Below are 140097 nucleotides of genomic sequence, written 5' to 3' on the forward strand. Positions count from 1 at the left end.
TACTGTAGATTAATATCAAATGTTTTATGCATTTCTCGCTCAATGACTTTACTTTAGATACCGCTTGATACATAATGATTAATTGCTGAGAAAGTATGATTGCTAAAAATCCCTAGTTTCATCCTGAGTTCGATTTCTGGAATGAATATTTACTTATATCTTATGCAACATAAGTAAAATCAGTTGTTTAAAAAAATTTGCCCAAATATCTCTTTAAAAATTATTATCACTGAAAGCAGACTGAATAACTATTTCGAATTCACCGAAATGTAATGTGAGGGGACCATGTAAGTGACTTATTGAGGATCACCCCAAGATAAGGGACTTGCTTGGCCCAGGGAATCATTTATAATTTCCTTGATTATAAATATCCCTTATACAGTGCTTAAATTGCGCCGGAGCCCACCGAAGCCCGGCTCCGGTACTTCTCAATTTTTAAGATAAATTACAATTTTAGCCGGAGCGCACCGGAGCCCTAAATAAGATGAACTCCGGTACTTCTTTTTATAAAACTGAACCACAATTTAAAGGGAAAAAAATTTACCTCACAAAATTTGGAAAGCTGGAAATTTTTAATTTGTTTACTGCATAACAGAGAATGTTCGAAAATGTCTCTGCAGGATTATTTTATTACACATTGATTCTGTACTTATACATGCAAACACGAAATTGCGTAGAACATATAATATGCTAATTTATATAATTATATAAAATTATTTACACAACCCCTTCCTGTGCAAAACTAATAAACGCACTAATAATTTTTATACGGATCACATCGAGACAAATTCCCAATTAATAAATGATTCATTGTATTTTAATTAATTAAACAAAAACTTCCATATCGTTACGTGGAAACTTTGCGAAGGTTTAGTGGACGAATACTTTTTGGAATCCAATAAGTAACCTTGCATTTAGAATTTCTCTTCTCTCTGTAGAACGGTGTTTGAGATACCAGGGTGCCTGAGCCAAGGCTCTACCCCTTGTAGAACATTTTGATCATTTCGAAAGGTGGTATAGAATAACCAAAAGATAAATCGAATAGATTTTTTTTTTCTTTTAATTTTGTAAAGGTCATATTGTTAACGTAATAATAACAATGGAGTTGCTGTCTAAATTAGTGCGAGCAGAAAAGTCGAGAAACTGTTGACTTTGACAGGAACGAGGTGTGCAAACATTGCAAATTGAATCTATTAAGAATTATTAAATACACAACATCAAATATTAAGACATGAACTTGAAATAATTATATTCATATATCTATAACATACACAAAAGTGGGAATGCAAACAGAAAATTTGAAGTGTAGCAGATAAGAGGAATGAAAATAAATACATAAACAAACACATATGTCAAATTATTAGAGTTGCATATTACATGATCCATACATTCAGTTGGGCCATAGGCCTACCAGTATTTTCCAAACTGTTATAGTCGTAATCGCAGATTTTAATACTGGGATTATCAATATTTTTCTGCCTTTCATAAAATTTTTTGGCTAAGTTATGAGTGAGCAATAACTCAATGCCTAACTCTTCATATATCCTATTATTCCTTACATACCATTCAGCATTTACAAATTGTCGTAGAACAGTATTTTGGCAGACTTGCAATCTTTTCCTATTAGTTTTCTTGGTATATGCTCAAACCGGACTTGCATAACACAAAAGTGGACGTAGAATGAACTTGTAAATGTATTTATTGTAAATGTATTTGTTGCCAATAGATAATATACTGTTTCGAGCAATTAAGGGGTATAGTTTGGCTTTACGAACTCGAAACTTCTGGATGTAATGTGAGGGGACCATGTAAGTGACTTATTGAGGACCACCCCAAGATAAGGGACTTGCTTGGCCCAGGGAATCATTTAGAATTTCCTTGATTATAAATATCCCTTATACAGTGCTTAAATTGCGCCGGAGCCCACCGAAGCCCGGCTCCGGTACTTCTCAATTTTTAAGATAAATTACAATTTTAGCCGGAGCGCACCGGAGCCCTAAATAAGATGAACTCCGGTACTTCTTTTTATAAAACTGAACCACAATTTAAAGGGAAAAAAAATTTAGAATTCCTAACGTTTCAGTTTAACAATAAGCAGACCTTGCAATACTCTATTTCCCTAGAAATACGAACTCATGAGAACATAAGACATTCAAGTGAAGTCCCCTCATTCACATGCGGAAACCTTTCCCTTTAAGAAGGGCAATAAATTTGAGGGAGTTTGTTTAGGAACGCGTAAATTTCTCGCCATGCCATCGTATCTAGTGTATTGTTATCGATGCTTACAGTCAGTTATCCTCGCAGGAAGGAAAATTTGTGTTCTTAAATGTGCGTTAAGTGACAACGAGTACAATTACAGTGGAATACTAAGATAAACTACTCAAGCACGTCCTACACATCGTCTTCCCACAGTATCCACCATGGAGGTAGGAAGTAAGATGGAGTCGCCCTAAACAAGTTTCTCCGTACCCTGCTCTGAAGCACCGGCGATCCCTACCTGGTGACCAAAACATTGGGTCATTTACCATTGAGTTCTATGGGATTTTACGCGTTCGGGTGTAAATATTTTGTAATTACGTCGCAAATATACATATAAATGTATATATTTTCTTTTTCTACAACACTTCAGAGTCCTAAGTATGTGAAAACAACATATTTTTAAACAACATCTCATTCTGAACGGAATTAAATGCTATACTTTTCACAGGACAGTTTTCTCACAATGGTTTAATTTGAATGAAATATTTTCACAAGTTTTCGTTAATTACATTAGAAAAAAAAATTAAGGTAATTCGATTTTATTCGGTTAAGGTACAAAAATTAAGATCAAAGTTTATTGTATTATTAATATTAAAATTATGCATTATTTCTCTTCTATTTATAGAGCTTCTTCCTAAAATACTTTCTTAAATATTACATGATTTTTTGGCTTCTTTTAAATCGAAAAATGGAAGTCAATTTATAATTAATGCTCTATTCGGTTCATTTTAAATTAGAGAATTATTAGAAATTAGCGAAATACTTTAAATAGTTTTTGACTTTCTCTGAACATTTCTGAAAGGGAATAAAATAAGTTTTTTTTTTTTTTTTTTAAAGTATTATTTAAAAATTGTAACTGAGTTATTATAAAATGTAAAGGGAATAATTCTTTTAATTATACTTATAAGATTTTTTTTCTTTTTACCCTTCATTTCAACAATACATATTCCAAAACTCTTTATTACGTTCTTAAGTGCGCATCTCATAGCATTTGCTTTACAATACCTTTTAACAGATTGCTTTCCAATACGAACAATTCTTGCTTAAATAGTTTTATAACATATTTGTGAACAGGATTTCAATTTATGTTTACAATTCAATATTAAGGTTATTATATATTTAGATAATATTTATAATCATTATAAATTAAATACATTTAATCATTAGATTTCTTCACAGTACTTTCACAGTTGTTTATAAGTGAATAAATTCTTCATTTCAAATACATTTATAAATAATTTAATGAATATTTAAGTATTTTGTCAAAGGCAGTTACATGCTTTTTGCAAGCACATGCATAAATACCCATACATATTTCATATTTATCATTTCCGGCATGTGCAAATCTTTAATTTCTGTGCATTCACTATATTTTTCGTGTAAAGTAATTTACACTAATTTAGCATACACTCGAAAGTTTTACATAAAATATATATATATGAATATAATTTGAATGAAAATTATAAGTATTATTTTTAATACCCACTCAAAGGTCAGTTTTTCTTCAAAATTCCTCCACGATGGCATCTCTCTCTTTAGGCAGATAGCCCTTGCATGCGTTACTCTATTTAATAAAAACTTAATCTGACCTATGTGCCTAATTACAAATATTTTAACATACATAATTTTATATTTACATTTAGCCATCTAGTTTCAAACTTTTCAAATCTTCTAGAAAATAAATTTTGGCAGATCTCTTTTAGCAATTTTCTTAAAATCTATATTTTTGTAGTGCAACAGCTTAGAATTTTATAAAACAAATTCATAATCAAAATCGCTGTTGTTAGTTATCGAAAAATAACCAAGATGTGATTTTTGCGTAAATGTCAGTAAACTATACAAATTGCTATTATCCATCACACTATGAATGTTTCTTTCATGCGAGAGTGTCCCTTTTCGATTTCTATGGAACTGTCGTGTGTCGAAATACTATCAGAATCTTGTCAAGCGAGCTTCTGAATGTAAACAAAGAACACCCTAGCCCAAGCTTCAAAGCAGTGTTTCACTTCTAGCGCGGAATGGCCCCGCCTCCCTTTCCTACCTCCATGGTATCCACTAAAGGGGGGAAGCGTAACCAGCAACTTTACATTCATCCTTAGGAGTCAGATTCAGGACTCCTTTTACTCCTGACACACATCTGCTTGATGGCTATAATTAGCCGAGAGCTGCGTTCAAAGAGAACGTACTCTCTCACCAAGATTCCCCTCATTTGTTGTGTCCACCCACTCATACCCTCATTCTGTTTCGCCCTGGAATATTCATCAGCTATACTTTAAGTATATTTAATTTTTGTAATGATAAAAGAACTCCCCCCCCTACGATCAGAGCTTAAATTTGGCCGCTGTTTCTTAGTTTTTGTAATAAATCATAATTCTAGTCGGAACGCACCAGAGCCCTGAACAAGAAGGCTGCGGCACTTCTTTTATGTAACTGAATAACAATTTCAGTAGAAATTTTATCTCGAAAGTTTTATTTTAACAATAAAATTGTATTAAAAAATCGCTTATTAAATTTCAATTTATCTCTTTGCGTTTATTTAATTTTAATTATTTAATTACTTCAATCTTTAATTATTTCAATAAATAATAATTAATTGTCTAATAATTATCATTTAAATTATAATTAATTAATTTTATAATAATTATTGATTAAATAACATTTTATAAATATTAATTAAATGGGTATTAATTACTTTGATAATAATTAACTATTTAATTTTTAAATTATTAATGAGTTTAATAGACATTTTATTTAATTATTTACTCTTGTTCATCTTTGCTGACGGTCTTCCATAGGGCTCCGGCACTTCTAATCTTAGAAATTAAGCCCTGCACTTATAGCTTCAAAAGATTGTAAACGGGAAACATACCCGGCTCAATGAATGAAATGCCGTAGAAAATATGTAGGGTAAATCAGTCTGAAGGATGTACGTGAAAGATCAAAGGGGAAAATGTGCAATATCCTCGCCAGGACTCCAACCCCCTGAGCTCTCGAGTATGCTCCAATCCAAGGAGGTTAGAATAGAAAGAGGGAAGGTTCAACTCAAACGGTGAAGCTTGGCGGCCATCTTCCTGTTATCACCGTGACTTGTGCAAGGAAGTCTGTCATTGCAACATTTTTTTCTTTTCTTTTTGAAGCATGTCAGCTTGTATTGCATATGGATGCACATTTAGATTCTCGAAAAAAATTCCGGGCATTATTTTTCACACGTAAGTATTAATTTTCTTTTTTTATGTAATATGACAACTATGTCAAAAAATATCACAATGTCATGTGGTTTTCTTTCCAGATGTGAAAAAAGGACTTAAAATAGGTTAGTTAATATAACTATAATCAAAATATATTAAATACATTTTAATTTTTCTGTTTATAGCTGGTATCTTCGTTCCTTAAGATACAATGCTATATGGTAGGATTTAAATTTTATAATTTGAACGTTTTAGTTAATTCGTTTTATAACTTTCATGAAAAGTAAGAAATCAATTGTTACTATTTTTATTAATTGTAAAGGTGTTAAATAAAGCAATGCTTTTCTTTATATATTAATTATTATTCATTTTTTTAAGTTAAGATAAACTGTTCTGTTGTTAAAAATTTTTTGCATTAACTTACAAATTTCTGGGCAGTATAGTGATAAAATTAAGTAAAATATTTACACAATTGAACATGGGGAAAGATGTATCCAAAAACTTATATTTCTGTGTATTTCTGTAATTCAACTTAAAGGCAGTTTCTTTGAGATTAATAAATATGAAATGCGCATAAACTGAAATCAATGAATTCACATAAATCTGTTTTATTTTATTAAGATTTATTTTCTAACCTAAGCAAATCCGTGAAATATGTAGAAACATCATTTTTTAAAGGCTTTAATGTTATGCGCATGCATTTAGATTTCGAACTATTTCTTAATAATTTGCTGTACATAGTAAATTATGGATATCATCTTTATTACTTTAAAACAAAAATTCAACAATAGTGAGGGATTTCATTATAAATTTAACATATTTTTACTGGAAAATAAATGCACGGAACAGGTTAGAAACACGTACATGTCACTGCCGTAATGCAATGTTTTGAAGTCACAAACATGGACGACGCCGCTTGTTCGGCGAAGTTTCATTCCCCGATAGTGCAGGAAACCGCGAACCCTCCCTCCTTCTATTCTAACCTCCTTGTTCCAATCACACCACTAAGTAAGAAAGATTAGAAACCACGAAGATTGTAAAGTTTAGAAAGGTTCCATTTAAAAAGACCGGTAATAGGAATGCACTTCCACCTTCTTTTGGGCTAAAAATTGTAAAAGCCAAAGACTTTTGAAACCTTTCCTTTGGGAGGTCGGATTTGTTAATTTTCAGATAAGATACTGGCGAATACAAAGGAACTATTCTCTATTTTCTGCTGACTCATATTCCTAAACTAGTTAAACCTGCGAAGTTGCTATTTCATAGTGGTGGAACATGAATTTTTGCTAAAACTGCCTTATATTAAAAAGAGGCTTTGGTAGGAAATATTTACTAGGTACGTCTAACATCAATACATATTCTAATCAGTTTTAGTTTGATTTTTAAACTGAATATAGCTTAGAATTACATGTATTCATTAACAGTTTTAATTTAAATATGAAAATACGTTTTGGCCATTTTTTTATGCCCAAATGGGCTATTCGCTTTCATTTTTGTATGAAAATCGAGTAACAATTTTAGCAGTATACTACATATATATTAACCAAATACCCTCGCATTTTTGTGATATTAGCATCTTTTTTCTTTAATATTCTTTTCGATATTCTCATTTAGTTTAGAAGGGAAAAAATATTAATTTTTCTCCTTTGTATTGTAGCAAATACTTCGTCATTCAAACCTTATCACTGTTCTTTTTTTATTATTATTATTTCTTGCATTTTTGTGACAGTAGCTTTCTTTCTTCTTTTTGATAATATTTTCATTGTATTGTACTACATTTTGCATTCTTTCAGACGGTAGTATTACTGCAGAATTCTAGAGAGCAAGTGAATTACGCGAAAGACGCTTAACGTTTTTTGCTCCGGCATTGCACTGTTAACGGGAAATGGTTATTTGATTATGGCAAAGCACACTAGGGCTATCTGCCTAAAGGGAGGGATGCCTTCGTGGAGGACTTTCTAATGGAAACTGGCTAGTACACACGTTACACATGGGGAAAACCACGAAAACACTCATGCAGCCAGCCCGTTCGCGGGATTCGAACCTCGGACCGAACTACCAGTGTTCAGCGACTTTACCGCTCGGCCGCTGGTGGGCCTCATTTATGAGGCGAGGAGAAGATTTCAACGCGAGCAATGGCAACACTGCACGGGGAGAAAAATATTTTTTTTTTATCTCCAGCGCGCGAGACTGTGTATCGGAAATTCTAAAGATATGCTGTTTTAAATATTTTGGAGATAAGAAGTAGTTTATGAGGCGAGGTTAGGTTATTTAATTACGGCAAAGCCTCGAGGGCTATCTGCCTAAGAGGAGGGATGCCTTCGTTGAGGACTTTCTAAGGGAAACTGGCTCGTATACACGTTACACATGAGGAAAACCACGAAAACGCCCATACAGCCAGCCCGTTCGCGGGATTCGAACCTTGGACTGAACTACCAGTGTTCAGCGACTTTACCACTCGGCCGCTGGTGGGCCCCGGAAATGAAAGGGAATTTACAAAACTGGTATATATTTTGTGACTAGCGCGAATGTCACCGCGACAAGGAAGGTCATCGGACAATAACTATCCCCAAACTGTAATCTGGGATTAACGGGGCAGAATTTTTATAGCCGATATTTCAGTTGGAGCGTTTTGTTTAACACATTTCAACTCTGACCTGTATTTCGACCACCACATTCAAAGAGCTAATTTCTTCTAATTTAATTTCGCTCTTCTCGTTTTTTAAATTATTCGGCGAAACTTTGGCATAACTCTGATTAGACGTATGCATAAAACATATGTAATACGAATGCGCTCAAAAAGTCTTCTTAAGGAAAATTTAAAAAAAAAAAAAAAAATAGCTAAGAAGTTTTTAGGGAATATTCTTATTTGCCCTATAACATTATGAAAAGCTTCGATTGGGTCTTATTTGGCCTATAACCTTCAGTTTTAGGGAAAACATTCTTTGTTTATGTAAAATAGCTGATTGCTGTTTCACCCCCTTTATATTTTTTCTGATTTAGAGAGTGAATGCCTAAACAGTTAAGATTCTAAGAAAAACGTGCTTGAAATGTTAGCCCAATTCACGCTTGTTATAAAGGCCGTTTCTATTACAATGACCAGTGGGAAAGGCCTACAACTGATAAGAGTCTATATTAAGTCAATATTCGTAACGACTATTATTCGTTATATTGTGCCTTTACTTTTATGCGATGTAAGAAGTTCAACTATATTTACATCAATACCTTATGAATCATATCGAGTAAGATTTCATTACCAGTTTAAAAAATTAAGTAGGCAAAAAAACTTAAATATTGTTTCCTAAAATTGTATGCACAAAAACTATTATTGAAATCAATTTGCGTCAGAAGTCAAGTCTTAAAAGCTGAGAAAAAAAAAAAAAACTGTGGAAGTACGAAACGTAAAAGAATGAAAGGAAGAAGAGAAATTTTAATTCTTTTTAAAAATTGTCTTCCAGTGTGAATCATTATCATGAGATATATGTAAATAAATTAATTTTATAACCACGTAGAAGTAATAATTTTTACATCAGTCAACCCACTCTTCGTACTGTTTGCGAGAAAATTTGACATGTGGTGGCAATATAAAATCATTTCCTGAAACTGGGAATTGCAGTGAACTTCAGGGGTCTTGACTTCATGTACCTTCATTTTTGTCACCTAGTAGGCTCAAGAAATTCAAAACTTGTTTTCACAATAAACCTGTAGTTAAAGTTCGGGTATATACAACACTAAATTCAACTGTTTTGACTGCTTCCAACGACCCCCCTATCTGCGTCATATATATGTATATATATGAGGCATATATATATATATATGTATGAGGCCTTTTAAAACGTAAAAGAAGACGGACTATAGTTTAGCAACACATTCAAAGGCCCCCTAAGCCTTCGAGCCCCTATCCAGTGACATTCCTTGCATACCCTTAGTAGAGACATTAGGATTCTTTGGAAGCCGGAGAGATGAAAAATTAGCAACCGCCTTCTTTGGGAATCGAACCATGGACCTCTGGAATATCGGCCCAGCGTGCAGAACCACTACACCACGAAGGCGGGAGAAATACCTTATATACTCCCCCTTTTAAAGGGCGACTGAGGTTTTTTTTAGGGGACCCAATCGCCAAATCTGAGTGCGGAGAATCATCATCCAGCAACCCTTTTAGTTCGGGCGCCACCGTAGAGACATTAGGTAATTTTTGGAAGCAGAAGAGATGAAAAATTAGCAACGCCTGCGCCGGGAATCGAACCACGGACCTCTGAAATACCGGCTCAGTGTGCTGACCACTACACCACGCAGGCACGCTAGGAAGGCGCGAGAAATACCTTATTTACGCCACTGAGTATAGCAGGCTGCTTAGTGGGAAAGGGCATGAATGAAGCGTCATCAACCGACAGCCGCATGTGCCACGCCTCTGTCAGTGGACATGTTGTTATGTAATGGTCTGGAATACCAGCTTCGCCGCAAACACAGAGGTTAGATGAGACTGTTACGCTATCCATTGCTGGCCGAAAGAGCGCGTTCCCGCTATTAATCACCGGAAAATTCTCGATGTGTTAACATTTAATCACTTTTTATTAGTGATATAAAGTATACAGCTGAATGCGTATTTTCAACGGTAGCAATTGATTTGGAAGGAATTCGCAAAAATTTTGAATCCTTCAATATTTCTACAAAGTTCCTGTTCGTCTTTCGAAATAATACGCTCAGGAGTATTAAAGTCAACTGCTTTATATTGTAAAAAATCTGCACTAAAATTTAATATTTTTTAAACCCAAGTTTCTCAAGAAAATATCTAAAACTCAATAAGAAAAGTAAGTGAAAAGTAAGTAACGTTTCCGGCTATGAATCCGTATCTTTGCTTCAGTGTATTATGAAACTCTCTTTAATTTGTATTAGAAAAGCTTCGCTATCAGTATCCTCGAATGGATAAGGCGACGTTCCCACTTACTTGACTATTTTTAAGATCTTGTTTGGTCTAATATGTTGTGCTATGGGGGAAAAACCTAGCAAACTTGACATCTCAAAACGGATATCCGTTTATATCAACGTAAATTTATCTTCTTTCTATCTAAATCTCTTTTTGCCAATATTTTCTAAGGATTTCTGTAACTATCAGAATAAAGAAGTTTTTCCTCAAACGAAAGAACTTCTTTCTCAAATAGTACCTCACGAATCTCGAAAATTTCAGTATTAGCATACTAACAAGAAGTAATGAAAAGAAAAATTCACCTCACTGTAATTATTTCTGCAATTTACATTTATAGTTCTTTAAGTTTTCTTGTTTCGAGTTTACTTCATATGTAATTTACATATAATATACTATGTTCTTACATATAATTTTATAAAGAAGAAAAGCACGGAAAATATTTATTCATTATTTTTAGCAGATTTTGCTGAATTAACATTTAAGGCATAGTAAAATCGCTCCCTGGTAAATGCTTCATATATTCTTTTGTCAAAACAGTCGTTCTTAGTTTATTCTTATTCATTGCATACGCTCTGTCAATTACTGTAGCGAGCAAAGTAGACACAATATAGCTTTAATTAATAAACCGTATATTCCGGCGTATAAAGCGCATCGGTGTATAACAGACACCTATAATTTCAAACTACATTTTTTCAATTTTTAGGTATATTCGCCCTATAACGTGTACCTTTTTCTTCAAGAAAGGATCCAAGAGATACATGTGTGATGCTCTTGTCTTTTAAAGTCATTCATTCGAAGATCTTTTCCAGACTTTGGAACGATGACATACTGAATTAAAAATGATAAGCTGAACAGTATGTGAATGGGGGTATAGAGATATATAATTCTGCAAAGGGGGTGGGTGGTATTCAATGTAAGTGTGCACAAGAATGTTATTCTAGGATTTCGAGAAAAGAGAAACCAGATTTCTTATAAGAACTGATCCTAGTGAGTTCGAGAAATTAGGAGTCAAACGTTTTATCTGAATGAATAATTATATGCTTTACGTAACGGAAATTATTCGATAATTAAAAATTACCCGATAATAAAAATTTTTAAGTTCGTAAGTTCTGTCATTTCTTTTAAGAATAAGGTTAAGGAACGGGCGACGTGGGTACTATTTACTCTACCATACGGTTAATTAGAATAGCACCACGTCCACCATGATCTAGAGAACCCTTAAGACAACACTAATTCAAATACGTGAGTACATTATTGAAAATGAATGATTGATTACAAACAATTGTGGTATACCTTGGCAGTAAAATTGTTGCATTTGTGTAAATAACAAGTTACGATACATTTAACATAGTACAATGTAAATACGAAGTCATATATGTTATTGCATAAGACTTCTAACAAGTGATATATCATTATACGTAATACATTACACAGCGCGAGGATAAACTCCTGAGGAGAAGTCAAACATATAACTATAGAGAGATTATAATATGATAAAAATACGGTACAGTATGATAAAAATCCAGTAAAGGATGACAAAAATACAGTAGTTTACAGCAGATTACAATAATGATGAATACATAGGTATAGACTAATAAGTTTGCAGTAAATTACATTGAAAATATTATGCCAGTTAAAAATAAATGAACTTATGATATGATAAAGTTTAGAATAACTTAAATACATAGATGTTTAAATTCATAGACTAAAATAGATGTACATATGACATGATACAGTTTAAAATAGTTTAAAATGCACATTATAAATCCATTAATTAATGAATAAATGATGGATAGAAGCAATGCAAGGCGGTATATAAATACTATGTTGAATATAATTGCATATGTATTGATGATATTTTATTACAAAACATTTTAGACATTTGTATGAAATGTCTAATAAGTAATATTAATACAAAAGATGTAGTAAGACTGTATGATACAATAAGTAAATACATATAAGTATACTATAGAATATTATAACAGATTGTATATAGTAGGCAATGAAGTATAGTTGTGCAGAAGTCATATATGCCGATTCGTATGGAGCTTATATGCAGAATAAAGTTCTATGATGGTTGACATAAATCCAAGTATAAAAAAGAGAGCTTATCAATGAAACGCTTTAATGTGCGAATTAAGTGACGTAGCTTTATCAAGAATTTGGAAAAGGCTTGCCAAGAAAAAAACTAGTAAATAACAGTAACCATATCTGCATTCTCAGGTTTCCAGGTCTTTCCTTTATGCAGATTTTAAAACTCTTTTCATGTTATCATATCAAAGTACATCCATAAACATTTCTTTCTTTGTGATATCAGATCCTTTCGGTATCGTATCCAAGACATATCAGATCTTTTCGGTATCGTATCCAAGACATACTATATCACCCACAACAGCACTAAAGTGAGGGAACACGGGACTATGAGCTTCACAGGCAAATAACCATATTTATCATAAACTTGGTCTCCCACAAGAGATCCGGTAGAAGTCGCCATAATAAAATCTGATATTTGTATGCTCTTCTTTTCTTTATTTTTAAATGTATCATTTTTATATTCGGCCTATGACGCGAACCCGTGTATTCGTATCTTATTTTTTTGTATATTAAAAGTGCATGTTATACGCCGGAATATACGGTAATTAAATTCGGGAATATTTGTTCGCCTAAAGTACAAAACCCTTACTCCATAAAACCCTGAAAGCTCTCTTTTTTTTTCTACACTCTTCAATAAATGAAGTTCTCTGTTAAGGTCTCCATAACTATTTTCTTCATTAAAACATGGAGGAAAATTCCAAGCAAAAGCAAATGGGATTATAAGGTATAAACAATTTAATTTGTACATTTTACAATTTATCATTGCTGACATTTCAATGCATAACATAAATTTATTCATTTGAATTTGTCTGGTTATGTATTAAACGCAGGACAAGTATTTCACTAACTTCTATTCCTAGAATTTTACTCTCTCCTACAAGGAAGAATGAGGCTATCGGGAATTCGAGGCCGATGGCCATATGAGCCGTCTCGTCACCTGATATGGATAGTTTAAAAACGGATGAAATATTAATAACAATCGTAGGATTCATGAAGCGAAAAACAATACGGATATTAATAATTTGTCAATTTAAAAAAGCATTAGTCATACTGTTTAAAAATAAGAAAAAATTATGCAGTAACACTGTGATTCCAAAACGTTTTCAGTTGGCGACGCACTTATAGGTTTAGTATTTTGTCATGGCGCCCTAGTCGTGTTCAATGAAGTGTTGTACAAGGTTTGTGCTTTACAACCTGCTTACTACATAGTGTCATAGTTAATCACAACACTTCATTAAATATGACTGCTAGTGATACCAGTGACCAGGCACAGAAATGAAAACAACCACAATCTGAGGATCATATAGGTATATATTGAACCGATATACAAGAATATTATATTATTATCATTAAAGAAAAATAGGAAAAAAATCAATGGGATGGGAGAGCTTGCTGATCTCCACAAAGTTTTTCAAAGCGATGGATAAGACGACATTGCCACTTTCATTTCTTGCTCTACGTTGATCTTTGAACGGTATTTGCTCATTGTTAGAGCTACAGCTGAAAATCCGGTTTCGCATAAATATGATGCTGCAAAAGGATTGAAAATCCTTAAAACTTTTGAACTTAGAGTTGGAAATTCATTTTTGATGATTCTCCAAAACTCTACCAAATCGGAACAATCGCGGAACTTTACATGTTCAGAAAAAATATATATATGTAATTATTTACAATCTTCAGTGTAGAAAATACATTTCTAATAAATAACGAATAACTTTAAGAAATACAAATACTATTATGCTTACAAATTTATTGTTTTATTTTTTAAAAGTAGAAATTCTTCAAATATTAATGCATTGAAAGATATCTTTTGGAAATTTGATAATGTATCGTTCTTTTCTCTTCACATTTTCGTGCATTTATTCATTTAATAAAATTAACATAAAAACTATTGCATTATTTTGCATATTGGAGAGCTTAAGAAAGCGCGTGCTAAGGGGGAGCTTATTCTTCTATCCAAAGAGAAAGTAATATGAGCTATAAGTCGCAGAGGAAGAGATTTGGTCAGTTTGGCAATGTCTTTTCGACAGCATTCAAATAAGATGAAGATAAGTTGCGCACTTCTTATAATATTGCTTTGCTTATTGGAAGGCCAAAGAAACCGCGTGCTAGTGGCAGAGATTTATTCTTCTACCCTAAAAGGAGGTATTGCGGAATATGCTATATAAATCATAGAGAGAGAGAGATTTGCGCACATTGGCAAATCTCTTTTCGATAGAATGCAATAAGATGACGATAGGTTGTTATTATAAGATACAGATTGTTATTATATAACAGGTTAATTAATATTATAATTACAGGTTAATTAATTTTATAATATACAGATTGTTATATATATACAGATCTATATATTAATATAGATTGTTATTATAATTATGTTAGGTTACTTCTTATAATATTGCTTTCCTTATTGGAAGGCCAAGGAAACCACGTGCTTTTGATTGGGGGGGGGCTTATTCTTCTACCCAGAAAGAAGATATTGCGGGTTTTGTCTGATAATTCATCAACCGAGATCCTGAAAAATTATCGTACAGAACATGGGGTTTTCCCACATGGGAAAAATCACTGAAATCAACCATGCAGCAAGCCTGGAATCGAGCCCATTCGATCTACCAGTAGTCAGTGGTCTTAACCACTCGGCAATTGGTCGAACCTCAGGCCAAGATAACATTAATGAATTTTACTATAATCCAATAACTCTCAGTTAATCCTTCTTCTCTGCCACTCCCATAAGTGTGCCACCAAGACGGACTGGCCTCTAAAAAGCCGACAGACCGCAGGATGCCTTTTAACGAAATGCTCACTCTATGTTTGAGTTAAAACTCACTGCTATTTTATGAATGAGAAACGCTACACGAAAACGCTTTTCATATTCTTCTAAGCTCACTTTCTGTATAAGCCCAATTATTTACCAGTAAAATATAGTTTAAGTTCTGAACAGTAGTTAGTAAGAAAAAGGTAACAGCGGTGCAAGACATTTTTTTATTTTGATAGTTGGCAGCAATGAAAACGGAAGTACCGTCTGCTTCCGCATGCAGGAGAATTTCTTCGGTTGCTCTGTGTTTTTGCGATTAGTGTTTGTGTGCGGTACGGAGCGATGGGTTTGTTATCCGAAGGTTCTCCGCTCACATGGGAAGAAACAAAAAAGTATGCTAACTATGTGAGAGAACATGGTGTTATACAATTTATAAAAATATATCATCGCTTAAAGGATAGACAGAACGACTGTTTAAAATGGGGTGATGAGGTAAATTATATATATATATATATATATATATATATATATTTTCTTTTTTTTCCGCAAATGACCGGCTAATATTTCATATGAAATGTTAATGTAATCAAAACGTTTTAGTTGCGTATCTTGAAAACTGTGTTTAAATATCATTTTTAAAATCAGCAATATGCACTTCGTTAGTCTACGCAACAATAAAACATATCGTAGTATTTATAGAGGGCTTAGTTGCTTTAGTGTAGAAATTTATTATGCTTTATTTTTTAAAAGTAAGTTCTTCAAATATTAATGCATTGAAAGATATCTTTTAAAAGTTTGATTGAAATTGTATTGTTCTTTTCCCTTCACTTTTTCACGCATTTATTTATTTGTATTTTATTTAAAACTCATTATTTAAAATTATTTTTCTTCCATTATTGTGGAAAGCGATAACATCGAAAGTTTAGTGGGAAAATTTTCCATGTGAAAGTAAAAGTCGTAATTATATCTACTAGTTATCCTAAAATCCGTCCAAGTGAATAAGACTGTGGTAGCTGTATTCTTACTTATGTCTTGAGTCTATTTTGAAATTAAATTATGATTGCATGTATTTATCATTTCCAATAACAAATATAACATAAATAGAGGTAAAAATTAAATGAAATTCTGTAGTAAATAAATACTGGTGTTGCATAACTTCTGTTGTTTGATATAAAATTCAGTACAGCATAACAAAAATCAAACATTATCAAATCAGATTTTTTTCACCAGATCTTCATACTAAGAAAATAACTAATTATAACTTCAGATAAGTGCTGAATGTACCTCTATGGGAAAATTCCTGAACATTAAAAATGTGATGTGTGTATAGACATAAATATACTCTTTAATTAAGCAGTTTAATCACTTTATCAGGTCCATGTTTTCGAAAAACTAGAAATCCCTCCTCTTTTTTTTTTTAAATGGATTGTTATTCTTCTTTGTGGCAGATTTACAAAAAAATATGTGCAAAGGTTGTTTCAAAATGGTAATATAAAATGCCATTTTAAACTGAACATTAAAATTTACTCCTTTTATCTAATTTTTATCATCCAAACATTTAAAAAAATTTTATTCATTAGAAAAAAAGTTACATCATTAGAAAAATTTTATCTTCTGTTTTTTTAAGATAAATCAAAATTACTGATTAAAATAAATTATATTAATTTTAGATTTTTTCTCAGTAATATATTGAAATTTTAATACTGAACTTATTTCTTAATTGTTATTATGATTTTTATATTTGTGAATGCATTAATTATTTTTTTTACTTAAAAAATTCAGTCTTATTCAATTTTATATTATAATTGGATAATATTAAAATTGCTATGAAAATGTCCTGTTGGGAAATTTTGTTGTTGAAAGCACAAAATATGTTTTGTTTGTTTATATATGTGTGTTTAGTATAATGTGCCTGTACTTCTCAACTTTAATAAATATTTAACGATGTTTAATTTTCAGAAGCTTTATTTATTATTGAATGGATTAAGATGAGCTTTAATGTAACTTTTGTCATTTTGTAAATTTTAAATTTGAACTTATAAATGTAATTTTCTGAAGAAGTGTTTAAATACATTCTTTTACTGTAAATTTCATAAAACTGTTTTATATCATTTGGCTTGATGAATTTTTCCTCTTTTTATGATTTATTGAATTAAATCTTAAATAATTTCTGATAATTTTTAATGTTATGAATTTTTTTTTTTTTTTATTTTTTCAAAAAATATCACATACTTGGATATTGCAAGTAAGTCCGTAATCATAAAATGGCTACAGAAAAGCAAAGTTGTAGTTAATTTCAAACGTGATTCTTGGTGGCAGAATAGACTGGCTGAGAAATTTTCAAAGTTTTTTGGATGGCTAATGTAAATAAGAACCTTGTTTCTTATAGAAAGTTTTCCATGAAAGTGTCCTTCTATGCAGATAAACTTCAAGTAACATGTCAAGTATCAAACTCATAAATATGGTAAAGTTGATTACTCTTTCCAAAGAGATTTATTTTGTCATAGAAATACGCTTGAATTCATAATCTTCTATTATATCATAATGCGTACATACATACATTTCTAAATTTGGTTCTGATAACAAAAAAGTACCCAAAACAAGTTACAGTGGAATGTTTTAGTAATATCTGTATAGCCAAGCCAAACATGACCTCTTAGGTTTTGTACCAGGAAAATCCATTGTTATTACTACCACTCTACTGACAGGTAGGAGAAGGAATGGAATATAAAATGTGCACTGCTTCGCACATTTCTCAAAATCACCAACCATGAAAATAACAAGAATTGCACAAACTCGGTATCCATGTACACATCGACCTATTTTCACTTAAAAAAACATCTGATAATTGCAAACTTGGCATTGCACACTCCCTAGACATTAGCCATGTACACATCAATATGTGCCATAACCAAAACCGTTCGTGCTAAGGCTGTCGGCTCTGCTAGGTTTCAACCTGTTATTTTATTTTTTTAAACAAAAGTAAATCAAATAAACACTGTAGTCATAATGCTAATAAATTTCAAAATGCAAAACTTTTAAAATTGTTTTTCGTACAAAAATGACAAATAAATCTGTAACATTCAGTCGGCATTACTCTTTTTAAGCTTTTTTTAAAATAAATATCTATAATACTTTTTTTTTGTTTCTGTCATTACTATATCTAATGGAAAATGCAGACTGTACAGTGCATATTATTTGAAATGTGGTTTCATTTAATATGCTTTAAATAATAGTTGCCAATGTGTGTAATAGCTTAAATATTTTTTTTTCCGAATGAAGCTGTGGAACCTTTCAGATTCCAAGAATATCTATCAAAAATCCATCTAGACAAAAAGGACAGAGATTTGCCTTGTTTTCAAACACTCAAGAGATTTGTAATATATCCCACATTAGTAAATCTCCTTTTGAAAGTTTCCAAACAGGATGATGATGGGTAGTGTCCTTCTTATAATACTGATTTATCTTTTTCTTCTTATATTTCTTTAGGGAAATCCCATACTATTGGGGAAAAATGGTTTTATGAGCTGTAAAGAAAGTATTTTGATTTATGCTACATAAATCATCCATTGATGATATGAAAAAATTTCATTTGAGTGATGGCAAAGTCTATCATCCTCCCCCCAACTCCAAAACACTTAATAAGTGATTCGAACCTTTGAAAACTCTTTATGTAACTTTTTAAAAATTTTCATTTTTCTATAGGACTTGATGAATCAACTTTGCCAGAAAATGAAGCCTTCACTTATGTGCATTTCATAAGGTATCAAGAAATCTGCCTAGCATTATTATTTGCCTGAGCTTTATAAATCAGTAATGAAGGGGAATCATTATTTTTCGTGTTATGAAAGCCTTTGTTTCAACAAGTAAAAATTTCTCTGAATAAAGAAAAAAGAAAAAAAGAAAAAACACTTGTTACAGACAGAGTATTATAGCAGTAATTGGGCACATATAAAAGCAGGAGTTCCAAATATATTGGCTATACACTGTGTTATTTATCATCAGCATATAATAGCAAAACATCTGAGTTTATGCTTATGTACCTGGTTTCATCTCATCATCAGAACAACAAATAAATTCATTGTACTGCTAATTTGTTTAGGCAACTCTGTCATGAAACGTATGATTTCAGTGACTTGCTTCATACTATCAGAGTACTTGATACTACTATGTTCATTGACTATCAAAGGGAACCAAGTCATTTTTCCAAACTTTTTAATTCGCTGTTAGAGATTTCAAAAGATGCTGTTTTACAAGCAGAATTCATAAACATATAGCTTATCTGACAGATATTATTTTTTAAATTCAATGAATGGTGGTGATAATATGCGTCCAATAAAAGCAAAAGTGTAATTTCTACATTTTCAGCAAAACTTCATTTCTATAGAAGAAACCTGGAACAAGTAGAATTTGGTTATATTGGTTGGTTGGTAACGGAGGACGGGGACGCCTGATGTCTAACAGAGGTAAACAGGCATGTGTCCCGCGCCCTCCACTAACCAGGAACAACTCCCTGGGGCCTCAAGAGGCCGCCTCGGGAGCTTTTTAGGATGTTAACAAGATCATTTACATGGCCATACAAGGGCAGATTGCATTCGTTTTACCGTTTTGACATTTGTTGTTGCAATTTGCTATGGTAATTTTGCACATTCACAATAAAATTCTAATAAAATACAAATTAAATATACAGATACAAAAATACAGTTACAAAATAATAGGATCAAAATACACGCTCATAGGGAAAAAAAATAAATAAATAAATAAATAAATAAAAATAAAAATAAAAAAAAATAGTATTATGCATATACAGAAGAGGAAATGTTAAATACATTTGATTGTGCATTATTTGAAAGGTGTCTGTAATAGGGACTTATGTAAATTTTAGGAGTAGTCTTATGTGTCTGAGAATGTGGAACTGCATGCTGACTTAGTTAGTGTATCATGTCTTGAGAGTTTTGGTTAATGAGGAGAGCACAAATCTTGGCCCATTCTCTTGAGCTTGTTAACAACTTTGCAAATTGTATTTACTGCCGGTTTGTGCTTTATAAGGAAGCGGTGATAAGCTTCACTATTGTTGATAGGAAGAGGGAGGTGATTTCCTGCTGTCAGATGGCATTCAAAAACATAGTGGGTCAGTGTCACTTGAGCTAGAGGGAAAAAATGCCAGACACACTTTAATATAAGCAACATATGGAAATTTTGGAACTGGCCTTCAGATGTTTTAAAAATGGTTGTACTTGATTGGATTTTGGACCCATTCTCCAAAAATCACGTATTAAATTCAATTCATCTCTTTACATTTTATCAAATTTAATTATTTAATTACTTTAAGCATTAATTACTTATATTAATGATTTTATTAGTCATTTTATTTATTCTTTTTTCTCTCTCCTGACGGTCTTCCATAGGGCTTCGGCACTTCTAATATTAGAAATTAAGCCATGAGGACATCTGTCCCTAGATGCAGCATCCAGGCAACACCTAATTGATATTTCAAAATTTTAGAATGAAATCTTTTGCACCCTTGGAAAACATAAAGGGGCACGAAAGCATCATTGTGGAAAAAAAATTAGGCAAATTGAACTAGTCTGAGCAAGTATTTAAAAGATGGTACCAAAGATCATAACAGGTGTAACAGAATGTGTCTTCTAATCTGTCTGTAAGCAGATCAAAACAGAATGGAAAATGTAAAACTTTTGAACTTTTATATGCTTTTTATCATATGAACTTGCAGTACATGCACTTATGATGCAAACATTTATAATACCGGGAGCCATTATGTTTTGCATCAAAATAAACTAAAAGGTAATTGAGAAATTCTGTTTATGCTATAATGAGGAAACTAAAGTAAAAGAGAGCAAAAAGGTTAAAAAATTAACAAAGTAGTCAAATTGAAAAGTAAGAGTTTGGTTTTAAAGCTTCGAGGGCTATTTGCCTAAGGGAAAGAATGCCTTCATGGAGGACTTTATAAGGGAAACTGGTTCACATACATGTTACACATGGAGGAAACCAAAAAAATGGCAATGCAGCATCTCCGTTCATGGGATTCGAACCTCAGGCCAAACTACCAGTGTTCAGCGACTATACCACACTGGACATCTGATGCCCTGAAGGTACTAGGATTATGTGTGCAGGTATAATAACAAGGCAGACGACAATTATTGGCAAGTAATTGCAAACCCAGGAAAAAGTACTTTAAAACCTAAGTATTAAATTTGCATTTTGGTGATAAAAAGTAGTTTTTAGATTTTGAAATATATATTTTTACTGCTTTTATATATGTATGTATCAACATATTTTTTCCTGCATTACCATTAGTATTTGTCATTTATGATTATATTTTGCTTGTTTTTAGGTTGAGTATATGGTAATCAAGTTTGATCATTCCAAGAAAACAGCTAAAGTATGTCTAAAAGCAGAAAGGTTATTGGCTGTTTTGCTGGAGAAAGAAAAAGAAAATCATGGGTGAGATTTATAGAAAGAAAAAAGAACTAGGGAAAAAAAATCAGGTATTTGCATATTAACTTTTACTGGGAACTTCAAATAGCACTAAGATAACTTTGCCAGCATTATGGGTGCCATAGACTTCATTTGATTATAGGTTACCTAGTGCTTCAATTCTTCCTCTTATTTCAGTAACTACCACTTATCAAATGTAAATACTCAGTAATATTTTATTAACCATATTTAACTCTTCACTAAATTACTCAATAATACTTTATCAACCATATTTAACTCTTCACTAAATTTTACAGTTGATAATTTCTTACAACTGTAAATAAACTATAGAGTTGTTTCAAGTCTATCTATCTTTAAATCAATCCATATTTTGATTTTTACTGCATATATGCATTTCTATATTTTGTGCTGCCATGCCATTTTCTTTTTTTCTAAAATGTAATTTTTAATTATGGGAAATAGAGCATTCTTGAAGTATTTAGTAAGATTGCACAATTCTGGAAAAAATTATAATTTCCATTTATATTATTTTGCAAATCCAGAGACTTAAAAAAAATAACAATGTGCAATACATTGAAGCTAAGAGAACAAGACTGATCTGATTTATAACAGACTAGAATTTATTGGCAAATTATTGTCATATATTGACACCAAATGAAGTTCCCAGTAGGAGCTAATACACAAGTACTAAAAACTGGGCCTGTGTCTTAAACAGTGCAGTATTTTGAATATATTTTAAATTAATGTAAAGATTTTTAAAATCTAGATTTTCTTAAAATGAAAGTTTTAACCCAGAAACTAGTATATCCCCCCCACTAGAAACGTGTACATTAATTATAGACAAATTTTATCTTACAATATAGTAAATACCTGAAAGAGAAAATTTCTGAAATAAATTTAGTATGTTTTTGAACTTAAAAAAAAAGGATGGGATTACTATACCATGAAAATTGTCATAAGCATTTATTTTAACAGTATTCTGTGTTCTTTTTACCTTCAACTGTATTTTTAAAATATTCAAGGGAAAAAAAAAAAAAGGCCTTTTGGAATTTCAATAAAATAAGGTACTAAGTATAATGAAACAGAAGAGTATTTTATTTAATTTTAGTGAGTTCGTCATATAAGCAAGCAGCATATTTTTAATTATTGAATAGTATGATGGCATTCCAAAATAAATCACTGTGAGAGAAATTATATTGAATATCAACTGTCTGTGTGTTAATTGGTGGATATAAAAAGTAATTTTTTTTAATTTTACTTTTATAAATTTAACACTCATATTTCAAATCATGTATCTTCTACATTTTATGTTTTGCTGAATGGCAACACACTGGTGCTTGGAAAATAAAAGTTTTTATTTCTAGGATGGCAATACATTAATTTTAACTTCCTGAGGTTATCACTTAAAAGTTCATTAATTTTGCACAAGTTATGAAATTTCAAAAAATAAAAAAAATTCAAAATCTGCATGTTAGGTGGAGGGTGATAGATACTCAAAATTTGGTGGCTCTAGATGCTGTCTCGTTTCTACACTCTAAGCAACAAAGATTATTGTAGATTCTTCATTGGTTAATTATAGAGATAATTATGTATTACTACTAGTTGTTAATCCATCAAATTTTGTTTTCTAGTTTCTATTACAATGTTGGCCTTACTTTATGTAATACTACACTGTTTTGATGCCAGTATTCACACTATTTTGATGCCAATAGCCATGTTGGAAGCATGTTACTTTTTTTATAATGGCCTGCGCTAGCCATATTTTTTAAGGTTTTGTCACTACTAAGGCCAGAAGTGGTGGTCAGTTTATTATGGAGGCACATAATAGGCAGCCACCATTGTCTCCTATAAGGGGACAGCTTATTTATATCCATGCCTTCTCTGGGATTCGAACCCTTACTCTTTAATGTCGCGATCAGCACCTGTAACCATTGTATGGTCTGGGCGGTACAACAATTTCATTATTACTGTTTTTCACATGTGATGAATTACATTAATTTTCAGTTTATAAGATTTTCTAGCATTTCTGACTTGCAATAAGTCAAGAAATCCTGGAGCCTTTTGTAAATTCACCATTGTAGACTGCAAGATTGTTTTGTATAACTGCAATTCAAAATTGCTATTTGCTTTGCCTGCAGTTGAGAGTAATTGACATTTTCCTTATAATGAAAATTTTAGTTCATTTCCATTTTCAAATGTTGCATTCGTAAAAACTTAATTAAAAAATCCACTTTCTGCTACATTCCTTTATTTCCTTTCCAGGCAATTAAATCCCATAGAGTATATATATATATATATATATATTAATCATTGAGTCAAATCATTGAGATGTTGGAAGAAGGTCAAAGTGTGATCAGAGAGTAACCCAATAATAACTCAAGATTTGTTTTTCAGAATGAAAGAGTCTCCTATCCCTCATACAGTACCACTATCCTCACAAGAGTATTTTTAGCTCGCTATTATTTAAGTGTCTCCATGCCACCAAGATATTATATTTTAACATGTAAAAATATCCATAGCACATGTATTTATGTTTGAAAACTAATATACTAAACCATATGTTTAAAGTGTGCTTCTCTGTGTATGTTGTAATCACATGTGAGAAACATTATTTCAAGCCAAATACTTGAAGTGAAATTTGTTGATTATAGTTTACTAGAGGGTAAAAATAAAGTACAGTCAAAAGTCTTTAATCCGGACGTCCATAATCTGGAATGATCTATAATGCGAACCTCAAAGCTACAAACTTTCTGTGCATGCGTATATGCATTTACACATGCGCATAATACCTTTACGCATGTGCATTTAATGTATAATGGATGGTATAAGCTAAGCTAAAATTATCTAATTATCTATTTCAGTTAATGGTGCATATTGCGTTGTTTCTTAAACTTCAAATTGGATCCGGCTTATTATTTTTTGCAGACTGTTAGAGCAATTTTATAAAAAGTAAGCTTGAACTTTCGATTATGTTAAAAAGAGTTTCCGATTCTGGAGCTGCCAAAGAATCTACAAAGCGAAAGCATGTTTCGATGTCCATTAAACAAAAAGTGGAATTGCTGCAAAAAATGGATAAAGGCATGAAGAAAGTGACAGAGAGGTGATTTGTTTCTCTCAGCATTCCGAAATCTGTTTATCGATTTCACGCTGCTCTGCAGGGGGGGGGGGACATCACAACGTGCAGTGAACTTAAAGTTGATCTGTCAGCACTATCCTCATCATCTTTATTTGGCTTATAATTCCTCACTAAATGTAGTGTTTCATCTCAATGTACTCTGATATAATTTAAATCAAATTCCTCATCATTATAAATATCACGAATACACATCAAATAGTTTTCTGGTTGCAATTTTCTAATTTCAACTATGCGTAATGTATGCTTTACGCATGAGCGTTGAAAGAAATGTTTAATAAAGTAAACAAACAAATATTCAGTTTTTTTTTTTTTTTTTTTTTTTTTTTTTTTTTTTTTTTTTTTAAATTTTGATACTTTAGATCATAATTCCTCTTTATTTTATAAATTACGGTTTCATATTTTTAATTTTATAATTTCTGCATGCCTTCTTATCAGATTTAAACTGATGATCTATAATCCGTAAAAACCGATAATCCAGAATCACCAAAGTCCCGATTGCCGAAGTCCGGATTGAAGACTTTTGACTGTAATTTGTTAACTAAAATTAAGAAGTTTTTATGATAATCATTAGTGTAATTTTGTTGAACAGTACACAGTTTTCTTCCATCTTGTGCCACATATTTTTTAAAAAAGTTATTTTTTTATTTACATTGATGAATATTTTTATGTCAGGAACAGTCTCTTCAAAAAATTAAAATACATTGAAAGGTGAATTATTCAAATTTTATCGATAGCTAACAAAAATATATTTGAAAAAGCAAAAATCAGGATAAAGAATAAATGTTATGGGAAAAAATAATAAACCTCAAAGCTTGTGAAATACATGTTCTTTTGTGCAATACTTATTCTTCATTGCAAATACAGAATGTATGAAAAATTTTGTTAAAAACATTTCATTATCATTGAAAGAAATGAACTAAATCTTTAGCAGATCAATCTAAACGTAAATATCATAAATGAATAATAATTGTAAAAATAATAAATGAATATAACTCATAAATGAATTTTTAAAAATCATAGTTAAAGTACCTTTTATATTTTTGCCTCAAGAAATTATTGCAACACTTTTGTTAATGCACTAAATTTATATAATATACTTAGTTTATATGTAGGTGATGTTTTGTTAGGGGCTTTTATTAATATGTGAAATTTTATTGTATGAATTCTGATTTAAATTAGATTGAAATTACTCAGTAGTACCGTACTGTAGACATGCACTAATTATGATCTAGCTGTGATAATTTTAAAAAATATTTTCATATTGTTTTAAAATAGTGATGTGAAAGCATTATGGCGCCCTGAATTTGGTGCATATATGATTGAAGGTACTCCTGGAAAGCCATATGGAGCTCTTTCATCGTGTTTCAATGTAGTTGAAGCAAATATGAGGGCTAGGTATGTATGCATAATGTTTTTTCGTTGTTCTGTTGTGTGTTAATTATAGAGAGGTGAATAAAGGATATAATATGGAATTCATGCCTACTGTATTTATTTCATGTTAAACATGCACAAAAATATGATTATATATATATATTAACAGATTATTATGTTTAATTACATACATTTTATGCCCATGCTTTATAGGTTATTCCTATGCTTTATAGTTTATAGGTCCAAGATTGATTGAATTCCTTTTCTCATTATAATAACTCAAAGATGTGTCAAGTAATTATTTCAACAGAAGCAGTAACATCAAAAAATAAACATCAGTTATTGTATTTCATATTTTATATGTAATTCTTTGAATTCATTTTTACATATTTATAACTAATTTTAGGTCTATTAAAAATATTGCTTCTTTCTGATATCTGCACTTCCCCCCCCCCCCACACACACACAAAGTATTCATAAAGAAATGCACCATGGGATTAAAATAGGTGAAACAGTCTGCTGTGTACATGGGGTGTGCCAGATTACACATGTACATGGGGTGCATGTGCTGTGAAAATGGGGTGCAAGTTCAGTGCCAGATTTGTGCAATTCTCTGATAATTTTTTTTAAGAGAAAACATTCTGCTGTGCACATAAATTAGAATATCAGCACTTGGAAAAAAAAAAGTAAGGATATTTCTTGAAAATGATAAATGGATTTTATGGATTATGTTTGAAAAGGTAAATAATAATAGTTAAAATGTTTTTATTATGGTTGTTTGTTGTTTTTTAATTTTATTGTTTTATTGTTCATTAATTGCTCTTTCTTAGTGTGCCATCATTTTCAAAGTGTCTGCTGCCTTTCACGTATTAGCTTGACAAAAAATTAGTCACCATTGTGTTGGTGGAGGAGGTTGCAGATAATCAGAAAGAAACAAAATGTCTAATAACGTTAAAATAAGAATGTGTATATTTTAATGTATTGATATTTGAAATGAGGTTTATTTAAAAAAGTGCATGACAGAAGAATCTTTAGTAGAAACACATTTGCAGTGTATTATCAGCATAATTATAATGATGTAAGTGCTTTCATTATAATATTTTAAAGGCGATAATTGGCAAAAGATTTGTTTAGTTAATGTAATCTATTAATTCTTATTTAAAAACTGCAAATTTAAAAATGTGTCTATTGGTTTTCATTACTGTAGCATTTCTTATTGGGTTCATGTTTTTGACAGTCACTTTATTGATGCAAGACATAGTATATCTTCATAGTAAGTGCAAGACGTAATATATCTCCGTAGTAAGTGCAAGATGTATTTTTGATTTAATTTGTTGAGATTGACAATTAGAAAGAAACAATCAGAACGAAAACAGAAATGAAGTAATCAAAGATAACAATTAATAGAATTTCTGCAAATGTTGTACATCTTGTATTAATCATTATATATGTATAAATTTATATAATAATCTAAACATTTCTGAATTTTATGTTGTGATAATTGTAAGTATTTGCTTTGCAGAAGGCTTGAAGTTACAGACTTGCTTGAGAGTGATGAAAGTTTGTTGTGTCTGACCAGCTTTCCTCGGTAAAGTAATTTCATTACTAAATATATTTTTCTCTTTCTAATTTTTTAGATTAAAATTCAGAATTATAAGTAGAAGAAATATATATATATTATGGAAGTTTTTACCAGTTATAGAAATTTAAAGGAAACTTTCATTTTGTAATTTTGATCTTTTCATATCTAATTAAGATTTTGTAAAAGTTTTGATTGCATATACAAATCTTGTCTTTAAAATCTTGATTGCTGCATTTGAGCATCCTTGGCAAAGAACGATAATAATATGATATTAGTTGTATGAGGCTTAGAAAACGGTAAGAAATAATTATAGAAATTTATTATATTTACATATCTTATCATGAATAGGTGTCTGAGAATGTAATAATTAATTTTTTTTAACATGTACATGTAACAGAATCCTATAACTGATAAAATAAAAATTTATATTATTTTCCTGACTTAATTAAACAGAATATAATTGAAATGTTAGAAAAGCATGATGGAGGGTAATTTTACCTTCAAGACATTGAAAAATGATTGATACTTGAAAGCTACTAATTAAACCTTTTATTTTTGAGTATATGAATCATGTTTATTATTTTACTTAATATGTATATATTTTATAAATGAGAAGTCAATGTATCTTGAAATTAAAATGCAAGGCAAAAGGGACATTTTAAAATTTTTTATTTATTGTTGAACTTTTTTTTAATATCCAATATTTTTATTTTTTAAATTTCAAGGAGTATTTTCATAGTTATTTGTCTTCCTTAGACTTTTGTCGTCCTTCATGTTTTTGATGAATGCTGTCATATTTATTTGACTAAACTTCTACTTATATGACTTTCTGAGAAGCTTATGGTAAAGCATTGATTATCATAATAAGTTTTTACCATTAACCTTCTTCATTACGTATTCCATTTACTTGATGAGGCAAAAAGCAAAATCAAATTCCTGAGCATTTTCTTCAGGCTTTTTTATAGCAAGATCATTTAAATTCTTTTTTCTGGTTATATTTCAGTAACAGACTGTATTATAAAATAAAAGCAAAATCTTCTACCAAAGTGCCAATGATATTTATATAATACAAAACATATTAATTCATAAGTAAATATTAATAGGTAAGGGTTATGAATGTTGAAAAATAATGTTATAGTAGCTATTACATAATTTTATTTGTATTTGATACAACTGATTGTTACTATATCTTTCATTCATTTCTTAGGTTTAATATAGTGTATGTCAGTGCATCACTCAAATTAATACAGATAATGCAAGATATGATTTACAAGTTTGAAGTTGCATTATGAAACAGATTAAATTTTTTTAAGAAAAGCTATACAAATTTTAACTAAATTGACTAATGGTGAGTAAAAATTGTCATAGTTGATTAAATAAAATACATACATTATAATAATTAAGAGGAAGCAAACATCTGAAAGCAGAGGGAAATACTTCCATAAATACAATGACATCACCATTTTTTTGTATTTAAAAAATAAATTTAATATAAAAATATAGAATTTATTACAAGGCAATCATTATTCCTGTTGGCCTGTTCAGAGTATGCTGTGGTTGTAAATGAATTGACACTAAAATTTAGGCATACTCTATTCAAAGGATATGGAAAAGGCTTCTTTAGGGAAGAAGTTAGAATAGTTAATAAATATCTCCAAGGAGCCTATTAAATAAATGAAGCAAATCTTGGAAAATATTTTAAGTATTTTATCATGACATTTGTAAGCATTATAAATGAAATAAGACAAAGAGATATGAAACAACGCAATGGGAGGAAAAAGATAATTCACATCATCAAATGTCCATGAATGATATAAAGAATCTGGTACTATTCCGTTTTGAGGGCCGTACATTGCAGCGAAAATATATGCGCAAAAGCGCCAAATCTAGCAAACGCGGCCATTTAACAACGTGCCAAATCTAGCATGCGCGCCGATTTCAGATTGCATAAGTTTATATAGTTCTATATTTCTTAAGACGCCATTGAAATACTAGTTTCATTTTTAAATCCTTTTTTGATATCCTATGGATTTAACAATTTGGGAATTGCCCATGATGAAAAGCCTGCGATAGAATTTTGGGTAAAGTGCAGAATCACTCACTGCTTGACGCATTTTTAAGAATTGCGCATACTCGGTATCCATGTACGCATCGACTTATTTTCACTTAAAAAAAATCCCAGAATTGCACAAAAATGGCACTGCACTCACCCTTGACTATACATCGACCTATTGTCACTTAAAAAGTAAAAGAAAATTAACAAAAATCTAATTGTTTTTACCCTTGTAAAAAGCGGCAAACAAATAAGTGGGTGATTCTGCACTTTACCAAGAATGTTTTCAAAGAAAAGGCATTATTCATTATAGAAAAGTATGTTTGAACAACCAACAAGATGAAATTATGCTTTAGCGATAACTCGGTAGCGAAATAACGATGCAGCCATCCATTCAGTTATGTTTAGCAATTTTTATATACTAAATTATAATAATGATCTGAATAGTTATTTACTCTTATGCTTCCGTTCAGTCATGTTTAGCCTTTTATATATAAATTATAATAATAAAAAGTATTATACGAAATTAACCTTTCATCTAAATTAAAACATCAATCTTTGTTATTTACTATTATACTTTTCTTGTGTTAGGGTTGCCGCAATTATTTTTGGTAACACTGGCGTCAACAATAGTTTGGCGATTTTTTACGGCCCTCAAAACCGAATAGTACCAAGAATCTTCTCAGTGAGTTCATCTTGAATCTGCACTAGCTGATAAACAGTATATTCAGCAACAGATTCCAAATGATCCTGTGTGAGCTTTACATCATCATAAGGGCCATATAATCTTTCAGTTCTCCCAAACCCTGCCGAGGTAAATAGAATTCTTTTTAAGTGACCTTACTGTGAGTAATCGCAGGGTTGAGATATGATGAACACGGTCATCAGGCAGTAAAAAATTAATGGCTAATGAGATGTTTATCTGAAAACCGGCATGCTAAAACTGTTCTTGAAGTGTCACTTCTGATTCTATTCATAATCTTGTAAATAATATAATAATAAGTGATTATTTTAATTTCTGGTTGCTTCATTTCTTTACTTTATTATTATAAAGTAAAATAAAGTAAGTATATATAAATTTTGTAGTCTGTTTGCTTGCTCATTACAACTATACAGTAACAACTGTAATTGTGATCCACTGTAAATAATTTAGTACTTGCATATTATGCCGTCATCAACCATGAAAGCTGCAGAACCCTAGTGCAACTATCAAAGTCAGGCAGAGATTCTGCCAAAGATGCACCAGTTGTTCCTGAGGAATTCTGAAGGAAATGACTCATCTTTATTTAATAAACAATCAGTATTCAACCAGCTTCTTTTTTTAGCTTAGTAAATTTCTGTTATTTTTTTAATGCTCTCCGACTTTATTGGAAGCTCTGTTTAGAACACTATGAGTACAAACTTCTGGCAGGTAATTGTTCCAATCCATTTCTGTTTTGTTGGCCATATTGAGTTGACCATATTGTGGCCATTAATACACATTTTTGTTAAATGGTATTGTTTCATAACTTTGAAAATAATTCACTGCTTGCTGTTCTGTAGAAAGAAGGCTCCAAATTTTAATAATTTTTAGTGCACGGAAAATATACAGCAATAACACTTAATTTAACTCCTCGTTCATGAAAACAAAATGTGTCTTATTGAGAATTATTCGGGTTTACATCTACTGAAGCCACACATGTTATAATTGTAATATGTCACACTTATCTGTAACTGCTAAATCGCACTGCTTGGCAATAATTTTACAGTTCAAAAGGAGAATACCTTAAGAACCAATAATTTAAATATTATACTTTTTAATATTTTTAAATTTGAAAAAAAAAAATAGCTTCAAACCTTTTCAGTTTGCATTATTGGTACATCATCAGATGTTGCTCAAATGCAGCTTTGGCAGATGGTGAGTTAATATTACCAAAATTAGTATTTTGTTTAATTGCAAAACTTTGTTTTAAGCCTAGGTTGTGCAGAATTTACTTTTCCACCTGCTACCACTGATCCTAAAGGAAGTGCCTTATGTTCTTTATTTTTCCCTGATGCCGCTGTATATGGAGGTCATCCAAGATTTAAGTAAGAGTTTCTGGAGTATTGCTTCAACTTTTTCAATCTAATAAAATCTTATAAATCCTTCTCAATTGACTACAAGGACTGGTGTAGTCATCTGTCTCTTAAATGCTAATTATTTTATATTTTATAAATTACTGTTAGGATTTTTAATATTTCAGTTTAACGTAATAAATTCCTAACCCTCTTCCACTAATTTTTTATTATGACAAATTATTCATAAATTTTCTGTGATTATTAGGTATACATAAAAAGAATTATATTTTTTTAAAGGTGGCATTTGTACCCTTATTGGAAATGCTATTTGTTGAAAAGAAATTCTGAACAAAATTGCTTAGTACTAAATTTGGAAGAACAATTGTTAATAATTGGCAAAAGCCATTTTTATATGATGCTGATTTCAAATTTAAAAGCTCTGTGTTTTGAGAGACAACTGACACTTCTATTCTATTTCAGGAGCATGTTATAAATGTATAACAACATGTTATAATGGATAAAACATTAGTTTTTAAATATTTCTGCTATTTTGTGTGTATTTGTCACTTTTAAAATTTTCTTAATTGTGTTGTCTTAAATGTTTTTATAACTTTTAAAAAAATGGAATGATGTTCAATAAATGAATTGTTTCTCTTGATGATGAAACACTTTGTTACTATGTGATTATCCATCCAACTTTTTCATAAAGTACCCAATCACTGGTAACTAATTTTTCGCCAACCTAACATGTTAAAAATAGCAACCATTTTTAAAAAGATGTTGCATTACAAATTACATAAAGCAGCAACAAATTAACTAAATTAAAATTGTGACAAATGTACATAAACATTTTCTTTTTTCCTGGTCTTTTGCCCATGTGAAGAGTGCTTAAAAAAATTCAGAGAATTTCAGAATTGTCAGCATTACATAACAACTTGGCACTGCTCTGCGTGTTTAAATCCACTTTTTTTTAACTTAGTAAAGCAGCAAAGAATTTCATATATTTTGAAAATGTTATCACTAAAAAAACATGGGAACAGAAATCACAAACATGATCCTCGAATTTCAAAACAGGTTGCATTTTGCCAGTACATTATGCATTCAGAACATGCATTCATATGTTGCCAGATAAATGCATTTTCATAAAATTCTGGTTTGCTTACTTTGACAGCATAGCTATTTGCCCAGTGACTTTTGTCAGTGTTGGGTAGATAATCAGAGGTTACCAATACTTTCTTTCCTTATGAAGTTGTTTTAATCTGAAATCATTTTTATTTTATTTATGATTTGCTATGATAGGATTCTTAACTATTAAAATGAATATGTTTTTAAATTAATACTTAAAATACCATCTTTCAAACATTAAGTGCATAAATATGATGAAAAAGTTACCTTTGGGGGTGACATGGATTTCTTTTCACAAACCTATGGAGCTTTATATTAAAAATAATTTTTAAAAATGTGAGAGGTTAATAAAATTTCTTTTCCACGAAGTTCTGTGTAAATGTTTGTTTTTTAACCAGCTTTTAACTTAAAATCAACAGATTCATGTATATTTGTGTAATAAAATATGTTGTATTAGAAATTGTAGGTGCTTAATACCTAATAATAAATAATATTAGTTAACCTGAAGTAAATAAACTCAGTTCTGCATTACTTATTGAAAATTCATGGAAAGCGTCACAGTAAATCGTCTGTTTAATGGTGCAAATTTATTACTTCCAGACATATAGGATTATTAGAAAAAAGTATCCTGTTTCATTCAAGTTTCAATAATTTATTTAAAAGAGGAAGAGTTTAGTGAAATATCATGAGCTTTCAGTAAAACTAAAAAAAGGTACTTTTATGAAGATGCAAATTTTTTGTTCAACACCTTTTGCAGTGATGTGAGCAAAAACCATGTATTATGTGACATAGTTGACAAAGTGGTCCAAAACAGAGAAGGCGTGTTCTGTTTTTGTTTAGCTCATTTACTTACTCAAACAACTACATTTTGTATGAATTAAATTTTTCTAAACTATAAGGAATCTGAATATCAAGATTTATTGTCATTGTTGATTTCCGTAGAATTTGTTGAAAGGTGCTTTGAATGTGTTCAACTTGTTCTTCAGATGCATAAAATTAACCAGGACATTTACATTTGCAGAAACAGCTTATACTTTTAAATTTACTTTACCAGTTGTAAATAGACTTCCTGCTTAGAAGTGATTTTTATACTAGGTTGAAAACTGCATTGAAGCATAACAATAGATTCCATATTTTTCATTTGTAAAACACAAAATGCCTTCTGCATTTCAGATAACCTTTTTGTCTTCTGTGCGCTGTAGCACATAATAATCGACTGTGACACCTTATAAAGTGCTTGGGGAAAACTTCATGTCTGCATGCATGTGCAGCTTTTGTAAAATATTGAAATTGTATACTTTTTTCTAATACCTTTTCTAATGCCATAATTATATGAATTAATCATTACTTAGATGATTATTTATTTGAAGTCAAAAGCACTTTTGCCTTTCCTATGTTCATTTTTAATTTTAATTATTAACTTGTACAAATTTATGTACCCCTATAGTATGTACGAATAAATATATGAATCCCAATTGCAATTTAATATGTTAATTTTAGGGCTTTTTCAGCAATAAAAGTTTGAGAATCTATTTAATCTCTTACTTAAAGCCATTCAGCAGTGAGATAATTCCTTTTTTTAAATGCAAAAGGAAACGGCTTTATTGTTGATACAAAAAAGAGTACTCTTCTATTATCGGAACCAGATTCAGAAATGTATATATGCATTTAAATATGGATATATGTGTACATGCATGAATATATACAGTTAGTCTGCGTGTCTAAAGTCTGCGTGCATCAAGAAAAGTAATATCAAATCCAAATTTTAAGGTGCGAAAAGGGTAGTTTCTTAAAGTTTTATTTTTTAAATATTTAGTTTCTATAAGGGACTTTGAAATTATTTAACTGTAATATTTTCCTATCTAATAATTTATGCACACTAATTTTTAAAAGATAAGTGGCCAGAAATCAAAGCCAATAAAGTTTGTGTACAACGCGAATGAGGCAGGGGATTTCTTATCTAACTTTTAAACTTCAAACTTGAGAATACAAAGAAGGTTACACTTGTCTTCTGAAGCAAATTTCACGATGATTGGAAGTTGTTATTTCTATTTTCTTTGACGAAAATGACAACCAATAAAGAAATTCCTTTAGTTACGAAACAACTAATTATCAAATTGAGAGAAGAAGGTAAAACTCTTCGTTATATTGGTAAAACCATTGGAAAGCCATTTTCTAGTGTGCAAAGAGTTATTCAAAACTATCTTGACACTGGTAGTCTTGCTGTAAAACCAAGATATGGGAGACCGAAGAAGCTAACGCAGAGAGAAGAAAGAAAAATTCTTTTACGAATTAAACAAAATCCTAAATTTTCCACTGCAAGCATTGCAAAAGACATTTTTTTAACTAGCAACAAGGAAATTCCTCCTGAGACTGTACGAAAAGTGCTGCGAAAGGCCGATTATCATGGACGCAAACCTAGGTCTAAGCCATACATTTCCGAGACAAATAGAAAGAAAAGAATTGCTTTTGCCAAAACATATTTAAACTCTTCGCAGGACTTCTGTAACAATGTGATTTGGTCAGATGAAAGTAAATTTACAATATTTAAAGTTAATGGCCACCCTATTGTATGGAGAAAACCAGGAACAGAACTGAATCTGAGAAATTTAAATCCAACTGTCAGACATGGAGCTGGCGGTGTGATGGTATGGGGGTGTATGTCGTCGAAACGAGTTGGAAATTTTCACATTATTGATAAAGTCATGGATAAGTATGTTTATCTGGATATTCTGAAGAAAAATCTACGAGACAGTGCCCGAAATTTAAACCTTTCTAATACCTTTATTTTCCAACAAGACAACGACCTGAAACATACAGCTAAAATTGTGAAGGAATATCTCCTCTATCACACTCCAAGACAGTTGCGTACTCCTCCACAGTCACCAGACCTCAATCCAATCGATCATTTGTGGGCAAAATTGGAGAAACGATATCGAAAACACAATATTACATTGCGAAATGAGCTAATTAGTAAATTGCAGGAAGAATGGACGAAATTTACGTCGGATGACACTGAAAAACTAGTTCAGTCAATGCTCAGACGTCTGCAAGCTGTTTTGAAGAATAAAGGATATCCTACAAAGTATTTAAGTGATGCAAAAAATTTATATTTTGCTCTTTTTTTTTTTTTTTTTTTTTTTTTTTTTTTTTTTTTTTTTAAAGTGTACGCAGACTTATTGGGGGGAATTTGTGAGTTTTTTTGACAAAATGTATTTTTGAAAAAATGTAAAAAGTATTACACTGATATTATTTACTTTTTATTTAAGCTTACAATTTTAGCTAATAGAAGAAAAAAAATGCAATGATTAAAATACATTTTTCTATGCTTTAAGTGTTTTTTTTTTTTAATTTAAAATTTAGTCTGTACGCAGACTTTTGTAGCTAACTGTATATATATATATGTATGGCTCCTACTTTTATATGTGTCCTAATATCATCAAATGGGGCGATATGTGTTCTGCGCTGGTTTTTGGCATGATTGCGTGTTGTGTATGGCAATCCTGTTGATGTTGAAAAATCTTTTGCTGGAGTAGTTTAATTGCTCGTTGTTTCGTGTGGTGCATGTTTTGAAATGGCCTGTGTTGCAATGAGAGACGTGGTGGGAAGATTTCAGTTGCGTATTTTAGATTGTGTGCAAAGAAAATTTAGTATTAAAAGGTACAATGTTGGAGTTGTTAACGAGTCTGCTCTGTATAATGCTCTGTGTCTAAAAAGATGGGGGGAAAGATAAAGTGGTGGAAGTTGATAAATCGAAGTTCGGCAAAAGGAAATATCATCGTGGCCATCCTGTTGAGGGGCAGTGGGTATTTGGAGGTGTGGAAAGAGGGTCTGGGAGATACTTTTAGTGGCTGTGCATGACAGAAGTAGAGAAATGCTGATGCAGTGTATTAAAGAGTGGATAGAGCCTGGTACAACTATTTGTTCGGATGGATGGAAATCTTACAAGGATTTAGGGAAAGAAGGTTTTGAACATTTATTTGTGAACCGTAGTATGAATTTTCTGGATAATGTGTCTGGCTGTAATGTAAATAAGATAGTGATTACATGGCGGCATGTTAAAGGCGGTATGAAATTGGTATTACTGCTGTTCGAAAAAGCATTCATTCATGGTGAGTGCATTTTATTTTATTCTTATTTTGTAGAATGTTATGTTCATTGTTTTTTAATATGAATTTCTGTCGTTATTATTGTTTTTTTAATTTATTTTAGTTTATTTTGTTGATTAGTGCATAGAACCTAGATTGTGCAATTCGTAGATGTTTTTTAAAGTTGAAACAGAACGCTGTGTACATGGTATTCTTTGAAATTTATTGTTATGTTAATTTATTAAAGCGAGGTGTGCATAGTTTGTAGATTTGTTCGTTGCCTAGATTGTGCAATTCGTAGATGATTTTTTTTAAAGTTAAAACATATCGCTGTGTACATGGATTCTTGTCAAATATTTTTGGTTAGAAACTTTACATTTTTACTGTGTAAATTTTTTGTTTTTGTTTCGGATTTTTAGCTTAAATTGTGTGTTCAAAACGTGGTTTTAGAAAAAAAAAAAACTTAGATAGTAATATGGCAGCATGGAGTTTCTTGCCAAAAATGTTTGGCAAGAAATTTGGCGACTTGAGGGCACATATAAGAGTAGTTCCATATGTACATACATACATTTCTGAATCCGGTCCTGATAACAGAAGAGTACCCAAAAAAGAAAAGATATTTAATACTTATTAATACATTTTAATATGCATATAAAGTTGTGTGTTTGTACGTGCATTTTTTATTTCTCATATACATTTTCAAAAACGCCTTCTGCATTCAAAATGTATGTACATCGTGCCTGTTAAATAAAGAATTATTTTAATTCCTTTTCTTTAATTAAAAAAATTTATCCAGGCTTATATTAAAAAATATCTATATGGAAATGTGATAACTTTCAATTAGATCAGTATATTAACTGCTCTGGTGGACAAATATTAAATATAAATTTGACAATATTATATGAATAGGGAATTTTGAAGCTTTAAAAAAAGACTGAGCTTTTGCTCACAGTAAATATATATTAACATCTTTCTGAAGATGCTGTAAGTGATGTTAATATCTTATTTCACTTTGTTTATGCTTTTTGTTAATATAGCTAATAGCAAGTTCAGAATGCATATGAGAGGACAATTGTAGGAAAATCTAAAGTTTTTTTATAAATAGAAATTTTAGGAAACTGTGATTGCATAATTATTTAAAGAGCTTTTAATTTTTGAACATTTTATAACTGTGAACAATTCTTTTAATTGTGAATTTAATAGAGCTGTTTTAAGCTATGGAATACATTTTAGATGCAGGTTGTTAATTGTGCATTGAAAAATAATTAAATATATTTCTGCAGATCTTATATTTATCTTACATGCACAATTTATATTATAATACTATTTTAATGTAATCTTATTGCAGAACTTTGGCAAGAAACATACGACAACGACGAGGCAGAAAGGTTGTTATAAACGTACCAAGTAAGCTTTTAAATTCTAGATAATGAATTTATCTTTCTAAAATATTTTACTAATAAAAAAGCAAAATTTCATGTTACTGTCATTTTCATGTTATATTGAGTTCAGTGTAAAGTTCAATTTAACTTATAGTTACTATAAGTGTTTATCCTTTTTTTTTTCTTCCCTCCCTTTATGACGTTGTATCAACATATGTCTGTGCCATATTTAAGAAACATTAATATCTGTGGTATTCACTTTGCTAAATTATTAAGAAATTCTTAATATAAATCAGCTTCCACAAAATCATCAATTAATTTAATCACAGTTACTGAAAAATATTCTGCTAGTCTCATATTTAAGTTTGTTGCTAGCTTATGCAGAATTCATTTCAAAATGTTTCATCAGTCTTTTAGGTATTTAGTGAGAACATTAAATTTGTTTGTTATGATGTGCTTTGATGTAGCTTGGAATATTAAATGTATTTTTTTTTAAATTATTGTAATGCAAATGACTAGTTGTATATCTATTTTCAGAACTCCTAATCAATGTATAGTTTAGCCTTGTACAAAGGCAATAGTAATTGCTATAACTATCCAATAATTCGATTTTCCCCCCTCCTGTAATTGATAAATCTGTTTAACCACTTTAAACTCCTACACTGTCTGGCCGAACAATAAACACCATCTATCCTGCGGTTATTTAAGGGGAAACTTCTATAACTATGCTATTTTGAGTTTGTACCTCTATTCTTTTACCATTTTCTATTTTAACATTTAATTTTCAAAATGTGATCATCTGACAGGATACCTGAATCTGAATTCTTTTGTTCTCATCTTCTCGAGAGAATATTGTGGAGCTATGGGCAGGTATAGGTAGAAATGGGTAGAATATCAGAATTTCATCAAACAGGTATAGTCTCGCTGAACTAACTATGCAGTTCTGCCCCAATTTTGAGGGAGAACATTGGAGGGGGGTCTGAAGGTCTCCTACCCCTCTTCCCATCTCACCAATCCCTAATGAAGACTTTTGGCTTGCCCAATATTTTGAGTACCTCCTTGCCGCACAGATACTACACACTTTCAAACATTCATGGTTTTTCTGGGATTTGAACCTGGGCCCATCAATATGGCAGTCAATGTCACTGATGACTATACCAGCCGGGACTAGTACTTTAAAAAATTTCAAATCTAGTTCTCTTTCTCAAAGCGCTGTTTCCATGAAATTCCATATTGCTAGACATCCATACATCTCTTCTTTTTTTTTACATGGTATTAATTAGATAATTTTGAAATGTAGTATTATTGTATATATTTACAAAATAAATTATTGTAATAAAAGATATTAATTAGATCATCTTATAAATGTGAAATAGATATTCCATTTATATAAAATTAGGCTTGGCCTTGCAAACATACAAAGAAATATTTTTTCTTCTCTATATTGTGAATCTGAAAAGGAAAAATTGACTCAGATTTTGTAACTATGCTAGTATTAAATAGGAGTTACTATAAAATACAATGAAACATTTGTCAGGTGAGCAGCTACTTTTTGAGACAATTTTGGTCTTATGTAAAGGTAGAGAAAATGTCTTATGGTAATGTCAGTACAATCAAAAGTCTTTAATCCGGACGTCCATAATCCGGAATGATCTATAATCTGGACCTCAAAGCTACAAACTTTCTGCGCATGCGTAAATGCATTTTGCATTTACGCATGCACATAATACATTTACGCATGTGCGTTTAATGTATAACGGACGGTATAAGCTAAGCTAAAATTATCTAATTATCTATTTCAGTTAATGTTGCAGATTGTGTTGTTCCTTAATCCTCTAATTGGATCCGGCTTATTATTTTTTGCAGAGTGTTAGAGCAATTTTATAAAAGTAAGCTTGAACTTTCGATTATGTCAAAAAGAATTTCCGATTATGGAGCTGCCAAAGGATCTACAAAGTGAAAGCATGTTTCGATATCCATCAAACAAAAAGTGGAATTGCAAAAAATGGATAAAGGCATATCCTTTGTTTCTAACCATTCCGAAATCTGTTTATAAACTCCGTGCTGCTCTTTGGGGGGGGAGAGGATAGTCATGGCACGCATTGAACTGGAAGTTGATCTGTCAGCACTATCCTTATTTTCAGGCAGATGTTTTTATTTTATTCGGCTTATAATTTTTTACTAAATATAGTATTTCATCTTGATGTACTCAGTCTTTGATATGATTTAAATCAAATTCTTCGTCATTATAAATATCACGAATACACATCAAATAATTTTCTGGTTACAATTTTCTAATTTCGACTATGCATAATGTATGCTTTACACATGCGCGCGTTGAAAGAAATGTTTAATTAAAGTAAACAAATAAATACTAAGCCTTTTTTTTTGTAAATTTTGATACCCTTTAGATCATAATTGCTCTTTATTTCATAAATTATGGTTTCATATTTTTAATTTTGTAATTTCTGCATGCCATCTTACCAGATTTAAACTGATGATCTCCGTAAAATCTGATAATCTGGAAAGTCCCAACGAGTCCGGATTAAAGACTTTTGACTGTATTAAATGTTTGACTGCTTCGCAGCGCAAAAGCACTGCTTTCATTTGTCTCAAAAACCACTGCGCAGCGAGTTTCAGTGTGTCTTTGTTGCTCCGTGGATGTGAACGTAGTCAGTCTGACCTCACACGTACTTTGTAACACGAGTGCCTTCTAAAATAACTAACTGCGTCATGGTTTTTGAGACAAATGAATGCTGCGCTTTTGTGCCGCATAGCAGTCAAACGATTAATATTCATTTATATTCTCAAAAATATTTGCGAGCTTCAGATGTGGTCATCATGAGTGATTTCATTGGATAGTAAAAAAGTGAAAATTGTTTTTTAGTGATTAACTTTATCATTTGATGAAAAACATGCTTTTATATTGTTGAAGGTAAATGAAATATCTTACATATTATGTATGTAATCCATTTTTCATTCAGATGTTATTTTTTACCTTTCATGTAATGACAGTAATGTACCAGGTTTAAAAAAATAAAAATTCTGGGAAGTACTCCTCTGTTATGTAGATTGCTAGATTGCAAAGAAATTTGATTTCAGCTGACTTTAGGTGTCAGAAAAGAACTAGAGTCTTGCTATAAAAAAAATAAAATCTTCAGAGCATCTGAAATAAATATCTCATATGTAGACCAAGTGATCACTTTTCATCCCAGTACAAAATCGTATCATAAAATCTCTTGTGCCTAGCATCTAAAAGTTTCTTTATGTGTAGATGGTCTAATATTAGCTTGGCATTGTATTGAAATATTCAGATTCATGGAGAAAAAAATCTGTGTAATTCTGATTATTAATTCACACATTCTTTATTCTTAATTATCAGTCTTATTGTATTTGAAATAGAAAAGCTAAGAAAATATAAATTTTTAGATTTTATTTTATTTATTTATTTGTCATTTTGTGTTACCATCAGGAAATTTTTATTTTGTTATAATCGATATTAAATAAATTAGAATTTATATTTTCTTCTCTCATATATTTATTTGAGAAGTAATTCCATTAGTTTACAGAGACCGAAATACACCAGATCCTTTTGTTGAGGACTTCACCAACCTTGGAGATGACGGCGAAGCAGCAGCTGCTGCTTTACCAAATCATGTCTATATGGATGCTATGGGATTTGGCATGGGCTGTTCATGTCTTCAGGTTACCTTTCAAGCTTGCAATATAAATGAAGCTAGAACGTTGTATGATCAACTTGCACCAGTTTGTCCTATAGCAGTATGTTAATGCATTTCTTATTTTATCATTCTGTATATCAGATGAAAAACTAACATATGTTTATTTTGTTGTATAAGTTGAATTATAAATGCAAAAGATATTTTACTATCATGTTTAACAGTAGATTCTGTATTATTGCAGCCATAATTTTATGCTAGTGATTTTTCTAAACTTTTAAAGTAATGCTTCATATTTAATAAAGACTTTTAAAATATTTTTAAAAATTACCTGTTTATTTGTTTGATTTTATGAATTCATTAACTGGAATTGAAAACTCTTTCTTAAAAATGGAAGTTTAGCAATTATAACTGGTTTTTAATTTTATAGCATCAAAATTGTTATCTCTAAAGTTTAATAAATAATGGCCTAATCCTATCGTAATTACTGACATAATAATGCGAAAAAATAAACTAACATAATACAATAAATTAAAAATATTTTGCCATAACTCCATTGACTTAATCTTTTATTATTTTTAAATAAATACTGTTGTTTGTATTCATGAACAAAAAGAGCAAATCTGCTACTATAAATGTAATGTATTGATGAATAAAAAGTGTTATTTTAAAATTTAAAGAGCTAAATTATATAATGAATTATCTTTCAATAATAACTAAGGACTTTTTATGTGAATTGAGTGTTCAGAAGGCCACGAAGAAAGAAGAAAAAATGTATGAGTAAAATAACTAATAATTAAAGTATTTAAAAATTCTAATTGAGGTTAAAATTCAACAAAATTTAAATACAAATTTTTAGTCAAAATTTAAATACAAATTTAGCAAATTGTTATAATAATGATAAACAGTTAAATAATAAAATAAAATATTGGATCTTAGTTGGGAATTACAACTTCATTCAAAAAACAGATAAATAGCTCATATAACCTCTGGTGGTATTTCAGCCTGAAATTTCCTGTATAATGCACTATCAAAGGATGATAGTAACAGACAATGTGACATATATGATAGAAACAAGGGATGGTAGAAAAGACTCTTCTTTTTCAAAGGAAGAAAAGGTAAAACCATTGGAGCATCATTAATGAAAATAGAATACTGGAAACACTATGAGAGTATGAGCGAAAATTTTAATGGAGATGTGTAACTTCGGAAGCAAAGAAGAGTTCAACACTGTCTGACCACAATTCCCTGCCGATATAAATCTAGCTGTCAAGCAGAATGTGGAGAGAAAAAAAACTTGCCTTGAATCAAATGCTATAACAATGTAAGAAATGTAAGGCTCTATACAAGTGACAGTTTTCTTGCCTGATATTTGTTTACATCATCACAAAAAACCCTTCCTTAGGGAGTTACTAGCATTGTACGTGCATAACAAGGGTGACCACATTTAGTACTTTTGAGGGTGGAAATTTTACCCATTCTCATAAATTCATTGTTCTTCCTGCAGCCTTAGGCATGTAGGTAGAGAGCGTTTCTTTCCTTAAAAGTCTTAACCTCTGTCAGAGGCTTTGTTTCTCAGGGAAAGACTGCATGCATTTAACAGTTAGAATTTTAAGTCTTATTTGTTGTTAAAATTTTTCTGCTGAAATTATGGTTCATTTACATAAAAGATGCACTGGAGCCCTTTTATTTAAGTGTCTGGTGCACTCTGGCTGGAATTACAATTTACTTCAAAAACTGAGAAGTACAGGAGCCTGGCTCCTGCGCAGTTTAAGGTCTGATGATGTGAAAGTGCCTCATATGCCTGTATGGGATATATTCAGTCTGATAGAGAATCATACAAATGTTGAATGCTGTTATGCTGAACATTTGCCAGATTTTTATAACTGCTGACCAGTTTCTTGCAAGATAGCTGTACCAGCATTCTTACATGTTTCATATATTTTGGTGAGTTGGATGGTTAAAAAAAAGAATTGTAACATTATATGTATATTCTCTGGAAATGTTCACCATATGCAGATGAAGACTATCTTGCTGAAAGATGGCACTTGGCAGATGCAATAGCAGTTACAATAAAACAGGCCGCAAAATCATATCAACATCATCTCAGCTGTGTCATTAAAGTGGTGTGAAGAACATAAAAATGATTAGGTATCATTTCCCAGTAGCTTTCCAAATGAATGTTAAATGTGATGGATGTGTGCTAATTTATAATGATTTGGGCTGACAGAGGAATTCTTCAGTAATCAAGCAAACCAAAACTGATTTTATTATTTTTAATTTTTATTAATTTGATTTTGTTAAATATAATACAATATCAATTCAGTATATTTCAAACACTGCATCTGCAATATTTCAATAATCTGTTGCTGCCCAGAGTTTGTGGTAGATGTTATAAAGATATTAACAGTGTCAAACTTCTGCCAGCCTTCTTGTAATGGTCTTGTATGATATTATATAAGAAACCCTTACCAAATGAAAGGATTATGTTGTTAACACATTGTGTGTGTGGTAAAATAGTATCCCACAAAACTAACTTTCTATGGAAAAACAAGTATAGTTCAGATTAAGAATGTATACATAATTTATGCAAAAATAAATATTATTGTAATTAAAAGGGGAAAATGAAGCAGATGTTAATTTTTTTTAAGCTAGAAATCTTTTTTCATTAGTTTTTCTTATCTCAAAGACGTTTAAATATATATTATTTAGAGAAACTGTTTTTCAATCTTAAGCCATCTCCTCAATGAATGTCATATGCATTTAACTCTCATAGTAGGCAAAGCTAAAATGCTTATGCAGACAGACCAGGTATCTGAATACTTCAGTTCCTATCAGATTAGCACAAGGCTGACATAAACATAAAAAATTAATAAAACCGTGTAGTGTTTTTTTTTTTAAAGCTAGAAATCTTTTTTCATTAGTTTTCATTATTTTTGAATCTCAAAGAAGTTTGAATATATATTATTTAGAGAAATTTTTTTTAATCTTAATCCATCTCCTCAATGAATGTCATATGCATTAACTCTCATGATGAGCAAAGCTTAAATGCTTATGCAGACAGACCAGGTATCTGAATACTTCAGTTCCTATCAGATCAGCACAAGACTGACTGGCTTCAGAAATCATCAAATAAGATGTAAATTTTTGCAGTAATGCTTAGAGTAACTTAAAGAGTAACTTAGAATAACTTAATTAACTTAGAGTAACTTAAATTATTTTTACCACATGGTGCTGTATGCTCATGTTATATTGAACTGAAATTATGATTCAAGGGGTTATTCAAGGGTATTCAATATTGTTTATGTGCAAGCGATACTGGGAGATGTTGAATGTTCAAAATTATGATCATGTACACTTTAAAAAAGATAGTTTGAGATGGTATTCACTAAAAATTCTCCAGTGTAGTATGTACTAAGAAATAAATCTCATGATCATATAAAAGTAGTTGTGCCACTCATTTTTTGCTAATTTTAAATCTTCTTTATTTTTAACTTGCTATTTTTCATTATAAATGTATTGATGCTATTTCAAGTTAGTGTATAAATCACTGAGGTTATAAAACTTCCTAGACCTTTCAAGCAGAGAGGATGGTTTCAGGCTAAAAATAATGTGTAATGGTTTGCTTTTTCAAAGCAATAGAAATTGACAATAGGTTATGTGAAAGTAATCACTTTGTTGTACTACTGATATTCTTTCATCACCATGATTGAAATCATTTACTAAGCGAGCGGTTACGGGGTTTACGTGAATGACTTGGGTGATAAAATTTTGCAATACGTATTTTCATTCATTTGATTGTACACTGTGCCTAATTTATTTTAAAATGTTGCATTGAAGATGCATAAAGGAATTTATTCTCCAGTATCTTCATTCATTTAAATTGTAAACTGGGCATAATGTATTTTAAAGTGTTGCTTTAGAGATGCATAAATGAATTTAAAAATTCAAATAGTTATTTCAGTTAACGAAGTTTCTATATTATGTAGTTAGCTCTGAGTGCTGCATCTCCAGTTCATCGTGGTTACTTAACAGATAGAGATTGCAGATGGGACATCATTGCTGCCTCTGTAGATGACAGAACTTATGAAGAATTGGGTGTTAAGGTATTTATTGTTTTTTAAAATATTTATTTAATATTTGTTAGTAAACTGCATAACTCTTTAAAACTGGTACTGCAGTTTAAACTGTAGAGCAAATTTTAAGCTATAGAGCGATATGCCAATCAGTGTAGAGCAATTATATTAATTTTACATAGCATGAATGTAAGTAGTGAAAATGTAACAATATGTGTTTTTCTTATTGTCATTACATTGACTGAAAGAAATAACATTTAAGTATAATCTCTCTTTTTCCCCAATTTCAGCCTCTGCAAAATAACAAATTTAGAATAAATAAATCTCGATATGACTCCATAGATTCTTACCTTTCACCTGCTGGAGAGAAATTTAATGATATTGATTTAATATATGATGAAGATATATATAAATTATTGCGTGAATCAGGTGAGGTTTTATTGCTTCAAACTTGCATTTTATGTTTGCCTGTGTATTTATTTACAATTTGCTTTAAATTGCTTTTAGAAATATTAAACTGGATTATTGTAGCTCTCAAAAGATCTAAACATGTATATTCAAATTTCTGAACATGATTGCATAAATAATAATTTTTGTAAACTTTTATTTAGTTCACTCATGATGCTTGACACTGTGGTCAGAAGTTTGTCATCAATTTTAAAACTACTTCCTATTAAGCTGTTGAGTTCAAATTTTGTATATATACTGCTTGTGGATGACAATATAATTTGATGAAGCATTTTTTTTCTAATATTTAATTTATGTTTTCTAAAATTTATTGCCGAAATGAGTTTTTACACATCATATCATTTAGTGAACAAACTAAAAACATTTTTTTTTAACATTTGATGTCCGTGATTTTAAAATTTTAACATCTTGAAATATATTGGTTAAAAAGTTTTGAAATTTTTACAGATATTTAAAAAAAAAAGTCATCATCCTATTTTAAAGCAAGAATGCTAAAATGATAATTAACTGAGCAGTTTTTTTTTTTTTTTTTTTTTTTTTTTTTTTTTTTACATTAAAAAAATGCTACAATATGAATAAAAATAAAAGTATTGCAATTTCTTCAGTCTTCAAGGGCATTTACATGGCACTATTTTTCATGTTGTCATATACATTTCTCAGAATGCTGCAAATAAGACTAATGATTTATTAATGTTAAGAATTATTTACAGTGAAATCTATTGTGTCATTTTTAACTTTTCCATTCAAATGTTTAGATAAATTTTTCTCAATATTTCATTTTAAAACTTAATTTTTAAACTTCATTGTGGTATATAACATATTTTTATGAGATTTTAAAATTCTATTTTTAAGAAATGTACCTATTTTAAAAATTTGAAATTTGTTAAGGTTGTAAAGCAAATTCTTCACCTTCATTCAAAACAATAATAATAAAAGAAAAAAAGTAATATTAATTAGATGACTCTAGAATTTGTATAAAAAAAATAAAAGTATTGCAATTTCTTCAGTCTTCAAGGGTATGATGTTCATTACATGGCACTATTTTTCATGTTGTCATATACATTTCTCAGAATGCTGCAAATAAGACTAATGATTTATTAGTTTTAAAAATTATTTACAATGCAATCTATTGCATCATTTTTAACTTTTTCCATTCAAATGTTTAGATAAATTTTTCTCAATATTTCATTTTAAAACTTGATTTTTAAACTTCATTGTGGTATATAACATATTTTTATGAGATTTTAAAATTCTATTTTTAAGAAATGTACCTATTTTAAAGATTTGAAATTTGTTAAGGTTGTAAAACAAATTCTTCACCTTCATTCAAAATAATAATGATAAAAGAAAAAAAGTAATATTAATTAGATGACTTTCTAGAATTTGTATTTAAACTTTCTACTTTTTTTATATATTTTTTACCTAATTCACTCATAGTTTTTGTCATTATAATCAAAATTTTGTCATCCATATTTAAACTATTCCCTTCTTCAATGGAGGAAAGAGCATTATTCCTTTCTTCAATGGAGGAAAGATAAGTGAGTTGCAAGACAAAAGAGAAGCAAGAGAGAGAATATCATATATCTAAGATGAAAATTTAGTTTAGAATAATGTAATTTTGATTTAGCTTTATTTTAACTGGTTAATGTAAATTTTCGGTTACCAATTGAAATTATTATTGTTTAAAGCAGCGATTCTCAACCGGCGGTATGCGTACCACTGGTGGTACTCAAAAGAAAAATAGGTGGTACACAAAGAAAAACAAAGTATTCATTAATTCATTGATGAATCTATTAAATTCAAAAAATTCAAAAATTTATTAAATTAAAAAATTAAATAACCCAACATCCTGTTTAAGTTTTTTCCCTAACACTCATAAATTTATGCGATCTGATCTTTGCTCAAGGTCAATAGCCACTCACAAACTTTAGCAAAATAAACCATTTTTGTTTTCACATATATTCTTTTAGCCGTAGACATAACAAAATTTGTCATAAATACTGTTTTAAAAGGAGTAATAGAAATGGATGTTGTAATAAATAGTGAATAAAAATAAGTTCCTAAAAAAAGATAACAGTTATCTCATTAATTCTTTTAGAATTGATCGATTTTTTAGCATGTCTACACTTTATGTTGCCACCATTTCCGGGCTCATATTGCTTTATTTTTGAATAGAAACATTTTTTTATGTTGATTTGCTATCTCTGACAGTAAGTATTTTGTCTTGTTGCTTTGTATCCTTTACTTTTCTACCCGATTTTAAAAAAGCATCGGTTGTTTGTGAAAGACTTGTAGTATATTGTGCATTTAAGTATCTATGAAAAAATAATAAAACAAACCTAGATTTTTCAAAATGGAAAAATGGCTAGGATTGGCTAAGCCGAAAAGCGATGATTCACAGATGATGGATACAGGACAATGTACTAGCACTAAGAATATTGAAGAGAAAAGAAAAATTGTTTATAAAAAATCTATTGAAAGTTATTTTTCATTTGGATGTACCTGGAATGAAGGTGAAATAGGCCCTCAAACTTAGTGTATTGTTTGCGATGAACTATAATCAAAGTATGAAAACCATCATTTCTTAAAAAACATCTTGAATCTAAGCATGCCAGTTTAAAGGATAAATCTGAAGAATATTTTAAGAGAAAAATATCACAGTTCAAAAATAGTAAGTACCTGGTAAGCATAAGAATTGCCAATACCGGGCAGGCTCATACAGTTGAAGAAAACCTTATTTTACCAGCAGCTAAAGATATCGTTTTAACATTATTCAAAGAAAAAATGGTTAATAAACTCCGTTATCAAATGATACAATAAAAGGATGAATTCATGAGATGGCAAATTCCAAAAATAAAACACATTGAGTATTTCGAATGATGTAACAAACTTTGTTCATTTATTAGTTTAGGTATGTTTCAAAGAAGATATATGAATTGCCGAAGAATACTTATTTTGTGAATCTCTTCATGATAAAGCAACTGCAAATAAAATTTGTAAAGTAATTGACGATTTTATGTCTGAGAATGATATCTCTTGGAATAAGCGCATTACCGTATACAGTGATTGAGCTCGGAATTTAACAGGAAAACATTCCGATGTTATTTCTCAAATAAAGAAAGATGCACTTGAAACTAAATTTACTTACTGATCCATTCATCGTAAAGCTTTAGTAGCCAAAACAATCCCCAAAAACATGAAAATCATTTTGAATCAAGCTGCAAAAATTGTTAATTTTAGTAAAAGCCAGTGGCGTAGCTAGGGTGGGGCAAGAGGACACATCTGTCCCCAGGCGCAGCATCCAAGGGGCGCCAAATTGATGCTACGAAATTTTTTATGAATTGTTTTCCATCCTTGGCACCCAGAAAGGGGGGCAAATTTTCAGTTGTCCCCGGGCGCTGGAAACTCTAGCTACGCCCCTGGTAAAAGCATAGCTTTAAATTCAAGAATATTTACGATTTTATGCCAAGAAATGGGCAGTGAACATGAAACACTTTTGTTACATTCTGAAATAAGGTGGTTATCCAGGCAAAATTTTAAATCGTCTTTTTGAACTTCGATCTTTATGTTCGATCAGAAATTCAAATTTTCCTCTGTGGTTCAAAATTTGAATTGCAAAATTGTTTATTTAGTGGATTATGTTTTGTGCATTTAACATATTTAGCTGATATTTTTGGAAAGTTAAATGAATTAAATTCAGGATTACAAGAACAAAGTGTCAATTTTTTTTTTTTTTTTTTTACCATTAGAGATAAAATAAATGCAATGATAAAAAAAAGAGCTAATAATCAAAGAATTGGATAATAATATTTTAAGCTTTTTACCACTTCTAGAAAATTTTCTAACCGAAAATAATTTGAAAATAAAAGAATTAGCATCTGACATTAAAAATCTTTGTTTTTCATTGATAAATAATTTCAGCGTGTATTTTTCCGACGATTACGAAAAAGAAATTTCGATTAGAAATGCATTCAATGAACAAAGGTATTCTTCCATTTTATATTTGAAAAATATATACAGAACAAAATTAAAAAGTTAATCTTAATTTAAGGTTAAAACTAAGTGAAATAACATATATACATAAAGAAACTGATCTCTCTTAAATAGACCCAAATTTCACACTAAATTTTGGAATTAAAGGATTATAACTTAAATTTTGATAATTAAAATGCTAACCAATTTTTAATCTAATATTTTTATGTGCCCATATTTAATACGGATGTTCAACATGTTGTGCATACGGGAGAATATTTTTTTTTTCTTTGAGAAAGTGAAAAATAATCATTATAAAATGTAGTGGTGGTACTAAAGTTTTCCAGTTTTTGTTTAGATGGTACGCAGTAATTAAAAGGTTGAGAACGACTGGTCTAAAGCCTTCTATAAATGCCTGCATCATTAGCATCATGCAGTAATCATATGACATGGATTAATTTTGAAATGACACTGTTTGGGCAATTTGTCATAAGCACTTACTAATTTTAAAATGGAAATGTAAATAACCAAATTAAGATGGAGAGTTAAGGGACTGTTGGAAATTAAAGAAGAGTTTTGGGTTTTTGTATTTTTATCTTGCATATGTAATGTTAGTCCTTAGTTGTGCAAATTACTTGTTAAGTTTGTCCTGAGACCTTACACATGCCTTAACTGTGAATTTTCATATCACTTTTAACCCATAATTACATAAATATGGTGTTTATTTAGCCATAGTTACAAATTATATGAGATATAATAAGTTATCAGATTTAAGCATTTAAGGTAGGGGGTCTTCAACCTTTCGTGTCCGAGGGCCACATCAATAAATTCACAAAGATCTGCGAGCCAAATTCTGTCAAGGATATAGTGTAGTCAGAAAATTTATATAAAAAAGGCAGGTTTGTTTTGCAAGACCACAACTGATTCTAAGCGAAGAAGAAATAGTGTATATATATATATATATATATATATATATATATATATACATTGGTTCGAAAAAATCAAATTGTACATAGAGATTGCATTAAAATGTTTTGCAACTTTTTTAACTATGAAAAAAGTATAAAGATGACTGTACAGAACGATGTTACAAAATACATTTACAATAAGAAAAACAAAAAAAATACATTACTGGCTGGAGATGGTAATTACTTTAGTTTGAATGTGAAATTTGACATTGTTTTTGCTTGATTAATGCTTCAATATCTGGTTTAATCTGTGTTGTTGATATTCGTAAAGTTTCTTCTAAATGTCTTGTCTTTCAGCCATGCTCTTGTTTTTGGTTTTAGGATTCTCATTTTACTAAAAAGCTGTTCACTTATGTAGGTACTGCCCAAAGTAGAAGACATGAAGAGTGAATGTTTACGAATTCCTGGATACTTGTCTTCGGTCACGTACTTCGAATAAAAATCAATTAATGTAGGATTTTCAAGAAACTTGCATTTTACTTCAGACTCGCATGAAATCTATAAATTCTAATTGAAGTTCAGGTGGAACACTTCCAACGTCTGGCGAAGAGAACATTCTCATAAAAATCTCATTTTAACGAAAATCGTAAAATCTGCTTTTGAATTCCTCTTGCAAATTTGAAATGCATTGTACATAATTATTTGAATTCCATGAGTTCATCACACACTCCATCAATTTTGGAAAGAGAGTGCAATTCTTATTTAGCAACTGACTTCCCCACAGGATTAATTTTGTCTCAAAAGCTTTCATAAAGTAATAAAGATTATGAACAAGCACCTCTTTCCTCAGTAAATGGTAGTTCAAATCATTGAGGTGACCTGTAATATCGACTAGAAATGCAAAGTCTCTCAACCATTTCTCATCACTAAACTCGTGAATAGATTTCCCTTTAGACTGCATGAATTGCTGAACTTCGCTCTTCAAAGAAAACAGGTGCTGAAGCATCTTTCTTTGGCTTAACCAACATACTTTCACATAATACACAATATCACACCATATTCAGCTTTCAAATCAATCAAGAACTGTTGAAATTGCCTTTGAGTAAGTCCTTCAGACCGAATGAAATTAACCACTTTTACAACAACATTCATCATATGTTAAAGTTTGAGAAGGACTTCTTGCACAAATTTTCTTGGTAACTAACATAAACCCTATTTTCAGATTATTTATTCGCTGTGGTGAAGAAAGACTGCTGAAAATTTAGTTTTGATTTTAATTCACTCACCTTATTGCTTCGAAAATGATCTTCCAATGCAGAATATTTCTCACTGTGCTTAGTATCATAATGTCTCTTAATGTTGTATCCCCTTCATCACAGCTGCACTGTCGTTGCAAATAAGGCAAACTACCTTACCCTTATGTACAACAAAAAACAATAAAGATATGAAAAAAAATCGCACTTTTTCTCCAACTTTTCTCTTTTTTGTTATCACGGCTTGCCATTGTATACTCATTTAAAGACCATAAAAGCTTCTGAATTTTAGAATGTGGAGTGAGCGTGAGTAACCTAACTTAAAATTAACTGTAGAAAGTCTGCTTATCACCAAATCACACAGGATGATTACGATCACCGTTACCTTTGACAACTAATTGCAACATTAGGAGAAATATAATTCTGTTAATTTATTCCCTCTACCCACTATATAGTAGCGGCACGCTCAAGATCACCTTTGGCAAAGTATTGATGAAAGATTGATATCTGTTGCAAACTTGTTGGAGATATGAATCTACCCTTTTTATGGAATTGAGATTTATGCATAGTCAAATTTTTTATTTTTTAAAATTACATAAGATAAAGCGAAATTTTTGAAAAATTCGTAATTTTTGGAAAATTTTATCACAAATAATATCAGGCATGCCAATAAAATGCTTTAAATATCAAGAATAAGAGGAAGAAAAGTTTTTTTCACACAACAAAAGCTGACAAGGCAATTTTTCTTGAAATCAAAATTTCTTAAAATTCGATTTTTCTTTAAATTCAAAATGTGGTGCCACTAAGATGCCTTAAAGCATTTAATAGGCCACGGGTTGAACACCCCTAATTTAAGGGATAGCATTTAAGGGATAGAAGTACTTTCATAATTGAAGCCTATAAAAAAATTCTGTCATGTAAATCATCTGCATAGGAAGAATGTTTCAGAGAGTGTATTACATTATTTAGAGAACTTTTCTGATGGGCTGATTCTAGAAATAAGTGTTCTTTCCTAATCTAGTCTACGTTTCAAATGTTTCTGGATAGAATAGATTTCCTTTGTTAATATTACTGCTTTTGGGATCTGTAAAAATAATATAAAAGATAAAATGCTGAAAGCACGTTATTGCTACATTTACATACCTAATTTTATAATAGTAACATACATATTTGAGTAATTTTCTACAGAAATTTTACCATTCTAGTGTTCATTACTGTATTAAAATTTGTGTAATTAATTTTCTCAGACTTTAATCTGAAATCTTTAAATACTTATACTACTTTTAAAATAGTATTAAGAATTATTGACACATACATTAAAAACATACTTTTATTCCCAATTGTCCATTTAACTATTTAAGATGCAATTTAACAAGAATAAAGTGCTGGTATTAAATGCTTTAATGCATTGTAATGTAAAACTCTTAATCAGTGAAAGAAAATGCGTGTACTGATTACATAGAAAATGTTTAAATGTCAGATTTTAAATGTATTTTCTGAGAACTAAGTAAAAAGGTATTTTTTAACAACTTAACCAATAGAATATGTTATATTCATTTTGCATAATAAGTCACATAAATCATTCAGAAATGTTTTCCTTTGGGACTCATTCCATATGAAGACTGTTAATCTTTCAAATTCTGAATAGTAGCTCTGAGCAAATTATTTTAATTATAATTTAATAATTCCAACAAAGTTAATTCAGCAATAACTGTATCTGTTGTAGCCTATTCTCTAATGATACAATATGAGTATTGATCTAATAGATTTATATCTATAATCTTATTATTAAACATGTTGAACAGGAATTTTGGTATGCTCCTTAAATTTTTAGCCACCACTAGATAAGCCACAGCATTATGTGATTTTAATTTCAAAATTGTATGGAAATGGAATAAATTCCATTTTGGACTGTATTTTTGAATAAAAATTTTTTAAGCATACCATATCTCAGAATTTTTCCTCATAGTCACCACATTATGTCTAGACTGTTTTTATGCTCATTTTAGATTATGAAATCATTATTTAACCTATGAAATTTGGTATGCTTTTCAATCCCAGCTAAGCATTTGCAAAGCTATCATTTCCTTTTATTATATAAGTTCATCTACAGGATAGTTTTTTACTCAATGGCAAAAATAAAAATGATACTGAAATAGCTGAATAAAGATTTTCTAACCATGCTTCTTACTGAAAGCTGCAGAGAGAAGTAAGAATGATGCACAATTCTCATATTTTTCAATGAAATAAAGTTGTCCTACTTTAGTACGAGTGTTTATATTTTGTGTTTCAGATCTAAAATTAACAATTTTTTACCTTAGAATTAAGCATTTTGTTAGAAATACTGATTATTAAGTATCATTGAATATTATTTTTAAGGCATTGATCACTTGTTAGCTCAGCATGTGGCACATCTCTTCATCAGGGATCCCATATCATTGTTTTCTGAGAAAATTCATCAGAATGATGATGAAGATACAGATCACTTTGAGGTATAAGATTAATAAATGTTCTAAAAACTTAGTTATTTTTTCTTCCCTTCCTCCCCTCCCCCTTTTTTTATTTTGCATTTTGTAAGAAAATATTAGCTTTAAATTTGGAGTATTTATATATATATTATTTTTTAAAAAGTTATCCTTTTTTTTATGAGCAAAATTTTAATAGCCATGTTCAAAAATAATCTGTGCTTATGCTTTGCTCAGTACTAGATATCTGCAGTCTTGCAGCTGTGGCAACAATCACTGAGAGAACTGGTGCTATTTCTCAGTTATCTGCCGGTAATGCTGCATAGTGATCATCAAATTACTTTGTAACTATAGAACATCCTGAAATAGGGCATTGAATAACTAAGTAAACTCATCATCTTCATAATGATCTGTCTATGTATGTTCTAATGTGTGCCCATCTAATGCTATAATTCCTTAAAACAAAATCTTCAAGCCTTGATGAAGCAAATCTAATGCAAATTTCTAAAAAATAATTTGGGAGCATTCAAATTTTTGATGTAGAAGGTTATTTTATTTGTCTTGAGTTACTGAGTAATTTGATATTTGAATATTCATTTTGAAGACATTTGTAAGTCTTGTTCAGTGTATTCTGTAAGTGAGTTTGTTTATTTGAGAATTTGCAATTCTTTCTCAACTTTTGAAGGGAGGAATAATTTTATTCCACGTAGAATTTATGATTTTTTTGTTTTATTAGCCTCTTTTGCAACAAGTGTCTTTTGGCTACATTGAATCTGAATGCTAGAAAGTTAAATTTTATCCAATGAATTTGTTTGAACATTTTCTGTGTTTAAACGTATGGAAAATGCAGAGTGCTGAAGTTTATATAACACTTTATTTCATTGGGATATTTATTTGTTGCAAAACAGCTATTTTTATTTTTGCTATTGTGTTCAGTGTTGCAAAATGTAGGATTTCCAGAATAAATGGATAATTTGCTTCTGAATAGTGAGAAAATTAACTTTTTTTTTTTTTTTTTTTTTTTTTTTTCAAATGCAGAATTTTATATTTTCATAACAATCCATTTTTTTCTTTTTTTCTGGAATTATCAGTGCATTTATTTACGCTTTTACCTATTTACATAAATAAGGAACCGTTTTAGAACTAAAAGTTTGAAAACATTGTCTTGAATGCAGATATTCATTTTCAAGTGCAAGGTTCAAGAGGGAAGAAAATCATGTTTTATTTCAGGCAAAGATTTAGTTTACGAATCAGAAAAGTGCTCAGAAATAAATTTCTGCATATTTACAGTAAAAGATCCAAAGCTAGAATAATCACTTTTATCTCCATTTAATTAAAAATTGTCATGATTATCATAGATTTCTTCATCAAAATTTGGTAAGTAATCAATGTCCCAATCTCACATAATCTCAATAACAGATTAGAAATCTGACATATGAAATAAAAATGCCAAACGAGAAAGATCTTTTCAAAGTGACAATGAAATTCATGAATAATGCAGTATAAATTTACAAATACTATGTTTTAATACCATTTTCTAATGAGTAAAAGAGAAAATCTATGACCCATAGTTCATCATATTAGTATATTAGAGTCACAACTACTATATACAAAAATTAGATTTTGAACACATGATCTTGAAGATCTTTGAACACATGTTTCTAGTTCCAGGTGCGGAAAGGGTTAATAATGTAAGATTTTAAATTCAGTGATTTTTCATGTTTTTGTGTAGTTTTTATAAGACTGAAACTTTGCTTTCATTGCCTGTTAATAATTAATGTTTAATTGAAATTTGTATTGAGAATTTTTGATGTAATAATGATTAATTATCATCATTACAGAATATTCAGTCTACAAACTGGCAGACAATGAGGTTTAAACCTCCTCCACCAAACAGTAGCATTGGTTGGAGAGTTGAATTTCGTTCAATGGAGGTAAAAGTATTTTTAAACATAGTTTTCTTATAAAAGTAAGGTAAACTTTTTACAGAGATTTAATCTTATAATGCTCAAATTCTACTTTGTTTATAATGGCAATGAATTTATATTATCCTATGTATACTGAATCATTTGGTTTCTAGAATATCATAAATTTTCAAACTAAAATTAAATAATAAAGAAGTGTGACTGCACTAGAACACAAATTTCCACATTTGTTAAATATATATATATACTTCTAAGTTGAGAGCAACATATCTTATTATTATTATGTTCCAGTGTTAGAACTTTTTAAAAATTTTAGTTTTAACTTTGTGATATAATTATTTACCAATATTTCTTTAACTTTCAGGTTCAGATGACAGAATTTGAAAATGCTGCATATGTGGTTTTCATAGTTTTACTTACAAGAGTTATTCTTACTTTCCAGTTAAATTTTCTAATACCAGTATCTAAGGTAATGTGTAATTAAATTTATTACTGAATAAATATAATCTGTTTAATATTATTACAAATTATCTCACTTTAAAGCGTTTTATAGAGAATAGATGTACAACAGTACTCGTATATTATAAGGAATCAAAAAGAAGCAAATTAAGTGATAAACTATGTTTTTAAATAAGTAAATTATCCATACAACATTGTCAAAAAGTCTCTTGAACAGTTTTCTTCCAAAGAAATTGCACAAACTGTATAAAATTATAGATTAGAAAAACAGCAATTAAAAAGGTGTAAACAAAACAACAAAAACACACAATAGCCAACTGATGCAATGCAATGTGTCTTTTTAAAAAGAAGCAGAAAAAGCAGAATGCATGTAACATGATAACTAAAATTAAGCATGCTTCTCAAAGGATATCTAACTCTCATCCTAGATGCCATCATGTAAAAAAAAGAAAGGAGAGACATATCCCAAGCATTTAAAAGGGAAAAAGAAATAAAACTGACAAAGCAGAATGGGAAAGGGAAGAAAGGAAAAGTAATACTGTATTGGGGGGGGGGGGGAAATGAAACACTACTGAATCAGCATATAGTTCTAAAATTTAAGTAGCAATTAAGACATGTAATATAAATTTATAAATTATATAGAAATACTTGAAAAATTCTAAATCATATGATTATTGTAAAGTGGTAGAGAAAAACAAGAACTGTTGTTATTTTTTCCCCCTCGTTTTAACTAGGGCTTTACTTGTAAGTTGTTACAAAAGAGATTTTGTATACTTATTGTCATGTGGAAATTTTATATTTTAGAAAAAGCTAAATTATATATATGTGTGTGTACGATAAAAATATGTAAATCAGTTTTCAGTTTAGCAATTGGCTTTTTCTTCTTCACTTTTAATTTTGAGCATTTCCTCTCTACTCTAAAATGTTAATACCATTTCTGGATTGTGCCGTTTATAGATAAATCTACATTGCACGGCTTGTGTAACACTGATGACGTAGCTAACTTGTAACCTTAACTCAAAATGTTGAGAACTGAAACCTTTCTAATCTAAACCAAAACTTTCTCTTGGTGAGCCTCCATATTGGATAATTGCACACTTTTAGCTTTAGCTATCCTGCAGTCAAGATGCTACTTTGCTCTGTTTGCTTTGTCATTCTGCTAACTATGCCATTATCTAAAATGTGACACTGTATATAAAATTGTGTGGTGCATATTGCACCCATGATCATATGTGATGAAAGCTATGATTTTGATAATTTGTTCCACCAATAAAAGTTATATGCAATTTGGACACATTTGTCTACAAAGTCCTCTCTTTGAGTAAAGTCTCCCCAGGATATAATGCAGAGAATCATCGTCAATCTGTTGCAAGTTACTCCAAGTCATCTTATTATATATATATATACACACACACTACTTTAAATTAATTCATCAGCGTATACAATGTTTATCATCATCGTCAGTTGATGTGAAACCTGTTTTCAGCATCATTTCTGAGAACTTGAATGAATGTGACCATTTTGCTGCATGTTATATAGACACTAATAAATTACTATGATTTTTCTCAAATTGTCAATAATATTGGCTACTAGCATGCTATTTCTAAATGTCAGTGTGCGTTGCAGCTGTTCATAGAAATTCACAGTGTAGTGTAGACTAGCGATTCTCATTTCAAATAAAGCTATTAAATTTTTATTTCTTTTTTGCACCACCTATTTTTGTGAACAAGGATTTTCCATGCTATATTTGAAAAATAGATACAGAACCAAATTAAAAGTGGATCTTAACTTACGGTTAAAACTAAGTGAAATAAGACCAGACATAAAGAAATTGATCTCTCTTAAATATGCCTAAATTTTAGACTTAAAAATATTATAACTTAAATTTTGATAAATAAAATGGTAAGCAATTTTTAATCTAATACTTTTTTATATGTGTGTATATTTAATTAAAATAGCCTGTAGATTGTGCAAATGGCAAAATAAAAAATAATCATTGTAAACTGTAGTGGTGGCAGTAAAGTATTTCGGTTTTTGTTTAGATGGTACTTGTTAGTAAAAAGGTTAACTGCTGGTGTAGACTAGTGTATGCCTACAGGAATGCACAGATGCCAACCTTGCATCAACCTGGACTCGTTGATCTCCAGTTCTTTTATTTGTTTATAAATATGTACATGATTTGAATAATTGGTTTAAGAGTTGTTGCAGGAAATTATTTGGACTAATGTAATTATAACAAAAAAAATTAAACTCTGCAGATACTTATTCAGAGAATTGTGATTAAAAAAAACTTTACATATATTTAAGTATTGGTACCATTATTAGAAAAGAAGAAAAAAATTAAGATATCTACTCTCTTATCTTTTGAAAAGGGTGCAAGTACATATTTTTCAAAAAGGATTATTTAAAAAAAAGTTAATTTTGAAACATTACTGATGGGGTTAGTTTCAAACAAGGGATTTCCTTGAAATGGAAATAAGGATTACAGGGAAATAAAAAGGAAATGCATATCATGTAAAAAATTCAATCAATATTTAGTTTATAGAAATGTATTTTGCAGTTTGAGGCTGACTGTCATATGTCTACCTTTTTCAAGGAGTTAAAAATATTCTTTAAAATTATCTATGCTTTCAGCTTGAATTTTAACTAATTTTAAATCTGTGGAGGGATCATCTTATTGAAGTAGTTTCTAGTATATCACTGATAACCCCTGAGGTATAAGTAATTAGCAATATATTATTCTACCATCATCCTTTTAGCATTCAACAGTTACGTATGTTACAACTTAATGTTTCACATTATACCAGATACTGAAAGCTGAAATTTTTGCTTAGTACTGGAATTTCTGGTCTTCTGTTTGTTCCTACTGCAGTTTGTATATTTATATCAATACTGCAAATTAAATATTTAATATAACATTCATAATTAATTGAAGTTATTTAAGTAATTGAGCTTTCTCTTACAATAATGACAGAATTTGTCAGGACCATTTCATAAAAAAATTGAAAAAAAAAATTGCTTGCAGATTTTATATTTCGGCAATATCACAATATGAATATGCCACACTGGACTCTACATAAATTTAAACATGATTTACATTTTTAATATCTTTCACTGAATTTATTTTGCAAGAAAGTAGACAGGGAAAATGTAATCTGAAATGAAGGAAATCTTGCAAGAACATATTACATAATGTTTATAATTACATAAATTAATTCCAGATCATATTATTTTTTCAGATATTCTTTATGTTTATAACTTATATCAAGTGCTTTGCACAACTTAATTTTTTTTTTTTTTTTTTTTTTTTTTTTGTTTGTTTGTTTGTTTGTTTGTTATTAAATTTTTATAACAGGTAGATGATAATTTATCTAAAGCACAGAAACGAGATGCTGTCTTACATGAAAAGTTCTGGTTTCGTAAAGATTTGACCACTTGTAAGTATGGGTTTAAAATTGCTCTAATTTTATTTCTTTAAATGTAAAATATTTTACATAAATCTTTAGCAAAACTGGCAGCATAAAACTTATTATTTTAATCAGTACTACCAACTTACTGACGTTCATATGAAAAAAAAATACCAAATGCTTCAGGTTCTTTCATAAATGTATTGCCAGTAAAACTATCCAATTGTAATGTTCCTCCCTCCCTTTTAGTTGTCTATATACTTACTGTAATTATGAATATCTGTATAAAATGTCTTCCCCCCCCCCCAAAAAAAAATCATTCTGCACATCTATATCAAAATGGGCATTTAAAGATCATAAACAAAGACTGAACTTATGAAGTGTATCTCATTTAAAAACATCCATCCTTCAAAAGAAGGAGATATATTACATGCCATAAGTATTTCCTGCAAAATGACGTGATAAAAAATTTGTGAAATATTTTTAAATACATTATTTTTTAATCTTTGAATTTAGAATAACTTGCATTTTGTAGTTTAATGCAGTTCCTTTCATTTTACTTGACATTAATTTTGTTTACTAGTTATTTTAAATGAATGTTGAGTGAACTGGTTCTTTATTATTAAAATCCATTTCTTTATTAACTGTCCTTTTCACCAGTAATAAATAAGATCTAATTCTGCCCACCCCTTTTATCGTCTCTTTTTTGAATTTGTTACTGAAAATGAGAAAATTAACAAATAATCTGAAAAAAAATGAAGGGAAAAATCCAATTTTTGATTTCTAAATGAAGGGACCACATATAAGATTTCAAAAGTTAACACAGATTTTCAATTCATTAATATTATGCTTAATACAAATGTTTTTAACAATTATTTCATTCATATTCTATGAAGGATAAAGGAGAAGTTCTTAAATTTTGAAGTATGGTTTACAATTGTTACAACCCTTTTGCTGCGTATCTCGCGATTTCCACGGGCAACTTAGAAGTAGCAAAATTTGCACAACCTGCAATTTCCACAGAGAGGCATTTTTTCTGTTTATTTAACTGTGAAACCCGCTCTTTTCCTGTTAATGGTTTCATTTTGGATTTTCTGTGATGTTTAATTATTTATTCAGATCTGGGTTAACAGATGGCATTAGTTGGCCATATTCCTGCAAAATATACAAACACATTTTGTGCGCTCTTTTCAAAACTCAAAGATGTCTGTAATTCAGCTCTCAATCACATGAGACTAACTGCTCGATATTTTGGTAGATATATATCCCCCAATTCCATCAAGAAAGAAACTCCTAGATGTTGTGCTGTTTGTTTCTAAAAAAAACTGAAACTGGCAAAAAAATTCGCGAAGAAATGCGGATTTGGTGCAAAGATGTCGAGGCTTTGTTTCGAAGTCATCTACAGCCTCACAACTGTCTTGTGACCTTGCTACTGCCACAGGAATTTAAGTTTTAAGGAAGATAGTCACAAAAAGGCTCCATGAGACAGGATTGTATGCCCGCTATTTGCGTCCCAATCACTTCCTTCCACAAAAGATGCATACAACACCAACACTGGACACAGCTTCAGTGGGCAAATGATTTCTTCGTGAATGAGTCCACATTCAGTCTACAACCTGATTTTGAGTGATTATTGATATGGAGGGAACCTGGGACTCAATACCAACTCAGCAGCATCATGGAAAGGGACCATTATGATGGTGGAGGAAGAATGATCTGGATAGGGATCAGGCAACACACCCGCACACCGCTCATATGTTTGATACTGGTTTTATGAATGCTCAGAAGTACAGGCAGGAGATCCTAGAGACCTGTGTGTGACTTTTCAGGGAAGTTGTTGGCCCTGAGTTCATTTTTATGGACAATAACCAATAATAATAATATGGACGACCACATAGAGCCCACCTGGTTGATGACGATCTGGAAAGTGAGGATATTCACTAAATGGACTGGCCAGACAAATCTCCTGACTTTATACCTATTGAACATGCTTGGATACTCCTAGAAGACTACAACAATATGCAAACTCCCACCCAGAATCATTCAGGTGTTAAAAGCTGCTGTGGTGGAGGAGTGGGTGTGACTTCCACAGGCACTCCTGAACTCTCTTGTTAACTTTGTGTATGCTGTCGGCCTGCCAGAGATGATCACACACCATCTAGCCACATTTTCTCTGCCATCTTTCAACCTCAAGTTTCAACAACATTGGACTCTTGGCCGTAACTCATGCTAATAAATGGCATTTTCATCATTATTTGATATTTGGGAAAAATGTGTTTCATTCTTAATTTTGTCCACCAGTGTATATTGGCTTTCAAGAGGAAGCAATTCAAAATATTTCTCTTCCTTATTGTTAGAAATTAAAACCTTTCTCCTTGAGAAGAGTTTCAACTATCCTGAATTAATGGGCAATTAGTGGATCCAAAAATTTTCTTACGTGGTAGACATTACATCTTATCTAAATAATCTTGATTGTAAACAACAAAAAAAAAAAAAATGTTGGAAGAAGTCACTTCATTCAAAAACAGATTATCCCTTTTTGCTCAAGATTTTGAAAGAGAAGCATTAATTCATTTTCCATGGCTACTGAAACATCGCCAAGGAAATATTTCAGTAACTGAACATATACTGTTTCAAAACAACAGTAATTTTTATTGAAACAGAAGTTCAGCAAGTCTGAGGCAGAATTGAATGGTACTAAGAGACAAGGAAAAGATGCCCCATGAAGACAGTTACCTCTTGTTTGTATGTTTTCCTGATTCAAACAACATTCTTCCTTTTCTGTTTATACTATGCACTGTCCTTTACAAAAGAATGCTAGAATTAATTAAAATTTTCATGTGTTTAATATTGTGTACATTTGTTTCATTTTGTGTTATGAACTTGTATAGAAAGTATTATTGTGAATTTTAAATAAATAACTATCTGTCTTCTAAAAATTAATTCTGATGGAAAAATTAGGTTTATTAAATTTAGATGATGAATAGCCTTGAGTGAATTAAATTTGTGAACTATGGTTTCACTTTATACATTTAGCTTTAAATAAGTTGTACATTACATAAATACTGATTTATTTATTTAAAAATTTATTTACCTCTCTGGTAAGGATTTCTTACCAAATGTGATAAATTGTATTTATTCTGATATGAAATTCTTAGTATTGTTTAAAAATAATTCTTATTTGTCTTAGGTGAAAGCCCTCCAGAAGCTGCAGCTTACATGGCTGAATGTTGTAGCTCTGATGAGTGTCAGTACACTCTTATGACCATCAATGAAATAATAAATGGTAAAGAAAATGAATTTCCAGGACTTGTACCATTGATACAAAAGTTTTTGACTAGTATGGATATTGATGTAGATACCCAATGCTCAATTCAACAGTATTTGAAATTAATTCAACTAAGAGCAAAAGGTAAATTTTGTTTATAAATAAAATTTATATTCTTTAATCACTTTTTAAGGCAAAAGAAAAAATGAACTTATTGTGCAATGTTTTTACAGCATTTGAAAACAAATTTTTGAATGAATTTTTTTGATTCATTCATTCATTTCAAGATATCCAACACAGAGTTTTAAAATAGTGGCATCAGAGCAATTACAGAGTTTTAAAATGAGGCAAAATTTAACTGTAGATTGGCCTTAGAGCAATGTTGAATGCAATGATGGACGATATGATTCAGGTATCTCTTCTTCAGTGAAAAAGTATGTTCTGTTGCTCATGTATAAAATGAAAAAGAAAAATAAATTCTATATATGGCACCATCTATTAAATAAAATAGACAAAAAAAAGAAGAGAAAAACCTTGAAAAGTTCTTATATAAGGTTTATAAATATAATTTTTTTGATATGAGAAAATTAACATGAAAATCGTGTTAAATTAGAACAGCTTTAAGGAAACCTATTTTACAAGCTGCAAGGTCTGAATGTAGGTCTGAATGTCTGAATGAAGTAATAAACAATCATTAGCAGTGGAAGATTTATTTATTCCTTTTCTGATGTAGCTTTTTTGTTTGTTTGTTTTAAAATGTGGAAATTTAAACTTCATTTCTACTCATGTATGTTAAATCATAGAGGCAAGGATTGATTATAAATATCAACTTATAATATGTAAATTATGCAGATAAAAATTTCAAATCTGACAATGGAATATTTTTAAAAACTAAATTATGGATTTTATGGATTAAAGGAAAAATAACTTGAAAGATGTGTAAACGAGATGCATCAGTAATGTTATGACAAACAAAAGGACAAAAAACAGAATGACATAGTGATTATAAAGATTGTTTTAAATGCTAGAATATTTCTTACAGTGGTAAAAAGAATACTTATTTCTTTATCAATAAATAACATACTAAATTACTTTACCTAGAATAAAAGGAAAGAAACTCTTAGTTTAATAGTTATAGAATAAATAGTTGAGCTCCTGAGTGGATTGTACAAACAAAATTCATCCCTCCTTCCTTACTAAAATGCTAAGATCATCTTTAGCACAGTTTTCCCAACATTTTAGACTTAAATTACACTACCATGTATTCATCATCCATGTAAACTTGACAAATGTTTCCATTGCATAAAACACAAAAAAAAAAAAAAAAAAAAAAATCTTGGAATTGCAAATACTTTGGTTTATGAGTGTTTTAAGAAAAATTTAAGAGCAAAAACTTTAATGAATTTTAACAGCAAAGTATGAAAGTAGCCAACATCGCAAAATTTTACAAGAAGTCTGCATCATTTATGTGCATAGTATTAAAGAAGAAAGAAGCAATAAGGTGGCTAGATGTAGCAAAAGGAATCATGAGAGTATCAAAGCAATAACCATGTACTCTGGAAGATATTAAAAAATTGCTTTCTTTCTGGTAAACTTAGAAAGAACTAACAGATAATACTATGACTGAGAATTTTATCTGTAAGTGGTCTTGTATGCCAACATAGTAAGTAAATTGCTAGGTATATGTTGACAGAAAATGAAAAAAGCTTCAAGATGAGCAGGGAACGGCTTAATGAATTTAAATGCAGAAGTGACATCTACACTGCTGTGAAGCACAAAGAGCCTGCAAGTTTGGAAGGTAAGGACTCTGTGGCTGTCTCTTCTGAGTTCTAGAAACTCATGATTTCGAAGTATTACCTACCTCAAAAAGATTTTAACTGTTGATGAGACGAAGCTATTTTGGAAAAAAAGATGCGAAAAAATGAATTTACAACAGAAGAAAATGTAATTTCTAGTCACAAGCCTAGAAACTGCCTCACCCTTTTGCTGTGTGCTAATGCAGATAGGAATTTCAAAATCAAGCCTTGCTTGTATGTCATTCTGAAAATCCAAAGCTTTCAAAAAATGTTAAGTATAGAAGAGCTAATGAAAACATTATGTGAAGATCAAAGATTTGTGATAAAGCCTGAGTCGTTCTTATCTTGTTCGTTGAGTGGATCAGCAAGGTATGTAGCCTTGCGATAAGAAATGCCTTTTTTAGAATAATCTGCTCCTCAAAGCCTTTCTATATACAGATTCCAGTAGTTAGTAGAGGAATTTGAGTTCATTAAGATCAAATTTCTTCTTCGCATTAGTACACCACTGCTTCGGCCTGTGGCTTGGTAGGTCATTTCAAACTTGAAAAGGCTGTACACCAAAGCGCTATTCCAGTGATGTTCTGAGATTACCAAGAAATCCTTAATTCTGCTGATTATATTCTTGGACATGAATTTTATGGATTTGCTTATGAACTTGACATGCCATTAGTACTTGGGATGACTATGGGGTTGGAGGTGAATGATGATGACATTCAAGAATTAGTGGAGGAATATAGGCAGGAGCTGATCACCAACAGACTGATGGATCTACATCACAAACAAGAACAAAAGGTTATGATGGACAACTTGTCTAAGGAGGAGAAGGAAAAATCACCTCAAATGAGATTAGGGAAATATGTAAAATGTAGGTGAGAGAGCAAAATTTTATAGAAAAACACCAATTGAATAAGACTGTAGCTGTGCAAGTAATGAATCCATTTAACGACAGTCCAATGTGATATTTCTGCAAAATTCTCAAATGCTAAAACATCTGTTATTTGATAGGGTTATTGTTAGTCATATAAAAGAAAAAAAAAAAAAAAGACTTCAGTGAGACAAATGATAGGAGAGATTCTGATAGTTAGCCACAATTTGTTTCAAAGGTAAAATGCAGATTAATTTGCTTTCTGTATTTTATTTTAATCTTATTTTATATTTTGTGCTAATTATTTTACATGAATAACGTTGGGTTGTGAAACAAATCATATGAGTTTCCATCACTTCTTGGAAAATTTGCTTTGATATGTGTGTGCTTTGAATTGGAAGTACGTTTCTGGAACAATTTATGCATAGACACCAATATAGCACTGTACACAACTTTTGATTTATTTTTCAGTCAGACTTGTGAATAGGCAATTTTGATAGCATTGCCATTCTGCAAAACATGAGACCTTTTAACCCTTTGGTGACCATGAATGAACCTAGGTAACATTTGGGGTTGAAACTTTAGAATGCATAAACAAGCTCAGCTTATTAAAAGAATTTCTGCCAAGCAGGACAAATGAATACTGGAATATTTACTCTACACAAGTAAATATTTTATAGCCATTTATTAATTAATGAATCAGATTTGGGAAAAAGAATAAATTTCAGTTAACAATTATGAAAGCTTCAAGTTTTAAAAAAGTCAAAAATTTTGATATGTCCATAATTTTAGAAGAGAAAGTGAGAAAAAATAATTTCAGCAGCAGTTTACAGCATTATAAAACTACTTAAATGTTTTTCAGCTGTAAGAAGATGGACAAGTGTTCTATAAAATTGTGCATAACTCTCCCTAAAAAAAAGTAGCTTCTAATTTTCTGTAATGATGCAGAAAAGTGATGAGCAGATGAGTGCAATTTATTAAAAATAAATGGCATCTGTGGGAAGAAATAGATTTCTAAACAGTTTGATCATTAGATAGTATACATAAAATATAACAGATTAAGATTGAGGAGAGTTTTCCTTTTTTTTTTTTAATGCTAACAGTTATGAAAAATAGCATGTGATAGAAAAAATTTAGTAAGGAATTTAATTTTTATAACTTAAATATATGAAAATGGTATTCTACAAATCCTGTTTCATAACATTTTAGTGTTTATTTTGTGGAGTATCATTTTATAATGATTTGATGTTAAGAGAATAAAATATACATGAGTTTTCTGAAAATTTCAAAAAAATATTTTTACAGTATTAAATACTTTTGAAGTTCAGTGGAAATAAATCTAGTGATCAAGTAATTTCATTATTGGGCATGAAGGAGTTACTAAAAATTAGTAAAATCCCACTTCCATGAATATTGAAATCTGAAAAAAATCTAGCACAGTTTGCAAGAGATCAAATGAGTATTTTCATAATGAAGTAGATACGAGATAATTTAACAATGAGTTTTAGCTGCAGAGAACAGAAATTACTAAGATTTTTCGAGATATACAAATATGGCTTCCAATTCTGGATTCTATGATTCAATATGTTTATATGTTTTTATCTTGAGTAATAATTTGATCATCTTTTTCAGCTTTGAAGATAATATTTGGATGAGAATGAATTTCACATTAAATTGTTCTGCCTTCCAGAATAACATTAAAACATATGAAGCCTTATTATTAAACTTAATTTTGTAAATAATTAGATGGCAGTTAGGTTAATGATTTTCGTTCTTTTTTTCTTATCTTTAAAAAAAAATACATAAAGCACTGTAGCACTTTTACCGTATATTTCTGAATACAGTACAAAGTCCATAATCCGGACTCGTCGGGACTTCGCCGATTCCGAATTATCGATTTTTCCGGATTATAGATAATTAATTTAAATCTGGTAAGATGGCATGCAGAAATTATACAATTAAAAATATGAAACCATAATTTATGAAATAAAGAGCAATTATGATCTAAAGGGTATCAAAATTTACAAAAAAAAGCTTAATATTTATTTGTTTACTTTAGTAAACATTTCTATCAACGTAAGTTGTTTAAGTTGCTTCATTTTTTGTGCTAATACTTTCTCTTTAATTCTATAAACAGACATAATTTCTTGTTCAGTTACTAAGTTCCACTGTTCAAGTCCTGTAATTGCTGTGTCGAAAATACCGATTAACTTGTCAATCGAAATTTTTTCGTTTTCAGTAACGTTCTCTGTTACTTTCTTCACTATCGGAAGCGCGCATGGGTAAACGCTTTACTGGCTTTATGCACATGCGTGTTTGTGCCTTTGAGGTCCGGATAATGGACATCTGGATTACAGACTTTGTACTGTATAAGCCTAGTGTGCATTTTTTCTTCAAAAATTTATCAAAAATTCAAAATCTGTGTATAAACCGAAATGAAAAACATTCTTGTAAGATTCAAATATGTCGCAGTGAGCACGAAAATGTTGCCAAGCAGGTAAAATGCTGGAATATTATTGCTTTAAAGCAGAACACCAATGACAATATTTTAATTCTGGTAACCCTACTGAAGCTAGCATGTTTTCCCCATTCATTTTTTGTTGTCCCGTATGCAATGTGTGGTATCTGTGCTGGTCATGTTTTTTTTTCTTGTTCCATTTTATTTTTGTCAGAACGTTAAGCGGGAAGAGAAATTCTTACGCAGCAAATTTCAAACAACAGATAATCATGTTTGCTGAAAATTCTAACAACAGTATGGCAACATGGCATTTCTCCTAACTAAAAAACATTTGCGAGTGGGGAAAAAAACATCTTAAATTAACAGAGATGCCAAAATACAAAGTTAATTTTCAAATAGACAGGGTGCAAATTTTGCCAACATCAGACTTTCCATTTTGACAACGATGCAACAAATCAGCAATGTAAACAGTTTCGAAAATAAAACAACTCATTTTCACAAAATGAATAATTCATTCCATTTAAAATTAATTTTTTCATGAACTTAAGAAATATAAACTAAGGAAATAAAAAAGTGCTATATTGTCAATTTATCACTTGCCCCCTGCTAGTAGAAAAGTACTTATGTTTTTTTACAAGCTTTAGAAAAAGTTCCAAAAAATTTTTGGATTCTGCACAAAAATATGTGGTAGCTGGCTCCAGATATTCAAAATAATTTTTATTTCTGAAATATAAATTGTTTTCTTACTATTTTTCAGGTGAACTTATGACCACAGCCCGTTGGATACGAAATTTTGTTGCCAAGCACCCTAGTTATAAATTTGATTCAGTTGTAAATGAAAGAATTAATTATGATTTACTCACAACTGTTGATCGGATTACTCAAGGCAAAGAAGAATGTCCAGAAATATTAGGACATCCAACTTCACGAACCCGTGAACACATTCCGAATGCTGTTCGCAAAGCAGAAAACAGTTATTCAAACTTGATTACGGAAAAAGTAACATGAACTAAAATAACACACTTTACTTAGAAAATGTTACATGAATTGAATTGTGAATCTTACTCAATGGTTTCTTATGGGTTTTGAATTATGGCAAGAATATGGATTAATTATGAAAACAATTTTTAAAGCAGTTATTAGTTAAAATCTTTTGGCGTCATGAAAATAAAATATGGCTTTGATGTTTTAATCGTAAATAATGTGTTCAATAGAGATTATTTACTGTAAAACCTGATTCAGTTTCGTCTTACATTTTTTATATTAGAACATTATGTACGAAAAAGTTATCTTAATTTCTGTGTAAGTTGCAAAGTAATACATACATATCTGAATATTTAATCAAAAGGAGATGATGTATGTACATCTCTTGCACAATATGCACACAGCTACATATTTCCAGAAATTAACTATACCCAGTATATTTACACCAAATTTTAAAATATGTAGCATATTTTACTTAATGTACATGTTCAACAATGTATATATAAATTAAAGCTTTCTGATGATTCTGTGAGGTTAATATGTATACAGTTAGTAATAATCTTTAATTTAGCCATTTTATGTGCAGCATACTTTAGTAATCATTTATGATTGCTTAGATTTTGAAACATTTCTTTAAAAGTATTAGAAATGTATGCATGTGTAGAAATACTAATTTTTAGTTCTTTTGGAAACTTTCCAGATTATAATTTTTACAAATTAAAATGATTTAATAATTTTTTTTTTTTTTTTTTTTTTTTTTTTTTGCAAAATTTTTTTCAATGCAATTATTATAGTTTAAGGTATATTGAAATTACCCAATTTATGTACAATATTTGCTATATATGTGTGTGTGTGTGTGTATTTGTCCATGTCTGCTAAGTTAATGCATTTTGTAATTCATGAATCTGGTCAGTATTAAAGGTATTTGTAGCAGAAAGCATGTGATTTGTAAAAAGTCATTGCTTATATTTTTTAAAAGCATTAATAAAATATGTTAGTAATTTATTACATCTTAAAAGTCTCTTGCTGATTTTCTTTATATAATATGTTGTTTAATTCAGTGATTTCAGTGCTTACTACATGAAAAAAAAAGTTTAAATTCTGTAACAATACGTTTATTTTTTTTACTCTAAGAATAAAAAAAATGTTAAGCAAATTTTTTTCATCCCTATGTCATAACAGTATATACTATAATTATTATATATGTTGCATTTTGATACTGCATGTCCTGCTTTTTACTAATTTGGTGAGACTTTTAATTTAGAGTAAGCAGAATATTGCACTGCAGAATAATGAAATAACCTTGTATAATTTATAAAAAGACAAGTTAGCTAATGAATTCTCTTCAAATTTTTTCCTTTAAAATGGGTATTTTAAATACTAAAATTTCAAAAGGCTCATTCTGAGATACCATACAAGTGACTGTGATTCATTGTTAAATTACAAATTCATTATCTAGAAATGTCTGTGGAAAAAACTGTGTAATGAAGTAATTCTAAAAAAATGTTAGCTAATGAATTAAATTTTATCTCTTGAAATGGATATTTTGAACACTAAAAAAGTGAAAAGTTCCATTTTGAAATACCCGACTGTGATTTATTATTATATTGTAAATTCTTATTATATAAAACTGTGTAATGAAATAATTCTGTAAATTTTAATAAACAAGTTAGCTAATGAATTCCATTAAATTTTATCCATTAAAATGGATATTTTGAATACTCAAAAAGTCCTAATTTATTATTTAAAAATTTGTAATCATATAACTCTAAGAAATGAAATTTAATGGAATTCATTAACTAATGTATCTCTTAAAATGGGTAATTTAAAATCTGAAAAGTTAGAAGGCCCATTATGGGATACCATATGGGTAGCTGTGATTCATTGTTAAAATACAAATTCTTATTATATAGAACCACTTGCTGAAGTACTTTTTTTTTTTTATTATTATTTTTAAGAAATAAGTTAGCTGATGAATTCCATTATATTTCCCCTCTAAAATGGATATTTTGAACACTGAAATGTCAAAAGGTGCATTTTAAGATACCACACCTGTGATTATGGTTCATTGTTAAGTTAAAAATTCATCATCTAAAATGTTTATGTAAAAAATTGTTTAATGAAATAATTCTAAGAAATAAGTTAACCAATGAATTCCAGTAACATGGATATTTTGATTCTTCCTTAAAATGGATATTCTGAGTACTGAAAAGCCAAAAGTTCCATTTGGGGATATCATATCTGTGACTATGATTCATTATTAAATTGCATATTCTTATTATATAAAAATGGTTAATGAAATAATTATCTAAATTTTAAGAAACAAGTTTAGCTAATAAATTCCATTATTTTATCTCTTAAAATGGATACTTTTGAATACCGAAAAGTCAAAAAGTCCATTTTGGAATACTAGATGGATGACTATGATTCATTATTCAAATTACAAATTCTTTTTATGATATAAAATTCGCTGAATAATGTAGGCAGAGAGGTAAAAACTTACACACATGCATGAAATAAATATCATGGGATTTTATTGAAAGTAAGAAAAAAAAAAGTGCTTAAAACAGCCAACAGATGGCACTTCATATGATAACAAAAGCAATAATTAGCATAAGAATTGATTTTTAGCAAAGACTATGTTCTTTATAACAAATGTTCAACATGTTGGCTGTCATTCATCAATAATAGGTCGAGGGACAATTTTATGAAAAGCTTTGTACAGCATATCTGTAGGTATGGTGCGAAATTGCCGTCGGATGTAGTCTTTTAGTATCCCTAAAGAGGTCGGACGATCACAACAGACATACAATTTTAGGTAACCTCACAACCAATAATCACAGGAATTGAGATCTGGGGACATGAGAAGCCAAGCATGATGGAAGTGGTGGCTCAGTAAGCAATCTCACCAAATGATGTGTGCAAGAGATCTTTCACACGTGTAGCAATATGGGGTAGAGCACCATCTTGCATAAAAGTCATACCTTCCAACAGATGCTTATCAGCCAGACTGGGGATGATGCGATTCTGTAACATATCAGCTTACCTCGCACTGGTCACACTGGCAGTTTGAATAGCAGAACCACACATTTCCTTGAAGGAAAAGGGTTCAATCACGATTGATGTGATAAATCTACATCACACCGTGACCAACATTCACAGGCAAGGATAGAAAAGTGATAAAGTCATGAAGGGACTGATTCCCTTTCTCACTGCTGCTCATTTCATGCGGTGTCACTGACATTTTGCTGTCCAGCACCATATGTTATCTTTTTTTCTTTCAAAAAAACTCCATGTCATTTCAAGCATGTATGTCAATTTTTAACTCTCTACCTACATTACTTTGTGAATTATTGAATTTTCAAATGTTAATGGCCTTTTGGTTCACCCGGTACTTTGTATATTACATTTTGATTCTACACTTTTTATTCTGTTGCAATGTTCAATGTGAAAATACTTTTTAAATGTGATATTACCAGAACCTTGAATTCCTTTATTTTTTGCTTCCCCAGAGTGTCCTATGAAATTTTAATATATTGTGTTTTAAAGAATGGTGTTAATTTTCTCTGTATAGGCTGTTGGATAGCTCAAGTATAGTTGTATAGGCTCAAGTATAGGCTGTTGGAACTTTTTTAAGTATTGAAAATCCAGACTATTCTATTTTTCAGTATTTCAACTGAAATGTTATAAATCAGATCTAGATAAAGTTCTAACACTGCAAATCTGAAAAGTTTAAGGAGGATTTCTTTTTGTTTTAGATTGTGAATTTGGTAAGAAACAGCTGATTTAGTTATCTGTTACAAGTACTTAATATTTGATCTAATGTATATACACATTTCAATCACAAAAATAATTTTTAGCTCTGCTTAATAAAAACCAATCTTTTAATCATCCCTACAGTGAAATGCTATCAAGGGTTGATTGTATAAATAAAAATTATTTATACGTTAATATTTATAATTTGCTGGCTAGACCATGTACACATTTTTTGTATATGTTTCCTCTTAAAACAGTGATTTTTTGAAAAGGCATATATTTTCATAAGATGTAAATTAAATTATCAAGCATGAAAATTAGTTATAGTTAACAAATGTAGTAAATAATAGCATATAAAAAGAAAAATACATTTTGTGAAATTATTGAAACATTATGGGAAAATTATATGGGTCCAATTTAACCATTTTTAACACTTTTTCATTTATTTATTTTGAAACACCAGTTAACATAGAAAATTCCATAAGCGTATATTATTGATGTAAATGTATACTAGAATATTTATACGTTGAATTTCATCATTTTGTATATAAAGAAATAAATAAGTTTTTTCCCTTCCATACTGTCTTAAATTACTGTCACACTATGCATTAGCATTAATTCAATTTTATAAGTTTTGTAATTCTTTTATTTTGTCTAAAAAACTTATACACTTTTTATATTTCTGTGGCATTTGCATAAATTATTAAAGAAAGTAGCATTATATTTATTACATAATGATACTCTGTACAGGAAAATATAACAATTAAACTGCAGCTTTGATGGCTCTTTTGTTTGAAGATGCGTAATCCTTCATGCGTTCTTCAATAAGTGGCCTAAAGTGGCGAATCAAACCCTGTTAAAAAAAAATAAACTTAACATAAAGAACATGAACTTGGTATAAAGAAAGTCTGAAATGAGGATTTAAACACATTCTATGTAATTATGATTGGACTTGTTACTGACTCACTATTGCTTGCGATGCTATCTGTTAAGAAGGTTGGGAAGTGCTGCATCAATGTCTTTGAGGCTAATAAATGATCTTGGGTTTCAAACTGAGGTCTGTAATGTATATATAAGTCAAATATAGCAATGCCAATACAAAGTTATATTTCTGCACTTAACTATCCTCAAGGACACTCAGCAACACTTTCCAACCTCACTAATGAAATAGGCAGCAGCAAAAGCAAGCAGATTTGCCACTTAATAAATAGACTGATTTCATGAATATAAAAATCAGGTGAATATTTAATTAAATATAAAATAATGCTTATACAGGTATGATAATTTAATAATAATTAGCACAGAAAATATAAAAATTTTGTGTGGTTGGGGAGTATGTGTGTGAAAAGATTTTGTGTAAATGTTTTAGTTATTACTGCATTTTGGAATTATGCATACATGATTCTGCTTTGGAATTTTGTCTTACATTGGCATTATGCTAACATACTCTAAAACATTTAAAAGAGAAGCTGTATGCTACATACAGTACAGAAAATATGTGTAACATGTTGCTTATAAGTCTTGCTGTCAGTCTTTGGAGAAAAGTGGTTAAGACATTGCTGTCAGCATGAATGATCATCTAGATCTTTACACCTGACACTTTGGTTTATATGATTACAGCCTCGAGGGCTATCTGCCTAAGGGGAAAGATGCCTTCATGGAGAACTTTCTCAGGGAAACTGGCTCATATCATTACTTATGGGGGAAAACCATGAAAACGCTGATGCAGCCGTTTGCAGGATTCAAACCTCGAACCAAACTACCAGTGTTCAGTGACTTTACCGCTTGGTCATTGGTAGGCATTTCTTTAGAACTGAAATTTTGGCTTTGTTATTATCATAAACTACCAATATTTATATTTATTTATTATTAAATATTTATTTATTATTAGTATTTATGAGATAATCACTATTTATTTATAGTAAGATAATCACTATTTATTTCATAAATTTATTATAAGTTATTTTGTATTCTTCTATGGAAAATTTCTTATAATATATAAATTCTATTTCTAATAAAAAAATTTACATACAGAATTTCATGAAAAACATGATTTAAAAAAAAATTTTTTTTTTTTTTTGTTGCTGATTTTGCAATTTACAAATAAATACAATTCTTTTTTTTAATACTGACTCTTGAATCACTCCTTAAATTAGAATCCAAATCAAAATAGCACAATGCCTGAACAAATTTTAGGATGCAAATTAGGCTCCAACACGTCAATGAAATTCACAAGATGTAATACAAATTGCTAAAAAATAACAGAAAAGCCATCTTGGGAGGAAGCTTACCATCTAAGAATACTTGCAATAAAAAATTATCTAATATATTTTAAACATGAATTGTTCCCCAACTTGAAACTGTTAATTACAAATGCTTTAAACACCAACCCTCTTTATCACTTTAAAGACGTTATACAAATAATTAAACTGTTATCTAAAAGAAAGGAAAATTTCATAAGTATTTTTCATCACTTTGCAATTTTTATTTTCAAGGTGTATATCTTCTTCCATGAATCTTCACTTCAAAGGAAAGTTTCTGTAAATATTTTGAAAAAAATCTGACTTAATTTTAAAAAAAGTACAATATTTGTTTGACTGATATACTTTTGACCACCTTGCTTTTCTGCATCACTTTTACCATAGTCATGATAATTAAACAGGAATTAATCTTTTATGTATGTCTTCACTGCTATTTGGTTTTTCCATAATTTAAGATTATTCACAAGTATTTTCAAAACTTATCCATTTTAATGTAAGATAGAAAGAATAATACAAAAATTTAATTTAGTGCACAAAAAAGATTAAACAATTGATAAGTAAGAAAATCCACAAAAATGTTGAAATCTTGAGCATTTGTTTTCAATAAAATTCAAAAACTTTAAATTTGCAATATGATAAAATAACAAGTTTATATTTTTCCAACTAATGAAATTAAAGGAACTGAAACAGTCAAAATTACTTCAAATGATAAAAATTCCAGTAAATATTAATTAACTAAATTTGACTAAGAAATAAAAATACAATTTAATAATATATCTTGTAATGAATATAACATGAAAAAAAATCAAATAGAATCTTTTTTTTTTAATCAAATTACAAAATTTATTATGAAGATGATCTGATAAAATAATTAGCAGTTATCAATATATCAGAAATTATCATTAAAAAAATAATAATTACTTGAACAGGCCATGCTGCACCATCACCAAGAGCACAAATAGTATGTCCTTCGATTTGTTTACTTATTTCATAAAGCATGTTTATTTCATCCGCTTCAGCACTACCTTCAACTAAAAAATATGAGTGTGTTTTCATTATGTTTCATATATAATTAAATCAAGCCTTTATCAGATTATGAGGGCAGTCCCAAAAATAAGGTCTCCTATTTTTCGGGGACAAAGTGAAACTGTTAGTGTGGTTGTTGGCCACACTGTTCTGAGTGATGCTTCCTACACTCCCAGATAAGTGTGTATGCCCTTTGCTGAGATGCTCAGTCTTAGCTTGGCTGCCATTCAAAAAGGAGCTCCCGTTAAACATCATCACCACGTGCAAAGTTCGCACAGTTATTTGCTTTTTTAATGCAAAAGACATTACACTGGCTGAAATTCATCACCAGTTGATAAAGTGTATTGACAGTCGTGCATGGATATCAAAAATGTTTGCAAAGTGGTGTAGAGAATTTACAGCCAGCTATACCAAACTTCATGATCACGAAAGGAGTAAGTAGACCCTCAATTTCTAACAGACAGTCATAAAGGTTGAGCAAAACATGTGTAAAAATTGGAGGATCAGTCCGGATGCTCTCTGCATGTTTGTTCCTGGTGTTTCCCAAAATACCACCCATAGGATTCAAACAAAAAAAGTTGCAGTATTGGAATATGCTGACAGAAAAGAGATGGCAATGAGTTGCTTCTTTGCCACTGTGCAGATGCAAAGGACTTGATTGTCATAGGTGACGAAACTTGTGTATTCCAATTTACACCTAAGAGACCAGACAATGGCCAATGTGGCATTCTTCTTTGCTTAAACAGCAAAATTTCAAGTAAACACAGTCTGCCAGTAAAGTCATGACAACTGTGTTTATGGAACAGAAGGGGGTATTGTTTGTTAATTTTTAACCTGTTGGAACCACAATAAATGCTGACAGGTACTGTGAAACACTGAAGAAACTCAGAAGGGTAATTTAGAACCAGAAAAGAGGAATACTGAGCAAAGGCTAAGCAATCTCCGCGACAACACTCATCAATTTGTCGCTTTTCTGCAAAAATTTGGTTGGAATGTTGTCATCCACCCATCATATAGTCCGGACTGGGCACCTAATGACTACCACCTGTTGCCTAGGTTAAAAGAACATATTTGTCTGGACAGCGGTTCTGCTCCAACAACGAGTTTAAAGATGATGTTCAATGCTTCCTGAAGAACATGGAGAGCTGATATGACATGGGCATTGTGAAACTGCCACAGCATCACAAAAAAGCATCGACTGAAATGGTGATTATGTAGAAAAATAAAGTAGTCTTCAACCTTTAAACTGATGTAAGTATTAAAGAAAAAAAAAAAAGGTTATTTCATATATCTAAAAATGCAGAAGACCTTATTTATGGGATTGCTCTCGTACTTTTAAATTTGAGTACAACATGCAGTTTATATTTTTCTATTTCCAAGTTACCCCCCCCCAAAAAAAAAAGTGTTAGAAATTTTATATTTTGCTGCATTTCTGCAATAGTTGTTGTTTGTTGCTGAATGTTTCAATACTTTTCATTTTTTAAATATAACAAACACTGTCAATACTATTTTCAGATAAAGCAATTTTGCCATCTATTTATTACATTTATTATGATATCAGAAAATAAATTCTCTTGCACAAAAATATATATTAAGGTTTAAACAATATATACAAATATAAATACTTGAAGAACTGGCATCACATTCATCAGCAGTACAATAAATGAAATAAAGTAAATTCTTCGTGGAAATATGCAAATACAATTGAAATAGTGTATCTTATTTGATTTATTGAGCAGGTTGGGAGAATCTGCAGTTTAGGTTTACTTCATTAATACAGTTAACCATTTTAATCTTTAAATGGAAGCTGATCATCTGAAATGCTCTATTTCTGTCTTACACATTTCTTCATAAACTGTTTAAAAATTTTACTTCCAGGCTGGCTGTTATAATTTTTTTTTTTTTTTTCAGAAAATCTTGAACTGAGGTATACTAATGCTAAACAAATCATATAAGTAATTAACCAACACTACATAAAATAATCAAACAAAATCATAAAAATAAATAATCAATTGTTACCATTAGATAAAAGTGGTTATGCTACTCAAACTAGCCCAAGTATCTGAGAATATTATACATTTTGAATAATAAAGAAACTCTCATTCCAAACTCTTGCAAATTTGTTTAACTTTTATTTCGAACTTACAATAACTTTTCATATAATTTTTGCATTATATATTTTATATATATATATATATATACATATATATATGCAAAGAAAAGAGGACTCTTACAAATTTCACAATGTTTATACTATGTATTATATGAAATATAAATAAATTAAACCCTTACCAAAACGATTCATTATTTTGTACATCCAACCAACACCTTCACGACAAGGTGTACACTGAAATTTAAATAAAAAAGTTTTAACATTTTTTTAAACAAATGTAAGATCTGAAAAAATGGACAATGTAAGATCTGAAAATATTTATATATTTTGGCTACTAAAATACTCATTTAATATTTGTATAAACAAATGATAAATTTTCAACTTCGAAAATAAAATTTATATTGCAAGAAAAAAAATTTAAAGTACCTGTCCACAACTTTCATGCTTGTAAAATTCTATAAGTCGAGCTATGGCTTTAATTATATCTGTCTGTTTATTCATTACTATTACAGCTGCTGTCCCCAAAGCAGTTTGTGCAGCAACCAATCCATCAAAATCCATAAGCACATCTTCACATACTCTAAAATTAAAAATTTCTGCTTTAAAAAATTTATATATCGCACATGTAGAACAAAATTTATGTTTATGAATATCAGATATAATAACATACTTTTGATGTAATAAGTATATTTCAAATATAAACCAAGATGCAAGATTCTGGTGCACAAATTCAGCCAAAATTGAAAGCTTGTATATAAGCTGAATTTACGTGAACCCTATAAAAATCCAGCTATATGTATCACCAAAAGTGCAAATAGAAACTGCTCATCTACATTAGACAAACCTCTGAGACAAATTGAGTGCCAGATCATCGATTTTTAGTTTCCAATGCAAAAATTAAGGATGAGAAGTTTTGCTTCTGCAATTAACTCAACTTCATGTGCATCATTTGGCATTTTTTTAATGTGATAGTGAATTTGACTTTTGTTCCCAGTTATGGTTAAGGTTTTTAAAGTAATTGTAAGATTTTTTCTCCTCAATCACCCTCACTTTTGTAAGAAAAACAGAATTCCTTATTTCTACTGCAGTAAAACCCAGGATATAGAATCATCAGAACTTTGATGATTTTGGATTTTAGATCATCAATTTAAATCTAGTAAATTGATATGAATACGTTATAACAATAAAGTTTCTCAGAAAATGGGGGAGGGGGGGAAGAACCTGTTGATCCATTAACTGAAAAACAGAAACTATAAATTTGATAAACATTTGCACATCCCAATAAATATTAAATCTAAATAATAGACTTGTAAATATAAAATTCATAATATAAAAATATAGTTTCAATAAATAAAAAGATGAATTTTGCAATCACTTGTAATTTGTTTCATGATTCACATTTGGTAAAAATGGACAACATTTAACATTTAATGTTTCTCAGCTATTTATTATCATTCATCACTTTTAAAACACACACACACACACACCAAAAAAAAAAAAAAAAAAAAGAAAGTGAAAGAATGAATTCTTTTATCAATTTTATTAATGCTCCAAAATTTTCATTAATATTGCTTTGAATGAATGAATTACAAATTTAAAAGTGTGACTTGTATTATTAAACCTGCTTTTGCAGTGGTTACTATCATATAAAACATTAATTTTTCTCACCAATAATTCAGCCCATAAGAAATCAAAAATACATCATAATGAATTAATAAATTACATTTATGTTAAAGTAACAAACAAATGAATTTTCACTGATCAGTGCTCCAAAATAGCATAATAGTAATTCAGCTATTTATTTTTTTCATTCTGTTCCCCCAAACAAAGCTATCATCTAATGCATATTGTTCTCAAGTCAAATACTTTATTACTATTCTACTCAAAAATATTATAGATGCAGATCCATTATGATCTTTACTTAACTCGTACAAAATTATTCAGAAAATTTAACACTGCTCTTGTGAGTGTTAGGAATATAAGATAAAAGAAACACATAAGCTGAAATTCTAACTTTAATTTGAAACTCTTCATTTTAATTTGGTCATTTCCCTTTGTCTTAAAAATAGTAACTACTTATAATAAATTACTCTGAACTGCTTCATTTCAAAATAAAGCCTACATGCATTTCTTACATAACACTTATGGCACAGAAACTTACACAACACTTCAGCTAATAATAATTTCAAATTTGAGACAGCAACCAGTATGGATAGAATTAAACCAAAACTGATTCATTCTGAAGAAAGTCTTCACCTTGGACATGTCCCATTACCTCTCTCACTTATATACTATTTATGCTTCTATGCTCTTTCCACCATTAAATGCATTGTTGTAAGATAGAATAGAATAGAAAGATACATAGAAAATGCAACACCATGAAAGATTAGGTAGAAAGTGATGTCAATTGATACACAGACAGAGCATGCATGGAAATAAGTGATGTTATTTATAGGAAGATAAATTTATACAATACTGAAATATACAGAGAATCAGTAGGATATATGACCACTTCTTGTGGAGATGGAAACTAAAACCTTAAGAGCTGAAAAATGACGACCAAATATGTTCCAGATATGCTTGATCAGCAAAAAGATCGAGGGACATCGCAGGCCAAGGAAGCAATAGGATATGCTGTAAGGCTTGTCAGCTAACAAATTCCAAATGCACTGTCACAAGGTCCTGCTGAACACTGACGAAGTTCTGGTGCTCCGTCCACTTTTCCCTGTCCCTGTCCCTGTTGCTAAAGGTAAGGTAGCACAACTGGATGCGGCATCTCATCGACATATTGCCGTGCTCTCAATGTGCCTTTGATGCATAAAAGGGGTGGCCTGCCATCATGACAGATGGTACCCAAAACCACAATGCCAAACTGACGAGCAGTGTGACGTTCAGCAATGGTACTCAAATTGGCTCTATCTTCCCTAATGATTCCAAACTCTTGACCAGTAACTATCATCAGACTGTTCCCTTCACATGTCCAAGTGCCTTATTAATGACAGCATTGCAGTCTTTCACATTGAAAGCTTGGAGTTAATGGAATGAATTTTGAATAAATTGAAAGGATAGCTTGTGTGCAGCCCCCGCTTACAGCTATCATTGGGAAACTGCTCTCCCAGATATTGAAGCATCCGAAGCTCCCTGCAGATTCAGCGAAATGTCCATAGTAGTTGATTGTGACTCTAAGTTATAAGCAGTTACCACCACCAATTTTCTTCATATTGTTGCGTTTTTCTTTTCTGACACCAGTTGTTACGTTATTTTCTTCCTTCATGTTTGCATGGGGTTCGTGAGGATTTGGAGTGGATAATGACAATACTACTTGATGAAGTATCGAAACACACTTTATTGGCCAGTATTGTCAGGACAGCTCCAAAACACGTTTTTACAGTTGTCGATCAACTACTATAAACACGCTGACACTATCAGCGACACACCCTCCAGGTTATAAGGTATCACAGTGGAGACAGCTTCATGGCAAAGCACTAGAGTACAGCTCCCGACTCTGCTTTGTTGTTCCCGGAACTCCACATACTCTCGAGACTCTCCACTAACCACGATACACTACGAGACTCTTTTGGTGCATTCGACGACCCACTCGGCTGTCACTCGGCACTCGGTGCCTGGCTGTCAACTTGGTCGACTCCGCAGGAATTGACTTGATAGACGAGACACCAACTCAATACTAACTATCTTGCACTCTCGAAGACGAGGCACTCCAGCTCGCCCTCTCAATGAGAAACACACTAACTGAATGCAGACCAGAAGGGTTTATATAGCTTTCAGCTTGTGTTCGAGAACATTCTGGGCTAAACTAGTAAGAATTCGTTCGAGAAGGTTCTCCATCCGTCCATGGCATATCGCTAATTTTGTCGCCAAATAGGCGATTTCTTGCCAAATGTGGCAACCCTGCCTTCCATTGCCATTTTATGGCAATCCTAAAACTGCTTTGCGTGGAAGCCATCTCACTGTGCCTGTACATTTCGTAGCAATATGCATCGATTTGTGCATTCTGAAATATGTCTAGTTGGACCTGGTCTCTTGCAACTATTTACATTTCCTTCGTCAATCCATTTAAACAAATTCTATGCACAGCGATACATCTGCTGCATTTTAGCAATGATACGACAGTAAGACCAACCAGCTATATGCAAGATTACAATTTGATCACTTATGAAATCACTTGTTTGCTGGAACTGCCTACAGTGTCATCGTTGAGGCATCTCTTCATTAAGTCTCTTCTGTATTGTTGAACTTCTTGAAATTCCCAATTCCCTGAGCAGCAGGCAATAGTGACTGTTGGTTTGTCCCCTTTTTCCTTCCCTTTTATCTCGAGCTATAATTACATGACCAACTTCCATCTTACATCATCTGACTTCTTCCACTCCAAAATTTAAATATTTATATAGCCGAATCTTCACGGTGTTGCATTTTCTAGGTTGAGCAGAATATATATGTATATAAAAATTAAAGTCAAATTATAATATATAACTGACTTTAAAATGTACATAAAGCTGCAGCATATAAAGTAATTGGTAAAGATTTAAATTTCTCAATCAAGCTGAAAGCAATACTCCCTCACTTCCCTAATCCAAACCTAGTTTTGCCAAACTATCCTAAATAAATCTACATTTGATACTAATTTTAAATAATAGAATAAAAATACTTAAAAATAATGTTTGAATGCTAAAATAAACATAATACATTTTTAAAAGACAAGACAGCATTACTTTTTTGGAATAACGGGAGTAGAAGAACCTCCAGGAATAACTCCCAATAAGTTATCCCAACCTCCAATAACACCACCAGCATGTCTTTCAATGAGTTCTTTGAGAGGAATTGACATTTCTTCTTCCACTGTACATGGATAGTTTACATGCCCTGAGATATTGAAGAGCTGAAACCATATTTAAAAAAAAAATTACTATCATACTATCCACCTCATAATATTTTCCTCCTCTTCTTTTCCCATAATTCATTCATAACATCAATATTTACATTTTAATCAAATCACTACAGCACATTTTATTAGTTCTACTTCAATAAACTTTATCTTAGGAGCAAGCAGATAGATAATTATTGATATTTATTTTGTTTCCTGTCAGTTTTACTGATAATCATCAAAATGGCAAAATATGCAGAAATCAAAGTACAAAAAGGAAAAAATATTGCTGAATTTAGGCACCATACCCCTCATTCCAACTCAAAGCAGTGCTTTTAAATAATGGAATATTTAATGGAAATGTTAAAAAAGGGAGGCAGCATACTTTAATTTCCAAAAAAATACAGATTCCTATTTATAACACTCCAAATGTTATGGGTTTAGCCCTGAAAATTCAAATTTCCTCAAAATGTCATGAATAAATGGTATTTTCTTGATTATAATTACAAAACAACTCTCTCACTTTGTACCTTGATTCCTTTCCTTCCAATATTCATCTAACCCAAATTAGCCTTCTATATGGAATTTTACATCCACTGTGAGGATACTGTGTCATAAGCTGTGAGATTGTAATTTATTTTTCAGATGGCAATAAATCAACAACAGTAGCTTACTACTATCAAGAATGTCATTTCTGAACCAGTAAACCAGCTGCTGATGCAAAGGCCTTTTTTTTTAGGAGATTTTTCCCACAGAGTCTCAATTTGGTTTCTGTGGAGGTATATCATGCTCATTTTCAAAAATTCATATGAAGAGTAAAATACTTTTTGGGGGAAAAATGCAATAGCTTCACTTTCATTTGATGATAAATTGAAATTTGTCATCATTTTAAATCTGGACTAAAAAAAAAAAAAAAAAAAAAAAAAAAAGTTTTTATTACTTGTTTTTGGGTTTGTAATTAATGCTGCCACACTTACTTTTCCTAATAATATATTATTTCTAAGAATACAATAAACACTAAATAAGAATATAAAATGATATTCTTAAAAAAATTTAAAAACTACAAGGCTCAGTTATTGATTTGTATCTGATGTGCAAGAAAAACAAATTATTTCCAATTACACCAATTAGAAATGAAATTGAAATGTACTAACCACAGACAACAGAAAATGCAACATGCAGATGCAATACTGAAAAAGTTTACAAGAGTTATAAAACTCAAAAAATATGTTTGGACAGATTCAGACAATAACTGTATTAAGATAAATAATACAGCATTAGCAAAATATGTTAAAGATCATTCATATTATAACAGATTTTTTCAAAGTTTGAATTGACAAGACTACGCATAAAAGTAACATTAAAATCTGGGGAGGCATTGGAATCCCTATTTATTTCGTAATAAAGGGTTTCTTTTTGATTTCCTATATATGCAAATGGTCATTATCAAAATTACAAAAGACCCAGCAAAGATAAGAGGTTATTCAAATTCCAGCCAGTCAAGCGAACATGCTATTGTAAATGCTTCTAGTTTTTTTAGAACTGAATATAGGTGTGATGCATTATTCAGATTGTTTATTAAGATTAGAGTTTATATTAAGAAACACTATTTAACTTATTCTCCAGTAACATATTAAAGATACTGAAGCACAACCATTCAAAATTGTTTAAAAAATTAACTGTTCAGAATTTTTTTTAACACCTACGATCAAATAATTATTCTTCCCATCATGCACTTTATAAAAGTTTAATAAATTTAGTGATTCATACTTTTCTCACCTTACAAAAAATGAAGACGTAAAAATTTCACTAACTGTTATGCCAAACTTTATTTTTTATTTTTTTTTCATATTTGAAGTTTCATAGATTTGACAAAAAACAAAAAGGTATATCTTAAAAAACAAAAAGGTTTATCCTAAAAGATATTCAAAATCAATACCATAAAAAACTTGTAGAATGTAACTGCAAATTGAAAAATACATAAAGTAAAAGTAATATGCTTTGAGAGGAGAGAAATTTATATAACTGCACTTTTAATTCACATTATATACTTGACGCAATGACATGCAATATTTGTTTCTTATAATGAGATAAGCACTTCAACAGAAACCAAAAACTTGCAAATAAATATCTGCTTTGCTGTTGAAGCCACATCTTTAACATTCAGCATGTTCTTGAAGCATGTGATTGTGTATAGAAGCTTTCTATATTTTTGTAATTATTTTGATACTTATGTCTTAACACAACCACCTTAATAGAAGTCGCCAATTTTTTTTAATTCACCAGACTGTGGCAACCATGTTGATAACAATTTTTATAGTTTTAACAAGCAATGTCACCATTTTGACATATATTCAACAGCTTTAAGCTATTCTTAAAGTGATAATCATGAAATTTCCATTACAACAAAAGAAACAAAAATCTACTTGTAAGTAGCAAATAGGTTTATTGATTGATTTTTAAAATAAACAGCAATTAAAATGCAAAATATGAATTCAATAAATCATTTTTCCCAATAATACATCATCATTTTTTTGTACAAAAAATCACCAAACTGTGTCAAGGTGATGGCATTCATACCATAAGTACCTTTATTTACTAAACAGTTATTAAACAGTGAAATGGAAACTACATACTTAGAATTATTATTCTACTACTATGAATTTATATTAATAATTACATAGTATCAATTAGAAATAAAAAAAACATATCAAACTATGATGTGGTGGAAATAGCTACTGCCATTGTTATTTGTTCTGGGTTTAAAGCAGCAAGTACTCAGATTGCTGCCAAAATTATCTCGACACCTACTGAAGCTTTTCTTCTCAGAATAAAACACAAATATGTAATATTGTATTATATATTACTATCAAAAATTACTAAAGAAATAAACTGCATTACCTTTGTCCCAGAATTTCTAGGTCGACCAAAAGAAGCAAACCATGCTCCACCTCTTCGACAAATTGTAGGAGCAACAGCTACTGTTTCAACATTTGCAACTGTCGTTGGACAACCAAAAACACCTACATCAGCAGGAAATGGAGGCTTCAAGCGTGGTTTACCTTGTTTCCCTTCTAAAGATTCAATTAATGCCTGGAAAGAAATTTAAAATTATAAACCCTTTATTAATGCCAAACCATTTAAATAGTTAGCATGATACTTACAATTATTACTCACAGAATACTATGCCTGCCATACATGAAAAGAAAAAAATCACATAGCTGATAGAATCTTTATCCATTAAAGGAATTTATATATTAAAAACTACAAAACTTGAAAAGTGCACCAAGTTTTTTAAACAAAACTAAAACATATATGCATGTACAAATAATATACAGAGTTTGGTATAATGCAAGATAAGGTTCTATTAAGAAAAATCAATTTTCACAAAAAAATTCAATTAATTCCTTTCAGACAAAAGTAATATTTACATACGAATGTTACACAAATCTTATCTACATGTTTAGATTAAGTATGTGCACAAATAATTTTTTGTCTTTATTTCTTATAAATAATAGTGTTAGTAGCAGCAATAAAAATTTCTACATAATTCAAATAAAAAATCTGATGTGTACACCACATGACTTTCTTGTGTGGAATATTAAATTATATGCACTTTTTCCAGCATTTCATGTAAACTTATTGAATTGAATTAAATTTACTTCATCGATAGTGCATAAACCACAATACAATAAACGCACTTTTTAAAATTCACTATATTTATTTGCCATAGCGATACTCTGGTGCTAGGTTCACTTAACATTAGATCTCAATCATTTTATAACTCAGAATGAAAAAAAAATCACATCACCAGAAGAATTATCTAATTGTTGCCACATGTTCCATTGAAATACTATCATAAATCTAAAACAATGTACAAAAGAACTTAAACAAATAAAAAAACAGTTTTTCACAGATGATTCAGCACTGCTTACTTAATGCACATGTGCTACTCGTAAACATTCTCTTCTGTCTGAAACAGACTGGCGACAATATTTTCTGCTAATATGAAACACTTATTTCCTCCAATTTCACGAGAGATGTATTTCTCATTTAATTAATTCAGTTCTCACTTCGCGGCAAGGCAAAAATAATAAAAACACAAAACATCTTCATTAAAAATATAAAGATATAGAAAAACATAAAACACCAAATACAGTTAAAAAAATTAAAAACACAATTTTTACAATTAAAATTAGAGTTTCTATGCAAAAAAAAGCAATTCGGCCAGCAAGCAAGAAGATAGATTTTTCGGTGCACAAAACTGAAAGTTTACTTTTGGTCTCACTTGGCAAAAAGACAGTGAAGGCGTAGAAACTGATTTAATTTATTTTGGAGGCTATGCTTACTCAATATATGGGATAATTTAATAACTTAAATGATAATTCCAAAATGGATTAAACAGAATTAAATTCGCAATAATAAAAGAAGACATTACTTTGTTGTTGCGAAGCTTAGTTTCTTTAGATTGGTAACAAATCCACTATTCTGCTAAGTTTCAAATGTAAACAAATATGGCTGCTACAGTAAAAAAATTTGGCTTAGCCATGCTTAAACAACTTTTAAATTGTTGATAATTCTACAACTTTAACATGCACGTTAACTAACTAAAAACCTTAACCCGAAGATAAGAAAAACATAATTCAATCATTTCTAAAGCAAAAGATTCACAATTTACAAAAATATAAGAATAAAGAAACTGAGCTCACTGAGCCGAATAACAGAATGGATATATATATACATACAGTGCAGCCAATTGCAACCAAAAAGGGAGGTGCACATCTGCACGTTATAGCCGTCCCACATACGAAATTTCAACGTTCTGAGGCTATTCGTTTTTTAGTTATGCAAGATACATACATACGTACGTATGTACAGACTGCATGAAAAAAATCTCTTCTGAATAAATTTTAAACCAGTTTTATAATTCGTTTGGGGAAAAAGAGTCCTTAATTCTGTCCTTACGTACAGATATCATGCAAAAACATTGTTAAATTGCATTCAGTAGTGATCAAAATAGATATTTTCATCAAAATATGGTTCCCGGAATTTTCCTTGATTACAATATTTCCTTTACTTCATATAAGGAAGTAAAATTTGTAACAAAATATAATTCAAGTAACACACTGAAAATGGTTTAACTTGCTCGATTTTTAACCCTTTGCCAGTGTCGCTGGAGTCCAGTTCGGGCATCTGCTACATGCAGTATTTGTGATGCCTGAACTGACTTCGAGCAGAAGATAAATTTGTGTTTCTATTTTGTAAAACCCGAACTAAGTTTGTTTTCACTTCAGGATATTCATTTATGATTTAATTCTCTACTTTCACAATAGACAGCATTATTGGTCCTACTTTGTCATAGATTTCAGTCGGGAGATAGTGTGGGCATGTTCAACTGCTCAGCTAAACAAAAACACGTGTTGGGAATGAGAGTTTTGCTTTCACACATTTAGTTTCACTTGTTTTTCTGTAAATATGATACCAAAATTTTTCTTTTTTCACAATGTCTGATTCAGACACTGATGAGGAATATAGTTTAGGTTCTTCAGTATTGGATGTCGATTCTTCTACTGATGAATATAAGGAAAGTGTTGATGAGTCTTCGACTGGAAGCCATTACGTTTGGATAACCTTTCTCCTGCCCCTCCAAGGTATATTTTATTTAGCTTCAAAATGTTGTTTAATTTTCTGTAATTGAATAATAATGTGTCTGTCATCCATTACTTTTCTATGTGCACGTCAAAATAGTAAATACAGTAGTTATTGCATTTAAAATTATATTTTTTTACTAAATAACCATTTTCTAACTTTTTATATTGATATAAAAAACAAAATTAAACTGTCAAACAAAATTTTCATTTTTGGTGCATTTTTCTGAAATATATGCAACAGTTAAGAGGTTAAAATTTCTCTTCCAGATCCTAAACAGAATAGATACATTAAACTTGATTATTTTTAGAGGAGGAGCATGTATAAGATGCCAGATTCCTAATACATTGATTTTAATAAAATCAAAATCAAACATAATTAAAGTTATAATTTATGCAGCAAACTTTAAATTTAGCATTTGATTTTGGTACATTAAATAAAAAAATCAATCTGAAAACTTTTGTATTTCTTGAATACATTAACAAGTAAATAAAAAACTGTTAATAGTTATACATTCTACTACCATTAATAGCAGTATCAATGTATTCTTCAAAAAGTACCAGAAAACAATCATAAAAATATTTCTCTCAAAAAAGAATGAAAAGCATTTTGTATTTTTCCTGTAAAACACTACCACACATTTCTGGTATTAGTTCGTCATTGTGTACATGCAATTTTCAATAATTCCCAAAACATATTAGGCAATCCCAAGAAGCATTATAATGTAGTTAATAAATTATACTTGGAAAAGAAATTTTGTATTCTGTACAGAAATACAATTCTAATCTTATAAGCTAAGCTATTTAAATAGTACTGCAAAAGCTTTTTCTTAACAATTTCACTAACACTCTCATAACCCCAAATCTATATCAGAGAATATTTCTTGACAACAAACATAATTTGTATGGTTATTATTAATCATTTATCTGCTAAACACTGCAATCAGCACTGTTTAATCTGCTAAACACTGCAAAAGAATAAAAAAAAATTCATGCAGATTTGTGAATTTGCAATGACAGAATTCCATACTTGTATCTCTAAAATTTCAAATATAAAAACAGCTAAGCAAATGGACCAAAAGTAATTTATACAATTACAGTTTCACATTGCTGTTTTTTAAAGTTATAAAAGACATTTAAAAAAAAAAAAAGAATTTTAGGCTAGCATTATACATACGACTAAAATTTACTCAGAAGTATTCTACTTCTGATTATTAATTATGAAAATATATAAGAAAGATGGAAATTCATCTTAATTTTAAAAAATTTATATGGTTTTTACTGGAAATTTTGAAATGAGAATTTATTTTTATATAATCTCAGTAAAATTTCAACTCACTGTTTCTTCACCGCAAATATAAGCCCCAGCTCCACGATGGACAAAAACATCAAAATCATAGCCTGATCCACATGCATTTTTTCCAATAAGACCAGCTTCATAGGCTTCTTTAATGGCAACTTGCATGTTAGATGCTTCATTATAAAACTCACCACGAATATAAATATAGGCTAAAAAAATAACAACTGTAAGCATCCCACAAATTTTAAAATACAGAATAAGATGACAAAAAAATGAAATGTCATATACTAAATGCTTTCACAAAATTAAACTCAATAAAATGTATCATTTCTAGTTTAATTATATTCCTTTTAAAGTATGTAAGATTTTACATTTTTAATTATTAGATGATGTTAAGAAACTATTTTCATGGGGAAAGGGAGGCATGAAGTATATGAAAATAGTGCCTAAAGAGCATATGTTAAAAAATATAAGGCGATTTTAAAAAATGTTAGACAAAATTTTAAAAAACGTTCAGGAATTTCAAAATAATAATAATACATAGAAAGATGTAGCTGTAAATGCCACCCACATGTAATAGATACTGCTAGAAATTGCACTAGGTAGCATGAGTCACCATCGTTCTACACGTTAATGTTACATGAGTAATATGCATCATTACAGTAGCACTGAAATTATTGATTCGTTGACACCTAACTGAAATACATGAGCTCCAGTATGATTATACCATGAACATACAGATGTGCACCTATCATCAACATTTTGTAAGGGATGAACTTAGAGTTTAAAAAACTATAAATATTTCTAAACTGGATATCTTAACATATTGCCAAAAACAGTATGAACTTTCGGCATTCCCAGTTAAATTATAAATGTATGCAGGTCTAATAAACATGTTGTGTTTTTGTACTTAAATCCATTATTTTTTTATCCTTTTTGTATCTTTTATCATACCTGGGTGGCATTTGTGGTTATATGTTCCAATGTAAAATTGATTTGTTTTTGTAATTCTGATCTACCTTTGTTTAAAACACTTAGAATTAATCTCTCTATATATATTTTCTGAAAACAAAAATTTATCTGCATTCCTTAAATGCTTATTTCACGACATTTTAATATTATATCCAGCAAATATTAACAAAGTGGGCCCAACATGGCAAAAAAAGTGTTAAAAAGAATATGTTACATTTTGTTAGTAATTTATAAATTCTTCACAAAGAACCAGAAATTAAGAAACTGAATGCCAAAAAAAACTTGATACTAATTAGATTTATCATTCCTTACTATTATAAACCCTTATTTTAATGGCACCAATATAATTATAAAGTTTTAATTAAGAAAAATTTAAGAACTCACATAGTGCACGTTTACTTCTCACATATAATCTGCGGTTATCACGTTTCCATGACTGCTTTTAATATAGCAGCAAAAACATTTTCTCATTCCAAGTTGTCAGACCTTGCATTTTTCTTTCACTTGCAACTTTTTAAGTTGCCCTTCCAAATCCTTTCTGATCATAAAAAAAAAGTTAAATAATAAAGTTTAATTTCCTCATCATTTATGCAAATTCAAATGCAAGGTAAAATGCTACTTTTTAGGAAGAATGATATATCATATATTCTTCTCCACTCTTTAGTCATTAACAATTGTTAATTTTTTTTGAAAGATATAAAATATGACACAAATACAAAGATGGTTTGCTCCAGAGCTCTTTTCATAATGGGTAGACTACAAATAACCATAATTAGCACTGTTGGCTATTTGACAAAGGCTTATGTCGTGTGGTGAATTAATCAATACTTTTTTAGGTCATTTAATTAAAAAAGACCAAAACCATAAGGAAGTACCATCACTTCTAATCAAGAACAAACATTATTTCATTACCTAATCCGATTGAATAAAATTAAACAAATCTTGATTTGTTACCAGCGAAAAAAGAAATGTTTAGTTCTGTTGAAATTTATCATACAGTATTTGTAAAAGATATTATTCAGTACTATGGCACAAATGATAGCTTATGCACATCAATTTTGGCAATAAATAAAAATACTGCTTACTCAGCATTTATAGTGGAAAAGAAACAAAACTAAAAATGAAGAGAAACATGCCAATGTGACAATCAAAATCCCAATAACAACCTTGTATTTAGCGTAAGTATATTACAACACTCAATCGATTTCAAGGGCAGCTAAAGGTCCCTCCTCATCAGTAGAACGAAATTCCTAAAAAGGGGAAAAAAGAAGAAAGATAAAGCATAAGCAACAGAGTCTCAGAAACACATGGTCCTTATTAGCACATTTCATCTATGTTTGATCAGATAGCCTTGCTCAGTAAAAGTAGGCGGCCAGTGTAACTCTGATTCAAATTCCGGTTATGACCCCGTGCGTGCTAATATGGACCACGTGTTTCTGAGACTCTGCTTATGCTTTATTTTTCTTCTTTTTTTCCCTTTTAGGAATTTTGTTCTCCTGATGAGGAGGGACCTTTAGCAGCCCTCGAAATCGATTGAGTGTTGTAATATGCTAAATACAAGGTTGTTATTGCGATTTTGAAACAAAACTAAGTCAACACATCACAATAAACTGTAAATAAGCTTTTTCCTCGTATAAAATCTATATTCATATAAAACAGAAATATCTAACTACATAGTGGTTTTCCCCATTCAGTGTAACGTGTATACGAGCCAGTTTCCCTTAGAAAGTCCTCCACGAAGGCATTCCTCCCCTTATGCAGATAGCCCTCGAGGCTTTACTGTAATTACATAAACCAACTAGCAAAACCAAATGATGTAAAAATTCTACAAGCCATTTTCAAGATATTCACGTTTAAGACTTGGACCTGGAACCATTTCTCAAATTGCAGCTAAAAAGAATTTCACTAGCCAAACATAATTTACATTTACACCGATTTTTTTAAATCTCTTCAGTAAATGGCAATATGCTAAAAATCTTTCAAAATTTTGAAACTTAAGTTATTAAATTTCTATTTCAAATATAAAATTCTTATAAAATATTATAAATTGTTTTAAATTCCATATTTTAAAATAATCAAAATGTTAGAAAAACATTTATTCAAAATTTCACTTGCATGGTAAACAATCCATTTCTCATTATCCATAACATGGTAAAACAATCCATCTCAATCCATAACTGGAAAGTTATGATTTCCTTAAAAAATGGATCATTTTCTTGACATTGAGAGGAGCAAGTCACAGATATCAATGCAACAAAGCAAGTCCCCCTTCTTCCCCCCCCAAGAACAAATGTAACCCATATATTAAGCTTTGAATAAAAATCAAGTCAAATTCATGAGATCATAAACAGTTGAATTCAACAATTTAATCTCATAGCATTTTCTGACATTGTTATTCAGCTTTTTACTTCAATCAATACTTTTCTTTGGTCTTCATCAGCTTCAAATGGCCCTTCAGAATGTGGTGTATCCTTAATATCAAAATTCCCGGAAAAAAATTTTGTGAACAATTTTGAAACTGGCATTCTATTACACATCACAGATTTTTTTTTTCTTACTTGACAAACTTTGTATTTTTTCAATAATAAAAAAGCAAAATATGCCAAAAATAATCTTTTGATTGTTCATATTTGATGGCGTGCGAACACACAAAAACTTCTACAGAATCAAACAATTTTCTTTTACTTTTAAGCTCTGAAATGTCAGTTGTCAAAATATATAATGGCAATATGATTTAGAATGAAGTGTTGGATGGTTAATAATATCTTCCTGTGGTGGAGAAAAAAATTACTGTGCAGTGCAATAAATCTATTGCACATCCTGAGCTGTGCTTTCATGACTTGAAAAATGGAAGTTTCAGGATCAGTTGAATAAAACAGAAAATAAAGATTTTTTTTTTTTTTCTTTTTTTTTTTTTCTTTTTCTCCACTTGATTGACATATCTGTGACTAGTTACTTTAAGAATTTAAGTCTGCAGTCACTTTTTTTCAAATGTCCTATGTAATTCACATTGTGAAAGAGTTAACAAAATTTGGGCAAATTGAAAAAAAAAAGGGAGGGCTACTTTTCTGTTTTGCCGGCGCAAATCTCGCCAAGCAGATTTTATTGGCGACAACATACAACATACATGACATGTATACATAAAAAATGTTAACAAATGTTAGTTCTAAGCATTTTTTTATTTTAAAGGCATAAATATTTTAATATCATTTAAAATTTTGTAAAAAAGCCAATAAATAAAGACAATAAATTTGTAAAAATATATTAATTTAAGAATTTACTATGCTTTCATGGTTCAACATCCTGATTCGCCTTTTCATATCACGTGACCACAAGTGATCTGATCTCGCATAAACTACGCTACAAAAATCTAATTCTCTCAGTAATTATCTACATTAATTTCAAGTTAAATCGTAATTTGGAATACAAGTTTAAATGCAAGAATTATTTCAAATCGCAAGAATAGCTTACTTGGAAATTATGTAAAACCGCAATGCTTTACTTCGCTAGTGCATTCTCATTAGAATTGATGAATTTAACCCTTGATTTTGCCTTATGTATATTTTCGCCTTCGGGTGGAGTGTTGGTATTGCATCCTAATTGACTTAATTACCGTGAATGGCCTTACGGCATAAAATTGAACTATCTGGTAAAAATTCTATGTAATTGTATGCCAGTATTGAAAGAAATAATCAATCTGATAAGAAATGGCTGTGAATTATTTTGAAAATGAGGCATAAAAGGTTACCAGTGAGGATATTATGTTTGGCATCAACTGTACCATTATTGGCGACTTTAACGCCTGCGCTGGCAAAACGGAAATGTAGCAAAAAAAGTTATACCAAAACATTAATTTTTCATGTGATGTATAAATTGGGAAAATGTGCATAATTTACCTAAATCTTTATTATATTAATGCTTTCAGAAGAATACTCAAATTATGAAAATAGGGAATGAAAATAGATGAAAATCAGGGAGAATAAAATTTTAAATACAATATTGAGTGATATAACATACAATAGCTAAAAGCATCAAGACAGATTAATTACCTGCCCTTGCTCCCATAGCTCTTCCTGCAACCAAACAGCCTTCAACTAGTTTATGAGGATCATGCCTCATGATTTCTCTATCTTTACATGTACCTGGTTCACCTTCATCAGCATTAACAACAAGGTATTTTGGCCTTAAAAAAGTACATTTTATATAATAATGAATTGATAAAATTATAAATCTAACATGAGATACAGATATAATTAAACTAATACCTCCCATCACTTGGTTTATTCATGAAGCCCCATTTCATACCAGTGGGAAAGCCAGCACCACCCCTTCCACGCAATCCAGAGTCTTTTACTTCTTTTAGTATCCAGTCAACACCTTTTAGTAATATCTCCTTTGTTTTATACCAATCACCCTATATTTAAAAAAGAGAGAGAGAGAGATGCTTCTGTATTATTAAGTAAGTTATTGAAACAAATATTTACAATATAGTAAAATTTCAACCCAATATAAGTAGCAAATTTAAACAGAGATATTCCAGCCAAAAACACTTATTTTTTTTTAATTAAAGCATGAACAGGTAATATAAAAACATGCAATATTTTTACATACATATTTTGATTTCATAAGTCATAAAAAATTAATTGGTATATTTTTCATATTAGGCAAACCAAAAATTTTCAGTACCTATATATATGCCCCTCAAGTTTTACCCAACTAAAAACGCTTAAGTATTTAAGCTGATAAAGTTAATATTATCTAATACTATCTAATCATTTACATATCACCATATTATAATCAGATTTGAATGTAACTTTCAACTGGTTTTCATTTTTATTCAAATCAAATGTGTCAAAAACATTTATGCATTTAGATCAATAAAATTTACTTCCTACACTATATTTCAAAACAATAATTTTTTAATATTCATAAATAGATTTGGCTTTGATACATATTACAGTCAAAAGTCGTTAATTCGGACACCCATAATCCGGAATGATCTATAATCCGGACCTCAAAGCTAAAAACTTTCTGCGCATGCACCGCGTTGGCACATGCGCACAGGCATTTTATGCGTACGCGTAAGACCTTGACTACTGCGCATATGCGTGTGCGCAAGTGCAGAATACGTTTTTGCCTGCGCGTTTAATGTATAACGGACGGTGTAAGCTAAAATTATCTAATTATCTATTTCAGTTAATGTTAATGATTGCGTTGTTCCTTAATCTTCGAATTGGATCCCGCTTATTATTTTTTGCAGACTGTAAGAGCCATTTTATAAATGTAAACTTGAACTTTCGATTATGTCAAATAGAATTTCCGATGCTGGAACTTCCAAAGGATCTACAAAACGAGAGTATGTTTCGATGTCCAACAAACAAAAAGTGGAATTGCTGCAAAAAATGGATAAAGACATGAAGAATGTGACAGAGAGGTTAGTGAAAACGAAAAAATTTCGATTGACAAGTCAGTCGGTATTCTCGGCACAGCAATTAACGGGACTTGAACAGCGGAACTTTGTAACTGAACAAGAAATTATGTCTTTTTATAAAATTAAAGAGAAATGATCACATAAAATGAAGCAACTTAAACAACTTACATTGAGAGAAATGTTTAATAAAGTAAACAAATTAATATTAATCTTTTTTTTTTTTTTTTTTTGTAAATTTTGATACCTTTTAGATCATAATTGTTCTTTATTTCATAAATTACGGTTTCATATTTTTAATTTTAGAATTTCTGCATGCCATCTTATGAGATTTAAACTGATAATCTATAATCCGGAATCGCCGAAGTCCCGACGAGTCCGGATTAACGACTTTTGACTGTATTCAGTACTAAACCCATACACCATGGAAGTTGGCAAGATCCCACCAAAATTGCACAATTCATTCCTACAGAAACCTAAAGGAACTGATGTCTCGTTAACAAGTACACACTTTATTTATTATGTAATCGAGAGATACAAATTACAAATTCAGCACAAGAAAAAACATGCATAAATATAAATTCAAGATTAAATATTTTTAGATTAATTGACAAAGAAAATTTATTAAAACCTGTGCCAGATTTCATCAAAAGCTATGTTTAGAACATCATGATTACAAACTTCTCGCAGATAACTGCTCCAACCTATTACTATTTTATTGGCTATATCCAGCTGTTCTTTTTCTCATTCAACAGCTTTAAACAGTTGCAAATGAACCACAGTGCAAATCACAAATATGATTTTACAACCTTCGAACCAAATTCATTTTCAAATGGATATTCTCATTACAATTTTTCCCATGCATTGTCATTGCTTATCCATTTTCAAATAAAGTACTATATCAAGCCCATTAATAGACACTTTTTTTATGGTACTGTAGAGTTCCTCACTCTTTTTGTACAAAATGGAAATGTCGAGGAACCTAGTGAAATGTTAAGTGACTTCAAATAACTAATGACGTAGACTCAAGAAGGTTAATTACCCTTGATTTCATTCAAAATAAGATGAACAGTTTGACCCTTTCTCGGGCTTACAGCAAAGCCTCCACTGGGACTTGAACTCAAAATAAGAAATAAGAACTAAACTCTAATTAACTAAGAGAGACTTAGCCAAAGCTAAACACAAGGTCTAACATAGTTGACCCTTAATTTAAACTAGCTGGTGAATATCAAAAGGGACGGAATATACGGCCGAGCGCAACAGCTTCAAGAGAAATTTAGCTCGAAGGCAACTTCAGGATTCCTAGCTCTCTCTCTCTCTCTCAAAGTATGTTGAACCTTCCTTAAATACTACTTCTAACTCATATGCATTCAAAGCAATTCTAAAAACTCATTCTGGTAGGGAGTTGTAAGTGGAAAAAAGAATCGATAGGAAAGCACATTGAAATAAAAATAACTGTTATAAAATACCTTATAGTACAATCCCCATAACTTTGAAAATAATTCACTGTTTACTGTTTTGTAAAAGATCTTAAATTTTATTCTTCCCCCCCCACAAAAAAAGTGCAAGGGGAAAATACAACAATAACAATTAATTTATATCCTTGTTCATAAAAACAAAGGTGGCTTATCAAGAATCAGCCATGGTTACATCAAATTAAAGGGCAAACATTATGAACAAATGTGCTGTGATATCTTTCTTATCGATTACTAGAACTAAATTGCACTGCTTGGTGACAGTGTGACAACCAACAAAATAATACATAAGTACCAATTATTCTAGTTCAACATTAGATCTTAGTAAAAGACATAGTGATGCATTACCATCATCCACGAATCATGACAAGTAACCTATGTTATTAAGACATACTTTCATAACACTAATCAATAACTTTATTATCTTTCCTTGGTATATCATATTTGATGAGCTTAACCCTTTAACTGTTAAGTTATTTTGATGATTTGGGTACACAAATTGTCAAATTTTTTTATTGGAAAAACCAAATGTAGCCGAAATAAACATCTCCCGATATATATTCGGATATGACAATACGATGCACTCAAAAAAAAAATTACCCCGAGAAATACTCGGGCATGACATTTTCGAACACCAGTGCTGTGCACGAGATAATCTCGGGCATGACAGTTAAAAGGTTAAGAAGAAATTCTGCATCTTCCTTTCTATAGACTACACCAAATTCACTTGCTACACTTTCAGAAAAATTACAGAAAATATGCAATCTGCATTATACAAGATATGAATTTTTTTAAGAATAAATTAATAACAGATAACAATAGGTTATAATTTTAAAAAAATACTCTTAGAAGCATTAAAATTTGTTAACCCTCATAATTCATCCCAGTTCATTACCATTACTTTGCCTGGCTTATAGAACTTGCTTTGCTACCAATCTTCACTTTCAATAGATGGATGAATGAAATCTCTCCGTACATGAACATTTTAACATCTTCTGGGCCACTACTTTTTTATTCCCACATCCATTACCTAGTTATAATATTTTACTTTCTTATTTCCTATAACAATTTAAAAATAATTCTCATATTCTAAACCTTATGAAAACAAATAGCAATATAAATCACAGTGCAAATCAAAATAATAAATGCTGTATATTTTATGAATGAATAAAAAAAAGTTAGGGCATTTGGAGAGTTAAACTCCAATATTCAGTATTAAATATATAAGTAAATTTACAGGCATTTACACCAGTACTGTCAAATTATACTTATGTTGTTACTTTAAAAAGTGTCTTTTAATAACAAAATAATTTAATTTTTTTTTTGGAAAAATGCAATAAATACAAAATGGCAAGACATCTCAGCAACTAAGTTTTGCCATCTCATTTAACTCAAACTATCAATTAAGCACAGATAATTTAATAGTCATTAAATGAAAAAATATTAAATTATAGGTATTACTAAAAAAAATTCAAGTCCACTGTAGAATATTTAAGAAAGTCAGCAATCAAATTTCATTTAACACGGCGAGCTAAAAAACAAACGGGGATTGCTCTAAAAGTCTTCAAATTTGCTTCTTAGGTTATTGTTGCAATGAAAATTTGCAAGAACTTTACAGGCAAACTAGTCACATTTCTGCAATAGCTCGTTTTTAGTTAATTTAGCTTCTCTTATTCCAATTGAATTTTCATTCACTTTGATATATGCAACTTATAATTGCTTTTAAAATTATCAACAAAAAAACTACATGAATATAATTTGCAAGGAAAATTTTTAATTTTCTGTATAGAGCTGAAATGTAATTTTTTCAACAAGTACCATAAACCAAATAAATCCTTTAATTAAAATTTACCAAAATGATTTGATTTTCATGAATACTGAAAGATTAAAAATAGTTAATGCTTCACAGTCTTGACAGTTCATATTTGTACATTTCATTTCAGTTCCCTCAAGCCACCTTTTTCCCATGTACATACTAAAGATAAAAATTAAAATCCCTAGACCTTTTTCCAATTAAAAAAAAAAAAAAGAGTACATCACCCAGATATTAATATAATTACAGGAGGAAATTTGCTTTACCCAAATACTTAAAAGCAAGTAAAAATGAAAAAACTTCAAAAGTTAATTGCTGCAGACAGCTGTTACTTAGATGAGGATAAAATTTACAATGTGTCTTAAAATATAAGGTATGTAAGAAATTGACCTTTGCTGCACTCAAAAGTTAATTGCTACAGATTTCTGTTACTGAGATGATGATAAAATTTACAAAGCATGTCTTAAAATATCAGATATGTAAGAAATTGTCTTTTGTTGTGTTCAAAAGCTAACAGAAAATATTAAACTTCACATCTAGAAAGAATAAAAAAAGGGGAGATTGGAATAAATTTTATTTCCTTGCATGAAGTAAAAGAAGTATAGTAATTGTGAAACATTTTGGTATCCACATTTCAGTGGAAATACAATTACCAGATACATTAACCAGTAATTAGCTATTTCAATGGAAATATTAATTTTACCATCCCTGAATCCACTTTAACTATTTCTTTGCGGCACGTCTGCATGCAGAGACAGAATAAATGATTCTTTATTCCAAAATGGATTCAAAATGGATGTTTTTCGTGACATCTATGCATATATCTTGCATAATACTACATATATTAACAAATAATCAAATTTAAGGAAGGACTATTAAGAATCCTGCACCTAGGCTGCAATTATTTAATTAAACATAGTTATAATTAAAGGGAAATACACTCCTATTAAAATTCTTATATTTCAAATTAAATTAACAAAGCTAATAAAGTAAAAGAATTATAATGAAAGTCTAAATTAATTCCAATTTACAAATTTGTCATTTTTCAGAAATATTAATTTTTTAAAAAAATTTTTTATAAGTATTAAATAGTAAAAGTTAAATCGGCATGGAAAAATTGCTTTACTAGCAACTGACAATAGTCACCGAGTATTTAAATATTTACAGTAGATGGGCATTGAAAATGATGAAGCTTAGCAATCTAGTCACATCAGAGTCCGGGTGTGGTCGTAGGGAGTGGAAGGCAGCCGAATTGAAGACGCAGGAGAATTCCATTTTTCTAAAAACTCCATATCTTTATTCACTTAAAATAGCAGGCCACCAATTCTTTTAGATTCTCCAAGATTACATGTGATAGTAAATTAAACTAAATAGTATTAACTTTAAATTTACTGCATCAAACTATTCAATTGTTTGAATAGTTTAATTAATAGAAAGTTAATTAGAGGTTGCCTGTTTGCTTAGAGCAAAGCCATTGTGTTTTTTGTATTTTACACATACACTCTTGGTATTGCCAGCTGCAATATATATATACATACACACAAACACACACACAATACCTTACCCACTTAAAAGTCCTTACCCAGCTTTTAATTATCATTTTTATTGTTGGTCGTAAACATATATTTCCAATTAAAGAAGAGTTTAAAATGATACAAATATTCATACTTTGGCAATTTCAAATTTTAAAAAAGAAAATTAATTTTGGACAAATAATGAAAGTGAATTTTGAATGGGGTCTCCTGATTTCTGACTTATATTTGGGGAAAGGTTTATAATCATTATGAAAAATTAAAATCCAAGAGGTTTGACTTCTGACAGTAACAATTGGCGAGGATATTTAATTTCAAAACTGCAATTTTTTATGCCATTTTCAACTTGCCTTGAGGGTTCAGTTAATTAAGTTAGAATAATTTGATGAAATAAGTTTAAATATAATGCCACAAAAATTGTGTTTAATTTAATAGACATACAAGAAACAAGTGTCCACATTAGATTTTTTATATATATATATATATACAGAAAGATGATGCAATTACTAGATATATTAACCAGTAATTAGCTATTTCAGTTTTTTGTGCCTCAAGTGCTAGATTTTTTCTCATTTTCTCAAAGACAATGAAGAATGGGTATCTTTATTTCTCTTGACATTTAAGCCTGCAGCCAGTTAAACATAATACATGTTAAATTCATTTTTTTATTATTATTATTTCCATTAAATCATCCCCAACAAAAAGTTTAGTAACTTCAATTACACCTTGGGGATTACTTAAAAATACGATAAATAGATACCAATAGGCCATTCTAAGTTCATTTTGCATCATATTTCATCCTTTTCTTATAGGTGAACAGTTTCTTAAAATTATAAAGTTCCAAAAGAAATACAAAAAGAATACAACATTATATTAGTATTGCATATTAAATAACTATAGCTTATTCAACAATTTGCATATTCAAATATATTTTATAGACAGGATATCTCCTCCCCAAAAGATAAAGCTTTTTTATTTGGATTTAAAAAATTTGTTTTTTCTGATGCTTAAGTTTTATTTAAAAAAGATTTTAAATTTCCATGAAAGATAAGCTATTAAATCACAGCAATATAACATATAAAATGCATTATAAACATTCTAATTCATAATTCTTACCCTAGCAAGGGCACCTTTAAGTTTCCAATCATGCCTTCCATATAAATTAGTGAAGATTCTGTCCTGATCTTTTAATGGCCCAAACTTTGTCTGAAATATTAAAATATTTTACAAATAATCAATTACATGTAACCCAAAAAATAAATAAAAATAAAAATAATTATATTTCCTGTTAGATAATAAAAATTCATAATTATTACTCAGTATTTCTATTATTAATAATCGGAAGATGCAAATATTTTAATTTAAAAATATTACTTGATACACGAAAAAATACTATTTTAATGATGAATTCATTAAAAATCAATTCATATGTATTAGAAACGTAATTCAATCAGAATTTATAGACACTGTTGACTAGATTTCAGATAATCACGTAATTTAAACTACATCTTTTCTGATTCAGCTGTAATCTCTAAACTATACGATATTACGTGTTCTGATGAGTTCAATGTTTGTTATTTCATAGCATTTCCCCCAGATCTTTTTCTTTCACTTTTTTTTTTAATTGTAAAGTCTATTAGATTTTCCAAATAATAAAATCACTAGTCAAGTTTTAACCAGGGTCAGTAGGGAAAATGATTGACTCCGACTCCTTTAATTTTAATGACTCCTCCCTCATATATATATTATATATATATATGTAAAATGTTGTATGATCTTAAATTCACTAGTGTGAAATCGAGTTATTCTACTACTTGCGCAATTGCTGCAAAGTTAGTTAATAATAATTTATTTACTAAAGAATATTGATTATATTATCTCCTAAGATTAATTTTAGTAGAATTATCTTAAAAGAGTGAATCCATACTTAGTAAGTTCAATTTCGAAAAAAGTTTTAAAGTAACTTGAATGTAAATTGTTAAAAATGTTTAACGAGGACTTGAATTAAATCATGAATAACTTACATCAGATATTAACTCAATCAGCAACTTACATAAGATATTAAAAAATTTTAAAAACTTTTTTATTACTAAAATAGATAAAGCAAATAATAACTTTAGCATTATATGAAAACAATTTTACACAGAAATTATTCACAAAGAACTTTTCAATGCAACTACTTATCAATTAGCCAACCTTACAGAAATATCTATAATAAAGAGTATTAAAACTTTTCATAAAAAACTAAATATTACTTTAAATCCAAGCTACAAAAGATTTACTAACCTATATGCACTTCCCAAATTCTATAAAACACCATTAAAATTCAGATTTATACCAAATGGAACTAATAATTACAACAAAAATGTAGACTATTATTTTTCAATTCAACTTAAAAAAATCTGTAAATTTATTTTCAATGATTGTAACACTAATCATAACTATTGCTGGATCATCCACAATAACACTCCTGTCAAAAAAAAAGGAGGGACAATTACTCCAGCGATATCAATTTTACTGCAGAAATTGCTTTTCATTCAAAATTGAATTAGTTAATGTTCAATCGAAATGCGTTCTTTGGTTCTCTGCATTGGTTCTTAATCCATTCTATTCACGGAAATGTTTGGCCTAACTTGAATTGCCGGTTTGGCATCACCTTATTGCTCGAGTAAAAGACGAAACACCTTCGTATTTATTTATTTCTTAATTAATGTTCATTGAACGGGAGTTAGTTTGTTCCCCTTGAAAAGTCAACTAATTTCTGATTAATGGCAATGATTACTTACTTGCATTTAATTTATTTATTTTTACAACTGAAATTTTGTTATTCATGATTTAATTCAAGTCCCCGTTAAACATTTTTAACAATTTACATTCAAGTTACTTTAAAACATTTTTTTGAAATTGAACTTACTAAGTATGGATTCACTCTTTTAAGATAATTCTACTAAAATTAATCTTAGGAGATAATATAATAAATATTCTTTAGTAAATAAATTATATATATGTAAACATATATGCATGGGTTACAGCTTATTTTTTAATATAAATAAAGTAATAGATGCTACAGAAAAAAAAATTGATGGCTTAGCAAATTATTTATAGTAATTAGCATTTATTATGCAAGAGAAAAACTGGCATTAGTTATTTCTAAGAAACAGTATAGCTTCGGCAAGATCTTATTTGATGGAGGCCTATAGATCCGATTTGATAAACTTCAGAGCTGAGAAGAGTCGAGTCTTTCTAGAGCTGAGAAGAGTCTACTAACTTGAGTAGCAGGAAAATCTGTTACTGTTAGGGTTACTTCTTTTAACTTTTCAGGATAGATTTTTATAAGTTCTAAAAGATGTGTCTTGCAAGCGCAATCATATTTCTCTATTTCTTCAAAGGCTCTGTAGAAATCTTGTTTGTATTTTTTTTTTTTTTTTTCATTTTTATACCTAAAGGCTCTTGATTCTTTATTTTCATTCACTTTGCCTTAGCCTTTTCAATATTATCCAAAAATATTTCTTAAAATCTAATTCATCACTAGAAGAGGATGATAGAGACTCAACTGCAATGTCTGCAGTTTGACTGTCCTGATTCGAATTCTCCAATTGCTCTGAGAATAATTTCATTCTTAATGAAAGTTCATAGATGACTTTCTTTGCCTTTTTAATTTGTTGATCATCCAAGAAAATTCGGTGTTTCAAATCTACATATATTGAATCCATCAATATATATGTAGATCTCATAGTCTAGCAAACTAGTTTCTCTTTTCTTTATTGAAGAAATGATTCCTTCTGCAATAAACCCTCCATTTCAGAAAGAACAAACATACCATTCTTCCATTCTCGCCTCCTGTCAATTCTTCAGATTGCAGCTTTTTAGTGGCTATACAGTCAAAAGTCGTTAATCCAGACTTGTCGGGACTTCGGCGATTCCGGATTATAGATCAGTTTAAATCTCGTAACATGGCATGCAGAAATTCTAAAAGTAAAAATATGAAACCGTAATTTATGAAATAAAGAACAATTATGATCTAAAGGGTATCAAAATTTACAAAAAAAAAAAAAAAAAAAAAGCTTAATATTTATTTGTTTACTTTATTAAACATTTCTTTCAATGTAAGTTGTTTAAGTTGCTTCATTTTATGTGATAATACTTTCTCTTTAATTCTATAAACAGACATAATTTCTTGTTCAGTTACAAAGTTCCGCTGTTCAAGGTCCCGTAATTGCTGTGCCCAGAATACCGACTGACTTGTCAATCGAAATTTTTTCGTTTTCACTAACCTCTCTGTCACATTCTTCATGTCTTTATCCATTTTTTGCAGCAATTCCACTTTTTGTTTGTTGGACATCGAAACATACTCTCGTTTTGTAGATCCTTTGGAAGTTCCAGCATCGGAAATTCTATTTGACATAATCGAAAGTTCAAGTTTACATTTATAAAATGGCTCTTACAGTCTGCAAAAAATAATAAGCGGGATCCAATTCGAAGATTAAGGAACAACACAATCATTAACATTAACTGAAATAGATAATTAGATAATTTTAGCTTACACCGTCCGTTATACATTAAACAGGCAGGCGAAAACGTATTCTGCAGGTGCGCACACGCATATGCGCAGTAGTCAAGGTCTTACGCGCATGCGTAAAATGCCTGTGCGCATGTGCCAACGCGGTGCATGCGCAGAAAGTTTTCAGCTTTGAGGTCCAGATTATAGATCATTCCGGATTATGGGTGTCCGAATTAACGACTTTTGACTGTATAAGGTGTAGAAAGAAGAGTTTCCAATTCTGTAAGATCATTCCACAGTCTTTCTGTTAGTGAAACATTAGGATTATTTACTTCTTCTAAAAAAGTTCTTAATTCTAAAAACTCTTCATCCTCAAATATGTACAATCAAATGTCTTTAATCCGGACTCGTCGGGACTTCGGCGATTCTGGATTAGGGCTTTTTCCGGATTATAGATCATCAATTTAAATCTGGTAAGATGGCATGCAAAAATTATAAAATTAAAAATATGAAACCGTAATTTATGAAATAAAGGGCAATTATGATCTAAAGGGTATCAAAATTTACCAAAAAAAAAAAAGCTTAATATTTATTTATTTACTTTATTAAACATTTTGGCTAATCTTTGGAATAAGGTAACAGATAGTTTGGCAACATTTTGGTAAGACATTTTGGTTACTAGGTAACACTTTAGCGATAATCTGAGAAGTACACAGTTCGAATCACAGATTATTTTGTCTGAGAGAAATGAGAGATCATGAGACATTTCATGTGACATTTTCCAGAAAATTCCGATCGTGATTTTAGCTAATAAGCACTTAGAAACAATTTTGCCGCTAAAGTGCAGAATCGCCCACTTATTTGTTTGGCACTTTTTACAAGAGTAAGAAGAATTGGATTTTTGTCAGTTTTCTTTGACTTTTTAAGTGAAAATAGGTCGATGTGTATATGGATAAAGTCAAGAGTGTGCACAATGCCATTTTTGTGCAATTCTGAGATGTTTTTTTAAGTGAAAATAGGTCGACGTGTACATGGATACTGCATATGTGCAATTCTTAAAAACGCACGAAGCAATGGGCGATTCTGCACTTTCTCCCAATTTCGCACCTAATCTTCATCATGATTAAACACTTTTGTTCCATAAAAGTTCCATAAGTGTAATTCGGCTCGCAGATGGTTGGAAAAAATGTTGAGTAAAAAAAAAAACATGTATTTACTTTGTTAAAAACAAAACGGCATCCAAAAAAAAAAAAAAAAAAACTAGCAGGTTGCTGTAGCAGGGTTGGTCGCCAAAAAATCGCCAAGTTACCATAATCTGAAGATTCACCACTATTTCTTTCAATGTAAGTTGTTTAAATTGCTTCGTTTTTTGTGCTAAACGCACATGCATAAACATTAAATGCGCATGTGTAAAGCATACAAAAAAAACGTTTGTGGCTTTGAGTCCAAATTACAATTCATTCTGGATAATGGACGTCCAGATTACAGTCTTTGTACTGTAACTGCTATTTATTATATAGGTGATGAATTAGGATTTTGAGATTTGATGAAAGAAAATGTCTTTCTTCTTTACCTTTTTTACCTTTATTCTGTTTTCATTGTTAATGCTACAAAAATCTCTTAAAGCTTTACCTTTCTTTTTTCTTTTTTTTTAAGAATTTGTACTTGTTTGGGGAGGGGGGCCATCAATGTAAACTAACTTCTCCTACTCCCAAAAATACATATATATCTTGCGAGTGTTTTTGTGCATACATGTCTGCATAGTTTTGTTTTATATCCTAAAAATTTTTGCCCAGTCTAAAAATTTCAGCTTCCACAACTACAATATTTAATTTTTCAAGATCCAATAATTTTCTTCAAATATAGATGTGAAATACTAATCAAAGTTTTGCTAAATACTTTTATTTCAAATACCATACGATCATTTTCAACAAAACAGTTAATTCATATAATGAAGCTAATATAAAATTTTGCTATGGTTGGAAAGTGAAAAATCCAATCATGTATGAACTTATCAGTAAACACATAGTTTAAAAAAAAAAAAAAAAAAATTATTACAAAGTAGTTACTTATTCAAATTCTCAAAATACCTTACTTTGTATCCTCACAATTAACAAGGTTGCTGAATATATTTAACACATAATAATACAAGTTTTTTGAAGTTCTGAGTTAAAGAATGATAGATTATCTGAATTTATATACTATAACAGGGGTTCCCAAAGTGTGCGCCCCGGGGTGCCATGAAGTAAGGACAGGGGCATCTCACGGTGCCCACGTTTCATGTACATTAATACATTTCATTATTTTTATTCCGTTTCTTGAAACAATAGTTCCTTAAGTTTTTCTCAATACTTATATTTCAATTGTTCATCTAATACCATTTATTTAGTATATTTTTAACATCTTTATTTCTCCTTCCAATCTAAAGAATTTTTGCTCTTAATTTCTTAAAGCACCCTTTTATTCTATCACATAGCTCCTTCAATTAGCAAATAATTCTGTGTTTTGCATCAGATTTATATTCAATTCTTTTTACTTCCTTTCATAGGATTGCTATACAGTCAAAAGTCGTTAATCCGGACTCGTCGGGACTTCGGCGATTCCGGATTATCGATTTTTCCGAATTATAGATCATCAGTTTAAATCTCGTAAGATGGCATGCAGAAATTCGAAAATTAAAAATATGAAACCGTAATTTATGAAATAAAGAACAATTATAATCTAAAGGGTATCAAAATTTACAAAAAAAAAAGCTTAATATTTATTTGTTTACTTTATTAAACATTTCTCTCAATGTAAGTTGTTTAAGTTGCTTCATTTTATGTGATAATACTTTCTCTTTAATTCTATAAAAAGACATAATTTCTTGTTCAGTTACAAAGTTCCGCTGTTCAAATCCCGTTAATTGCTGTGCCGAGAATACCGACTAACTTGTCAATTGAAATTTTTTCGTTTTCACTAACCTCTCTGTCACATTCTTCATGTCTTTATCCATTTTTTGCAGCAATTCCAATTTTTGTTTGTTGGACATCGAAACATACTTTCGTTTTGTAGATCCTTTGGAAGTTCCAGCATCGGAAATTCTATTTGACATAATCGAAAGTTCAAGTTTACTTTTATAAAATTGCTCTTACAGTCTGCTAAAAATAATAAGCGGGATCCAATTCGAAGATTAAGGAACAATGCAATCATTAACATTAACTGAAATAGATAATTAGATAATTTTATCTTACACCGTCTGTTATACATTAAACAGGCAGGCGAAAACGTATTCTGCAGTTGCGCACACGCATATGCGCAGTAGTCAAGGTCTTACGCGCTCGCGTAAAACGCCTGTGCGCATGTGCCACCGCGGCGCATGCGCAGAAAGTTTTTAGCTTTGAGGTCCGGATTATAGATCATTCCGGATTATGGGTGTCCGAATTAATGACTTTTGACTGTATTTGTCTTCCGAGCATTGGCATCTGTTGACATTTCTTTTTTTAGCTCTCGACTGTCAATATTGAACTCATACGTGAGTAAAAGTCATACAGTCTTACACAGCTGTGAAAAAAAAAGTTGTGATCTCGATGAAATATTGCAATAAATCATCGAGTCCTTACTAATATTTTGCAAAATAAAAAGAATTTTATTAAATGAACAAAACATAGTAATGATAGTTTGAGTGATAAGGAATCGACAACAGGCAAAGAAGAAAAGAAGCAAAAATTTCATGACTATTAGGAGAGTTACTTTGATTTTTTTTTTTTTTTTTTTTTTTTTTTTTTTTACTTCAGTAGAAATAAACAAAGATGATACATGTGATGTCTGTTAAAAAAATCTTTGCACTCAAAACTATGCTCCCAAGTAAGCTAAAGCTAGATTTGACACCATTCCTCGTAACTTGGTTGACAAATCTTGAGTTTTTTTAATAAGATGTTGCAAGATTTACAAAATCAAAGTAGCCTATTCACTAACAAATGTTAGTTCCAAATAACGCACAGCTAGAGTCTGCAAAACGTAAACTGGAAAAAAAATCGCACAACATCGCAGAAGAGCTTATTCTACCGGCTGCTCTCAAGATGGTTAATATTATGTGGGAAAACTTGCAAGAAAATTCATTTCTAATATACCTCTATCTAACAACAATATAGTCGAAGAATTTAATGTATAACTCATCTCGGTGTTTACTTGATAGAGAAAATGAAATGTTGCAGTAAGGTTGCAGTCGGTTTGCAGTTAGATGAGGCTACTAACAGTAACAAAATACAAATCTTATATATTATGTATGTTTCCTGGATGGTAATATTTTTGTTGAAGATCTTCTGTTCTATAAGAATATAAGCACAAAGGCTTGATTTATTTGAAATGCTCGACAAGTTTATAATGGAAAATGAGTTAGTTTGGAAATAGTGTGTCAGTGTATGTACTGATGGCACTCGATTAGTGTTTGGTCGCTAAGAAGGACTGCAAAACACTTAATTGCAGCAAAAAGCACTTGCATTGAAACTGTGCACTTGCGCTGGATATGTCATAGACATGATAAACTACATAAAAATTAGCCCGCTGAAAGCAAAAGTTTTAAAAACGCTGTACTAGGACATGAAAATTGAACACACGGCCTCTTTATTCTATTGCAGTTCACAATGGCATTCACATGGCAATGTCCTGTCTCATGTGTTTGAGCTGCATCAAGAACTTCACACTTTTCTGCAAGAGGAAGGTCAGGAGATTGCTAAGTATTTTCCCGAACCAGACATTTTGCTAAAACTAACATATTAGTGTGACATATTTGAGAAACAAATTTAGTTAACATATTTGAGTCTTGAATCTGTCACTGCAGGGCAATGTATGCACATCTTGAAACTTGTAGAAAAGATTTCAGAATTTAGAAAAAGTTGCATTTGTACATAAGAAAACTGAATGACTGGGTGCTCAAGGCTGTTTTTCTACCTTGTACCAATACACAGATTCTAATAAAGTCATTGTTCAACAGAAATTTCTGTCCCCTTTCATGGAATACCTCTCAAAGCTCAGTATTTGGTTCACAAAATACTGTGCGGGAGATAATGTAAAGAAATGTATGTTCATATAAGATTTTTTTCATCAGATGAAGAGAGTTTAATTAAACCCTTTTGCGATAACATTCTAAAAATGAAATTTACTTGCTCAGATTTAATGGAGTTTTAAATCTCAATCAAAACTGAGTATCCTATTTAAGTTCTAAAACTCTAAGGAGCCTCATTTCCCTTGCGACATCCTATCTACGCGAAGCTGGATTTTAATCTGATGCTGTATTAAGGAGCAAACACCATTTGAGAATCATTGTGGAGTAAGAAATGAAAATAGCTGTATCAAGCCTTCTTCTGCAATTTGAAAAACTGTGTGGGGATCAACAAGCTCACTTGACACATTGACTTCCTAATCTGACAATGAAGGTTTCTTTTATTTGTATTTAATTTGTATGTTTCCTTATCAATTAAAATGATACTTTTTCACTAAAATGTCGCTTTCATTTATGTGTTTGATTAACACTGTGGTAAAAATATTACAACTGGAGCGCCGTGGAAAAATAACAAAACTATAAGTGTGCTGCATATTGAAAAAGTTTGGGAACTCCTGTACTATAACATGAATTTATAATCTCCAATTAAAACTGAAAATGAATTATGGATAAAAATAATACTTCAAGCTTACCTTCTGAGGTGCTTCTCCAGAGTTCCATCTCACCAGTGCATAAACAGGGCTTGGATTAAAATGTCCTGAAAAACAAAATATATTTCAGATTCATAAAGTGTATTAAATAAATACACAAAATAGCTCAGAATTTCAGGGAAGGAAAGGAAATATAATTTATCATGTATATCATATATTTAAATTGGTTTAATCCTAATATATGGTACATGCAGGATTTCGCAACTTTTCGTGACATTATTACGAGTGGTGAATGCAACACTTATGATGAGCAGTAATGAGTCATTTCAGTGTTGGCGAAAATTTTCAAAATCACGCCAAGGCCATTACCATATGCTAGGACTTTACATTTAAATGTAACTAAATATCCAAGACTCGTTACTGAATAAGTATACATAATTTTATAAAATGCAATAAATATTTAATTACTAAAACCTACCAATGTAAAATAATCATTTTACTTTGATACATAATAAAGTTTTGTATATGGATACATGTTACCACATAACATCTCATAAACAAGTATTTTAAAATTGGATAATTAAGACACATCTTTCAATTTACATTAAATGTATCGTGGACATTTAAAGGATTTTGTTTATAATTTCTTCCGTTTATATATGTATATATATGTCTAAATACAACTGGAAGGAATAATAAAAAAATGCATTCAAATTTATTAATCAAACATAATTCTCAAAATAATTGGAGAAACTTGAATATCAAATTGTCAATGAAGAAGAGAATTTCACTTTGTTCTGCATGTGCCTAACCAAGTTCCAATGAGCCATACAATATTGTACAGTTAAAGAATATACAATGCTCTTTCACAGGTATAAAGTCACAACTGTAAAACTAATTGTGGCTATTTTCCATTCTGTAGCTACAAAAAGCTCACATTAGTAATATTTTGCAGCAAATTTCATGAATAAATTAAAAATAAGCTTTTCTGTAATTACATTAACTCTTTAAAAACCAAAGCCTTAAATTAACTTGTATCTTAAAAAAACGAACTGCCCAAAATAGATTTCGAGAGTCACAACTATTTCCTCCCCTTCCCATCCATTAACCCACAAAGAAAAGTGAAGATTTCAAATGACATCCTTTATATTTCTAACAAATAAAGATAAGAAACCATAAATAAATCCTTTTAGAACAAGCTGTCTGCAATTAACTGATGCAATGCATTTGGGGACACTGCACCTGCTACTGCATGCCTTATGGGAGGGAAGAAAACATCAGAATTTCCGGCGTTTAGGGCGGTTGTGATCATTTGAATGAAAAGCCATCTGGGCCAATGTGGTCTTCCATGAGTTAAGATGGCCTTGATTATTCCTTCTTGGAAAAGTTTGACTTCAAGAAATAATACTTCCATAGATCTTCATGTCTTCTTTCACCAGCCCCATATAATTTCATTCCAGCTTTCACAACTGCAATGAATGATACAATTGGGATATGTTTTTTAAACTTAAAAACTTCAAAGGAACTTTTCTACATGACTTTTAAACATTTATTTGAAATCACACCACATATTCTAATTTACATACAGATGTGTACGATTCTAGTATATCTCCTATTCTCAACCCATATTTTTCATATTTTAAATTTATTACAATAGAGCACATTATAGTTACCAGCCTAAGGGCAAGAATGCCTTAGTGGAAGTCTTTCTAGAAGAAATTTAATCACTTTACACATGACAAAAATCACAAATGCAGTCAACCTGCCAGCATTTGAATCAGGGTTGAACTGCCAGTGTTTAAAGGTCTGAACCACTTAGTTGCTGGTGGGTGTGTAAAATATAATTAAGACTGCCTTATAAAATGTTATATTTTAGATTCAATTAATCAGACATTCCCTTAATTATTTTATACACTATTGTTATTACTGTTGTTTTCCTTTACTTGCATAAGAGATTAAGTGGATGTCTTTGTGGCAAGCACTGATCTTTCATGTCGAATACTTAACCAAATGGCTTCACTATCCCAAAATAGGATTTTTCTGTTTCTTGCTCTGTATGTGTTTTCTAACTTCAGTTTCTAGCATTTTGCATAATATTAAAATATTTTCATTAATCAAAGCGATCCATTAATTGTCTTAATACAAGATCTATAAATAATACACTCACCTTTTATAATGAAAAAACGTGGGGAATATTTTATAAATAATAATAAAAAAACATGGAAGACATAAATTGGGATTAAAAAGAGACAAAATGGAGAATTTTATCTTACTCATATTCCAGTCCGTATTTACCATACCATAGATATCACAGATTAACTATGCAAATGAAATAGTTGATGACAATCTTCTTAAAAGAAGGACAATCGGCTTGTTTTCTTGTTAACAATCTGCTTGATTTTATTAAGAATTTAAGCTGATATTTATATTATAAATCTGAAAATGTATAAAACTTATGTGGAATTTCTTCCACAAGCAGGAATAAAGAAAATAAAACTTCTACTGTTTTGTCATTTTAACCACTGTAGGGCTGATAGAGTAGTAACGAGTATAATAAAATTTATTTCTTCATAGTACTATTAAACCTGATTTCAGTGTCACAAGATTTATTACTTTAAATCTGTTGAATGATTTTTCTCTCAAAAAAATTTGAAGGGTGTCATTTTTTTAATCCACAAAATTAACCAAAAAGAAAGAGATCAGAAAAGAAAAATTATCAATATATTATATACCGAACTAATTCTAGAATTTAAAACTATGTTTCTTAGAATATAAATATCAGGAATTTTCTTCTCTTCCTGACTAGAGAATCATGCAGTTTTGCGTGAAGCAATAATTCAATCTAAAAGTAAATCACTTGAAAATTTCAGAGATGACTTATTACATAACAATGTCGAATGCCAAATTCAAGGACTTTAGCTATGAATATTTCATCTTAACAAGCTTCTGTATTAACATTTGTTGTAATTTTTCTGCATAATAAATATGATGTTAAATTTATAGCATTTTATTCACCTTTGCAAAGGACAGAATTCACCAAAACTCTGCCACTAGATGCCATCGTACTATTCGTCTGTTGATGCCAAAATATTAATAAATCGGATATAGGAAGTAGACAGCTGTTGCCATCAGAAAGGAAGATATCCTAAGTCGTGCTTTCACACACTCAGATCGTATTTTATTCTGAAGTGTCTAGATGTAGGAACATCTTTTTACAAGCAATCTGGAAGTAAGCATAGTGTAGAAGGAGGTGTGGGAGGGGGGAAAGAGAATCAGGTACGCGCTAGTGCAAGTAGAGTCGGTGTTGGCTAGTGGCGGCTAAGACTACTATAAAGTGCTAGTAGCTCTAGCGACGGCGAATTGGGGGGGGGGAGCTCAGTGTCGTTACAAGATGTAGCAGTGGGATTACGTTGAACTGCGGTGCTTAACCACCAGGGTGCCTGGGCGCCATAGCCCTACCCCTCATCGAATAACATGATAAAAGTTTTGAATTATGAGAAATATAACTGAATGTGCTAAATAATTAAATGAGCAAGAGTTTAAATTCATAATTGCTAATAGTTAAATACATTTTTTTTTCCTTAAGTACCTAATTACTAATCCATACATAATTAACTATTTTTTTAACAACTATTTCACAGAAGAATACATGTACACACAAGAGAAACAAAATACGAAGTGCGACAAAGTGGGAGAAAAACCGTAGAGTCACTTTAGTGTGAATGACTCAATAAAAGTTGTAATTCTGAAATGGGTAGCATGTCACATGGGTATCAGTGTTTTTCACCGGGATGCGGAGAATGTATGAGAGTGCTAATAAGGCTATTACTGGGGGTTTGAACTGAATGAAAGAAGCTGACCACTAATCGCTTAATATACTCTTGAAGAGACGTGGAAAAAACAAGTTGAATTTCGTCAATCGGCTTAGTAGAACGGGAGATATATAACAAATAAAAGGAGGGGTCCTTTTATTTGTGCGTGCATGCGTCTGATCGCCTCGAATCTGATAGTTATTCAAAATCTACGTCACACTAAAGTTGCTTTTTTGTCTAATTTTAAATGTCTGACTAATTTTAAATAATTGACGAAAACATGTTTGTAGTTTTTTTACATAATTCCTTACTTGGTGATGTTTCTCGGTTATTTGGCAATTTTTTTAATCTATTTGGCGATTCTATCTTTTACTTAGAGACTTTATTTCAATTTAAAAATTTCATTCTATGATAATTTGATCATATTAACTGAACTGTTAATAGCCGATGTATTTTCCTTCTTTTCGTATTGTACTACCGCAGTTTGATAACAATATCCGAATGATAACGTTAACCGCGATCACATATAGTGTTGCAACTCTCAGGGCTACAACGTGCAGGTTACAAATTTAATACGAGTAATCACAGCAGGGATTATTAATATAAAGATTTTAATATGGATATCTCACACAAACGGAAAACGTTACATTACTCTATCAAGTGCACACATATAACTGAGTGAAAAGGGAATTTCCCCGCTTAGTTCGCAGTAAAATAAAAATAAAAAATAAATAAAAAAGAATAATAAAAATAGTCCAATCAAATGCGGCGCTCCTTCTATCGACTTCGCCCAGCCGTTACGTAATCGTCTGTCTGCAGCAGCTGTCTCCAACATTCTCCTCCTCTTTGAGTCGATTTCAGGTTGGTTCAAAGACATACAGTACCATTTTCGAAGAGATCTAATCTCTGAGACACCTTGATCACACGTCCAAATCTTGAAACTTTAGCACCTTGCAGGATGTTACTAAAGTCATTTGAAGAGTCATTAGAATCTGAATGCTCATCACTAGAAATAGAAGAAATAGGATTAGTAAAAGAGTTATCGTGTATGGGATCAGTGGGCTTGTTCGTTAACTGCACTTCCAATGGAAAAACTCGCTGAATGGGACGAAGCAGCGTACCAGCTCGAGTCTTCAGTTCTACAGTTCTCACCTGGCAATCTTTTCCAGGAATTAGTCGAATGACCTTAGCTAAAGGCCAGTGCATCCGTGTTTTGATTTTAGGGTATTGGGATCAACTACTTTTGGAACACATCCACATATTTTGTTTTGAGAAAGTACTTCAAAGTTCTGGTCATACATGCCCTCAAAATTTCTCAGATTTACATCAAACACTAAATGGGAATGAGGACTTGTCTCCCTCTCCCCAAACAAACCGTGTATAATGGTTTGTTTCGATTTAGGACGCAGTTGTAAAAACGCGATGACCCTTTCTGAGAGATAAGATTTCTGAGAACCACTGTCCAACATCGTACGAACTGTAAGTTGTCTACCTTCGAATACTATTTTTAAAACAAGAGTTTGCAAATACACATTTTCATTACCAGTTGACTGATTAGACAATACATTACTTGAAATAACAGTACTGTCAGTCTCATTTGGCTTTACAGGTTCGCCAGTTGAGCACATAATGGTATAGTGAAATTTATCACAAGTTAAACATATATTTTCTGAAAGCTTATATCACAAGTAGAAAAACTGTGAAGTCGTAGGGGCAGAGGGACAAGCGTTTAGGAGCTATAGAATTCACAAAGTATCATTAAGTGTGAGGCTAACGCTTTTGCAAAATGTGCCCACTTTAATTGTCTTTCTGCTCGTCTCAATGTTTATTTGATGAGTTGCACATTGATTGTCTCTTGTAATAGATTTTGTTCGAAGTCGAGAACAAGTCAGATTTTCAACATCCCAACGCATATTGTTTCGTTCCAAAGACTTGTTTTTCCCTTTATATTGGGATCTTCACCCTCTTATCATATTATTAGTTAATATAAATACGTGAAACGAGCATTTTAGCGACGTTTGGTTTCATGTTTCCAACATTTTACTGGTACTTTGTGGGTCTTATAGCTCCTAAATGGTTGTCCCTCACAGTTTTTCTACTTGTGACATAAGCTTTCAGAAAATATATGGGTTTCCGGAAAACCGGTATCAAAGCAGAGAAGGTTCACGTGTCAGTTTTGGTTGTTAGTTCAGCGTGAGTTCGGAGTACTGAGATATCTCGGTGTTAGCTTTCTAATTTGATGCACTTGGCATTGCGTTTTGTTTAACGTTCTTAGTAGTTTGAACTATATAGCTACTGATTGTACAATGTGATTCTGTGAACACCTGTACGAGTATTTCTGTGGAAAATCCCAGTAGTCTGAAATGTTTATCTTGATAAAATAAATTTTATCAGATAATTGTTTTTATTTATTTTATTAAATCAATTGCGAACCCGTACGTGCCTAACTGTTTTTGGTACATAGATAGATGGTTTTAGTGCTTTTATACGTGAAATTATTGTATTTTTCTTAATGTAACATAAAGAAATTTAGAGACAAAAAAATGGGGGGGAAAGGCGGAAACGTAAGAATTCAGGAGTATGTCTATTTAACATTTAGTAAATGGGTATGTCGGTAAATTGGCGAGATATCGCCAAACTGGCAACAATTTTGGAAACTAATTTTTGTCGCCAAATTTGGCGAGAAATCACCACTGGTCGCCAAACTAGCCGACATTTTGTCCGGTGCATATATAGGTATTGTAACTGAATAATTCTAATTTATTTCATGTGTAACTGTAACTGTATTTGGTCCTCATATATCATCCAGTAATTTCGAGAAGCATTAAGTACTGCAACTATTTCGGTTATCGAGTGAAACTATATAAGGCCAGAGAGAGCTACTGCTCTCAGTTACTGGGAAAACACCTGTATCACACCTGTATGTCTGTCTTCATTGAACGTGAGATACGACCGGACTCAAGACTGTGCATCTTCCGAGGATGGATACTTCATGTTTCCTGCCAAAATTACCGCTCTCCAGTTTACTTATTTATGGACGTGAATTACTTCTACCTCTTAGTCGTGTCTTTTGTGTACGCAATCCTATGGACTATGACGCTGCATTACAAATTATTCCTATCATCAAGGAAGCTCGTGATTATCTCGTTGCTCTGCGAATGGCATGATTAAGAAACTGAAACCTTATTATCTCAAACTCTTGGCCAACGGACTTGTTAATGTAACATTAACAAGTTCGCTTCGTGAAAAAGGTGAAACCTACATCGCCAGCATCGACCACCCAGAAGCCTGCCTAATTCGCAAACGTATCGAACCCTACCCAATTATTCCAATTCCTGCGGATTGGGATAAACGAAGTGCCGTCATTGAAAACACTGAAGCTGCTCCCGAAAATGAGTTCATCACACCGAAGAAATTCGCAAAAATTAATAGTTCTGAATTAGCCCGCAGCTAGAAATGAACAACCAATTTAGTGCCTTAGTTATTGATTAAAGCATGGATACTACCGCTAGTAGTAACGTGGAAAACGTGCTTCCTGCGCCCAGCCTCAGTAAAGTTCTCCACGTGAGGATTAACACGAAAGATAAGCATCACCAGATACTTTCTCATAAGGTGAAAAGACCGAAGCCAAGTTTATTGGAAAAATTTTCCCTCACTGTTTAGGTGTAGAACCTGAGACGCTTAATGAGTACAATTTAATTGTGAAATTCCTTAAACCAACGTTCTATCGGATATTTTCTTATCAAGATTAAATTTGTCTTGATTAAAATTGTGATAAAAGGATTACCTGGTAATACTGATGTGGATAAAATTCATCATGCTCTGTCGTTACTCCACTTTAAAGTGCACATCTTCGGAATTTTAAGACTAAAGCTCCACTATCGATTTACCAAGTGCAACTCCTAACCAACGCCAAATGCGGAAGATATTTATAACATTGATCGGCTTCCGCACTTTGCTGTTAAAATCGATAAGTTTAAACTCAGGAATTTTGTTTACTACAACTCCCAAAAAATCGGACATTCGTCAGATAGCTGTGAACACCCCTTCGATGTATGAAGTGTGCCAAAAATCATCTCTCCTCGGAGTGTGGCCTGAAACGCACTGATAAACCAACCTTCTGTAACTGCTCTCAAAAACACGTCAGTTCATTTCGTGGAGGTGAGTATTTTAAGAAGTTTGCTAAAAATCCGCACTCTGCGCATATTCGCACAGGAATTAACTACGCAAATGCCGCTAAACCCAAAGTTATTCTTATTCCTACTCAGCCTGTTGCCCTCAGCACTGATGATAACCAGTCTAGTAAGGTGCCTGAAACTAGAAATTTGTACACGATAATTTAAAACAATAGACTGTTACGAGAAAATAGTGATGGATTTCGATTCGTAACGGAGTTGGATACTTTTTAAAAATATTTACACTGTTAGTGTATCGCTACTGAAAGTAGCGATACACTAACAGTGACACTTGAATCCACAATCTTTGTCTCAGGAAGCCAACGTTTTACATAATTAGACAAAAGGAGCAAACTTAAATTGATATAAATTTGAAGTAAAAATTCAAAATCTGGAATCGAAATTCCATCACTATTTTCTCGTAACAATCTATTGTTTTAAATTATCGTGTACAAATTACCAACCATATATATATTGTGGTTGATAATTAAAAATTATTCCTCCTAATAAACTTGAGAATTTATGTAATTTATTAAGATAGTCAATCAACTTATTCATTTTTAATTATCATCTGAAATTGTTATTAAGATTAGTTCATTTGACTTTATATTTTCCTAAAGCATAATTTTCGAAAGTATATTTAAAAACTGCTATAATGTGGTCATTAGAAACGAGATATCTGAAACTGACGCGGCAAGCGGCGAAAAGTTGAAGTTGAGTCAACCCGCGCGGTCTTTCGGAAAGTACCACCTTCGAGTTCGCTTCTGATTGGTCACCGCTTTCCGCCCGAACGCGCTGCTGTTAATTGCACCTTCTGCCAAGCGCCATGAGATAGTGGTATGTGTGTGTGTGATTATGGCAAAGCCCACGGAGCTCCCTTAGGCTATCTGCCTAAGGGGAGAGCCTAAGGGGAGGGATGCCTTCGTGGAGGACTTTCTAAGGGAAACTGGCTCGTATACACGTTACTCATAGGGAAAACCACGAAAACGCCCAAGCAGCCAGCCCGTTCGAGGGATTCGAACCTCGGACCGAACTACCAGTGTTCAACGACTTTACCGCTCGGCCGCTGGTGGGCGAGATAGCGATATGGAACAGCACCTTAATAGAGAAAGATGTTGTGGCAGTTCGGGCCTGTCGCACAATCATTTGATGTTGCCTCGCATACGTGGGCCTTCGCCTTTCGAATCTTTGATTCCATCGATGAGTACCTTGCGCCAAACATTGTTGCCATAACTTTGGCACAACTGTGCCTGTACTGTGCAAGTGGCAGCCTACTGCTCGGTATGACCAGCCTGCTTAACGCATCCCTACTAGTATGTGACCACGTTCGAAGTTATCCAATTGTCTACAAAGTCTTTGACAACGTCGTAACAGCATTATTGGTTGTCTCCAAAGAACTGCAACGCGAAACGATAAACCGTCCTCAATTGTTATCTATTTTATACGATTCTAATTGTATAGTAGGACGTGCACTATGATCGAAGTTAACTCTCATTGACCATGAAAAATTTAACCTTTTGCATTTATGGTAAGAAAGAATTCGCATTCAAAACTTTGACGTAATCGAATTAATTTTTAAAGGTGCTTTTTTGGGAAGAAAGAGTTTACATGCAAGCAAATTTTTGCTACGGTCTTTACAATTTCGCAATAAACAGGAGAACTATACGGACATAGATTTGTCCAATCATCCATAGGCTTCTCCCAGAGGGAAGTATTTGTTGAGCGATTGAATTGTGCAAAAAAATTTCTTTTGAAAAGTGTTTATTGGATTGTTCTCTCTTTTTTTCCAACAAACTTCCCCGCTGCTAATTCCATGTCTTGGTCTTGGGGCAAGTGGTCTAAACTCAGCTGCTAAAGGTTGTTCCAGCCAGTGTGAACTCCAGGGTGCTGGCTGGACAATGGTTCTACAAATATGTCAAGAAACTCAGACAGAACTTGTTAACTCTACTGCTTGATAAGCAGATGGACAAACAATTTTAAGTGCTTTAGAAATTGTATTGGAAGTCTCAAGTACAGTCTCGAATATTCTAAAAGGAAAAATTCTTTCTATGGCACATCAAATTTATGATTCATTGCTTATACAAACTTTTGATAATGCGATCCTAAAAGGAAGCAAACAAAAAAGAGAAACAAAGAGAGCAAACAAAAAATGTTGTAGAATCTTCAACCACTTTTATTTGCAACAGTGGCAGATCCAAAACTTTTTCCTCAAAATAATACATAAATAACGAGTTAGATCTACTAGTAGAAGTCTGTCCGAAGATTTTACAGTTCTACTCCATCCAAAAACGAACTATCTTCGAGGAGGTCAAAAACAAAATTGCAAACTCAGTTAATCCCATTGAACTATACATTGGTGTTAAAAGATTACGGGAAATTAATAAAGGAGGTGTTTTAATAGAGTGTTCTAAATCCTCTATGTTGAAGCCTTGGAAACTGAGGTTAAAACAGTTGATTTACTTAAAAATTATATGGTATTTCAACGTCCTACTAAGCAAGATCCAAAAATTATTATTTATGATGTGGATTCGGATCTTTCTTGAGATGATCTTAAGATTATGATTAAAGACCAAAATATGATCTTTGAAAATGGTGGTTTTGACTTAAAATTCTCGATAAAAGGTAGAATTAATAAAGTACACTGGGTGGCCAGTGTAGATGCTAAGAAATATAAAGACTTTATGAAAGTAGGAAAACTTAACATGAGATCGTCTCGTCTTAGAATTAAATAATTTCTGAAAGTAAATTAATGTTTTAAGTGTTCAACGTAAACGCAAATATGTGCTAAGTGTGGTGAAATTAGACATAAGCTTTGGAAGTGTTAAGCTACTCAAAAATGTATTAATTATATTAACGTATTTCTCCCGCTTTTTTAGCGTGCCTTTGTGGTGTAGTGGTTCTGCACGCTGGGCCGATATTCCAGAGGTCCGTAATTCGATTCCCGGCGAAGGCGATTGCCAATTTTTCATCTCTCCGGCTTTTCCAAAAAATTCTAATGTCTCTACAATTGCAAAGAAGCAAATGAAAATTATAAACTGAAGTTTAGCATTGATCATTCTAGTTTAGATAAAAACTGTTATTGTAACAAACGACAAATGGATCTTTTAATCAGTGGCACTTAAAAGTGCTAGTAGAAGTTAGTAAGTTAAATTAAAGTGATTAAAAGTTACTACTTTTAATCAGTGTCTAGTAGAAGTGACAAACGCTTGAAAATGGCTCAAATAAATTTACATCACGCTAAAGCTGCTGCAAATCAATTATATATTAAAACTATTGAAAGAGGCTATAAAATAGCCTTGATTCAAGAACCTTATGTAGTGGATACTAAAAGTTCGGGGAATCTAGATAAAATTTCAGACTTTTTATGACAAAATTTATCCACGAGCGGCAATTGCTCTGTTAAAGTTTTCCAGCAATACTTTTGTATGCTTCCTCAAAGACAGAGACAAATTAAAATGATTATTAATAACAGAAACATAGTTTTTGTTTAGGTGCATTGCCCCCTAATGACTATTTATATGGTATTAACAGTATTATTGATTCTTGTATGAAGACTCATAAATAATTATTTGTGAAGATTTCAATATTAAGAGTCCCCTATGGGGTCCTTATGATCACTCAATAGATCCAAAAGGTGAAGCTATCATTGAATTCTGCTCGACGAACAATTTGACGTTCTTAATAGTCCTGATAGCCCATCTACGTTTTTCCGGTGGCAAAGGCGAAAGCTGAATAGATCTCACCATTGTAAGATCCTCTTTTGTTCTGAATTGGTCTGTCGCTATGGATATCTCATGTAGCGATCATCGCTACATTGAAATTGGACTTTTAAACAACTCTCTGAGAGAGAAGACATTTGAAAGTTTCTATATTTGGAATATGAATTGGCTAAATCTTCGTACAGAACTGTATAACTTTATAAATCAAATTTCCGGAGAAAATTTAGAAAATAATTCAATGGTAGATATCTGTAAAAAAAAATAGGAAGATGAACAAATTCAAACAAAACAACGTTCTTGGTAAACAGGTGTATTGATGCTAAGAAACATTAGCTGTTTTAAGGAGTCGAGTTCGATTATACGGAAGAAAATTTCGGAGATGTTACAATCACACAGAGAAAAATATATAAAAAGAAATTAGCTGAATATAAACGAGAAATCAATATTAGTAAAAATCGTGCTTGGGGAAAACTACAAGACATTTTGAATATTCATCAACTTTTTGGCATACCTTACTATATTGCTGCTAATAAATATAAACCAGCTTTAAAAATTACCTCTTTGAAATATCAGGATAGATCTTATACTAAGAATACAGACGAGACAGTAAATTATCCCTTACAATACCACTTTTCTCGCGATTGTAGTTACGATGATCAAAGAATTCATTATCAAGTTAGATCAGATTGTAAGATACCTTCAGAGACAATAAGTGACTATGACTTTACTGTACATGAAATGGAATTTACTCTTTAAAAGTTAAATAAAGGTAAAGCTTCTGGTAAAGATGGCTTGACAATGAAAATTATTTTAGAAATCTATGAATGTAATAAAAAGTTCTATGTAGCTATCCTGAATGAATGTCTTCGGAGGGGAATATTTCCTGAATGTTGGAAAGAGGCTGATTTAGTTTTATTCAACAAAGGAAAAAAAGATAAAGTAGATCTTTCCTCTTTTCGCCACATTTGTTTATTGCCTTCCTGGGGCAAGGTGCTGGATAAACTCATGACACAACGGTTGCAATATTATTTATTATCAAAGAATCTTCTAAATCAAAATTTGGTTTATGCGGGTAAAAGTACTACCCAGGCTATAGATAACTAAATTTCTGACACTCTTCGAAACAGAAGGAATGGCAAACATACTGCAATTTTATCCTTAGATGTAAAAAGCGCTTTCAATAACATCTGGTGGCCAATTTTATTAAAAGACCATGAAATGGCCAAGAAACATCTTATTGATACGTGATTTTATGAATGAAAGAAAAGTTTCCTTGTATTTTAGAGACATTAGGTATTTTTTGGAAGCAGGCAAGATGAAAAATATGCAACGTCTTCTCCAGGAATCGAACCACAGATCTCTGGAAACGCGCCCAGCGTGCAGACCACCACACCACGAAGGCATGCCAAGAAGGCGAGAGAAATACCTTATATACTTCCCCTTTTAAGGGCGAATGGGTTTTTTTAGGAGACCCAATCGCCAAATCCTGGGTGTGGAGAATCATCCTCCAACACCCTTTCAGTTCGGGCAACACTGTAGAGACATTAGGATTTTTTTTTTTTTTTTTTTGAAGCAGGGAAGATGAAAAATGAGCAACGCCTTCACCGGGAATCGAACCGCGGATCTTTGGAATACGCGCCCAGCGTGCAAACCACCACATAACGAAGGCATGCTAAGAAGACGGGAAAAATACCTTATAAATGGTCATGTGGGAGCAACCTTTGGCGCGTTCTCACGCGAGAAATTAAGCATACACAGGAAATATAGACTTTCTGACATTGCCTCTGTCTATCAGGCAGAGTTAGTGTCCCTGCGGGAGGCTTTATTGGCTTATTTCTAATTTCACACAAGATCCTGTAGAAATCTATAGTGACTGCCAGAGTGCAATTGTTTCAATTACGGACGTTTGTCCTAGCAATGATTTAACTAAACAGATAAAAGATATGCTCATTTTTCTTAGCGCTTTTAGAGATATTAAACCCTTTTGGACGAAAAGTGATATTTGAACTATTGGTAACAAGCTGGCAGATAAAAGAAAATCAAATCATTGATAAGACTTTCTTTGATAGTTTGAAATCCTTGTTGAAAAGAAGAAGTTTGACTCTTTGGCAAGCAAAGTGCAATGACCCAGATTCTAAAGGAAGATTCAACTATAATTTAATCTCATCTGTAAGTGAGAGAAGATGCTTCAGTGAAAAGTATCTTAACCCTTTGCGGCATGGTGAGTCAATGTATGTCCCACCTAATTAATATTTATTTTCTCAGTTAGCAATTTCCGTTAGAAATTTTCTAATCTTTTAAAAATAATCTATTTTAGTTATTATTTTTCTCAGTAGATGTTACTACTATACCGGGTCTTAAGTTTATAAGCAAAAAATATTCAAAATAGGATCACAAGAGTGATATCCATATATCTCGCATTTTTAAATATTTTAAAAATTTTGGTATACAATTTATGATATGTATGATTCTTTTTTAATATTCAAAGGTATTTTATTTTCAAAAATCTTAATTGGATTCAATATTTTATAACATTAATTTTGCAGTTGAAATAAGTGGGTTAAAATTTGTCCCACCACACACTTGAATTTCCGCTCAATAGATGGCAGCACTCACGATTATTTTTCTTTTCTTTTTTGCATCGACTTTTTTCGTGATTGCTCCCGCTTTTACATCCGTTGTATGCTCTGATGTGCTAAAATGTCTAGAAAAAAATTAACAACTCGGGAAGCTTTGGATCTTTTTGCTGAATTGCCATCCGATTGCGACTCTGCTTCTGATGTCAGTTCTGATTCAGATGAAATTGAAATCCAAGATAGAATAACTGAGGTTGAAGTTATTGCTGAAGAAGAAAGGGAAGTAGTTATAATTTGTTTCGCTTTTTAAAGACACAGACCCATCTATGCATGTGGCACTGTAAATATGGATCGGAAGTATCTACCCAAAAATTTAAAAGACAAATTTATATCAAGAGAATATATAGACTTTTCAGTTAGCGATGATTCAATTTATGGATAAAAGATAAGTTTCTATCCTGTCTTGCTTGGAAAAGGCAACTGAAATGAAAGAAATTAATAGAAAAGAACGAGATGGAAAGACAAAAAAAAAAAAAAAAGTACTGTGCCCAAACAGCATTATTTCATACAACAAGAATATGGGATATGTCGACTGATTGATCAACTGAAAGGACTATATGAAATAGACCGCAAAAGCAAGAAAATGGTGGCACATGATTTTTTTTTACTTTTTAGATGCGAGTATAGTAAACACATTTATTCAAGTTTGTTCGCGAACCTGATCATGATGTAAAAACAATGAAAGATTTTCTTCTCTCAGTTACAGAAAGTCTAATGGCACTTGCAGGCAAGAAAGAGCTGAAAAGAAAACTGAAATCCCCAGTTCAAATGAAAACTAAAAACCCGTTCGTGCAACCAGAAAAGAGACTAAAAAATGTAAGTAAAACGCCAAAGAGAACGAGCAGGAGAAGATGTGCATATTGCAGCATATCGAAAGAAGAACGACAAACATGTGTGAAACATGTGAAGTGCCTCTATGCTTACAAAAGAATGAAACAACATGTTTTACAAAGTTCCATGAAAAATGACTTTTTTCAATTTTAATCATTTATAAATGTTTTTGAATCAAGTGCCAATTTTAATATTTTATTTAGTATCATATGTACGAGTATCAAATTTTAATCTTAAAATAATATTCAAGAAATTATTTTCTTTTGTTCCTAAAATTTAAAAATATCAAATATATACTATATGCAAAATTTTACAAGTCATGCATATATGCATACAAGTCATGCATAAGTACAAAATGCATTTTAGTGTGTTTATTATGAATATTTTAGAATGCATGCTTTATTTTGTTTATTCATTCCACATATGATTTTTTTTTTCCTGCTATACACCAATATAAGACATGTGCTAGTTGCATGGTGGGACAAACGGTATCCCACCTTCCACCGTAAAAAATAAAAGCGCAGAATTTTTTTCAAGCCTTAAAGGCACTTAAGTAAGTCCATCTGACTTATTCTAAGGCATTTTTTTAAAGATTAAAATATATTTTAAATATGCGTGTCGCAAAGGGTTAACCAAGACTAAACTGATCCCGGACATTTTCCACTTTATTATAATAGGTTTTCGACTAAACATTGTGCCTGTCCTTGTGCCTTGCGTAATGTCGATCTTGAGCACCTGTTATTTAGATGCTTTTCTATGCAAAATATTGTTCTAAGATTTATTCAGATATTGCTAAATTTAATACTCTAACTGATGTATGTAAAAACACAGTGACTAAATTGAAACTGTCGAATTTCGTAAAATATGTATCTGTAAAAGAAATGAATTTATATATTGATTGCGTTAAAAATTTCTCTGTTTTAAGAAAAACTAAAGTATTTATATTATTTTGTTATTTTATTTCTTTTGTATATGTAAGTAACGTGTCACATTTTGTATTACAATGCATGTAATAATGTATTATTTGCCGGCACTGTTGGTAAATCTCACCAGCTTCTAGAGTTAAAGTTCATATTTTATTTGTTAATTCTATAAGTTATTTTTAGTATGGTGGTTGCTCTTCTGCTTATGGGCCTGATTTAGGCCTTGTTTTAGATTTCAACGTTTCTTCAATTAAATAGCTCCACTAAACCCCTAAGGGCGGTTCAGGTAGTTCGATCAGTCATCCATAGTCTTAACATTATAACATTTTGATCTATTCTTTTATAAATTCATGTACGAATGTCAACGATGAAATAAATCAACCAATTACAAAGTAGAAACATGGTAGGGCGTAAATAAAGCAAGTCACATTTTCAAAGTTCTATAATAAGTTAAATAAAATCTAAAGTTATATAAAAGGTGTCTGAAATAATCAGAATTTTATGATTTGTATTACTCATTGTTTCAAGTTCAAGAGACCATGGGATTAGAACTGGGTTAACCATTAAGCAAAATTAGCACGTGCTTAGGGCATCAAGGAAGCGCACTACAGAAAAATGCTTAAGGATTCACTGAAAAAGGACACCACAACAATTTTCTGTTGCCAGTTTTACCATGGAATTAATGATACTGCTAAATCAAGATCAATAGGGAAGAAATAGGGAAACAACAAATTCAAATATATGTGGGGGCACCAAAATGTCTTAAGAGTTTAGGGCCTCTAAAAGTCTTAATATGTCCCTATGAGACCAATTTATATGGGAAGATCTATGTGTTTTAGTAAATTTGACTAAGCATAAATATGGAAAATATGTTTCCCATAATCTCTCAAGGCGACTCCCTTTAAAAGTGGCAGCATTTCTGAGAATGCAAACAAATATTGGCATTGAACACTAACAGTCACACTCTGTAGGACGACCACCTTCACAAAATAGAGAAACTGTTTCAAATAAGCTGTCTTGTTTCACGTTGGCTTCGGAAAAATCTGGCCATTTTAGTTTATATCCATCTTTGACATTCTGTTGCGGATTATCATATAGCTTAATTATTGTACGTTAGCGCATTTGCGATGTCCATTCAAAACAATAAGATAATGCTGCACATTTTTGTAGCAAACCATTTTTTTTATATTCGGCGTTCTTGCAAATTTAATAATAAATTTTAAAATTTCTTAATTTTCCTTTATGAGAGCCGCAATCATTCTTACAACTTATTAATGTTCATTTCACTATAGATGGACCTATGGTGTACCAGTAAGAATTTTGGAAACAAAATGTGTACGGATTGACTTGCTTTGGATCCATCTGATATGGAAAAAAAGTGTTTTCATTTTATACAAAACCTCGTTATATAACTTGAATTGTTAGTTTTGCACACGTAATGAAAAGAACGCTAAAAGCTTACCTTGCAACATAGTTTCCACAAAAGATAGTTCGATCAGTCATCCATAGTCTTAACATTATAACATTTTGATCTATTCTTTTATAAATTCATGTACGAATGTCAACGATGAAATAAATCAACCAATTACAAAGTAGAAACATGGTAGGGCGTAAATAAAGCAAGTCACATTTTCAAAGTTCTATAATAAGTTAAATAAAATCTAAAGTTATATAAAAGGTGTCTGAAATAATCAGAATTTTATGATTTGTATTACTCATTGTTTCAAGTTCAAGAGACCATGGGATTAGAACTGGGTTAACCATTAAGCAAAATTAGCACGTGCTTAGGGCATCAAGGAAGCGCACTACAGAAAAATGCTTAAGGATTCACTGAAAAAGGACACCACAACAATTTTCTGTTGCCAGTTTTACCATGGAATTAATGATACTGCTAAATCAAGATCAATAGGGAAGAAATAGGGAAACAACAAATTCAAATATATGTGGGGGCACCAAAATGTCTTAAGAGTTTAGGGCCTCTAAAAGTCTTAATATGTCCCTATGAGACCAATTTATATGGGAAGATCTATGTGTTTTAGTAAATTTGACTAAGCATAAATATGGAAAATATGTTTCCCATAATCTCTCAAGGCGACTCCCTTTAAAAGTGGCAGCATTTCTGAGAATGCAAACAAATATTGGCATTGAACACTAACAGTCACACTCTGTAGGACGACCACCTTCACAAAATAGAGAAACTGTTTCAAATAAGCTGTCTTGTTTCACGTTGGCTTCGGAAAAATCTGGCCATTTTAGTTTATATCCATCTTTGACATTCTGTTGCGGATTATCATATAGCTTAATTATTGTACGTTAGCGCATTTGCGATGTCCATTCAAAACAATAAGATAATGCTGCACATTTTTGTAGCAAACCATTTTTTTTTATATTCGGCGTTCTTGCAAATTTAATAATAAATTTTAAAATTTCTTAATTTTCCTTTATGAGAGCCGCAATCATTCTTACAACTTATTAATGTTCATTTCACTATAGATGGACCTATGGTGTACCAGTAAGAATTTTGGAAACAAAATGTGTACGGATTGACTTGCTTTGGATCCATCTGATATGGAAAAAAAGTGTTTTCATTTTATACAAAACCTCGTTATATAACTTGAATTGTTAGTTTTGCACACGTAATGAAAAGAACGCTAAAAGCTTACCTTGCAACATAGTTTCCACAAAAGATAGTTCGATCAGTCATCCATAGTCTTAACATTATAACATTTTGATCTATTCTTTTATAAATTCATGTACGAATGTCAACGATGAAATAAATCAACCAATTACAAAGTAGAAACATGGTAGGGCGTAAATAAAGCAAGTCACATTTTCAAAGTTCTATAATAAGTTAAATAAAATCTAAAGTTATATAAAAGGTGTCTGAAATAATCAGAATTTTATGATTTGTATTACTCATTGTTTCAAGTTCAAGAGACCATGGGATTAGAACTGGGTTAACCATTAAGCAAAATTAGCACGTGCTTAGGGCATCAAGGAAGCGCACTACAGAAAAATGCTTAAGGATTCACTGAAAAAGGACACCACAACAATTTTCTGTTGCCAGTTTTACCATGGAATTAATGATACTGCTAAATCAAGATCAATAGGGAAGAAATAGGGAAACAACAAATTCAAATATATGTGGGGGCACCAAAATGTCTTAAGAGTTTAGGGCCTCTAAAAGTCTTAATATGTCCCTATGAGACCAATTTATATGGGAAGATCTATGTGTTTTAGTAAATTTGACTAAGCATAAATATGGAAAATATGTTTCCCATAATCTCTCAAGGCGACTCCCTTTAAAAGTGGCAGCATTTCTGAGAATGCAAACAAATATTGGCATTGAACACTAACAGTCACACTCTGTAGGACGACCACCTTCACAAAATAGAGAAACTGTTTCAAATAAGCTGTCTTGTTTCACGTTGGCTTCGGAAAAATCTGGCCATTTTAGTTTATATCCATCTTTGACATTCTGTTGCGGATTATCATATAGCTTAATTATTGTACGTTAGCGCATTTGCGATGTCCATTCAAAACAATAAGATAATGCTGCACATTTTTGTAGCAAACCATTTTTTTTTATATTCGGCGTTCTTGCAAATTTAATAATAAATTTTAAAATTTCTTAATTTTCCTTTATGAGAGCCGCAATCATTCTTACAACTTATTAATGTTCATTTCACTATAGATGGACCTATGGTGTACCAGTAAGAATTTTGGAAACAAAATGTGTACGGATTGACTTGCTTTGGATCCATCTGATATGGAAAAAAAGTGTTTTCATTTTATACAAAACCTCGTTATATAACTTGAATTGTTAGTTTTGCACACGTAATGAAAAGAACGCTAAAAGCTTACCTTGCAACATAGTTTCCACAAAAGATAGTTCGATCAGTCATCCATAGTCTTAACATTATAACATTTTGATCTATTCTTTTATAAATTCATGTACGAATGTCAACGATGAAATAAATCAACCAATTACAAAGTAGAAACATGGTAGGGCGTAAATAAAGCAAGTCACATTTTCAAAGTTCTATAATAAGTTAAATAAAATCTAAAGTTATATAAAAGGTGTCTGAAATAATCAGAATTTTATGATTTGTATTACTCATTGTTTCAAGTTCAAGAGACCATGGGATTAGAACTGGGTTAACCATTAAGCAAAATTAGCACGTGCTTAGGGCATCAAGGAAGCGCACTACAGAAAAATGCTTAAGGATTCACTGAAAAAGGACACCACAACAATTTTCTGTTGCCAGTTTTACCATGGAATTAATGATACTGCTAAATCAAGATCAATAGGGAAGAAATAGGGAAACAACAAATTCAAATATATGTGGGGGCACCAAAATGTCTTAAGAGTTTAGGGCCTCTAAAAGTCTTAATATGTCCCTATGAGACCAATTTATATGGGAAGATCTATGTGTTTTAGTAAATTTGACTAAGCATAAATATGGAAAATATGTTTCCCATAATCTCTCAAGGCGACTCCCTTTAAAAGTGGCAGCATTTCTGAGAATGCAAACAAATATTGGCATTGAACACTAACAGTCACACTCTGTAGGACGACCACCTTCACAAAATAGAGAAACTGTTTCAAATAAGCTGTCTTGTTTCACGTTGGCTTCGGAAAAATCTGGCCATTTTAGTTTATATCCATCTTTGACATTCTGTTGCGGATTATCATATAGCTTAATTATTGTACGTTAGCGCATTTGCGATGTCCATTCAAAACAATAAGATAATGCTGCACATTTTTGTAGCAAACCATTTTTTTTATATTCGGCGTTCTTGCAAATTTAATAATAAATTTTAAAATTTCTTAATTTTCCTTTATGAGAGCCGCAATCATTCTTACAACTTATTAATGTTCATTTCACTATAGATGGACCTATGGTGTACCAGTAAGAATTTTGGAAACAAAATGTGTACGGATTGACTTGCTTTGGATCCATCTGATATGGAAAAAAAGTGTTTTCATTTTATACAAAACCTCGTTATATAACTTGAATTGTTAGTTTTGCACACGTAATGAAAAGAACGCTAAAAGCTTACCTTGCAACATAGTTTCCACAAAAGATAGTTCGATCAGTCATCCATAGTCTTAACATTATAACATTTTGATCTATTCTTTTATAAATTCATGTACGAATGTCAACGATGAAATAAATCAACCAATTACAAAGTAGAAACATGGTAGGGCGTAAATAAAGCAAGTCACATTTTCAAAGTTCTATAATAAGTTAAATAAAATCTAAAGTTATATAAAAGGTGTCTGAAATAATCAGAATTTTATGATTTGTATTACTCATTGTTTCAAGTTCAAGAGACCATGGGATTAGAACTGGGTTAACCATTAAGCAAAATTAGCACGTGCTTAGGGCATCAAGGAAGCGCACTACAGAAAAATGCTTAAGGATTCACTGAAAAAGGACACCACAACAATTTTCTGTTGCCAGTTTTACCATGGAATTAATGATACTGCTAAATCAAGATCAATAGGGAAGAAATAGGGAAACAACAAATTCAAATATATGTGGGGGCACCAAAATGTCTTAAGAGTTTAGGGCCTCTAAAAGTCTTAATATGTCCCTATGAGACCAATTTATATGGGAAGATCTATGTGTTTTAGTAAATTTGACTAAGCATAAATATGGAAAATATGTTTCCCATAATCTCTCAAGGCGACTCCCTTTAAAAGTGGCAGCATTTCTGAGAATGCAAACAAATATTGGCATTGAACACTAACAGTCACACTCTGTAGGACGACCACCTTCACAAAATAGAGAAACTGTTTCAAATAAGCTGTCTTGTTTCACGTTGGCTTCGGAAAAATCTGGCCATTTTAGTTTATATCCATCTTTGACATTCTGTTGCGGATTATCATATAGCTTAATTATTGTACGTTAGCGCATTTGCGATGTCCATTCAAAACAATAAGATAATGCTGCACATTTTTGTAGCAAACCATTTTTTTTTATATTCGGCGTTCTTGCAAATTTAATAATAAATTTTAAAATTTCTTAATTTTCCTTTATGAGAGCCGCAATCATTCTTACAACTTATTAATGTTCATTTCACTATAGATGGACCTATGGTGTACCAGTAAGAATTTTGGAAACAAAATGTGTACGGATTGACTTGCTTTGGATCCATCTGATATGGAAAAAAAGTGTTTTCATTTTATACAAAACCTCGTTATATAACTTGAATTGTTAGTTTTGCACACGTAATGAAAAGAACGCTAAAAGCTTACCTTGCAACATAGTTTCCACAAAAGATAGTTCGATCAGTCATCCATAGTCTTAACATTATAACATTTTGATCTATTCTTTTATAAATTCATGTACGAATGTCAACGATGAAATAAATCAACCAATTACAAAGTAGAAACATGGTAGGGCGTAAATAAAGCAAGTCACATTTTCAAAGTTCTATAATAAGTTAAATAAAATCTAAAGTTATATAAAAGGTGTCTGAAATAATCAGAATTTTATGATTTGTATTACTCATTGTTTCAAGTTCAAGAGACCATGGGATTAGAACTGGGTTAACCATTAAGCAAAATTAGCACGTGCTTAGGGCATCAAGGAAGCGCACTACAGAAAAATGCTTAAGGATTCACTGAAAAAGGACACCACAACAATTTTCTGTTGCCAGTTTTACCATGGAATTAATGATACTGCTAAATCAAGATCAATAGGGAAGAAATAGGGAAACAACAAATTCAAATATATGTGGGGGCACCAAAATGTCTTAAGAGTTTAGGGCCTCTAAAAGTCTTAATATGTCCCTATGAGACCAATTTATATGGGAAGATCTATGTGTTTTAGTAAATTTGACTAAGCATAAATATGGAAAATATGTTTCCCATAATCTCTCAAGGCGACTCCCTTTAAAAGTGGCAGCATTTCTGAGAATGCAAACAAATATTGGCATTGAACACTAACAGTCACACTCTGTAGGACGACCACCTTCACAAAATAGAGAAACTGTTTCAAATAAGCTGTCTTGTTTCACGTTGGCTTCGGAAAAATCTGGCCATTTTAGTTTATATCCATCTTTGACATTCTGTTGCGGATTATCATATAGCTTAATTATTGTACGTTAGCGCATTTGCGATGTCCATTCAAAACAATAAGATAATGCTGCACATTTTTGTAGCAAACCATTTTTTTTATATTCGGCGTTCTTGCAAATTTAATAATAAATTTTAAAATTTCTTAATTTTCCTTTATGAGAGCCGCAATCATTCTTACAACTTATTAATGTTCATTTCACTATAGATGGACCTATGGTGTACCAGTAAGAATTTTGGAAACAAAATGTGTACGGATTGACTTGCTTTGGATCCATCTGATATGGAAAAAAAGTGTTTTCATTTTATACAAAACCTCGTTATATAACTTGAATTGTTAGTTTTGCACACGTAATGAAAAGAACGCTAAAAGCTTACCTTGCAACATAGTTTCCACAAAAGATAGTTCGATCAGTCATCCATAGTCTTAACATTATAACATTTTGATCTATTCTTTTATAAATTCATGTACGAATGTCAACGATGAAATAAATCAACCAATTACAAAGTAGAAACATGGTAGGGCGTAAATAAAGCAAGTCACATTTTCAAAGTTCTATAATAAGTTAAATAAAATCTAAAGTTATATAAAAGGTGTCTGAAATAATCAGAATTTTATGATTTGTATTACTCATTGTTTCAAGTTCAAGAGACCATGGGATTAGAACTGGGTTAACCATTAAGCAAAATTAGCACGTGCTTAGGGCATCAAGGAAGCGCACTACAGAAAAATGCTTAAGGATTCACTGAAAAAGGACACCACAACAATTTTCTGTTGCCAGTTTTACCATGGAATTAATGATACTGCTAAATCAAGATCAATAGGGAAGAAATAGGGAAACAACAAATTCAAATATATGTGGGGGCACCAAAATGTCTTAAGAGTTTAGGGCCTCTAAAAGTCTTAATATGTCCCTATGAGACCAATTTATATGGGAAGATCTATGTGTTTTAGTAAATTTGACTAAGCATAAATATGGAAAATATGTTTCCCATAATCTCTCAAGGCGACTCCCTTTAAAAGTGGCAGCATTTCTGAGAATGCAAACAAATATTGGCATTGAACACTAACAGTCACACTCTGTAGGACGACCACCTTCACAAAATAGAGAAACTGTTTCAAATAAGCTGTCTTGTTTCACGTTGGCTTCGGAAAAATCTGGCCATTTTAGTTTATATCCATCTTTGACATTCTGTTGCGGATTATCATATAGCTTAATTATTGTACGTTAGCGCATTTGCGATGTCCATTCAAAACAATAAGATAATGCTGCACATTTTTGTAGCAAACCATTTTTTTTTATATTCGGCGTTCTTGCAAATTTAATAATAAATTTTAAAATTTCTTAATTTTCCTTTATGAGAGCCGCAATCATTCTTACAACTTATTAATGTTCATTTCACTATAGATGGACCTATGGTGTACCAGTAAGAATTTTGGAAACAAAATGTGTACGGATTGACTTGCTTTGGATCCATCTGATATGGAAAAAAAGTGTTTTCATTTTATACAAAACCTCGTTATATAACTTGAATTGTTAGTTTTGCACACGTAATGAAAAGAACGCTAAAAGCTTACCTTGCAACATAGTTTCCACAAAAGATAGTTCGATCAGTCATCCATAGTCTTAACATTATAACATTTTGATCTATTCTTTTATAAATTCATGTACGAATGTCAACGATGAAATAAATCAACCAATTACAAAGTAGAAACATGGTAGGGCGTAAATAAAGCAAGTCACATTTTCAAAGTTCTATAATAAGTTAAATAAAATCTAAAGTTATATAAAAGGTGTCTGAAATAATCAGAATTTTATGATTTGTATTACTCATTGTTTCAAGTTCAAGAGACCATGGGATTAGAACTGGGTTAACCATTAAGCAAAATTAGCACGTGCTTAGGGCATCAAGGAAGCGCACTACAGAAAAATGCTTAAGGATTCACTGAAAAAGGACACCACAACAATTTTCTGTTGCCAGTTTTACCATGGAATTAATGATACTGCTAAATCAAGATCAATAGGGAAGAAATAGGGAAACAACAAATTCAAATATATGTGGGGGCACCAAAATGTCTTAAGAGTTTAGGGCCTCTAAAAGTCTTAATATGTCCCTATGAGACCAATTTATATGGGAAGATCTATGTGTTTTAGTAAATTTGACTAAGCATAAATATGGAAAATATGTTTCCCATAATCTCTCAAGGCGACTCCCTTTAAAAGTGGCAGCATTTCTGAGAATGCAAACAAATATTGGCATTGAACACTAACAGTCACACTCTGTAGGACGACCACCTTCACAAAATAGAGAAACTGTTTCAAATAAGCTGTCTTGTTTCACGTTGGCTTCGGAAAAATCTGGCCATTTTAGTTTATATCCATCTTTGACATTCTGTTGCGGATTATCATATAGCTTAATTATTGTACGTTAGCGCATTTGCGATGTCCATTCAAAACAATAAGATAATGCTGCACATTTTTGTAGCAAACCATTTTTTTTTATATTCGGCGTTCTTGCAAATTTAATAATAAATTTTAAAATTTCTTAATTTTCCTTTATGAGAGCCGCAATCATTCTTACAACTTATTAATGTTCATTTCACTATAGATGGACCTATGGTGTACCAGTAAGAATTTTGGAAACAAAATGTGTACGGATTGACTTGCTTTGGATCCATCTGATATGGAAAAAAAGTGTTTTCATTTTATACAAAACCTCGTTATATAACTTGAATTGTTAGTTTTGCACACGTAATGAAAAGAACGCTAAAAGCTTACCTTGCAACATAGTTTCCACAAAAGATAGTTCGATCAGTCATCCATAGTCTTAACATTATAACATTTTGATCTATTCTTTTATAAATTCATGTACGAATGTCAACGATGAAATAAATCAACCAATTACAAAGTAGAAACATGGTAGGGCGTAAATAAAGCAAGTCACATTTTCAAAGTTCTATAATAAGTTAAATAAAATCTAAAGTTATATAAAAGGTGTCTGAAATAATCAGAATTTTATGATTTGTATTACTCATTGTTTCAAGTTCAAGAGACCATGGGATTAGAACTGGGTTAACCATTAAGCAAAATTAGCACGTGCTTAGGGCATCAAGGAAGCGCACTACAGAAAAATGCTTAAGGATTCACTGAAAAAGGACACCACAACAATTTTCTGTTGCCAGTTTTACCATGGAATTAATGATACTGCTAAATCAAGATCAATAGGGAAGAAATAGGGAAACAACAAATTCAAATATATGTGGGGGCACCAAAATGTCTTAAGAGTTTAGGGCCTCTAAAAGTCTTAATATGTCCCTATGAGACCAATTTATATGGGAAGATCTATGTGTTTTAGTAAATTTGACTAAGCATAAATATGGAAAATATGTTTCCCATAATCTCTCAAGGCGACTCCCTTTAAAAGTGGCAGCATTTCTGAGAATGCAAACAAATATTGGCATTGAACACTAACAGTCACACTCTGTAGGACGACCACCTTCACAAAATAGAGAAACTGTTTCAAATAAGCTGTCTTGTTTCACGTTGGCTTCGGAAAAATCTGGCCATTTTAGTTTATATCCATCTTTGACATTCTGTTGCGGATTATCATATAGCTTAATTATTGTACGTTAGCGCATTTGCGATGTCCATTCAAAACAATAAGATAATGCTGCACATTTTTGTAGCAAACCATTTTTTTTTATATTCGGCGTTCTTGCAAATTTAATAATAAATTTTAAAATTTCTTAATTTTCCTTTATGAGAGCCGCAATCATTCTTACAACTTATTAATGTTCATTTCACTATAGATGGACCTATGGTGTACCAGTAAGAATTTTGGAAACAAAATGTGTACGGATTGACTTGCTTTGGATCCATCTGATATGGAAAAAAAGTGTTTTCATTTTATACAAAACCTCGTTATATAACTTGAATTGTTAGTTTTGCACACGTAATGAAAAGAACGCTAAAAGCTTACCTTGCAACATAGTTTCCACAAAAGATAGTTCGATCAGTCATCCATAGTCTTAACATTATAACATTTTGATCTATTCTTTTATAAATTCATGTACGAATGTCAACGATGAAATAAATCAACCAATTACAAAGTAGAAACATGGTAGGGCGTAAATAAAG

General features: G+C 30.9%; 2 protein-coding genes across 4 annotated transcripts; one reads left to right on the forward strand and one right to left on the reverse strand.

Annotated features, from left to right (window-relative positions):
• Positions 1–15513: 15513 nt before the first annotated feature.
• On the forward strand, positions 15514–74766 carry Gclc (glutamate--cysteine ligase). 3 transcript variants are annotated; one of them, XM_035367395.2, is made up of 15 exons: positions 15514–15612; positions 21576–21685; positions 26091–26210; positions 27709–27774; positions 31775–31888; positions 38420–38478; positions 42016–42233; positions 46120–46236; positions 46497–46635; positions 55187–55299; positions 57114–57206; positions 57562–57666; positions 61012–61093; positions 64254–64475; positions 70208–74766. In XM_035367395.2, the coding sequence occupies exons 1-15, from the start codon at positions 15595–15597 to the stop codon at positions 70456–70458; spliced, it is 1827 nt and encodes a 608-aa protein (XP_035223286.1). In that variant the 5' UTR covers positions 15514–15594; the 3' UTR covers positions 70459–74766. The 3 variants fall into 3 exon arrangements, with proteins under 3 accessions (XP_035223286.1, XP_035223285.1, XP_085668115.1); XM_035367394.2 differs by having other exon boundaries at positions 15528–15712; XM_085811989.1 differs by lacking the exon at positions 15514–15612 and having other exon boundaries at positions 21596–21729.
• A 47-nt stretch (positions 74767–74813) lies between these two features.
• Positions 74814–115928, reverse strand: ND-51 (NADH dehydrogenase (ubiquinone) 51 kDa subunit). Its single transcript, XM_035367396.2, has 12 exons — positions 115791–115928; positions 112818–112882; positions 103757–103846; positions 96658–96806; positions 96442–96575; positions 91460–91629; positions 87374–87565; positions 84321–84487; positions 80017–80170; positions 79770–79824; positions 77373–77482; positions 74814–75043 (listed from the first exon to the last, which is right to left on the reverse strand). Exons 1-12 carry the CDS (start codon positions 115834–115836, stop codon positions 74954–74956), a joined length of 1422 nt encoding a protein of 473 aa, XP_035223287.1. The 5' UTR covers positions 115837–115928; the 3' UTR covers positions 74814–74953.
• Between the last annotated feature and the right edge of the window lie 24169 nt (positions 115929–140097).

Source organism: Stegodyphus dumicola, chromosome 2, assembly GCF_044657685.1.
Source record: "Stegodyphus dumicola isolate Sdum_Otavi_A_Nest chromosome 2, ASM4465768v1".
In the NCBI taxonomy this organism is placed as follows: Eukaryota; Metazoa; Arthropoda; class Arachnida; order Araneae; family Eresidae; genus Stegodyphus; species Stegodyphus dumicola.

Bases quoted from the DNA above. Each gene is read 5' to 3' on its own strand.
- Gclc (XM_035367394.2), top strand. From the start codon at position 15,563: ATGGGTTTGTTATCCGAAGGTTCTCCGCTCACATGGGAAGAAACAAAA. The intron at 26,211-27,708 runs GTATGTATGCAT...TTTGCTTTGCAG, and splicing joins GAAGCAAATATGAGGGCTAG to AAGGCTTGAAGTTACAGACT. The intron at 55,300-57,113 runs GTATAAGATTAA...TCATCATTACAG, and splicing joins AAGATACAGATCACTTTGAG to AATATTCAGTCTACAAACTG.
- ND-51 (XM_035367396.2), bottom strand. From the start codon at position 115,836: ATGGCATCTAGTGGCAGAGTTTTGGTGAATTCTGTCCTTTGCAAAG. The intron at 91,630-96,441 runs GTAATTAATCTG...TTATTTTTTTAG, and splicing joins AGCTATGGGAGCAAGGGCAG to CCTATATTTATATTCGTGGT. The intron at 77,483-79,769 runs GTAAGGGTTTAA...CATATTTTTTAG, and splicing joins CAAAATAATGAATCGTTTTG to TTGAAGGTAGTGCTGAAGCG.